A 144,179-nucleotide genomic window follows, 5' to 3' on the forward strand; every position below is an offset into this window, starting at 1 on the left:
TGCTGTTATTAAGGGAGTTAACTAAACGCTTATGTCCGATAATTATAGCTTGAGTCTTACTTGGGTAAGTCGGTAAGTCGCACAGTACTAGGGCTGGGGACGGAGCGGTTCGGTTCGGAGCAGTTAAAATGACGTCATTACTCGGTTGAACCGAGTACAGTACCGAGTACAAATTTGTGGCGGCAGATTTAAAATTTAGATAGACTGAGTCGATTTTAGAACGTACTTTGAAAGTGAAACAAAGTTTGTTTTAAAAGCGTTGTAGTAAAGCGCTTTCGCTTTGCCGATTGACGAGAAAAAAGTGCTTCTCTTCATTGCAAAATGGCAGTTGCAAATTTCATTTGCGTGATTACAACTATTTGCGGAGTTATTTTGCATGAACGGCCTATTTAACTTTCAGTGTTGTTATATATGACAGACGAAATAAAATTGATAAAACAATTTATGATACCAACAGCTAATAAATTAACATGCGAGGTAAACGTTAAACGCTGCAGCTAAGTAAACAAGAAGATAGAAAGAAACGGGCTCCATGAAGCGCTGCCTGAAACACTTAAAAATAACACACACAATTATTTACTATTACGGAAAGTGGATAAAATAATCAATAAAACGTGGAATCTTAAACTGAAGAACATAATGTTTATTTATTTTATAACATTAGGGTCTACTAGCCTTCAATACAACCATGTTCTCTTTGGTGAAGAGTAATATTATTGATAAATTAAAGTAATTAGGTAACATAATTCGTAGAAATAAAGACAAATAAAATGATGACTCATGAGGTAACACAAATCCAATAAACACAAATAGAAGAAAAACATAACGAACTTTTTTTAAACATATTTTAATATTAATCAAACACTCTAATATGATGATAATAATAATAGGCCTAATAATAATAAGTTAATAATAAGTTAATAATAATAATTATTATTATATTATTATATTATTATTATTATTATTATTATTATTATTATTATTATTATTATTGCAGTATTATGTTCAGACTGTCAATGTACATTAGGCCCAATTGACAGGTCATATGATAGGATGAACTCCTCTTCAATACTAGAGGTCTTTCAGCCCGCCTTGCGGATAAGGAAATAATTTGAATAATTTCGAGGGAAAAATTGTTCCGGAGCCGGGTATCGAACCCGGGACCTTTGGTTTAACGTACCAACGCTCTACCACTGAGCTACTCGGGAACTCTAACCGACACCGACACAATTTTTCCCCCTCTATATCCACAGACCTCAAAGTGGGCTGACAACCGTCAAGCAACCAACTTCGAGTGCACACTAACTCTGTGTGACTTAAATTGTGGTTTTCTGTTCACGAACAGTGACGTGTATTATGCAAATCAAGATTTCAGGTATAACTCCCTGTAAAGTTGATTTTAATAATTTCATAATTGCATAATACACGTCACTGTTCGTGAACAGAAAACCACAATTTAAGTCACACAGAGTTAGTATGCACTCGAAGTTGGTTGCTTGACGGTTGTCAGCCCACTTTGAGGTCTGTGGATATAGAGGGAAAAATTGTGTCGGTGTCGGTTAGAGTTCCCGAGTAGTTCTGTGGTAGAGCGTTGGTACGTTAAACCAAAGGTCCCGGGTTCGATACCCGGCTCCGGAACAATTTTTCCCTCGAAATTATTCAAATCAACTTTACAGGGAGTTATACCTGAAATCTTGATTTGCAGGAAATAATTTGTCCTGCAGCAGATAATATTTAAATACAACAGTACCTACGTTGTTGTCTGCTACAATTAAGTAAAACACGAGAACTATGTTTCAACGTTTGAACTGAAAACGGGTCTACTCGCTCCGTCCCCAGCTCTACACAGTACACTGTGTTGATCCTCCGATGCCAGGAACTTGTTCTCGAAGTCGGTTAAGTCGCACAGCACGCTGCGTTGATCCTTCGAACTAGAGAACTAACCTTCTACCCGATTCCCTCTCTCTCGTTATCCTGCCCCCCCCCCGCAACACACGAGAGTTAGCCAATTTTCCCCAGGAACTCCCGTTACCCCCACCTCCCTCTCACGCAAATCGTACTTTACTATCACCCATCATAACTCTTCCCGCATCGAAGCCTCAGGACTAATTTCTAAATCATCGATTTCTATCACGACTACCCCGCAGTAGGGGCCGGTGATGGAAATCCTCGGTGAGGCCAGATGCAACTAGTTTAAGTGCCTCCGATAGGAAATGTTCATTTAAGATATTAATTGTTGTTATATTATTAATATCATGATTACTGTATTATTATTATTATTAGTAGTATTATTATTATTAGCCTACTATTGATGAAAAATAATGTCACTCACCAAATAAGCTGTTATGCTGTGAGTTTCAGTGATGGTTTCAGTGTGATGAAGCAACCCATATTATGTGTTGAAATTCCCCTCATTTCTTTTCTTTTTATTTTTTTCCCTTGACAGCAACGAACAAGGCCAACACAGAAGTTTATTTTACACCACATTACCACTTAACCATTTATGTTGCCCATACCAGGATGCAATAGAAACTCGCGTTTTATGATTATCTGTCAGAAAAATTGTCAGCGATGTCGTAGGTATCTCGGTAGACTCTCTTTTATTTAAAACTTCCTTTCTTTCAATATTATTTCTTCTTGAAAAAAGGACACTTTAACAATGAATTAACTATACCAGCATTATTTCTCTCATTTGTTTCTGTTTATATTTTCCCGAAATACATAACATTGGCCCAGATTCACTACTGTACTACGAATTACAATAATAGAACACCCTTGCTTAAGTCATAAACTGAGACATAAGGGGAGGGAATAGTGTGGGTCTCTGCCTGCCAAAGAGCTGGAATTTTTGTTATTTATGGCCTATTTAGGAAGACAAGTCACCATTGCTATTCCCACCCCACTCTACCCTTGAGGCCGGCCCATGGATGGGAGGAGTGAAACCTGACCAGGCCACGAGGCCAGACGAATTGTGCCTCGGCTACAACGTTTTAAGCGCAAACTCAAACCCCGCGAAAATACAGAAAATTCGGAAGACAGATCCGGCACGAACGATTCTAGCCTCAGGAACAAATTTTACTGCAAAACAGGTCTATATACATCACAACCAGACCCGGCACGAGCGATTCTGGCCTCAGGGGTAAATTTTACTGCAAAACAGGTCTATATACATCACAAAGTTTTAAAATGCTTCTACAGCGATGCTTCATTCAAATAACTAATACATTATATAAAAACACAAAATTTGATTTCTGTTAAGCCAAGTGACTGAGGACCGGCCTCACTTGCCTCAGTCAACCAGCCGCCACTGCTACCCCGTTACCCCTTCCACAGAACTAGAAGGGAACCACAGTTATACTTTCTTTGTTAGCTTATTTCTGTAATAAGCTAATGTTACTTTAAAACAGTCTTTCCTTAAACTTTCCCCTACTTCACCACAGTTTTGTATCATCACCCCACCCACAAGCTACCGCCATTTTGTCCCGTCACTCCCGTTTCCCCTCCCCATATCGACTACACGTCGGAGGGGGAACGACCAAAGGAGACCGGCGTACAAGTCTTTTTGTATCTTCTGCCCCCCCAAAGACTATAAATTTCTCCTTTTAAAACAAATATTCCAACGCTAAGAAGGACTGGAGATCTATTGTCGGACCATCGGATCTGTGCCCTTTCAGCGCTGTCATAGTTCTTGGAAAAGTTAACGCCTGTACTCACTCCATTCCACCCGCTTTCCTCCCACCACGTTAAACAGCAGGCCAGGAACCTTGCCGAATAGGGATGTTTCCAAACTTCCGTCAAACGGTATCATAAATAACTGGTCCTCCATGCTGCAATATTTCTTTCAATCAAAATACATCTTGTATTTCTATATTTTTTGGACGTAAATCGCATGTCTCGAATCACTTTCCGTAGCGTTTCTCTCCAACCTTGGAAAATATTGCCTCTCGCAACCTTAAGTAATTTCTTCAATGTCGGAACTTCATTCTACACCGTATAAAATTCTTGTATCTTTCTTCTTAAAATACATGGGTTCATATCATCTACAATAAATAATTAAAAGTTCCCTTGGTCTGTTCTTCACTGGTGATTCTAGATTTTCATCTCCTGCACAGACTCCCTCTAGCCTGATTTTCTTTATTAGGCGCTATGACCTGCCTATAGAAATTTCATAACATATTGTATTAGTATTAGTTAAGTAAGTAATTTTAATACGTAATCAATTGAAATAAAATAAGCCTCATCTGTGATCGCAGCTGTTATTTTCGTTGCCTGATTTAGAGGAAACAGATATTGACCTGTTTGTTTCTCTTCATCGCAAAATGCTATTAAGTACTTGCTTAATAATATTTCTTTCGCCACTCCGTGCTACAGTATTCATGTTGAGTTGACAACACTGGACTGCAAGTGCAAATAAACTGTCCCGCAAGAAGGTTCAAAATTGAGAGTAGTGGGGAGAGAAAGGAAGAGAGAAAAGAGAGAGATAGGAATGCAGGGAGAGAAATGAATTACCGAGGCTGAGAAGGAATTAGGGTTCAGTTCGCATATCTTACGGGGGCACAGATCCGATGGTCCGACAATATCAACCGAAGCTCTGAACGTCCAGCCATATTATTATCTTGAATAATCTTGATTTTTCTGATCAGGTCCACACTGAATTCAAAGGGATTATACACCATGGAATACGAGAAGGCCTATGAGGTCTCTAACACATTATAATGGATGTATAGGAACACTGTTCCAGTTCGAACAACAAAGTTTGAATAATTTGAATAATTTCGAGGGAAAAATTGTTCCGGAGCCGGGTATCGAACCCGGGACCTTTGGTTTAACGTACCAACGCTCTACCACTGAGCTACTCGGGAACTCTAACCGACACCGATCCAATTTTTCCCTCTATATCCACAGACCTCAAAGTGGGCTGACAACCGTCAAGCAACCAACTTCGAGTGCACACTAACTCCGTGTGACTTAAATTGTGGTTTTCTCTTTCTGTTAACGAACAGTGACGTGTATTATGCAAATCTTTAACAAAGTTTGAATTGAAAGAAATACGTCAGGAGTTTTCGTGCTCGCGAGCACTTTTTTACTCGCATGACGAGAGCAACAAATATCATTCAAGGAGCACTATGGTGCTCGCGAGCACCAGGTTGAGGAATCCTGTGCTAGAGTGTGGGCCACACCTTAGCCTTCGCCTTCGCCTTCGCCTTCGCACAAATGAGATTTTTTATAAGAATGAGAGTCCTTTTGTGCTGTTTCAGTGTTCCTCAACATTAGAAATTTCATTCCCCAGCAATATTTCATGTTAGATAAAAAGTGTGCCAAAAATAGTAGGCCTACTCTGGTGCCAGCCTGGGATCGATTCCGGTGAAACAAAAGCAGCTGTTGCTGCTCGCTTCTGATTCCTCTGAACAATTCTGCGGCATTGTGCTTTGAAATGCCGGGCATTCGTTTCAAAATTTCCCAGTCTAAATAAATATTCATTTCAATTAAATTTAATTCAAACATAACTCACCTTAATTTTGATATTGAGGGCGGAGTTTAAAACCAATGTTAATTGCATTTTAGGTTTCACCCCCTTCACACCAACCCCCTTGCATAGACGGCGATACGGAGGGGCGTAGACAGTAGCGGACGGTGGGTTTGAAAGTTGAGGAGGCCAAGACGTGAATCATGAGAATATAAAAATATAGGGCCCGTAACGTACCTCATTACCAAGCACAGAATTTATACATTTTAAGAAACTAAAATTAGGTTTTCCAATTTATGTTTTAGGAATTTAGATCTTATGTTTAGAAATTTATATGATTTTACGGGAAAAAAATAAAAATAAACAACATACTGTTAATACATTACAACGGTTTCGTAAAGATTGCCACTCTTTGGCACACTTTAAGTCCTAACCTAAGAATTAGGTCTTTTTAAGTCATATTACATTTAAGAATGTTACTCTTTGCTACATAAAACGAACAAGAAAAACAATATTTCAAGAGTAACGAGATAGCAACAAAATTGATTCGAACCTAAGAATCCGGGGCTTGCTCATTACTACTACACAGTCTAATTTTACAGCAAATTAACTGGACGTTCCTCTTTCTTCGCAAACCGATCAAATAGGTCACAGCATACTGAATAACTGCTACTAGAAGAAGCTGGAGACAAATCTGCATTTGTTTCTAAACTCTCGATATATTTAAAATACTGTATAAGTAAATACATTTCGTAACACAAAAGAATAAAATAACAAGAACACCCGCAAACAAGAGAAAATCTAACAACATAAATGAAAACTTTTACGCAGGGAGAGAAAACTAACAACACGTGACTCAATTTTCTAAAACCAAGAAGAGAGAAAGAGAGAGAGCTTCCCAATACAGCCGAAACCAGCCGTGACTATAAGCAGTACAGTTGTCAGCGATGGGTAGGACGTCTCTAAATCGGCTCCCTTCGCGCGTTCTAGTCAAGTTTAAACACTCTTCTAACCAGCTATCTTATTGGTTGAACTGCTGTTGTCATGGTTACCGGGGATTAGAGTCATGTAGCCGACTCCTCTCTCCCACTCTCGCATAGACACTGCAGGCTGCTAGATGTAGACTATACAGGTTACAGCGCTATCTGTTATTTTTCAGTACGAATTATTTGTACTATCTACAGTATAGCGAGCGGGCATCACCAACTGGATGTGGTCGACTTTACGTAATTTACATCTTAGTCATAGTGAATAATAAAATTAATATAAAAGGAATAATGTTCGTCATTTGATATAACTTGTTTGTGATCTTAATTCAGCTGGAATTATTACTGCCATATTGTGTTCTGCTAAAATATTAGGGGAGGCAAGGCCTCCCTTGTCTCCCCTGAAACTCCGCCGCTGGGCGTAGGGGTCAATGCCCCCAGGCTACTGCCTCTTTTGCCTTAGGTATGAAGAAAGCATAATTAACTCTGCAAATTAATATATAAATCAAAGTTTACGTAAAGTTTAATCTTCTCTGTAACTTATAAGTATTCATTATGCAATTTATCTTTTTATATTATGGGTAAGAAAGAATAGAGACAAGCCTGCAACATTTTCTATGAAAAATTAATTCAGTTCACTTTGTGTGACAATGAGTTCGCGAGATCATCTTTACTTTTTTAAAGCAGAGAACGAAGTGGAATTAATTGTCATAGTTTTCTTTCTAAGGGCAGGTCTTTTACTGCAAAGCCAGCATTCTCCAATCTTGCCTATTATCAAGAACCTGTTAACCCAGGCATGTCAGAAATCAGACTCTAAATGTGTAGTTATGTGCGCGGATCGCCGGTCTGTGCAGGTTGCATCAATCAAGCGTTGCTCTTACCCAGAGATGGGCATCGTACCTCACTTGAAAATTTGTGCCTCATTGACCTTCACAGAGCTTATCGCTCTGAGTGACATCTTCACAGTCCCCGTTCCTCCCTCACGTAGCTCCTAGGCGTGGGAAGGTTCTGTATCAGTTTCATAAGCAATACCAGTGGTGGCATAATGGCATTATCAAAGCAGTGTGTACGCGTTAGAAAACGATTATTTCATGACAAATGGGAGGAAGAGTTTTTTTGCTGTTTAGAAGGGGAGAACATAGGATGTATGTTATGCTCGAAAATCCTATTAGCCATTAATAAATTAAATATACAACGACATTACTCCTTAGGTCATAAAGAACATGCTGAATTAGAAGGTAAGACAAATTAAATGTTATTTTTCGTACTATTCCGAAGAAAATTAATGATCTTAACATTTGCATAGTATACTAAATACGATATTATACCTTAAACACGCTGCATTAAAAGGTAGTAGGAATTAAATGTTGTTTGTACGTATTATTTCCAAAAGATATTTATAAAAAAAATATCAAATGTGCGTAGAATACGAAATATGATTTTCTGAAATTATTTTAGGTCGAGAACGTGCAAATCTATTAAGTAATCTTGAGAAAATATAAAGAAAATAAACGTAGACAACGTGATGGAATATTATTGGCTAGTTACGCAATTTCTCGCCTGTGATTTAAATCAATTCAGCTACGGAGAAACAGTAAAAAGGTTTATGATTAAAGCTGCCGAATTAATTTGACAAATCGAATAAAAGTTTTCGAGTCTCTCACGTTAACCAAGCGCTTTCCTAATAATTCGCCACTGACCGCCTTAGCGATTACGATAAGGTGACGCAGGTCACAGCAGCTTATATTTCCCATCCTACTCTGCAATCTCCTCTCCTAGTAAACAAACTATTTCAAATCGAGTGCCTCACGTAACCGAAAATTGTGCCCATGTATGATCTTACCCGTTCTTAGCTGGAGGGGTGTACAATAATCTATTCTGCGCTTCTAGGATTGGATTAAATAGAGATTTGGACATTATAAACACACCTAGCAGAAGGGAAAAACACAGTTATTATCATTGTCTATATTTGACAAGAAACTTTAGGCTTACTCAGTTATAAGTTACTTGACAAAGTAGTGGTTTGTAAAGCGTAATTTATTAATATGATTTTTATTAGTATTTGAAGAAAAAAATTTGGAGTAATTACGAAACAACAAAAAACGAACAAATATTTCATTTTAAGTTGTAGGTAGTAATTATTTTAAAGTAATAGACCCTACTTTTTCATTGTTCGTCAAGCATTATTATTTACTGTCACCATTGGTGCAGAAATGTTGAAGAAAATATTATACTCCCAATTAATTAAATGCAGTAGGACATTGTGAAGTTCTTACACTGAAATCATTTCTTTGCTGTATGTCAATATAAATTAATATTAATATTAATAAATATAAATTAAGCTTAGAATTTAAATTCACATATAGTTTATTTCAAAACGTTGAGAGCAAGTATCGAAAAGTTGGGAGCGTTACTCAAAGAAATTAAAAGTGTAGTTCACAAGCTGTGAAGCGACGATATTCTATTTATGTCAGATATAAAGATTTATTAATATAAGTATATTGAATTAGTATTGTGACGTGAGATGGAAAATATGCCATTATATATTTTCCCAGAAAATTTTTCCGCCTTGCAAATAGTTCTTTTCTTCTCTCCTTACAACCTCAAGAGCCTCACATGTATTCCTCACTATATTCTCATCACCAGGGAAAGGATTTATATGTAAATACATATTTACTTATAAAGCTAATATAATTTATATTTTGCATTATCTTTATGTTTCACAATGTGTAGGGTTGAAAAATCCTACTTTTATTTTCCATATTTTTCCATATTTTAGAGTTTAGTACATATTTTCGTTAATTTCCATATATTTTCCATATTTCATATAAAACAGTCCATATTATATTAGGTTTAACAATAAAACAAAACAAAATTCCATTAACTTTTAAAAATACATTTCAACAATAGAGATTTAAACACATGTTCAGTAATCCCTTTAACATCAGAGTTATTTGAAAATTAGCAGTCCTATCAACAATGGGAAAGTAAGTTACAAAACTGTATTAATTTAATTTAAAATTTTTAACAGACTTCAGTTGTGCAGCTCAACAGTTAAATGCCAGTCAGAGTACACATAGGTTCAGTTTTGTAAATCATACTATAAAGACGGTAAATATGCCAAAAGTACGTCATTCAGTCAATTTAAAATCAAAACTAACAAGTTACATTTCAGAATTTAAAGAAGATGGTTTATCAACTGACAATAAAATATTATTTTGTAATTTGTGTCAGTGTGCAGTATCATCTACACAAAAGTTCCTGGTGCAACAACACATTACAACTAGTAAACATCAGGCCAACAAACAACTAAATTCCAAGCAGAGACAATTGTTTTTAACACAACCAACAACATCGAATGTAAGATCTGAGTTTAACATCGACCTGTGCCGTTCTCTCATCTCTGCTGATATTCCTCTCTACAAACTAAAGAATAAGGTCTTCAGGGAATTCCTTGAAAAATATACTCAACATACAATCCCGGATGAGTCAACACTTAGGAAGACGTATGCTCCATCCATCTACGATGAGACAATACAGAAGATAAGAGATGAAATTAAAGATAGTTCAATTTGGGTTTCCATTGATGAGACTCCCGACAAAGAAGGTAGACTTGTTGGTAATGTAGTTATCGGTTTGTTAAGTGAACAATATTCTGAACGAATTCTTTTACATTGTGATGTTCTAGAAAAGTGCAATAACAAAACTATAGTTAAACTGTTCAACGAAGCTATGGGTATCCTGTGGCCAAAGGGTATTATGTACGATAATGTGTTATTCTTTATTAGCGATGCTGCCCCTTATATGGTCAAAGCTGGACAAGCATTATCTGTTGTATATCCTAAATTGACTCATTTTACTTGTGTGGCGCATGCATTTCATCGTGTGGCAGAAGTGGTCAGAGACAATTTCCCTAAAGTAGATTTGTTGATTTCATCAGTGAAAAAAGTATTTCTCAAAGCTCCCAGTAGAGTTAACGTGTTGAAAGAAATGTACCCTGAAATTCCATTGCCACCAAAGCCAATTTTAACTAGATGGGGTACATGGCTAGAAGCAGTTGAATATTATGCCGAACATATAGACTCTATTAACAATGTTCTCCTTGCATTGGACTCTGAAGATTCAGTCTCAATTGATACTGCGAAAACAGTTACCTGTGACATAAGTGTGAAGAATGACTTAGCTCACATTCAGCATACATTTTCATGCATCATAAAAACGCTCAAAAGTCTCCAAAATAGGCACCTTTCACTATCTGAAAGTTTTGAAATTATAAATAGTACTGTGGAACAACTGAATCGTGGTAGAGGTAAAGTTGCAGATGCAGTAAGAGCTAAGGTGGACACTGTACTTTCAAAAAACCCTGGATATGAAGAACTACAAAAGGTTGTTGCTGTGATGAGTGGTGAATCAACAGTGAAGATTAACTTGGACTTATCCCCAGCAGACATTGTGAAATTGAATTATGTACCAGTTACTTCTTGTGACGTCGAACGCTCTTTTAGTCAGTATAAATCTATCCTCAGAGACAATAGAAGAAGATTCACTTTTCAGCACTTGAAAGAAATGTTTGTAACCTATTGTTATGGTAACAGACAATAAAAATTGTGTTTTGTTGAAACTACATTGGAAGATAAGGTACGTCCATTATATTTTTTGTTTAGTTTGATTAAAATGTACCAATATTTAACGTACATAGTCATTTTTTTATAATTTTAAGTCCATATTTAATTCCATATTTTGGTAAAAATCCATATTTAATTCCATATTTTGGTAAAAATAACTACATATATATTTACATATTTCATATATTTTTAGTCCATATAAATCCGTTCCCTGCTCATCACTTACCAGTTTATGAAATGAAAGTCGTAAGTCGTCTAACCTTTGATGGCTGTGTTAGTACAGACTCCAAAACAACGCCATTGTCAAGTTCGTTTTGCCGTGAGAGTACTGATTAAGAAATAAGCGCTGGCAATATCATATTTTGAGAACTTTACTAATCTGATCTAAATTGACACCTCACAACACTATTACCTCGACATAGGCTGATGAAGGCCTTTAATTTTAAAATAATTATTATTGTTGGCTGAGGAAAACTTTATAACAATTATGTTATATAATTCGTAATTTCTCTTCTCCGTTATCTGTGAACTCCTCACTTTATTTATCATAACTCATTCACAGACACAGCCAAATCGGCACTCGTACTGAAACAAAAGCTGCTACAGGTATTGTATAACCCTGTCGCGTTCCCCTCAGAGGCGATTCACTCCCTCTAGATAGGGGAATAGAGAGTAGGGAAGATTGTTGTACCTTTAGCATAGTGTACCTTTGAACATTTTTGTTGTTTATTTTTTGCTACTACCTAGAGGACTCAAACTGAAGTAGATTGTAGAGAAAGCCGCTAAGTAGCTCTGGTCGTAGTTTCAGTTTGATTTACTGCAAAGTGTGAGTTCCGTGGACAAAATAAGTTTTTTTAGTACCAAAAGTAAACATTTCGTTCATTGATATATGTTTTCTAACACAAAACCAGACTGTATTTGTTACTATCCATTAAGTACAGTGTGTTCCCTGTCATCTGATCAGTAATAACATATTTTAATTTCCATGATTTATTCGAATCTCTAGTTTTGGGAGCCATATTTGTTTAAACGTGCACCCTCTTGTACCTTTGAACACAAAACGTCTTGTACCATGGAACATGTTCCAAAGTACACGATACTATCGATTTTTGTTTTTATTTTATTTTAAGATCATGTCACGAAGTAAGTCTGGAATTAAAGAGGCATTCAATTGATCCGGATGCTTTGAAGAAAGCTGCTGAAGCAGTTATTGCTTCTCCACGAAATAAAATCTCAATCAGAGAAGCCTGCTCTGGTTTATGATGGCAAATACATTTTAAATATGATTGACAGTTTTTACAGCTATATTCCCACCTATATTCCACGTGTTCCAACTTGAAAGAGGGTATGTTCCAAGGTACATGAACCTGTTGTACCTTTGAACACATTACATATCCCTTCATTTTATTTTTTCCATCCTTAATAGATCTGTAAAACAGGAAAATACATATAGTAAGTCGTAAAGGAATCTTAAATAATTATATCAAGCATTTTTTCATTTAAAAATTTCATTTCCCAAAATTAAAAAAAAAAATAAAATGTGAAAAGTGTTTAAAGGTACAACAGTCTCCCCTACACATCGCACAGAGACAGTTACACAATGTGCGCGTCTACACAATGTGCAGGGTTTTGACATGCCTGTGTTAACCCATTAGACCAGCGGTCGTCAACTCGATGCCCTGTGACGTCATCTCAGGCAGCTCTGAAGCCCGCTGCGCTCGTGTTTCGCTGCAGCGGACACAGCGGAGGCTTGCGATGGTTGCTGCTTTTTCGTGATAATAAATGTTTCTCATATCTACTGATCAACAGGCTTAGAGACTTTAGACCCGATAGATGAAAACAGTGCGATTTCAAGTTGGATAGCAGGACGGTAGTGGGTGGGGGCAGTGATGGTAGCGACCTACCTGTCGTCCCATGTGCTTTATTTACTCAGCCATACTCATAAGCAGGCTTAGAGACTTTAGACCCGATAGAAGAAAACACTGCGATTTCAAGTTGGAAATCTGGACGTTAGTGGGTGGGGGCAGTGAGGGTAGCGACCTACCTTTCGTCCCATGTGCTTTATTTACTCAGTCATACTCGTAAGCAAAGCTCGGATCTTGGGGACTTGTGTGTCGTGTGCTTGAGTAAGGTTACAGGCATAACGTACACAAAGCTCACGCTGCAAGTGCTCAGGGACAGTCGTTTGTACTAAGAAAGTGGTCACATCGAATGGCAAGAAGACGAACGAATAAACTGTGTCACGTCGAAGCCAATGACATTAAGAGAATTACAGGTAAACGGTCTGTTTGAGGAATTAGAAAATACGTGTTATTCGAATGGGTGTTATGGAAGTTTGAAAATGCATTTCTTAAATTTTAGGTACAGAATTTCGTGGAGGAATTCTGAGGAGATACATTATTTTCTTCTAATGCAGAGTTTATATCTTGTAAGTTGTACCACACATAAACTAGAGCTGGAAACGGGCATTCATTGAAAGACATTGCAGTCCTTTAAATTGATGGAGAATTTGTCCATAGCCATGGATCAAGTCGTAGAGGAACCTTCCCTAGTAGTGATACACTAATTGAAAACTATTTGCGAGAAAAATTTAGGATATACTTATCTTTCTCAGATACGAGATCTGCTGAAAATCGAACAGGAAACAGTGACAGTGAAATATTCAGTATTTTATTTAGGCCCAAGACTTTACAATAACATTTCAAACCATTTTCCAAATTTGAAATTTTTTAAAATTGAAACTTTTAAAAAAGAATTTTGTAAAATTATCCATGATATATAATATAACAAATGTACTTTTTTTACCTTTTATTTCTATCGACTATATTCATGTTTTTATTGAATATCACTGGCTTCTGTCGGATTGTCAATTTATATTAAATGTGTATTTTTCTCTCGTTTTCCCTTCCTTCTTTATTCTTGCTCTTGTGTTGTACTTATTGGTTTGAATTAAGTTAATTACTGTATTTAGTAAACTGTCCTTGTAAATTTTATGTTATATTATTCACTAAGACCACACCGTACACGAGCCTGAATCTTACGGTAGTGGCTAGAAACATTTTTATTTTATAAATGCAATTTGTACTCACTAGGTAGCTAGTTAAAATAAATAAATAAAAAAAAAATAAAGTTTGCTCCCGTCACTTCATGTGACGTGGAAATAAGTTTCCTTCGTTTCAAATCATGTTTAACTAACAGACGAAGAATTTATGGGTTCGAAAATCTTCGAATGCATGTAGTCATACACTGTAATGAAATGTACAGAGCAGAACTGTAAATTTGATGTATTTTGCATGTTTATTTATATATATATATATGCTATAAAATTACGTGTTTCAACCTATCATAATATTATCATTATGTTGTTTCAGCCAGGAACCACTTTTATAGCAGACCTGACAGTACCTCCGTGCTGGAAGGGGGAGTTTGTTGACATTGAAGTCCGGTCGCTTAGCCACGTTCAAAGACACAAGTCCCCAACTTCCGAGCTTTGCTCGTAAGGCAGGGAGACGAGGTACTGTTCTGATAATAAAAACAGTTCTGTATGTCTAGGTCACTTTGTCGGAAGAGAGGACAGGAGATATAACTCGGCTCGGAAACATGACGGCCTCTCTTCTTGGAATTGGTAATCTCTCGTAAACCCCCATCCTCTACTCAACCCCTAGTCGCGTGGCAGAAATACAATAGATCCCAGCATTGCCAAATCTAGTAGTCATTGCCTCTACCTGTTGGGTTTCACCCATTCTCAGTATCTTTGTCGACGTGTTGTTTTATACCGTTGTGCGCTTCAATATGTCTAATTTATTCCGGCCATGATTAATGAGTGTTGGAGCAGATGATCCGCAGCCAGGCCTCCTAATACACCTGAAGATCCAGGACCATCACGACAAGAACAACAAATAACACCGTCGAAGAAAACAGAATATCTTATTTGCAGAGGAGCGTAGCTAAGAAAACAAAGTGTTAAAATTGTGTCTAACGTTAGAAATTCTATCCATAAAGTAATCGAAAGTTCAGTATAATAAGTATAAATCTTAATCACTTAACATCGGACGCAAACGACGGAGTTGGATATATGGGCATAGAAATTAAGAATTACGGTTCACCAACTAAAGAGAAAATAATCAAATTAAAACAGAATTCGGTAAGATAGACGATTTTATACGTGATTTACTTCGCCGAACAGTATGTGAACAGCACGCGAAAGAGATATCGCCAACAGCAACACAGTCCTTAGCAACCTAAATAATGACATTATTCACAGCACTGCTTAAAAGTTTTCTAACTTACAGCAGTGAATTAAATGTTTTTAAATCACTCTACATAACAACCAACATATTAGCAATAGTAAAATGAATATATATGAACTTCTTCGCCAACAACACAGTACAAAGAAAAGCCCTACAGTTTAAAATTAAATTTACATACCAGTAATGAATAAAATATTGTATAGCATACTAGAGTAAACAGATTTTATGCGTTCGTGGAAATTATCACCCAAGGCGAAGCTGATAAAATCTAACTTTACTCTTTTGTACTATAAATTCTATAACTATTCAATGATCACAGTTTCAGAAAATTTTACCAGCGCAACATTCTTAATTAAGTGTAAAATTCTGGAACTTCAATAACATGAGAATTTAACACTTATTATAGAAATCTACATTTTTTTGTTTATTTAGGCAAAACATGTTAGTGAAAATATAAATATAAAGTGTTTTTAAAATAAGTTTGTTCATTTTTATACCAATTTTGTTTTAGTAATTATAAATTAAGGTATATTTACAAAGATAATATAGTCTTTCTGAAAATCGCGGTTTCACGGAACACAGTTTGAAAAACGTTCGCAAATCACAATGACTTCAAGAATTGGCAACTCGGCTAAGGGTTTATCCCTTGCGCGTGCTTGCAGTTAACTGGTGAAGGGGATGAGGGAAGGTCGTCATGTTTTCGTGCGAAGTATAGTAGTCTATAGTTTTGATTTATGCATGTGGTCATCTATCTGATTAGTCGTAAGAATATAATTAACAGTAATAATGCCAAACGTGAAAGACTCTAAGATGCATTTATTTGTGCAGGAGTTCGGAAATGATTATTTTGAAGTTAATGGGGATCATGTTACATGTAAATTGTGTCATGTCAGACTAAGGGGAGACAAAAAACGATACCTTGAGACCCACTGTAACTCCCGAAAACACATTTCACATATAAACATTTTGTCTCTAAGAGGGAAGAATTTCCACCTGTGTCAGATTCACTTACAAACAAAGCATCCGAGTTATTCCCAGATCTATGTGAAATGATGATGAAGAGGGATGAAGTTACAGCAGAATGGAGAAAGTTACAAAACACAGAACTGAACGCATTTTATTCTTGATCTGACATAATTAGGAACATTAAATCCAGACGTTTGAGATGGGCAGAGCATGTAGCACGTATGGGCGAATCCAGAAATGCATATAGAGTGTTAGTTGGGAGGCCGGAGGGAAAAAGACCGTTGGGGAGGCCGAGACGTAGATGGGAAGATAATATGAAAATTGATTTGAGGGAGGTGGGATATGATGATAGAGACTGGATTAATCTTGCTCAGGATAGGGACCAATGGAGGGCTTATGTGAGGGCGGCAATGAACCTGGGTTCCTTAAAAGCAGTAAGTAAGTATTGCACATGTGCTTATGAAAGAAGCCGAAAGGAAATGCATATTAATTTATTTTGAAAATTTCGCATTATAGGTTTTTATTTTAATCTGCGTAAAGATTAATTTTTTTATCCTACAGAATTTTTCTCCTCTAACATTAATTTTATTTTAATGTTTGATAAATTAGTTGTCTTTTTTTTTTTTTTTTGGAACGTCACTGTACAGCACCAGCAGACTGGACTGAACTTGGTTTCATGTACACATGTCTCTCCTTCTGCCGACTCCCATCCACCTCAAACACAGTGACAAAGCTCCCTATAGTACGGACTTACTTAACTTATTCTATCGGATCCAAAATCTCGATGTCTGCTCATAAGGCAGGGAGAGGAGGTACTGTTCTGACAATAAAAACAGTCCCGTACACCTAGTTCACTTTATCAGAAGAGAGGACTGGAGATAGCTAGTAGTCTAGTTTTGATCTGTGCATGTGGTTATATATGTGATTAGTCTAAGAATATATGCGATATTCTGCTAGCAGGAAAGAAGTCTACGAACACTGCTGGGGTAGCGAAGATAGATTTCAATGACTTAGTGTTTTTTTCGTATTTGCATCCATTACAACATCCACACCTGTGGAGTAACGGTTAGCGCGTCTGGCCGCGAAACCAGGTGGCCCGGGTTAGATTGCCTGTCGGGGCAAGTTACCAGGTTGAGGTTTTTTTCCGGGCTTTTCCCCTCAACCCAATATGAACAAATGCCGGATAACTTTCGGTACTGGACCCCGGACTCATTTCACTGGCATTATCATCTTCATCTCATTCACACGCTAAATCACGTAAGATGTTGATAAAGCGCCGTAAAATAACCTACTAAAATAAATCCATTACATCATGTGATGTAGAGCGGAGCTTCTCCCAATATAAACTTTGTCTTGCCGACTACCGAAGAAAGTTTAGTTTTGAGACCTTCAGAATGTGTGTTGTAGTAGGCTACATTGTAACAGTACCATGTATTGTACATCATAAGTTGTGTATATTGTGTAGGATTATTATGTATGTTGAGTAAGTATTGCACTTGTGCTTATGACAGAAGCCGAAAGGAAATGCATATTAATTTATTTTGAAAATTTCGCATTATAGATTTTTTTAATTTTAATCTATGTAAAGATTAATTTTTTGGTCCTATAGAATTTTTCTCCTCTAACAATCATTTTATTTTAATATTTGATAAATTAGTTGCCTTTTTTGGAACGTCACTGTACAGCACCAGCAGACTGGACTGGACTTGGTTTCATGTACACATGTCTCTTCTTCTGCCGACTCCCATCCCCCTATAACTCAATGAAAAAGCTGCCTATAGTATGGACGTAGTAAACTTATTGAAACACATGTCTCTTCTTCTGCCGACTCCCATCCCCCTATAACTCAATGAAAAAGCTGCCTATAGTATGGACGTAGTAAACTTATTCTGTCGGGTCCAAAATCTCGATGTCTGCTGATCAAATTAAACTTAAAATAATATGAATGCCTCATACTGGTATTTACATTTATGAAAGCAATTGGTTGATAAGTTAGGGATGAAATGAAAGCTGAATAAAACTAAATACTATAGGCCTACTGCATTTTAAATCTCTACTTTTTCTTTTCATTTTGTTAATGCATGACCATGGGTGGGCAACTCGTGCTCTCAAAGTGTCAACACAATCTCAATGCAGGTAGAACGGACTCTGTACTACCTGTACTGTCTGTGTGCGGTTCTTTCAAGACACAAGTTCGATCGCGTGTGCAGTCAGTGGCGGCTCGTTTTAAGTGAAAAACAATATAATTCCCAGATCATTTCCCTTTAGTTACGAGTAAAGAGAGAATTTTTTTATTAAGAAAAGAGGTAAAGCTTTTAGTCTATTAGCCTACACTTTCTTACGCATGACATTTTATGTTACAAATAAACAGTGAAGGTTTTAGTAGAGAAATACTGTCTGCACCTGCTTTAGAACAGCTAAAGGTAAAAATGGGATATCAACAAGGTGGGACTGATATCAAATATCATTAGCACGTTGTGCGTGCGAGTTACAGAATTGCACGACATATAATCGACTAGCTAAGAGCATTTATGGATAAATTTGAAATGTGGTAGCATCATGTAGAACATAGACAACTTCATTTTCTTTGACTATGAACTATTTTGAAAAGTGATAAAAAATCTTATCAAACATAAGACCTACAGCAGAATTCACTGCTAAGTTTGGAGAAACAGTGATAATTGACAAGGAATCGAAATTTTTCTGAAATCTTTTTGGTTTACGCCGATAGAAATTCCTGAAAATTTATAGCTTGAATTAATAAATCTACAGAACAGCACGCCACTCAGATTCCAGCAAAATCAGGAATCGAATTGTTCGTAATGTTGCCTAAGTAGAATTTCCAAATATAGGCCTACTCTTTTCTTCCATATATACTGTATGTGCTTGAGGCAGAGTTTAATACAAGAAAGAAGTGTAAAAGCTCTCAAAGCAAAGAAAGAGCTCAGAAGTAAGCATATTTCATCTTCCGTGACATGTAAAAAATACTTCCTTCAATTTGTTATTGTTTGCGAACATAGACTATTACCTTTCTGAGAACAAAGGAATAGTCTTTAATGTATAAAGACTTGTAAATTCTAGCGTTCTACGTTTCAAATAAGACATAAGCTTACAATAATAAATATTAACAAATAGTGTAATAATAAATAAGTGTTGCAGCTATATTTGTTGTATCTTGAAAAGGTTGTATTCAGTTTGTGTTTCCAGTACTAAACTAATTTACAAAGCTAGAAAATAATATACTTTTGTTATGTGTTCAGGTATAGTCTGTCTAAAATTACTATAATTATTGTACCATGCGTCATTCTGAAATTCAAATCATGGAATAGATATCACGACCACCTGCATGAGCCGCCAGAGCGCACCGTGGCTTTTGCAGCGAAACTACAAACAACTTGTAACTGCTGCGGCTGGCTCCGTCTGCCTTTCTCTCTTTCAAGGTTTTTTTTTAGCACTTTGGGAGCACGAGTTGCCCATCCATGTGCACGACCATTAGTAAAAATATTTCCTGATCTTCTGTAATGCTAATTTTACGAGATTTTTTAGCCTCTTTATTGCGTACTCATTGCTCAACATTATGCACTATGATCTGGACAGTGCATGAACTGAGAAAATTTTGTAGATTGTAGTCAGATGAATTAGCTAGTTCTGTGGTGGGACTTACTTATTTTCACTAAAGAAAACAATGTTCCTATATGTATGTGGATCCGAACATGCACAGTCTGTCGAAAGCTGCTGACGAAGCCTGAGAAATCTGACTAATGGAAAATGTGAATAAAAATCACACAGACTTTTTCCTGCTTTTATAAGTACGTAAGCTTATACCATACCTGCACAAATAGCGCTCAACGAGCGCGCGCGCTCCTTCGGAGCGGAAGAGCCGTATTTACCGCTCGCCGAAACAGAGAGAAAGATACGTCAGAATGACATAGACTTGCTGTGGGTAGAGGAGAAGGAAACGACCACTCAGCTATCTAGTGGAGTGCAGTGTGTAGGCCTATTCTCAGTAACTGTTTCAGGTTGTTAACCTACTGCTACAGTAAGCTACATTATGGAGGAATCTAAAAGACGGGACGTAATATTTAACATTTAACGATTTACAGCTCGAACTTACTGATCTTCAATGTGACCTAAGGGCTAAAGATCGTTTGAATAATACTACTAGTCTGGTTGACTTTTACAAGACTAAACATTAGCAATAATATCCACGACTACACAAACTGGCTGTGAAAATGATTGCTATGTTTGGCTCAACATTTATATTTGTGACCAACTATTTTCTATAATCAACTTTAATAAAGGCAGACATCGAACATCTGTAACTGATGTTTCATTACGATCAGTAGGCTACTGTTCCTTTCAGCTGCCAACAGCAAAAAACCTCGTTTTCATGTACCGATAGGTAAACAAAAATATAACAAAATGATATTGTACATTTAAGTAGCTATAGAATTTCTATTATTTCTGTAAAATAAATGTTTCTTTATTAATTAATAATAGTCTAAAATATTCTTGTAAACAATGAACGGGAATTAATTTCATGAACACCTTGTGTACATTTTGTACGAGATCACCCCTTCTTCCAGTCCACCCTTATACAGAGCGCAGCTGATACCTGCATTCCGCTCATGACCTGTGAGCCGGCTCGGAGAGCGCAAACCTTTTGCAGGCCTGGCTTATATGATTTTATGTTATTGAAAGTCATATTACACATCATAGAAGTTTGTAACATTTTTAACTCCACAGAAATGCTACTGAGTAATAAAAACATTTTATAGCATACAATGAGAATATTATAACTCTATAAATAAATAACTCCACAGATAATAAACTGTTTTATACAATAACGGTCTTACTAATAAACCGTGTATAGTTTTTATACGAGATTTATGCAGTGTTGAGACACAAAACGTTACTAATAAACCATGCATAAGCGATGAATGTATAAACAGTCTGTAACTATACAATGGGAATTGCTCTGCAGTAGTTATGTACACGAAACCCCTTGTTTAAGCGTTGTACATAGAGAAAAAATGGCCGCCCCTCTAACAGCTGTTCGTATCGACTGTCATTTTATGATGATGGTTGCCTTGTAACCACAGAAGAACAAACCAAAGAGCACAGAATATCGATACTTATCACGGCACACTAGAGCGCTCTACCGGATACAATAGAAAACCTCAGATATTCTATTACATTTCACAATGAAGTAATGACGAAACTATGACGTAGCTGTGTAACAGTTGTACTGTTATACACGACGTATATAGTGATTATTAGTAAGGAATTTACACACGACTTATAAACGAGCTACTCATTGTATAAGTATAAGACAGTTAAACATCTGTATATAGAGTTTTTATTAGTAAGACCGTAAGAATATTATGAAATAGGCCTACACAAAATCAATAAAAAGGTTAAATTGTGAACAAAATGATTGGCATTCATTTTTAAATGCTATAGATTAATATGAATTAACACCATGTACCTAATTTAATTAAAGTTGCAGTCGGACTCATTATGAATAAACATTAATTAATGACAAAATAATAACAATATTATTAGAAAATAAACGCAGTATTGAGACACAGGGACACCATTAAATTACCTAAAATTGGGACAATAACAAACGAATAAGGTAAATTAAATATTTCAGTCGAGAAATAGTTGGGAGACTGAATTCGAACCCCTGTCCTGAATATTCAGTATTCGTCTCAATATATGGCCTACATAGGTAACTTATACGTTGAGTACAGGGACATCATTTTATTTTTACTAACATTTCTAATATTAACCTGGCTATACCTTTCAATCAACAGTTGAGAACCGGAAACACCGTTTGCTACCCCCTTCCACGACTGGAGTACGATGATACTGGCTTAAAATATAAACAAATCACTTTACTAGGTATAGGAGGGAAGAAAAGTAGTTCATCCATTTACTTACGTAAACTAAGAAATATCACGCTTTTGAGTTTGATCATTTCCATTAGGTTTTTGTTTAACCAAATTCAGTACAGTATTAACAATGAGTGTTTTTACTCATGAACTGAGCTGTCCATGGGGACGTATTCATTATGGAGTGTATATTATACTGTCTACAGCACATTGGCGTACAATATAGAGAATGAAGTTAAATTGAAAAATAATCATAATATGGATATTTAAACACTTTTTGAAAATGGTGGCCGTTCATTTCGATACAGGCTTCAGTTCTAATGTGCATATTATCGCACTATAGACTATTGTAGCTAATCCCAATTACCAGTTTCGTCCTTCGTAATTGGTAACTCATGTTGAAATAATTCTGTACCTACTCTATAAAAGAGTACCTTACGTACTGTAAATTCAATCTTCACTTCTGCCCGATCCGAAAAGATAAAATTACTCAGACATGCTATCTACTGTCCGGCCAACTGGTTATGTCGCAGGGTCGTAGAAAGTGGGGAAATCACGTGATAGTTAATTACTTAACGAGGCCCTTTCATTTAAATTATTTTAAACAGTTGTATAATATTACATAGACGTCCAATTCCTAACAGAAATTAATGTTCCTATGAGAAAATGAATCACTATTGGAAGCTCGTTCGTCACTGGAAAAGGCGAACATATTTTTGAAACGTACTGTTTAGGCCTACTATGACCGTAAGGCTACTATGACTGTATATGTGTGGATCTGTGTGGAGGACGGTTGGAACTTCATTATTAGAAGGGGTGGGAGTGAAGTACGTTCAAAAACTCAGGTACAATGAAAATCGAAGTAAAAATAAAATGATGTCCGTGTATAAATTAATAATGAAGACAATAACAATCGCAGTTTTTAAATGCTGACTATAAGAGAGTAATACATTTTGAACAGCTCCTTCCTAACATCAAGAGCAAGCTGTGAGCACATCTCCTTACAAGAATATCCACAAATCTGTTCCTGAAACGAAATACCGTGATAAAATTCTAAGATAAACTAGTATAGTGGCAAAACAGAATATAGACCAGCGTTGTCAGACAGAGACTAAACGGAGCGGAGCGCTCCACTATGACTCGTTGCGTGCTCCGGTGTTTCCACAGACATAAGCAAGTTCACGCTCCGACTGCACTCTCTAGCTCCACAACCGGTTTTGGAGGTTACAACGCTGAAACTACTGACATAGACCAATTAACACTAGGTAAAGGGTAAATTAAAACACAACTAATAAAATACAGCAAAAATAACAGACAGGAACTTACATTACTTGGGGGATCTGGTGAATGTTACTTATGTCCCGCCCACTATAGGAGACAGAGGCCAGTTTTACACTAATCCTAAACATATCCCCTAAGGCTAGAGCCCAGTTTAGGTGTGTGTGTGTGTGTGTGTGTGTGTATGTATTAATCGGAAATAATGTCATATAAACATGCGTCATATTCTCAATATTTTCAAGCCCCTAATTTTCGATTAACATACACACACCTAAATTGGGCTCTAACCTTAGAGGAAATGCAGCTGCCCCTGTTCGGAAGCGCGCCCGATTGAACTTGTGTATTTTCTCTGAAACTTTCCAAATATCTGTAGGCAATCTTTTACATTAGATTGCCGAAAATTGGATTATAGCGCAGCATTGGCAGTGATAAAAGTGTGAAATATTCGTTCAGTGGGCGGTGGATACTCTACATTGACCAAAATTCGATTTTGAATAATTGTAACATAGACCGATATTCGGCCAAACGTTCCAACTGTAGAATTAGTTTTAAAAACCAAAAAGGGAGCAGAGAACAATGCATGAAAGAAAATATATTTAGATTAATAATAAACGTTTTCTTTTTTCTCGGTTTCTACTTTAGGACGAATCGCAATTACCAGCTACAAAAAATCAGATCTTTACTAATTAGATCTACATTTCATAATACTATCGTCACAAAGAAGTCCTCCAATTAACGAATCACCTATCTTTTTCCAGATGTGTTAAGTCAGCATAAGTAACTCATTGTCTATCCTGGCAAGTAACACAGACATTACGTTCTGATAACATCGTCTGCTGAATTACTGTAGGCCTATATCCTTATTTGCTACACACGATGTGACATCGCACCTCTACAATATCGAACTTGAATTCTTTAGAGGTCTTAGAAAATAAGTACCAAGTTTTCAGGTACAAATTGTTCCTAGGATCATTTGAATCTCCAATCGTTAAACGTTTGAAACATGTCTACGCCTCGAAATATTACCAACAACCAGCTACAAAAACGTCAATGATTTCATTTCATAGGCTTACCTCATTGTGTTGTTGCTGCCAGATGGTCATGTTGTGATGCAGTAAATTCATTTCAATTAAAATGCACTAAATGTATTAAATATCAACAACCGCAATCACAAATATTCGCTATTAAAACTTTATCAACTACCAAATGCACAGCACAAAGGACACCGCGACACTAAAAACACGACATCGTCTCTGCTACCGAAGAAATCGAAAGGCTTCAGCAAACGTACACTGAAATTTAAAACAATTACTACGTGAATTCTAGTCTTCCACTGTTTAAAGCAAAGGTGAGCAACGAGAGAGATCGCTCTTTAAACTAACGGGATGTGCGCCTGAAGGAGACAAGAGCTGTTTGTCCTGTAAGACCAGATGGCGCCACTTTACCTTGTACGACGCTCGAATCTGAGTTTGACAGCGTCAGATTTTGCCATTTTCCCAAATTGTCAATGAAAACATTTAGGGCCGATTGTATAAACCATTTAATCTTAGATCAGAGGTTAAATTGATCCTTGTTTCAGCTGAACTTGGAATTTTGTGTTGTATAAAGTCTAATCTGAGATTAATTTGTCTCAAACTAAAGTCAACTTTGACTGAAGAAATTTCTCCGATTAAGTTAGATGATCCAAGTTCAGTTATTTCTTTTCTGTTTGAAATATGCGAGTGACAGATTGTGCAAATAAAATATCCATTATTATTAATATTAATAGATACGTTAGGTACATTTATATCTATTTCTTTCAATTTCTTGCCTTAATACATAAACATTCTTATATTTTATAAGGCTCTATCGTGTTCAGCAGTATCAAATAACATAACCTATAATTATATTATGTTTATAACAACCATTAATTATTAATGGATATGATAGGTACATTCATAAATTTTTAATTAACTGTATTACTAAAGGAAAATTGTCGTTTTATAAAGCTTTATTATGTTTAGCAGTATCAAACACCATAACACGATAACAACTTGGAGAACAGTTAACCTTCTTTTTATTGTCCGCCATTATTTACATTGCACAAAAAAACCAGTGTCTCCAACAGAATGTAATACGGAAAGTCGCCAAAAAGTAGTTGTAAAGTCGCTAGATTTCTCATTATCAACAAAGAAAGATTAAATTTTGTCACTATGGGGTGCTAAAATGATCACTAAATCCCTATTTAAGCAATATAAAAGTTAAAAGAAATTGTTGTTGAAAGAGAGTTAAAGTCGCTAGATTGGCAACACTGAACAAACCTACATAACATGGTCCGCGCATCACGTATTTCACCTGTTTATGCGATGTTGCCAGCTCCTTTTCACGTGAACTTAGATTGCATTTGAACCAAGGTAATTTAATCGCAGAAAAGTTTTATACAATAGAAGAAGTGTCTGAACTCGGTTCACTTTTCGATCTTCGACCAAAGTTGATCTTTAGTCAGGGAGTTTTATACAATCGGGCCTTAGTTTGACACAATATCAATTACAGGCATTTGCAGGTATTCGTAAAAGTCTAATTCAAGGATTATATATCAGATTTCGAGATCTGCACGATATATCGATAGATTTTAAACTCTTTGGTGCGTCCTATTCAACTACTACAATAACTGATGCTGTTCCTTTTGATGTTCAATGCGAGTTGCTCACAAATTTATTTCTGTATTTAACCTACAGGTTGTCATTCATTGTTTATGCTGTATTTGTAACCAAGTTTTTGTGTTCTTCCATGACTACAAGTATTAATTAGTCAAGAATATTTAGTTATCACATCTGAAAATAATTTATTTTCTTACCTAATCATACTCTAATGAAATGAATATAACTGAACTTGGCACGCTCTTAGGATGGTAGGCAAAATGCACGTGGTCGTTTCTGATAACTTATAGCCTACTATTGTTGGTTCATTCGCGCGAAATATTTCTGGGCCTGGTAACACACAGCAAGTACAGGGACATCACTTTACTTTTACTTCAATTTTTATTGTACCGGAGTTTTTGAATGTACGTCACTCCCACCCCTTCTACTAATGAAGTTCAACCGTCCTCCACACAGATCCAAGCCAGCATATACCGTCATAGTAGCCTTACGGTCATAGTAAACAGTACGTTCCAAAAATATGTTCGCGTTTTCCAGTGACGAAAGAGCTTTCAATATTAAATCATTTTCGCACAGGTACTGTCGTCGATTTGCCTACGTCGCATCCCGGTTTTCCCTACCTGCTTCTATTCGCCTCTCTGTAAAGGCTAGTGGCTGAGTTGTCTTAACTCTTTTCTGAGAACATTAATTTCTGTTACTAATTGGACGTCTACTTAATATTGTACCCATACAACTGTTTAAAATAACTTAAATAAAAGGGCCTCGTTAAGTAATTAACTGTCACGTGATTGCCCCCCCCTTTCTACGATCCTGCGACATAACCACTTGGACAGACAGTAGATAGCATGTCTGAGTAATTTTATCTTTTCGGATCGAGCAGAAGTGAAGATTGAATTTACAGTACGTAAGGTACTCTTTTCTAGAGTAGGTACAGAATTATTTCAACATGAGTTACTAGTACGAAGGACGAAAATGGTAATTGGAATTACACAATTAGAACTGTATCGAAATGAACGGCCACCATTTTCAAAAATGTATTTAATTATCCATATTATGATTATTTTTCAATTTAACTTCATTCTCTATATTGTATGCTAATGTGCTGTAGACAGTATAATATACACTGCATAATGAATACGTCCACTTGGACAGCTCAGTTCGTGAATAAAAACACTCATTGTTAATAGTGTACTGTATTTTGATTAAACGAAAACCTAATGAAAATTGGCCTAATCAAACTCAAAAGTGCAATATTTCCTTACTTACTTACTTACAAATGGCTTTTAAGGAACCCGAAGGTTCATTGCCGCCCTCACATAAGCCCGCCAGCGGTCCCTATCCTGTGCAAGATTAATCCAGTCTCTATCATCATACCCCACCTCCCTCAAATCCAGTTTAATATTATCCTCCCATCTACGTCTCGGCCTCCCTAAAGGTCTTTTTCCCTCCGGTCTTCCAACTAACACTCTATATGCATTTCTGGATTCGCCCATACGTGCTACATGCCCTGCCCATCTTAAACGTCTGGATTTAATGTTCCTAATTATGTCAGGTGAAGAATACAATGCCTGCAGTTCTGTGTTGTGTAACTTTCTCCATTCTCCTGTAACTTCATCCCGCTTAGCCCCAAATATTTTCCTAAGCACCTTATTCTCAAACACCCTGAACCTATGTTCCTCTCTCAGAGTGAGAGTCCAAGTTTCACAACCATACAGAACAACCGGTAATATAACTGTTTTATAAATTCTAACTTTCAGATTTTTGGACAGCAGACTGGATGATAAGAGCTTCTCAACCGAATAATAACACGCATTTCCCATATTTATTCTGCGTTTAATTTCCTCCCGAATGTCATTTATATTTGTTACTGTTTCTCCAAGATATTTGAATTTTTCCATCTCTTCGAAGGATAAATCTCCAATTTTTATATTTCCATTTCGTACAATATTATGGTCACGAGACATAATCATATACTTTGTCTTTTCGGGATTTACTTCCAAACCGATCGCTGTACTTGCTTCAAGTAAAATTTCCGTGTTTTCCCTAATCGTTTGTGTATTTTCTCCTAGTTTACGTAAATGCATGAACTGCTTTTCTTCCCTCCTATACCTAGTAAAGTGGTATGTTCGTATTTTACGCCAGTATCATCGAACTCCAGTCGTGGAAGTGGGTAGCAAACGGTGTTTCCGGTTCTCAATCTTGGTCGAAAGGTATAGCCAGGTTAATATTAAAAATGTTAGTAAAAATAAAATGATATCCCTGTATAAGCATGTCAGTGTTGTAAATAGGCGTGCATTTAAAAATAATACAGGGCTAATAAATATAATTATGGTGGAAGTAAAAAAATTGTAAATTATTGTTCGCGTCCCGATCAAGTTTGGGATTTTTCATTAAAAAATCCGTAGTGGCACTTGTGACGCACAATGACCCATTCTCGGAATTCTCCAGATTTTTCCCCAGATTAGGCGCCTACATCATTCTTTCATAATTTATCCATTTCGTCGTCAATCCAAGGAATATACCGATCTCCGCCTGGCGACACACGGAATGCCTCTTCTAGTGACGAGGGAAGATGCCTGCTCGAAACCTGTGTACAGGCCGATTATTTAGTCCTGACAGCTCAGCGACGCGAAAGAGGGGAAGTAATAGGAGTAGTGGTGAGAGCTCCGGAGTAGAGACAAGGGCGAGCGGTCGGTAAAGGAATGCAGTACAGCTTAATTATACTGGAAACATACCGCTCTACCGCACACATGACAACCGATCGCTTCGAAGGCAAGCGAGTAACTAAACCAAACACCCCTTAGGGCAGGCGTCTCAAGGCCAACGCATAAAAGTTGTTACACAGAGCAGATGTAGATAGCGTAGTCAGCTGAAGAGATAAGCTCAATAGCCGAAGATAGCCGATCGTTGATTCATATTACAAGCATGAGCGAGCTAAGTTGTAACTGTCGCGGGAGAAATTCCACAAAGCTGCACTTTTGAGTTGTACTGTCACAATAGACGGTTGTTTTCGGAAGGAATAAAATTTCGTAAGTCGTTTGCAGTAGTAGTAATAGTAGTAATAATAATAATAATAATAATAATAATAATAATAATAATAAATGTATTTTCTAATTATATATTATGAGTAAAAAGAAGACATCTGAAGCATGAAGAACCATACATGTTACGTAATTATTCAAGTACAAGGAACTGGCTACCCTATCCCATTAGCTCCTGGCCTAGTTGCCTCATAAGTGGTGCCTGTTGATATCACATGTGAGGTTCAGGCCTGTCTTCGGACAGTTGAATAACAACAAAATATTTCATTTCTAGAAAATGGTTTTTGGTATCTCTCTTTTTTTAAGTTCATACTATGTTGAATAAAATAAAATTCAATTAAATAATAATAATAATAATAATAATAATAAAATTAGAGTTAAACTTGTTGATTGTTAAGGTACGTATTCTTATGATATGTCCTCTCAAATTCTTTTCTCAAGTCCTTCAGTACTTCATTATATTTGTTACACTGGTCTTGATTCAAATTAGGTAACAATTTTAGATTAATAAAGTGGTAACAGTTATCCACTGAAACTTGCAGCTCCCACAATTTCGCTTTCCCTGTAAAAGCTTTTATTTGTTCATACATTTGCGGTAATAAGGACATTCTTTCTTCGGAGAAGGAGACAAAATCGTAGCGGTTACAGATGTCTATTCAAACGTCGCGGTCAATGACATCATCCGGAGACACACGAACTGCTCCCGCATCTTGTTCCACTCTTACTTAAAAAAGAGAGAGAGAGAGAGGAGGAAGTGCTCCGAGGAGGCCCTATTGAGACGTCTGCCTTAGGGTAACTAAATGGACTGACCCAGGCGCACACCCCTGGAGACTGTCAGGACTAAATCTGTAGTGCTCGGGAAAAGTGACACAAGTCATTTTCCACAAACCTTTTTTGATAATTTATTGACAATTTATGGAACATATGTTAGCTTGGAAAAAAATACATAGGTATTCCTCCCATTACAATAATTCATACAGAAAAAAATCAAATCGACATAAACCAGTGTAAGTTGTCAATAAATTATCAAAAAAGGTTTGTGAAAACTGACTTATGTCACTTTTCCCAAGCACTGCAGATATAATCGTACTGTACTCAGCGAAAACTAGTAGGCCTAGGCCTATATTCGGACGGTGTGGGTTTGTGAATGCGCCTAGCCATCGGTATCAATTTCTTTATTACAGATCAGAAATCTTATATAAAATTCAGCATGTTGCCGATTTAATTGATGAAGACTTAGTAATTTAATATTCTTTCCAGATTGGAATATTTGAGTGAGAAAAATATAACTGTCCTCACTGAGCTCCTTGTAGGCCTACTGTCCAAATCTAGCCTCTAAATGATCCGTGAAAAATTTACCCAGAGAATTATTTTTAAATCCTATGTCAGATGAAAGAAATTTGCAATTAAAAATTAAAGTTTTTCTGGTATGGTATGTTATAGGCCTAGGGTAACTTTCGTATCATTTGAAAGTTTTCCAGATTTATTTTTCGATGATTCCTTTGTTTCTAATCCTTCCCATTTTTAACTAAATATAAATAAGTCCAAACTTTTAAATTTAATATAGGCCCTAATCTATCGTGTTCTTGAAATTCTACATTAACAATTTTTCACAAATCTGAAAAGTATTGCAAAAATGGCACAATTATTTTTAACATAAATGGAAACTCTGAGAGCTGGTACATTTTTTCATCGAAAAATACTCGAATTTTATACAACGAACAAGAATAATTCCTTTACCGAATATCCACTTCAATCTAAATTTTGAAATGGATGAAAAATTGACTAGTTTTAATGATATTATGTTCCGAATATAATCATCTTAGCTCGTAACAATTTTTAACAGTCCCGCATGGTGCAATCCCATTTTCAAATTTTTATTAACTTATTAATTTCCGCATTACGGATCCTATCTTTGTATTCTTCAAATTTTTAGCACATCTTCGCACCATTTTATAAAGTTTTCCTCGTCCTTGCGAACTGATTTTTCTCGCCTCTTCTCCAGCTTTCCGCGTTTAGTGGTTCAAAAAGAAAGTGGGTTGCGCTGTTGTAAAATAAAATTTGTTCCTCCTGAGATTCAAGAGCCCCCATAATAAATTGAAAACTTACTTATCGGGGTACATCCGTTATCAACACACTTTTTATATAATATAATATAAACATCTGCCTTGGTACAACACGCTCATTGCCATCGTTCCTTGTAGCACGTTCTTCCCTAACTAGGTATAAATTCTTCCGGAAAATGATTGATACAAACTACAGCAGAATTTCCAGGTTAAAAATTATCACTATGTTTCACCCGTCACCAGTAAGTTACTGTTCTACTAGTACTCTGGGCATTTTTTCGAATCGAGAAGACGGCAACATATATCTTACCTGTTCATGTAGGTCTATCTATCAAACTTTGATCTGCATCCTGGTACACAGCACTTTTGAGGTAGGCCTATACAGTATTTACACATCCACTACACTATCCTATAGACATTAATGTTTTATAATAATCACTATCGTTCACCTTACATCACTAATATAATGTTATACTGTGCAATGTACATGGAAGTCTAACTTCTTCACACTAACAATTCTATTCCAAGACTGATTTGACGATTGCATTCGACTGAGAAGTCAATAAGACGATAACCTTTTAGAAGAGTTGATTACTTTGCTCTGCCTGTTGAGGTGACGTCACTATCTGGAATGTATGATACATTCAGACCTGATAGACTACATACAGAGGGGCCCTCCCCAAGTACAGGGACATCATTTTATTTTTACTAACATTTTTAATATTAACTTGCCTATACCTCTCGATCAAAGCCGTTTGCTACCCCCTTCCACGACTGGAGTTCGATGATACTGACATAATATACAAACAAATCACTTTACTATTTATAGGAGGGAAGAAAAGTAGTTCATCCATTTACGTTAACTAGGAAATATCGCGCTTTTGAGTTTAATCATTTTCATTAGGTTTTTGTTTAATCAAAATACAGTACAGTATTGACAATGCGTGTTTCTACTCACGAACTGAGCTGTCCATGTGGACGTATTCATTATGCAGTGTATATTATACTGCCTACAGCACATTAGCGTACAATATAGAGAATGAAGTTAAATTGAAAAATAATAATAATATGGATATTTAAACACATTTCGATACAGGCTTCAGTTCTAATGTGCATATTATCGCACTATAGCATATTGTACTTAATTCCAATTACCATTTCTTCGTACTAGTAACTCATGTTGAAATAATATTCTGTACCTACTCTATAAAAGAGTCCCTTACGTACTGTAAATTCAATCTTCACTTCTGCCCGAAAAGGTAAAATTACTCAGACATGCTATCTACAATCCGTCCAAGAGGTTAGGTCGTAGGGTCGTAGAAAGGAGGGAACTCACGTGACAGTTAATTATTTAACGAGGCCTCTTTATTTAAGTTATTTTAAACAGTTGTATAATATTACGTAGACGTCCAATTCCTAACAGAAATTAATGTTCTCAGAAAAGAGCTAAGACAGCCCAGCCACTAGCTGGCGAATAAATGCTGGTTGGGGAAACCGGGATACGACGTAGGCAAATGGACGACAGTACCTGTGCGAAAATGATTCAATATTGAAAGCTCTTTCGTCACTGGAAAATGCGAACATATTTTTGGAACGTACTGTGGCTACTATGACTGTATATGCGGTCTTGGATCTGTGTGGAAGACGGTTGAAGGGGTGGGAGCAGGGGCGTATTTTGCGGGCTACCGGGGCTACCGGCGGTAGCCCAAGGAAATTACAAAAGAAAAAGTTTATAATATAACATAATGTAATAATTTTGTATTATTAGTTTTACCATAGTAATTAAAATTAAAGTAATTGTTAGATATATTTTGTGTAATAATAGGGTCAGCGGTAGCCCAAACCCTTTAACCAGTATACGCCCCTGGGTGGGAGTGAAGTACATTCAAAAACTCAGGTACAATAAAAATTGAAGTAAAAATAAAATGATGTCCCTGTACAACATTGAATTGTCCAGTGTGTCTGAAGGCTAATTCACACGGGGAGAGTTTACAGGAGTCAAGCGCTTGGAGCAAGTCGACTTTCTTTCAACTCTCCCCGTGTGATATGGTCGAGACAGTCAAGTTGTGACTTGGCGGTCAAGCAGAATTTGAGTTGACGACCCGTCAACTTTTGTGTCCACTTCCCCGTCACGTGACCAACTTGACTCCTCCACTTCCCGCGTGTGAATGTGAACTTGTAGCAACTTGGCAAGTAGAAAGTTTGTAGTTTTAGGCCTATTGTCGAAGTAAATTAATTATTATTAATAATGAGCGCCCCTAAGTGGAATTCCAACGATATCATAAAGTTTTTGGAAGTGTATGAGAAGTATGAACTTGTACTCTACCCGTGTCTCACGTCCTGAACCGAGAGTTCCCTAGTGCTTATAACCACGCCTCTTAGGTCTGCTCGGAACGTCACGGGAGGTGCAACGTGGCGGCACGGCAGCATATTACATGTTCTGAAAACATTATCCTACGCCATCGCAGGGATCTTTACTGGTTATAATACTGGATACTCTAATCGTGGTTACCACTATCGCTATTATCTCTGATGGCGATTTCCTAAAATGTAAGTACACACTAGGCCACTCTTCGTTCAGTTTGGACAACTGCTGAATTACCATAGAGCAGCATTTCTCAAAGTATGTTCTGGGGTTCCGTGAGCCTTATATGGTTTTACTTGGTTATTTAACGACATTGTATCAACTACTAGGTTACTTGGCATCGATGGGATTGATGATAGCGAAATGGTATTTGGCGAGATGAAGTCGGGGATTCGCTAAAGATTACCTGACATTCGCCTTACGGCTGGGGAAAACCTCGGGGAAAAAACCCAACCAGGTAATCAGCCCAAGCGGGAATCGGACCCGCGCCCGAGTGCAACTCTGGATCGATAGGCAAACGTCTTAGCCGACTGGACTGCTCCGGTGGCTATTTTATACTTAGTGGATATTATAAAAATATATAAATGTTACGGAAATATGAATCAATAATAACATGAAACCACCGATAATAATAATAATAATAATAATAATAATAATAATAATAATAATAATAATAATAATAATAATCCAAGAATATGCGTAATAATAATATGTTTAATGAACATCTAAAACGGAAAATACCCATAATATTTATCACTTTCATCACTGGATTCTCTGCGCATCTGTTCACTAAAACAAAATATCGAAAAGACAAAATGCAGAAGTACAATAGAAATGAGACTACAACTTTCCGCCATAAAACCAGATTGCAGGCTTAAAAAGCAAATACTTTCGTCCCACTGAACAGAATTATTGAGATACTAGCTTTCACTTGTCTGTTAATTTAAACACTAATACAATATTACAGGGATTCCGCAGTTACACTTTAGATTAAAAGGGGTTTCGCGGTGGAAAAAGTTTGAGAAACACTGCCATTGAGGAAAGAGTTTACGAATATGTACACGTGATAACCGTAATCGCGATTAGGTCTACAATGTCTTGTAGAGACTGTAGTCTACAACTGGTATTTGTGTTTAGTTACAGGAATTGATGGGGACATAATCTGTTTCGTGAGGGGACAGCCTATACATTCGCTTGTCAATGGCTGATATTGCTCCATAGCTGACGAAAGGAATCCTGAAAAGGCCGATGTGTTGAACGCAGGGTAGTAGGCACATGCGGTACGCAGCTCCTCCTACCCTGTCCCTCTGCGTCTCGCCCCGCAAAGAAACAGCTCAGGAAGTGAGGCACGGGCAGGAGTATACGTGACAAAGAATACCTCAATAAAAACAAGCGGGAATTATTATTCCAGAAACTAGTTATTGAACTCATGGAACAAGGTTTCGAAAACATAGACGTAGAAGTGGTTCGAAAAAAGTTAAAAACCCTTAAAACAGGACTCATTCTGAGATGCTTCCTGTATTCTGCAGGACCTTCTTAAGCTAATTCTTTCAACAAGATATTAGATGCACCGTGCATAATTCTTCTACGAATCCATTTCTTAACCCATGTTCTCCTTTCCTTTTTTTTCAAGAATATTTTGTAATTCATACAATAACAAGGCGCCAATTAGCTGCACACAAGCTTGAATATGTGCTGGTGGCATCTTCAGTTTCACCAAACTAAAAATGCCAGTTCACTATTGATTTTTATTAACTGTAACAGAATACAAGAATTCAAACACTACTACGAAGACAACATTTAGCGCACGCTTTTTTTCAAGCATGGTTTCAAGTTTAATGTCTCCGTGTGATCACAAATATAGCATCAAGTTTAGAGGCTTCAAGCACTTGACTCCTGTAAACTATCCCCATGTGACTCGGGTTTATGTGTCTGAGCAGAATCAGGTCGTTTTACTCGTTTTACGAGCGTGTATATTCCAGTCTATCATGTGAGAGTCTGGGGATAATTAGAGTAGGAAATTTCGACGTAGCACATATTATAAACAAATTTCCAAATTGACCAAGACTATACAATTCAGTATTGAAAAATAATCCAGACCTAAGCAATTTACACATTCTTAAGTTTAAAAATAAAGTGAAAATATTTGTATGATATTTGATAAATTTTATTATTTTTTTAAGCGTTACTAGCATTATATGGTACTAATTTTTATTGTATTTATCTTATGCATGTATCCTATCAGATAAAACATTGTAATAAATATAAATAGATCATTTTTTTAATTAATAACAGTGTATATCTCCAATAAATGATTTCTTAGCATCGCCACAGATACACTTGATTGTACTTGTCACTAGAGAGTTCTTGAAATTTATATTTTCCCCGCCATTCATAAAATATTTTGATATGATACCTCTTGCACAACAGGAGAGATCTATAACTGAAACTTGATTAATATATTTTAGTATTATTTGTATTTATCCTGGTAATAATGAACAGTATGACTCGTAGACATTTTGTTTGTCCACACCTGTGGAGTAACGGTCAGCGCGTCTGGCCGCGAAACCAAGTGGCCCGGGTTCGATTCCCGGTCGGGGCAACTTACCTGGTTGAGGTTCTTTCCGGGGTTTTCCCTCAACCCAAGATGAGCAAATGCTGGGTAACTTTCGGTGCTGGACCCCGGACTCATTTCACCGGTGTTATCACCTTCATCTCATTCAGACGCTAAATAACCTAGGCTGTCGATAAAGCGTCGTAAAATAACCTACTAAAATAAAAAAAAAATTGTTTTTGCAGCATTAACTTCCCATGATTGTACGAGAAGGATCGAAGAGAACGGCAGTTACGTAGACTTTCGGCTCCCCCCTACTACCATTGATGCATAACACAATGTCAATACGGCGGTTGCTGTCGTCTGCGATACAACGAACTTTTCTGTTGATTTTCGAGTTCGTCATTTTTTCCGGTTATTATATGCTTATTTAAGTTGTGTTAACTCTCGCTAGTGGTTTTATATTTTATTTTATCCGTCTTAGTATTTATTTTTTTATTGTAAATATTTTTGTTTCATCACTAATATTATTATTATTATTGCTATTATTATTGTTATTATTATTATTATTATTATTATTATTATTATTATTATTATTGATGAATTATTTTGCATTACTATCTTTGTATCACCTCCGTCACGATTATTCTATTATCATTATTATTATTATTATTATTATTATTATTATTATTATTATTATTATTATTGTTACTATTATTTCTATCATCAGCATTATTATTTGATCTCTGTAAAAATTTATGTAGACTACTGGACTGTACCCGAGCACGAGCATATGCTCATTTCGGGTATAACTTATATTCATATTTATCATTTCAAATGTAAATTGTAAATAAATTTGAATTTGAATTTGAATTTGAACTTCAACAGTTAGACCATACACGGGCACAATTTTCGGTTACGTGAGACACTCGATTTGAAATAGTTTGTTTACTAGGAGAGGAGACTGCAGAGTAGGATGGGAAATATAAACTGCTGTGACCTGCGTCACCTTATCGTAATCGCTAAGGCGGTCAGTGGCGAATTATTAGGAAAGCGCTTGGTTAACGTGAGAGACTCGAAAACTTTTATTCAATTTGGCAAATTAATTCGGCAGCTTTAATCATAAACCTCTTTACTATTTCTGCATCATTGAATTGATTTAAATCACAGGCGAGAAATTGCGTAACTACCCAATAATATTCCATCACGTTGTCTACGTTTATTTTTTTAATATATATTTTCGTGTTTTTTTTTTTCAAAATTACTTAATAGATTTGCACGTTCTCGACCGAAAATAATTTCAGAAAATCATATTTCGTTTTCTACGCGCATTTAATATTTTTTTTATAAATTTCTTTTGGGAATAATACGTACAAACAACATTTAATTCCTCGTACCTTTTAATGCAGCGTGTTTAAGGTATAATGTCGTATTTAGTATAGGCCTACTATGCAAATGTTAAGACCATAAATTTTCTTCGGAATATTACGAAAAATAGCATTTAATTTGTCTTACCTTCTAATTCAGCATGTTCTTTATGACATAAGGAGTAATGTCGTTGTATATTAAATGTATTAATGCCTAATAGGATTTTCGAGCATAACATATATCGTATGTTCTCCCCTTCTAAACAGCAAAAAAAGTCTTCCTCCCATTTCTCATGAAATAATCGTTTTCTAACGCGTACACACTGCTTTGATAATGCCATTATGCCACCACTGATACTTATTGCTAATGAAACTGATATAGAACCTGCCTACGCCTAGGAGCTGCGTGAGGGAGGAACGGGGACTGTGAAGGTGATGTCACTCAGAGCGATATGCTCTGTGAAGGTCAGTGAGGCATTATTTCTCAAGTGAGGCACGATGCCCATCCATGAGTTAGACGTTAAAATGCACTTAAAAGTTCGTGTTGCATAATTGAAGATCTCATTACAATAAGTGGGTTATGAACCAAAAGGCAACTTTTTAGAAGAGCAAAAACAAAGTTTCTATTCACTTTATTTTTTGGAAGAGCATATTACATGAACTTCAGTTTCTAATACTAAAAATGTGTTTATGAGAGAACCAATGACAGATTCTGATTCTATGACGCGGGAATAGTAAGATAGTTTGAAAATCCGAAAATGCCACATTTGATCTATAACTCACTTATTGTTCTGAGGTCTTCAATTGTAATCATTCCGATGAAGATGAGAGTAAACTGGGCATTGATTCTCTTTATCATAGAAATTTAACATAATTGCACTACAAGACATTCTGTAGGTTCCGAAAGAAAGGCAGTTCCCAGAATTGTTGGCAGTGGGCCTAATTGTATGAAGGCTAGAAAACTGCACAAGAAGTAATGTTATAAACAGTCATAATCCAAGATATTACTGATTTACAATACAATAATCAACACTTCTTAATGAATCTAATTTATTTAATGGAAAAACTATTACATTGCACAACCACCAGCCAAATCCTTCATGCAAGTGACACCAAAATTAATTTCACAAAACTGATTACATGATGTTTCTTAATTAATAACATGTACCACCGTCCGTCTACATACTAATTCAGTGTATCGTGCTTATACCAGCAACGAATTATCAAAAAAACTTACTACTTTTATTAATCAGTAACATATACCTCCACCATCTACAAAATAATTCAGTAAGCTATATTGTGTATATACCAGTATAAGTAAGTAGTAGGCCTATGAACTACTGATTACAATATTTTTTAATTAATAACATACACTACCATCCGTCTACAAGAAAAATTAAGTAACTTATATCGTGCATATACCAGCAACGAATGTCTTAGATTTCTTTCAATCCCTCATTCTAAGAGTATGCTTTAAGTAAACATAGACAACGTAAAGCTACTCAAAAAACAATACTAAAAAAGCAACTTCAGTACACTTTGTATTTGAGTAACTCAAACAAACAAGCAAAGAACACCTTACGTTCGTTTTTTCATAACTCATCCCAGATTTTGGGTAAGTGCTGTGAATATCAACTAAACTTATGTGCCTAAACATATATTTTTTTAGTCCAGAAAGACTCAGGCCAAGTTATAAGTAATCATTCATAAAGCAATGTCACTGCAAATTAACTAATTATAGGCCTACTGCAATATCAACTACATTACACTTGGAAATTAGTGTAACTTAAACAAGGAACAACTTAAATTTGTGACATCTTTCGAAGTACAGTCATGAGTAAACACACATAACACAATATCACACAAGTTAACTATAAGTGCATCTACAGTACAATTTGAAATTAATGCAACATAAACACTAAGTAAACGTACAAAATACAAATTGGTTACAAACAGAGTGCTCCTGTTGACGCTGTAACTCAAGAAGCAGATTCTTCACCATCTTCAAACATTTCAATGACAATATGGAAGCACAGAGTCTCAGAATAATTGTTTGCACAGGCAGCCGAATGTCTTGTTTGTTTAGAAGTAAAAATTTATAAAATTTCAATTATATTTAAAGTGCTATTTGAATGTCTTCAGCCTTGAGTTCTAGATGCAGAAAAACAACGGAATTTTGAATTGGAACCGAAGCTCCTTTGCAATCCGACAGTTATTTGCCATGAGACACAGACGATATACCTGTTCAAAAGTAACATTTAAGTGGACGGTACTAACCGATTGTTTAGTCCTGACAACTCAGCGACGCAAAAGAGGGGAAGTAATCGGAGGGGGCGGGGAGAATTCCGGAGTAGAGATAGGGCGAGCAGCCGGTAAAGGCAAGCGAGTGAATAAACCAAACACCCCTTGGCGAAACTAAATGGACTGGCCTGTCCCACGCGCACATCTCCGGCGACTGTCAGGACTAAATAATCGTACTGTAGTTGATTTCAAATAATAACAGGGCTACGGCATGATGATTGTTTTTTTTTCAAATAAATAAATAATCGAAAAAGAAATTCTTCATGATTTGATCTCAAATTATTTAAAATGTTAAGACGATTCCAAGATGAATGTGAGATTAATTAATTTATTTATTTATTACGTCGATAACACTTTTTAGTATATTACTTACTGTCCTCTCCATTCGCATATAATTCCTCTAAAATGCATGCTGCAGGGTAAAGTTGCCTAATTTCGTGATACTCCTAATTCCGTTATACGTCTTTTTCACTGAATGTCACGAGGTTGGATATCTTGTTGTGAAGTTCGCCGATGTCTCAAAAGTAGGCGAAAGATGCACTCTTTCGAGAAAGATGTCTGGCGCTATGGTCGAACGGCAAAGCTTTGACTGACATTCAGTTTAATAAAAGTATCACGGGATTAGGGGTATCACGGAAATAGGCAACTTTACTCTACTCCTCCAAATCGAAAAAGAATAGTAGGACGTAAGGTACCACAACAATTTCTCAATTAAATATTCGTTTTAAACACTGAAATGTGCAACAAAAAGGAGAGGTTATTTATAAGGTTGACTTAAATGTTTTATCCTCCTCCATTGTCTTCAAACTCATAGGCCTAGTAGGGGAGAGTTGGGTATTATCGGACATCGGGTAATATCGGACAGTGCGTTTCTTTCATCTATCACCAGATGGTAGTAACTGGATAACATGGTTACGTTTCTGTATGCGTCATAACAGAAACGTAACCAATGTCATTCAGGTACTAACATCTGGTGGTAGGTGAAAGAAACTCACTGTTCGATATTACCCGATGTCCGATACTACCCAACTCTCCCCTAAATAATTGTTTTCTACGTAATATTTAACGAATTACAGTATATTGTCTGTACCTCTCAGCATCAACAGTAGAGAAGCTGTATTAATGTAAGACTAACGAAATATTTCAGGAAAATAAAATTCAACTTACATTATGTATGTTTCACACACATCTTTCGACTTGAAATCGGTACTAATGTTTACAGGACATAACATTTTGTCGAATATAAGCTTTACATTAATATGTGGAACTTTTTTCCAAGTTAAAATAATTGTTATGACTATTTGGCTAACACCTTCAAAACAAGGTTATAAAAATGCACAATGCAAACATACCAGTGAGTGTTTTGATAATCACGGATATGACAATGAAATAAAGAGAACAAATCTCGCAATAGCTTCTCCAAACAAACATATGAATTACTATTGTCCGGGTATTCGTCAAAATGTATTGTAAAATTTAGTGCCGATTCAGCCCCGAAGAAATTCACGAGTGAGTTTTCAGCAGAAATACATTGGACATGAACACTCTGTCACTCCATAGGCCTGAGTCATCCGCTCTCTTCTTTACAGGACATCAACAAGGAACGGTGCAACAGTAAACCTGTAAAAAAAACAACATACATTATTTTTATTCTTTCTCTTCTTTACCATTCAATTATTTGTTTTCTCATCATCTGCAGAACATTTTATGTAATCAGCTTATAGGCTATAGCAGCAATGCAGAACTGTGTTCCAATTGTAGCATACGTCACGACCCGGACAACGTCATTCATCCCTTCTCTCAAGGCCACGCATCATCTACATGGCAACAGAACATTTGTATTCACCGTCTAGAGGTGGAAAGTACAAGTTTAAATAGCAATTGAGTACTTCTGTATTCAAAATAATCAAAAAGCACGTTGTCTCATTTGAGTGGCCTAGTGCCAGAGTAGCCTAAACCAAACAAACAATGATACTAACAAGGCACTATTTATGAGGCAACTAGGTCAGGACATAATGGATTATGGTGGCCAGTTCCTTCCCACCTCCATTGCAAAAGATAGTAAGTTAAATATCAATACCTTAAAAACAATATACTTTGCATACTTCCACTCGGTAATGAGTTTTGGAATAATATTCTGGGGAAATTCCACAGATAGTAACAGTATATTTCTATTACAAAAAAGAGTAATTAGAATAATAGTAGGTGCCAAATCTAGGGATTCGTGTAGGACTATTTAAAAAAAAACTACAAATAATGCCCATGGGTTGTCAGTATATATTTTCATTAATAATCTTCCTCGTATGTAATCGTGAAAACTTTGTAACTAATTCAACAGTTCATAGCATAAGTACACGTCAAAAAATGACTTTCATACTCCATCGGCAGGTCTATCATGCTATCAAAAAGGAGTGCTGTGGGTGAGGTCATGTGCAACGAGTGAGGTAATATACAGGGACATCATTTTATTTTTACTAACATTTTTAATATTAACCTGGCTATACCTTTAGAGAACCGGAAATACAGTTTGCTACCCCCTTCCATAACTGTAGTTCGATGATACTGGCGTAAAACACAAACAAATCACTCTGCTAGGTATAGGAGGGAAGAAAAGTAGTTCATCCATTTACGTAAACTAGGAAATATCGCGATTTTGACTTCGATAATTTTCATTACGTTTTTGTTTAATCAAAATATAGTACAGTATTAACAATAAGTGTTTTTACTACGAAGTGAACTATCCATTCGGACATATTCATTATGCAGTGTATATTATACTGTCTGCAGCACATTAGCGTACACTATAGAGAATGAAGTTAAATTGAAAAATACTCTTAATATGAATATTTAAACACATTTTTGAAAATGGTGGCCGTTCATTTCGATACAGGCTTCAGTTCTTTTGTGCATATTATCGCACTATAGATCACTGCATCTAATTCCAATTGTCAGTTTCGTCCTTCGTACTAGTAACTCATGTTGAAATAATTCTGTACCTATTCTATAAAAGAGTACCTTACGTACTATAAATTCAATCTTCACTTCTGCCCGACCCGCACAGATAAAATTATTCAGACATGCTATCTATTGTCCGTCCAAGTGGTTATGCCGCAAGATCGTAGAAAGGGAGGAAATCACGTGACAGTTAATTACTTAACGAGGCCCTTTTATTTAAGTTATTTTAAACAGTTGTATAATATTACGTAGACGTCCAAATCCTAACAGAAATTAATGTTTTCAGAAAAGAGCTAAGACAGCCCAGCTTTTACAGAGGGGCCAACAGAAGCAGGTGGGGGAAATCTGGATGTGACGTAGGCAAAGGGATAGTACCTGTGCGAAAATATGATTCAATATTGAAAGCTCTTTCGTCACTGGAAAACACGAACATATTTCTGGAACGTACTATACTCGCTAACTCAGTGCTGTTTACGCTATGGGTCTTGGATCTGTGTGGAGGAACTTCATTAGTAGAAGGGGTGGGAGTGAAGTACATTCAAAAACTCTGGTACAATAAAAATTGAAGTAAAAATAAAATGATGTCCCTGTATAAGTTACATATAATGTGTGTAAGAAATACTGTGCATAATATTAAGATTTTCACAGTACTTATACGGGTACAACACTTCAAGCATCTCCTACACACGTATATTCACCACTATCTCATACAAGTTGCTGGCACGAACATCAAACATCTTTTTATCAGCTCAGTGTTTACTCATAGGTCACAAAGGCCAGAGGGAGAGGGAACGGTGATTCACATTCTTTCCGGACGCAGATTTAACCTGTGCGCGTAGTACTGATAGGTGTGTAGATTTCTAAAGTATTTTTATTCCTACAGTTATCCTTTTTGTTATTTTATCTATTTTCTATTATATATAATTTGCTGTCTGGAGCTGCCACCGGGTAAACCCCATTCGTATTTAAGAAATATACTCATTCAGTGCCCACCAAGGATGGCCTATAGGAAAATCTCCAAAATTCTTCGCTGGCGCGGATATTAAGAAACACAAATGACAAAATAAATGCCTGCCCCTTGACCACAAATTCCTTCAAGCTAGAAAAACATAACATTTGAAAGAGTATCATTAAACAGAAAACTACGCTTTAATTTAATCCTGGTACAGGTCCTAATAGGCGTATCGGAACCTTGTAGAAAATATAATTGCCTTAGCAAAGAATAAAAAACACGAAGGGAACTTTAATGTTTCTGCAGCCAACGTTGCATTAAGGGGTGAGAGCGCAGTGTGTGTAACGTGACACGAGTCCGTTCCCATACGACACGCTTTGCTTAGCCTATTCCCGAAACTGCAATAAAATTTTACTGCTGGACGCGACGGTTCTCAGAAAGAGATCCTTTCTCATATTCGACCGTTCCTATGCATCCACGAAGGATATTAGCTGTGGGACACACACATCTGTTTTGTGTCTTAAGGTTTTGAAAATATAAATTTCATGGACCTGACAAAACTCAAGACGTTACTCCCAATTATAATTCTACTGAGAGAATACTGATCACCAGGCTTCGAGACTTCGGACCCGATAGAGCAGTTCAGTGGGAGATCCGCATAACGACGTACTAAGTATAGTGGTAAAGCGTACAGTGGGTGGGGGTACTGTAGAATGAATGCCAACAAATACGCAAAGGAAAACGCTCTGGATTTGAAGGTTCTGACGAATAATTTGGTTTTCATACAAACTGTGTCTGAAACTATTACACGGTTAGAAAAGTCAGAGCAAGAGATGCCGGAAGCCCTCAAATTGATTTAGAAAATGATGCAGAGAATTAATGAGACATCAAGTACACCGGTTACTGAACGTGTGAAACAGAAGTGGAAATCAATTTTATGTAAAAATAACAGATATGGAACATTGTATAACATAAACAGCAAATTAGTGGACATAGAGTCACCCGAGAATAAAGGCTTGTTTCTTAGAGACTGCAATGATGTTAGGTTTCTTCGTTTTGCTCCTATCACGCCATGCGACGTAGAGCGCAGCTTTCTACAGTACAAACTTTATCAGATAACTGAAAAAGATTTACGTTTGAGACACTGAGAATGTATCTTGTAGTACATTGCAATTCGGTACTGTAATTGCACTTCCTAAAGACGGCCAATAGGATAAATGAAAAAATTAAAATTGCTACATGCTTATTTCCACCATTAACTGTGTATAATTAAACACGAATGCTGATAAAAGACAGGAGAATAAATGCTTTTCACATTCTTTTGACAGTATCATTGTGTAATGTATATTTACTTTCAAAATGTACATATGTGTATTTCCCCATACTACCGTACTCTACTCTAAATAGCAACGTTGTTACCTCAACACATCTCTATCTACCTGCAGCGAGTCAACAACCTATAGTGCATGCACAGTAAATTTATTGTATCGGGTCCAAAGTCTCGAAGCCTGGTGATCACTAGACAGTGGATGCGGGATGACTTATCGTTGAATGTAGGTGCACATTTACTATAAGTTACATGTTTTTTTTTTTTCGTTCAGACCATTGGCTCAACAGGTTTTAAACGTAAACAAATGACGTCAACATGCTACTGTATCTCCGTACAGTCAGAAGGAAAAGAAAAATAACGTACTGTAGTAGTGTAGCACATATGTCCTCGTCATCATTGATGCAATTACCAGCGATGCAGTGAACGACGATATATTCTCGTAAGTTGTCGAAGCTGAATCGTCTTCGCCTATCGCTTAAACAGTTTTTGTATCGAGAGAATTTCTGAAGAAAAACTCTAAAATGGGGATCACTCAATTTCTTTAGAGGAATATTTGCACTGAGCATCATGTTGCACGTGTCGTTTAGACCCACACAACTAAATGATGATGATGATGGTTCCTCAGATTTCATTTCAACGCATATCCTGTGCGATGTACTGTTGCAATGTTTCTCTATAGCCTGAGTTGTTCTGGTTTTTATTTCAATTTTACATACATTACACACGATATTGTCTTCGTTAATACATAAAATGTCACTCTCATACTACTTAATTGCATTTCGTATCTGTAAGCGAATTTAACGTTTTGACTTCGACATTATGAATGGATCAGCACTACACTCTAAATCAGCGTTTCTCAAACTTTTTTGAAGTGGGGACCACTTTTTTAAGTCAGAAGAGTTCCGCGGACCATCTTAGGCCTACTCTTGTCCCCTTCGAAAGCAAATTTATCATTTATGTAGCATATTTTAATACCAGTATAGGCCTACTTACATTTTAATGTAGAAATAATTAATTACAATTAATGTAATTCAATTAATTTTATATTAGCATTAACTAGTTAATTTAATGTTAATAGAATAATAGTACATTATGCAACGAGCCTATAATGAAGGTAATTAAGAAGTGAGCATGGATATTTATGAAACGAGCGCAAGCGAGTTTCATAATTTTCATACGAGCTTCTTAATTACCATTATAGGCGAGTTTCATACGACTTTTTATGCTCGACCATATTTCTAACTTGATATTATTAATTTTAATTGTATCTGACCTTCAGCAACGTTCCGTATGTTGTGAGATGTGCGCAGACGCGAAAGTATTGATTTTTTCCGAGGAACAGATATCCACATTGACCTTGCTAGGCCATAAGAACCTACAGAGATAACATTGAAATAAAATTAGACATTGAAAAACGAGATGACAAATTGAATTTATTTGAATATTATTTACAATTAACGCTAATTATTATAGTAACAGAACATAACCTTCTGCGACAGTATTGGATTTCCAGCCTCCGTGACTTTTCGCTAATTCTCTTTCGATTGCATATCCGAGAATAATCGATACTTGCGGTTTTATAACGGTAGAAAGCTGACCTGTCATTGGCTGAACAGTTGTAACCTGAGTCGTCATTGGCTGAAAGACCTGACCTTTAATGAGTAGGTGTACTTTAACGACATGAATTAAAGGTCTGTTACCAGGTGTATAATTACTACGTTTCGGCATGGTCGAGCATAAAATTTCTTATATCGTCATTTGCAAAAACAGAAATAAAATAAAATAATGCAGAGACATTCCTGATTTCCAACAAGTAAAGATGCAATTTTGCATGTTCTATTATTGGTGTACGACGTACAGTACGTGACCATTTGAATGTGCGGACTGGATGTCAGCAAAACTATTAAGAATGTCATAAATACATGAAAAGGCTCGATACTTTGATCCTGTTATGAATTCGGGTGGTCCCTAGCTGGGTAACAGGCACAGCGCCAGATTTGCACGGAAAAGATGGTGAGAAACACCACGTTCATAGTGCTTTAAATCTCTCTTTTGTTGCTGAGAGTAGAGTGGGAAGGCGATTGACAGGTAGGGTAAATAAATTTCATAAAATGTCACTACTAGGAGAAAAAGTGAAAGGCGATTGCCATGTGTCATTTACAAACTCTGAGATTTTCAGCTATAGTGTGATACCCTATTCGATTGAATTTTATTTTTTCTTCTGTCTTTTTTGAAGGACCACAAGGGCAGACCTTGAGGACCACAGGTGGTCCGCGGACCATAGTTTGAGAAACGCTGCTCTAAATACTTGAGCAGGATAACACAACTGCACACATTGCGTTGCAATGTGGACCGGGGTTCCTTCGTTATGTACGCTGCTGTACTCGCCAGGTACACCAAAGACGAACGACGCGGCACGTGCCATATACTCCGATATGAAACAACTTCACTTTTCCAAAGACGTTATAACAGTATACTAGACTCACACAGAGCGCTGGTGTGCTGTCCAAAATTGAAACCAGTCTGCGCATGTTTACGCCGCCATGCTGCTGGTAGAAATAGAGCGGTAAACACGATTGTCATACTTGTCCTTTGTTTTGTCTCGGGTGTTTTTAGTGAATAGTGTGAAAGTAATGGCAATATAATTTTGAAAGATGATATATTATCGCCGCGGACTCATGCTTAACATGTCGGCATCATACAATAACGTGCGGTGTGGTTTAAAAAAATAATTTTGCCGACCGATTGTTGCTCTGTAGGTTTCACTCTAAGCGTCACGTTGTCACGTCTACTTCCTCCATAAGAATAAGCACTAGTTTGTTATATTGTTAAATGGCTATTATTATTATTATTATTATTATTATTATTATTATTATTATTATTATTATTATTATTATTTCATATACGAGTACGTTGGCTTTCTTAACTCTTAATAATAACTCTTTAATAATAATTTTTAATCACATACCTTAATGCTCGTCCTCAGCACAAGACATTGCAACCTCGGGTTAAGTCTACGTGGATTAGACAAGTAAGTGTCATTTAATAATAATTGAAGCAGCTTATTGGTTGCATTATTGAAATTGAGGCGAGTGATTGGAGCGGCGACACAAGAAATTGAAAACAATAATACAATTAAATTTCAAAGACCTGCCGAAAGCATGAGGCCGCTCAAAGACCTGCCGAATGTTAACCATGAGAGCGGGGCGATAATACCATCCCTGTTTAATTTTCCAAGCTATTTGCAAAAGGTATGATATAATATTATCTCTGTTGTTACAATATCAATATCATTAAAAATCAATCAGTAGTTTACGACAATAAAGAATACTTAATTGTTAGTACAGGTATATCAGATTGTAGAGAAATCCCACTGAGTGAATTATTTAGACTTACACATCAGATGTTAAAACATTAGTGGAAAGATAACTTTTTGTTTTTATTATGTAAATGCATTTATTTGCAAGATAATAAACTTTCATTCAAGATCCATATATGGATAAATAAATATACAGATAATAAATAAATAAATAGCTATAATAGCTAAGCCTCCTTTGTGAATTTATGATTCAGAGTTCACCTATAAATAACTCTTTTACATTTTGCCGGATATATTTTATTAACAAAAGCAAGGAATGGCATCTTATTGATATTGCATATGTGCATAAAAATTATATACCATCACTCCGCAAGCAATGATAATATATCTATTTTATTTATTTAAAATAAAAATAAAATATGTAAAAAATCCACACATAAAAAGTATGTGGTTTTTTTTATCTTGCATAAAGTGATTGTTTAGTTTTTAGGTCTTCACGTTACCTATTGTTTGCAATGTATTAGGTACCGATACTTTTTATAATTGATAGCATTCCCTTTATTAATTTAAGAATGAATTCAATGTAATTTGGCTACCTTCGCACATTATATTTTGCGTGGTTACTTACGTCCTGTGGTCTAAAAGTACCGGTAATATAATTTATTTTTGATTCTCTAAAACTTAACAAGTCTATACTGATTATCGCATATTTATTTCACTTAGGAATTTGATTATAACAAGAACTTGTGTAATCAAGGTGCATATATTTATGTCTTGTGATCTAAGAGTTAATATGTTAATATAATTTTAGATTCTCTGAAACCTAACAATTTGCTGATTATCGTAAAATTATACAATCTATAACGTGTATTATGTAGGCCTATTTATGGATGTATCAGTATGTTTTCTATAAATTGCTGCATACGTATTTTCTTTTCTTTAATGTTCTAACACATATCAATGAAACTTTGAATAGCTATGTTTATTTCGTCCTAATTTTACGTTAAACGTCGAAAATGGCCATAATATGTCAATTTTAGATCATCACAGCGTTAAATTGCGTGACTTACGCACTGCTATTATTTATCTGCTCTCCAACAATATGGCGGCAAGCGCAGCGTTCAATTTGCCCCGGTTTCCTCGTTTCGCGCAGCCGAGACTGTAGGGGCTTGCACTTTTCCATAAGTCATCCCACATCCACTGTCTACTGATCACTAACTTTGAAATTGAACACCAATTGACAGGATTCAAAAGATATGACGATGGTGCTCGTGCTAAAAGACAACAAACTTCAAGTAAGGAGAGAGAGAGAGAGAGAGAGAGAGAGAGAGAGAGAATTCATCCTCTAGAATTCGTCTGTTTCTGGGAAAATTTGCTTGAATTTAAGGTACTAAGTTAAACGTCTTCATGTATAATTTACTGAACATGAGTTATTAATGACAAGAGTTTTGTACGATTATCACCAATTGTATTACATCCAAGAGTGCGAAAAATTAAACACGACACTTCTCACTCCTTAATATAGAGTAGGCCTATATCGTTAAAGAGACGACAACCACAAGCAGATTTTAATTATGGCAGACGCATTTCCATATTATTATTATTATTATTATTATTATTATTATTATTATTATTATTATTATTATTATTATTATTATTATTTAATACGTAGCTGCTGTTTCTTACTCTCGGCTGGTTTGAGGTAGCCCCAGATGATGGCAAGGAGGTCGGTAAAGAAGGATAAAGAAACATTTGCACACTAATATGCGACTTGAGTCGATGACAATTCGGAAGGCGGTAGTCTGCTAGCGTTTGCGTCGAGAGAGACAGATAGAGAGAGCAAGGCAGCGTACAACATTGCCACATCGTACTTCACGCGCAAGTGAGAGAAGTTATCAAAAGACAATAATGAACTTAGCCGTTGATTACTGTAAGCATGACACCAAACAAACCCTCTTTCCTACACTATCAATATTCTTTGCACGGTTCTCAATCCCACACCACATGCTTCTACAGTCGTTTCTTCCACTTTGGCAACGTTGCAGTCAGCATCAAGATGGCCGGCAGCGTTCTGCTCGTCAACGTTTTTAAAATAATTATACACCTTAAGCACTATTTTCCGCACCTACCTGTGCAATACTTGTCTTTTTAGAGTCTCTTCTTCCATTTATTTATCTTACACATATACAGTAAATGTTAGTTTTACTTATTCAATGTATTGAAACACTCGCACGTGAACAAACGAACTCTGGAAGTACTTGTTATAGACTGATTCTGATTGGTTCTACTGTATAAGTTTGTGACGTCACATACCAGAAATGCTACGGCGCATGTAACAGCTGACCGCCTTCCGAAATGCCGTCTAGTCTAAAATCATTTGAAATGTGGATATAGAGAAGGTTGGAGCGTGTGAAATGGACAGACAGAATAAGAAACGAAGCTGTGTTGGAAAGAGTGGGTGAAGAAAGAATGATGCTGAAACTGATCAGGAAGAGGAAAAGGAATTGCTGGGTCACTGGCTGAGAAGAAACTGCCTTCTGAAGGATGCACTGGAAGGAATGGTGAACGGGAGAAGAGTTCGGGGCAGAAGAAGATATCAGATGATAGACGATATGGATCGTATGCGGAGACTGGGAGGAAGGCAGAAAATAGGAAAGACTGGACAATGCTGGGTTTGCAGTGAAAGACCTGTTCTTGGGAAGAACAATATGAAGGAATGGATGAATGGGAGAACATAAAACTGATTTAATTACTCAAATATTGCGACACATAAAAGAAACTTGCAACAATTAAATATTTATGTATGTTATGCAGTAAGCTTATATATCTCAAAATACAAAGTTACCGGTGTTCTATTAAAAAACTAAATAAATAGACTTAGTACTGTTCTAATGTTCTATATAAGAAAATGACTCCGAAATTAAAAGGATACGTGGAATTATCTTACGCGTTGTATTTGTAAATGAAAGTGCAGCGAAAATTATTATGTGAACATCTGTGGGCCAGTTGTTTTTATTTGATTTATACAAGGACATCATTCTATTTTTACTTCAATTTTTATTGTACGTGAGTTTTTTAATGTACTTCACTCCCAACCCTTCTACTAATGAAGTTCAACCGTTCTCCACACAGATCCAAGACTGCATATACAGTCATAGTAGCCTTACGGTCATAGTAACAGTACGTTCCAAAAATATGTTCGCGTTTTCCAGTGACGAAAGAGCTTTCAATATTGAATAATTTTCGCACAGGTACTGTCGTCCGTTTGCCTACGTCGTATCCTGGTTTCCCCCACCAGCTTTTATTCACCAGCTAGTGGCTGGGATGTCTTAGCTCTTTTCTGAGAACATTAATTTCTGTTAGGAATTGGACGTATATGTAATATTATACAACTGCTTAAAATAGCTTAAATAAAAGGAGCTCGTTAAGTAATTAACTGCCACGTGATTTCCTCCCTTTCTACGATCCTACGACATAACTACTTGGACGGATAGTAGATAGTATGTCTGAGTAATTTTATCTTTTCGGATCGGGCAGAAGTGAAGATTAAATTTACAGTACGTAAGGTACTCTTTTATAGAATAGGTACAGAATTATTTCAACATGAGTTACTAGTACGAAGGACGAAACTGGTAATTGGAATTAGGTACAATAGTCTAGAGTGCGATAATATACACATTAGAACTGAAGCCTGTATCGAAATGAACGGCCACCATTTTAAAAATGTGTTTAAATATCCATATTATGATTATTAACTTCATTCTCTGTAGTGTATGCTAATGTGCTGTAGACAGTATAATATACATTGCATAATGAATACGTCCGCATGGACAGCTCAGTTCGTGAGTAAAAACACTCATTGTCAATACTGTACTGTATTTTGATTAAACAAAAACCTAATGAAAATTATCAAACTTAAAATCGCGATATTTCCTAGTTTACGTAAATGGATTAACTACTTTTCTTCCCTCCTGTACCTAGTAAAGTGATTTGTTTGTATTCTACGCCAGTATCATCGAACTCCAGTGGTGGAAGGGGGTAACAAACGGCGTTGATCCGGAGGTAGGCCATAGCCAAGTTAATATTAAAAATGTTAGTAAAAATAAAATGATGACCCTGTATATCTTCTTCACAGAGCTATGACTACTCTCACCATTCCCTAACAAAGATCCAACCGACGTAATCAAACAGGCCTACAGCACTATACAGGGTGGCCCACTTAACTCTTTCACCTCCGATTGTGTGTGAAATATTTCGGATATACACGAACCGACAAACACAAGTTGGGTATAAATTGAATAAGGAACAAAAAACATTTCCTTCCCAGGCAGGATTCGAACCACGAAAGTCTTAGTTGCCAGTCTATCGTGCTCTAGATTGAACAAGGCTCTGAAATCAGCTACAAGGTCGGTCCGGTTTTTTTTGCCACTACTGTACATCTCCTCATAATAGCTTTTGGGAATGGAACTGTAAACACACACCGGTTAATCTTTTGCGCTCCTTTTAATAATAATAATAATAATAATAATAATAATAATAATAATAATAATAATAATAATAATAATGAACACAGAAAATCTGTCTGCATAAACCACTTGATTATCCGACTCAATTTATTTATTCTGAATTCCAAGTACTAAAAATTGAGCAAATATATAAACATACAGTAATTTACTAATTTATTTTCACAAAAATCGAATGAATTTTATAACTGAAAAACATATACATAACACCAGAAGAAATGTCCCAACTCTTTTGGTAGAACATAAATGCCACACTACAGCTGGATTAAGACACAGTAGGAATTATGGACCAAGACTATACAATTCAGTATTGAAAAATAATCCAGACCTAAGCAATTGACACATTCTTAAGTTTAAAAATAAAGTGAAAATGTTTGTATGATATTTGTTAAATTTTATTATTATTTTAAGTGTTACTACCATTATATGGTACTAATATTTATTGTATTTATCTGATGCATGTAGCCTATAAGATAAAACATTGTAATAAATATAAATAGATCACTTTCTTAATTAATAACTGCATATCTCCAATAAATGATTTCTTAGCATCGCCACAGATACACTTGATTGTACTTGTCACTATCTCTGCCACTAGAGAGTTCTTGAAATTTATATTTTCCCCGCCATTCATAAAATATTTTGATATGTTACCTCTTGCACAAAAGGGGAGATCTATAACTGAAACTAGATTAATATATTTCAGTATTATTTGTATTTATCCTGGTAATAAAGAACAGTTTGACTAGTAGACATTTTGTTTTTCAGCATTAACTTCCCATGATTGTATGAGAAGATTCGAAGAGAACGGCAGTTGCGTAGACTTTCGGCTCCCCCCTACTACCAATAATGCACAACACAATGTCAATACGGCGGTTGCTGTCGTCTGCGTTACAACGAACTTTACTGTTGATTTTCGAGTTCGTCATTTTTTTCCTGGCTATTATATGCTTATTTAAATTGTGTTAACTCTCGCTAAGTGGTTTTATATTTTATTTTATGTTCGACCATGCCGAAATGTAGTAATTATACACCTGGTAGCAGTCCATTAATGCATGTCATTAAAGTACACCTACTCATTAAAGTTCAGGTGTTCAGCCAATGACAAGTCAGCTTTGTGCCGTTATATCGATTATTCTCGGATATGCAATCGAAAGACAATTAGCGAAAAGTCACGGAGGCTGGAAATCCAATGCTGTCGCAGAAGGTTATGTTCTGTTACTATAATAATTAGCGTTAATTGTAAATAATATTCAAATAAATTCAATTTGTCATCTCGCTTTTCAATTCTAAATCAATTTCCAAGTTATATCAGAGTAATCTTCATCTTATTCTTTGCCAAGGTCAATGACATTCGTCCACGCCTGTGGAGTAACGGTTAGCACGTCTAGCCGCGAAACCAGGTGGCCGGGGCTCGATTCCCGGTCGGGGCAAGTTAACTGGTTGAGGTTTTTTTTGGGGGTTTTCCCTCAACCCAATATGAGCAAATGCTGGGTAACTTTCGGTGTCGGACCCCGGACTCATTTCACCGGCATTATCACCTTCATCTCATTCAGACGCTAAATAACTTAAGCTGTTGATGAAGCGTCGTAAAATAACCTGCTAAAATAAAAAAAATAAAAAATAAAAAGAAATCAATGACATTCGGCCTCGGAAAAAATGAATACTTTCGCGTCTGCGCACATCTCACAATTCAGGTCAGTTCGCACATAACCATAAGAAGACCTAATTTTAAATAATTTCAAGTTAGGAATATGGTCGAGCATAAAAAGTCGCTTGAGCTCGTTTCATAAACAATCATACTTGCGTCTTAATTACTACCATTATAGGCTCGTTGCATAATGTACTATTATCTGTCTTAGCATTTTATTTTATTATTGTAAATATTTTTGTTTTATTACTATTGTTATTATTATTATTATTATTAGGCCTATTATTATTATTATTATAATTAATGAATTAATTTGTATTACTATCTTTGTATCATCTCCGTCACGGTTATTCTATTATTATTATTATTATTATTATTATTATTACTATTATTTCTTTTATCAACATTATTAGGCCTATTGATCTTTGTAAAATTTATGTAGACTACTGGACTGTACCCGAGCACGAGCATATGCTCATTTCGGGTATCAATTCATATGTATCATTTCAAATGTAAATTGTGAATAAATTAGAGTTAGAATAAATTAGAATTAGACGCCGAAAGAGGCATAGAGAGTTGAAAACTGTAAATAAAAGAACTGGAAATAAATTAAACTGACCTCAACGTCCTCTAAGACTTTTCTAAGATTGCCAATTAAGACTAGGTACACGTGCACATAAAGCGACCTACCGCCAACAAAGAAGGAATAAATCATAATCTCGGGACGCCAGGATGTAGTAAAACGTTTGACCGTGTTTTAAGCTATAGTCGTATATAACAGCCAGTGAAGCGTAGAATTTAAAGTCGATATGGTTCATAAGTACAAAGGCAATTGTTTCTCTTTTATGAGGCACGTCCTTGAGGGAACAAAGACGTCGGATTTTATAGTTTCTCCCGGCTCTGCCTTCAAATGTTAAAGGTCAAACCTTCCCGACGCAGCGCCTCGTGTTGCACATCTGCAAATACTGAATCGGACTAAAATACCCGGTTATATTTACGAATGGAATAAAAAGCTCACTTAGAATAATAATTTGTTTTCCCAATGTCAGTATGGTTTTAGGGCTCGTAAGGGAACTTGTGATGCTGTTGTGAATTTTGTTAAACTATGCATTCAAAACATTGATGGTAAAATGCATGTTTTAAGTCGATTTTATGACATGTCAAAAGCATTTGACAGTATCTCTCATGAAATACTTTTAATGAAATTGAAGTTTTATGGTTTTAATGAATTAGCTTTAAAATTTTTTAAGAATTATTTAAACAATAGGCAACAGACGGTATATTTTAATAACAGTTTTTCTCAATACACAACTACTAATACTGGTGTACCGCAGGGTTCTATCTTAGGACCGATTTTATTCATTATTTATGTAAATGACTTACCCTATATAATTGATGGCAAATACATAAAGTCATATTTATATGCTGATGATCTTGCTGTAACAATTACTGGATGTGATAGATTGAAAATTATTAACGATCTTGATGCAATCAACCGAAAAGTAGAAGATTGGTGTTCAGCTAATTCTCTTTGCTTAAACAAAGAGAAGATACAGAACTTAGAGTTTTCCTTAAACAATAGGATCAATTGTAAAGAATCCGTCAAATTTTTAGGAGTGCATATACAATCCACACTTAAATGGGACTGTCATATTGACATACTATCTAAGAAACTCAACAAAGGTATTTTTATGTTAAGGAAATTAAAAACACATGTTAGTGTTGAAGTGCTAAAATCCGTATACTATGCTTATATCCATAGCCATCTGACGTGTGGAATAATAGTTTGGGGTAATGATCCTAAAATAATAAAGTTATTGAAACTACAAAAGAGGGCAGTAAGAATAATTTGTAATGTTGATAACCGTACACATTGTAATCCTTTATTTCGGAGACTTGAAATTTTAACTGTACCGTCTTTGTATATGTTAAGCTGTTTAATGTATGTACAAACAAATATTAATAATTTTACTACAAATAGCTCAGTACATAGCTATTCTACAAGGCAGAAAAATGATTTAAGAAAAGGACAATGTAACTACACTACTACTAATAGCAGCTTTGTAGAGATTTGTAAGAAGTTATATAATGTTTTACCCGGCAATATTAGACATTTAAGCTTGAGGCTTTTTAAGAAAGAAATTAAAAATAAATTAATAGACTTGTCATTATATAATATTGATGAGTATTTTAACTCTATAGAGCTGTATAACTTTTAGGGAGAATTGTCCATATGATATTATATAATGTAATTATTTCATTGTATGTAACATATGAACTTATTGCTTACTTGTAAATCATGACATTTTCCTATGCTCTATTGCACAGTCTTTGGAATGAAATGCTTAAAATAAATAAATAAAATAAAATAAATAAACATATTTCATGCTGTTTTGTGCAGTATTGTGAGTATAAGACACAATCGAAGTCCGATTATTGTCAGTAAGTGCAGCCAAGGCTCCATTTACAAGGGAGGTACCCCAGCTCGAACGGCTAAAACCGAGTGTAAATGCGTTTAAAATACAGAGCTGTGCTTGTCCTACCACTCATCAAGGTTATTTATCAACAGTAACTCACTAGACGTTTTGATTTATCTAGAGAAAATCAAAAGTCGAGTGGGATTTAATTGACTATTACACGATTAGAAGAAAGTATATAAAGATTAGAAGTAACGAAGTATTCCAATACAATAAAATATTAATTGACTTACGAAAATACAACTGTCTTCAAATGTATTGTTGTACCATCTCAACATTACAAATATTACGCTAGATGCATGCTAGATGGCAGTAGTGTCTTTATACAGACACTGTAATGATTACTATTCAATAAATCTTAATATTAAACAATCTCTGATACGTGACTATCCATAATATCATATAGCAGAAGTTCTTTTTATCCTCTCAGAGCAGAAGCTATAACATAACCTAACTAATATACACAAGTGTTAGAAAAGTTTTAATTAACGACGATGACATAAAAAGTAAACATGAATAATTTTAAAAGGAATAATTATTGAATGTACAATTTTCAAATTTGAATGTGGTTGGTGGTTCAATTGATGTTATATTGGACGTGTGCGTAATAGAAGTGGAACTCGTTGATTTAGGCCTACATGGTGTATTCAACTTATTCATAATTTCCGAATGAATAATTTTAAAAGGAATAATTATTGAATGTACAATTTTCAAATTTGAATGTGGTTGGTGGTTCAATTGATGTTATATTGGACGTGTGCATAATAGAAGTGGAACTCGTTGATTTAGGCCTACATGGTGTATTCAACTTATTCAGGATTTCCGAATGGTGCTCTTCATTTATTTGTAAATCGGATTTCAGAAGATGCATAGGTATGATCAGTGATTTTTATTAATTCTTGTTCTTGAATGCCAATGCGAGTCATATTTGAAACTGCTGTGCATCGACTGGACTGGTTTGTAATTTTATATATATTTTTGACATCCAGACCAGCGCAGTTTCAAATGTTGGCAAACAAAGAAACAAATGCTAGGGATGCGATAAAATTAAACAAATGCTAGGGACGCGATAAAATTGTGCGATAAGCAGCCATGATTGGTTGAAATACGTCCTTTCGTACCGTTTTATTGGTCAAAAGTAGTATGACGTAGTAAGAGTGTAATAGTCTGTAAAACCGCTATAGGGAAAAAACAAAAACATCACAGTGTTGGACAAACAACGGGGTTTACAAAACAATGGGAAGATTTCCGCCGTTCTCTTCAACGTACAGCATTCTGTCTGCTACACCATGCACAGCATTTTGCAGATAATGTCTTGGAATATTGGCAATTTCTTGCGAGATGGCATTTTTCAGTTGCAGTAGGGTTGTTGGATGTGTGAGGAAAACTCGTTCTTTAAGGTAACCCCACAACCAAAAGTCGGCCGGATTGAAATCTGGAGATCGCGGAAGCCACATGTTTGAAAAGTGCCTACTGATGACTTTGGTCGGAAAACAAACCTTAATTGCGCGTGTTAACTCCACCATTAATTATTTAAGAAGGTTATTTTACGACGTTTTATCAATATCTTATGTTATTTAGCGTCTGAATGAGATGAAGGTGATAATGCCGGTGAAATGAGTCCGGGGTCCAGAACCGAAAGTTACCCAACATTTTCTCATATTGAGTTGAAGGAAAACCCGGGAAAAAACATCAACCAGGTAACTTGACCTGACCGGGAATCGAACCCGGGCCACCTGGTTTCCCGTCCAGACGCACTAACCGTTACTCTAAAGGTGTGGACAATAATGGAATAAGACAGACTGTTACAGTATACGGGGAGCGCTACTACAGCATGTTACAGAACTTCGTCATCCCTAGACTGAGGAATCACGATATGGAAAACATAATCTTCATGCAAGATGGCGCTCCACCCCACAACTTTATCCCTGAAAAAACAATTAATTACGCAGATGTGTGGCGATCGTGTCATCAGTAGGCACTTTCCAACAATGTGACCTCCGCGATCTCCAGATTTCAATCCGGCTGACTTTTGGTTGTGGGGTTACCTTAATGAACGAGTTTTCCTGACACATCCGACAACTCTACTACAACTGAAAGATGCCATCTCGCAAGAAATTGCCAATATTCCAAGACATTATCTGCAAAATGCTGTGCATGGTGTCGCAGAAAGAAAGCTGTACGTTGAACAAGAGAACGCCAAACATATTCCCAATGTTTTGTAAACCCCGTTGTTTGTCAACCACTGTGATGTTTTTGTTTTTTCCCTATAGCGGTTTAATGTTTGAACTGACTTTTGAAATACCCTATACTCATACATTATTTAAAGCAAATGTCGTGTAGCTTCTTGCTACATAATACCTCATTTATGTATTTTGTGGATCTCTTTGTCATAACTGTCTGTTACACGGTGTTGTTTCTTCAGCGATTTCTGCTTCTCTAGTCATTAGATTCGTTATTCTTCAATCATTGATTGTACACGCCTGCGGAGATTTACAGATAAATAACCTTGATGAGTGGTAGAACAAGCACAGCTCTGTATTTTAAAGTCATTTACACTCGGTTTTAGCCGTTCGAGCTGGGGTACTTCCCTTGTTAGTGTAGCTATAGGCTACATAGATTTCTTGACGTTGTTTGGGGCTCTCAGTAAACCAGTTCCTTAAATAGTCCCATAAAAAGAAATATGAATAGAGGTGGAGAATATATCGGCAGCAAACAGAGTATATTACGCACTACTTCTTTACTTATTAACTTACTTACTTACTTACTTACTTGTGGGTTTTAAGGAACCCGGAGGTTCATTGCCGCCCTCACATAAGCCCGCCATAGGTCCCTATCCTGAGCAAGATTAATCCAGTCCCTACCATCATATCCCACCTCCCTCAAATCCAATTTAATATTATCCTCCCAGCTACGTCTCGGCCTCCCCAAAGGTCTTATTCCCTCCGGCCTCCCAAGTAACACTCTATATGCATTTTTGGATTCGCCCATACGTGCTACATGCCCTGCCCATCTCAAAAGTCTGGATTTAATGTTCCTAATTGCGTAAGGTGAAGAATACAATGCGTGCAGTTCTGGAGTGTGTAACTTTCTCCGTTCTCCTGTAACTTCATCCCTCTTAGCCCCAAACATTTTCCTAAGAACCTTATTCCCAAACATATTACGCACTACTTCCTATATTAAAGAGCCAATCAGTATACAGAGCTACTAGAAGTACTATCAGGAATTACTAAACTTTATAGTCCGACCATCGGACCTGTGCCCCCGTAAAATATGCGAACTGAACCCTAATTCCTTCTCAGCCTCGGTAATTCATTTCTCTCCCTGCATTCCTAGCTCTCTCTTTTCTATCTCTCTCCCTTTCTGTCACAATTTTGGTCTTCTTGCGGGACAGTTTAGAATACTTGCACTTGCAGTCCAGTGTTGTCAACTCAACATGAATACTGTAGCACGGAGTGGCGAAATAAATATTAGTAAGGAAGTACGTAATAGCATTTTGCGATGAAGAGAAACAAACAGGTCAATATATGTTTCCTATAAATCAGGCAACGAAAAGATCAACTGATATCACAGGTGAGGCTTATTTTATTTCAATTGATTACGTATTAAAATTACTTACTTAACTAATACTAATAATACAACATTTTATGTAATTTATATAGACAGGTCAGAACTCCTAATAAAGATAATCAGGACAGAGGGAGTCTGTGCAGGAGATGAAAAGCTAGAATCACCAGAGAAGAACAGACCAATGGAAATTTTAATTATTTATTGTAGATGATATGAACCGATGTATTTTAAGAAGAAAGATACAAGAATTTTACACCGTTCAGAAAGAAGTTTTAACATCGAAGGAATTACTGAAGCTTGCGAGAGAAGTAATATTTTCCAAGGTTGGAGAGAAAAACTACAGAAAGTGATTCGAGAAATGGGATTTAGGTTTTAAAAATGTAGAAATACAAGATGTATTTTGATTGAAAGAAATAATATTGTCGCATGGAGGACCAGTTATTTATGACACCGTTTGAGGGAAGTTTGGCAACATCCCTATTCGGCAAGGTTCGTGGCCTGCTGTTTGACGTGGTGGGAGGAAAGCGGGTGGAATGGAGTGAGTACAGGCGTTAACTTTTCCAAGAACGACGACAGCGCTGAAGCGGCACATATCCGATGGTCCGACAATAATACAATAATAAGGCCTATCACAACATGCAGAGTAGAGGCATAGACCTTTGGTGCAGAAAGTGGCATATGGCCTGTATGAAACGTAAAATATTGTATCCTTTGCCAAATGGGCAAACTCAAAGTAAATGACCAAGTGGTGAGCTTTTCCTCGTGGATATTCAAGGAAAATAGACTCTATAGAAAAATACGTTGTGTAGTAAAGTAGGCTACATTAGGGTAAAGGCTGGTAATATTGCGAAAGTTTTTTTTTTTTTTTGAGAATTTATAGCAATTTTACTGAGCGAGAGAAGGACCGGTTTTGTGCAGAAACTTGTCCACGAACATTCCCTTAATACAGCCGCGGCGAAAATGCGACTCACGAGCACAATGTGGCTCGCAGTGCTTTTCTCTCGCTTCCTACCTACAACCCCCACCCTCTTACTCACTGGAGTCAAACTCCGTTCTATTTATATTTGTCTCGGACCTGCGAGTGGCGTATCGTCGCAATATCTCTCTCGAAACCATGTACCTCTATAAAAAAACGAAAGTTTCAAGTAGGATGGGAGGATGCATTCTTTTGCTTACAATATGATGAAAATATTAAATGTATGATTTGTTCACAAATATTACTAGGAAAAGCGTTGTATAACATAAAACGGCATTATAAGTTACTACATGTTACTGATTAAACATTAAAAGGTTGTGTTATTATTATTATTATTATTATTATTATTATTATTATTATTATTATTATTATTATTATTATTATTATTATTATTATTATCATCATCATCTCTGTACGTCGATTCTTTTACAGCAGATGTACGAATAATGCGGTTAGATTTTCAATTTAAACTCACAGATTTACAATGTGACGTTAAATGAAAGCTAGATGTAAGGACTTGACAAATATTGAACTTTTCAAATCTTTGGAAAAAAATAAATATTTGAAGCTTCGTTCTTTCGCTTGCTCTGTTGAAGCCATGTTCGCTGTAACTTACATTTGTGAAAAATTATTTTCAAGAATGAAAATAGTAAAAATCAAATTTAGATCACGACTGACAAATACCTTCGTGATCAACTACGATTGGCAGTAAGTGACATAATTCCTGATTTTGAAACTTTGTCGCAGAGACATTCTGAAGACAGTTAATTTTAGGTTGTGATAATGTGTCCTATGTTTTCTTGTTCATTTCTTTCTTCGTTACACGTCCTAAACATTAACTTCCCCTTCGGTTGTCCGCCTCCCTCCATAGGTGCTATGCGCGTTGCAGCTTACACAGTGCCTCGGCGCACCATGGCCTTTTCACCAAGGCTGCCTTAATACGTTGACGCAAAAAAAAACGATCTTCTTCTCGCTCAGTAAAATTTTAATACATCCTCAAAAAAGAACTATCAAAATATCGACCCTCACATGTACTAACATTGCAAATCACCTTCTTACATTTTTCAGGAGATGAAAATGAAGTTTTAATTAAAATGATCGTGTAAATTAGTGTATACAGATATGTAGAGTAACAATAAGATTATACATACAATTGGGGAGGTTTAGAGTTACAATGATAGTACTGGAAGAAAAAGAAACAATTTAAGACCATATCACTTACTTACTTACAAATGGCTTTTAAGGAACCCGAAGGTTCATTGCCGCAATCACATAAGCCCGCCATCGGTCCTTATTCTGTGCAAGATTAATCCAGTCTCTATCATCATATCCCACCTCCCTCAAATCCATTTTATTATTATCCTCCCATCTACGTCTCGGCCTCCCCAAAGGTCTTTTTCCCTCTGGTCTCCCAACTAACACTCTATACGCATTTCTGGATTCGCCCATACGTGCTACATGCCCTGCCCATCTCGAACGTCTGGATTTAATGTTCCTAATTATGTCAGGTGAAGAATACAATGCGTGCAGTTCTGCGTTGTGTAACTTTCTTCATTCTCCTGTAACTTCATCCCGCTTAGCCCCAAATATTTTCCTAAGAACCTTATTCTCAAACACCCTTAACCTATGTTCCTCTCTCAGAGTGAGAGTCCAAGTTTCACAACCATACAGAACAACCGGTAATATAACTGTTTCATAAATTTTAACTGTCAGATTTTTTGACAGCAGACTAGATGATAAAAGCTTCTCAACCGAATAATAACACGCATTTCCCATATTTAATTTAAGACCATATTAACTAGGATAACTCAAAACCATAAAAAAATTGAGTTACAATGTTAGTACTTGGGAGGGTCGATATTAGGCCTACTCTTATCACTAGACCCCGGATGTTAGGCAAAATTCCTTTTTTTCGACAAAATAACAGATAGTACCATTATAATTCTCAACCCTTAAATTTTGCAAAGAGTTAAGAGCTATAACTTATAACATTTATTATTATTATTATTATTATTATACTATTATTATTATTATTATTATTATTATTATTATTATTATTATTATTATTATTATTATTATTTGTAGTAGGAAATAGTGACGAAATGTGGAGTAGGCCTACGAATATGAAGCTTGCAAGGAAACAATTTTAATTATTATTATTACTATTATATTATTATTATTATTATTATTATTATTATTATTGTTATTATTATTATTATTATTATTATTATTATTATTATTATTATGCCATTAGGAAAGTTCAGGATAACAGGCAGGGTTTGGAATTGAACGGGTTACATCAGCTTCTTGTCTATGCGGATGACGTGAATATATTAGGAGAAAATACGCAAACGATTAGGGAAAACACGGAAATTTTATTTGAAGCAAGTAGTGCGATCGGTTTGGAAGTAAATCCCGAAAAGACAAAGTATATGATTATGTCTCGTGACCAGAATATTGTACGAAATGGAAATATAAAAATTGGAGATTTATCCTTCGAAGAGGTGGAAAAATTCAAATATCTTGGAGCAACAGTAACAAATATAAATGACACTCGGGAGGAAATTAAACGCAGAATAAATATGGGAAATGCGTGTTATTATTCGGTTGAGAAGCTCTTATCATCCAGTCTGCTGTCCAAAAATCTGAAAATTAGAATTCATAAAACAGTTATATTACCGGTTGTTCTGTATGGTTGTGAAACTTGGACTCTCACTCTGAGAGAGGAACATAGGTTCAGGGTGTTTGAGAATAAGGTGCTTAGGAAAATATTTGGGGTAAGCGGGATGAAGTTACAGGAGAATGGAGAAAGTTACACAACACAGAACTGCACGCATTGTATTCTTCACCTGACATAATTAGGAACATTAAATCCAGACGTTTGAGATGGGCAGGGCATGTAGCACGTATGGGAGAATCCAGAAATGCATATAGAGTGTTAGTTCGGCGACCGGAGGGAAAAAGACCTTTAGGGAGGCCGAGACGTAGATGGGAGGATAATATTAAACTGGATTTGAGGAAGGTGGGGTATGATGATAGAGACTGGATTAATCTTGCACAGGATAGGGACCGATGGCGGGCTTATGTGAGGGCGGCAATGAACCTTCGGGTTCCTTAAAAGCCATTTGTAAGTAAGTGTTATTATTATTATTATTATTATTATTATTATTATTATTATTATTATTATTATTTGTAGTGGGAATTAGTGCCGAAATATGGAGTACGAATATGAAGCTGGAAAGGAAAGAATTTTAATTGGATGAGACTCTCATGTTTCTTATAGCAAGCCCAAGTCGAAATTGAGCCACAAATTATTTTACGTGACGTTTATTATTTACGCAGTTCCAAACACAAATGAAACTGAACAAAGAAGTCGTATCGGATGTCCCTGGGTCCGTGAGCTTATGTGTTTGTTTTGTGGCCTCGCTCCCATTTTCTTACACTGTGACATACGACCCAAGGATAATAAAAGTCTTGACCTGCCCGCCATTCCATCAAAGTTAATGTTCGTTTCTTCAGAATCTGAACCGATGCTTTCCTTGTACGTATTTTAATTATCAGGCAACAAATTTTAAACGCCGTCCTTTCTGGGTTGCTTGAAGCCAACGCCTTATCAATATGAGTTCCTTGTGTGATCGATAGGGAGCGGATTTTTATGTGCTAAAAATTTAAATATATTTATCTTTATGTGCTAAGAAGTACGAAAATATTTGCTAAAGATGAAAAAAAAAAATTTTTTTTAATATGACAAAAATACCTTACTTAGCTTGGAAAAAAATGTTCCTAGGTAGGCCTATTCACCAACCACACTTGAGTGCTAGTAGTTGGCCAAGAATTGCAGTGAACAACAAAGGTCATCTCCAAATTCTCCATCAAAAATGCATGCCGATTATTTCTGAACAACGACTTATACTGTGAAAACGATCTTTCCACATCACAGGACGTCAGACGTGCATATTTAAAGAGAGGAATGTCACAAACACAAACACCGTCAATTTCACCTACAGGCACACCCTCCAATACTTGAGCAACTTTACACATTTTTTTATATCCACTGTTTTTCCCAAACGCAATCTGGAATTTGTCCCTTAGTACTTGTACTTCTGAACCTGGTAGCGAGTGCAGTCTAATTTTCACGGCACGCACCTCCCTGTTTCAGACAACAGGTTTTTGGATGTTTCGAGTATTTTATGGTGTCACACAAGAAGCTTAGATTTGCTAATAGGAAAGTCAAATCGTTTTTTAAACAACCATTTTTCAGTATATATCTTGAAGGATATCGAATGATGAAGCCCGATAACAAGGAATCACAACATGAAGTATTGCCTTACTTGATGGACATGAGCAAGAGGCTAGAGATTTGTTTAAATTAAATAATGTTCATACCCGAGCTCTTATCTGTTGTGTTTCACAAACAAAGCGTGGAATGAAATCATCTTCAGCAACAATAAACATTCCTAATTATGTGTTGCAAGATCTCTCCTCCTTGTCCATGTTAATTTATTCTCTAATAATAACACTGATATGCTGCCTAGCAGTTCTCAGAACTTGAGGCGATACTATTACAAAAATGGATCACGGATACACCACACAGCGCTTAGAAACACGAAGCAACCAAGAATTGTTAAAAAGATAACGCACTTCTGAGTAACATAATTTATTTTGGTTTAAATGTTTAAAAGTTCTTGTAAAAAATTATTTAAGTAAAAAAACTCCAAGATTTATGTGTTTATAATAGATTTCCTGAAAATAGGCCTATGTATTTACATAATTTTTTTGTGAAAATATGTGTTTTTATGTTAAATAAAATTCGGGTTTTAAACTTGAAACTTCATGTTCGAAATTTTTAACTTTGTTAATTGTATTTTATCACACGCAAATAATATTTAATTACATAGGAATCCGATCCTTGGTGATTGATCAGTCTTGCGTCACGATGATAGACTGCTTAGTGCCATCATCTACAGCAGTGATAGTCAATCGTTTTTGACAGTATAACCCCAATACACACCTTTACGTTATTATCTTCGTATCTACAAACTACATTGCAATTGTAAAAGAAATAACAAAAGACTCTCACTCATGTTGTATGCAAAATAAATGTGTATTATTATTATTATTATTATTATTATTATTATTATTATTATTATTATTATTTACTTGAAGCAAGTAAAGAGATAGGTTTGGAAGTAAATCCCAAAAAGAAAAATTATACTAATATCTCTCGTGACCAGATTATCGTACGAAATGGAAATATAAAAATTGGAAATTTATCTTTTGAAGAGGTGGAAAAATTCAAATAGGCCTACCTGGGAGCAACAGTAACAAATATAAATGATACTCGGGAGGAAATTAAACACAGAATAAATATGGGAAATGCCTGTTATTATTCGGTTGAGAAGCTTTTATCATCCAGCCTGCTGTCAAAAAATCTGAAAGTTAGAATTTATAAAACAGTTATATTACCGGTTGTTCTTTATGGTTGTGAAACTTGGACTCTTACTTTGAGAGAGGAACGTAGGTTAAGGGTGTTTGAGAATAAGGTGCTTAGGAAAATATTTGGGGCTAAGAGGGATGAAGTTACAGGAGAATGGAGGAAGTTACACAACACAGAACTGCACGCATTGTATTCTTCACCTGACATAATTAGGAACATTAAATGCAGACGTTTCAGATGGGCAGGGCATGTAGCACGTATGGGCGAATCCAGAAATGTATATAGAGTGTTAGTTGGGAGGTGGGAGGGAAAAATATCTTTGGGGAGGCCGAGACGTAGATGGGAAGATAATATTAAAATGGATTTGAGGGAGGTGGGATATGATGATAGAGACTGGATTAATCTTGCTCAGGATAGGGACTGATGGCGGGCTTATGTGAGGGCGGCAAATGAACCTCCGGGTTCCTTAAAAGCCAGTAAGTATTACTATTATTATTATTGTTATTATTATTATTATTATTATTATTATTATTATTATTATTTGTAGTAGGAAATAGTGACGAAATCTAGAGTAGGCCAACGAATATGAAGCTTGCAAAGAAAGAATTTTAATTATTATTATTATTATTATTATTATTATTATTATTATTATTATTATTATTTGTAGTGAGAATTAGTGCCGAAATGTGGAGTACGAATATGAAGCTTGCAAGAAAAGAATTTTAATTGGCTGAGACTCTCATGTTTCTTATAGCAAGCCCAAGTCGAAATTGAGCCACAAATTATTTTACGTGACATTTATTGTTTACGCAGTTCCAAACACAAATGAAACTGAACAAAGGAGTCATATTGAATGTCCCTGGGTCCGTGAGCTTATGTGCTTGTTTTATGGCCTGGCTCGCATTTTCTTACGCTGTGACACACGACCCAAGGATAATAAAAGTCTCAACCTGCCCGCCATTCCATCAAAGTTAATGCTTCAGAATCTGAACCGATGCTTTCGTTCTACGTATTTTAATTATCAAGGAACAAATTTTAAACTCCGTCATTTGTGGGTTGCTTGGAGCCAACTCCTTATCAATATGAGTTCGTTGGTGTGATCGATCAATCTTCCGTCACGATGATAGACTGCTCTGTGCCATCATCTACAGCAGTGATAGTCAATCGTTTTTGACAGTATAACTCCAATACACATCTTCATTATCTTCGTATCCACAAACTATATTGCAATTGTAAAAGAAATATCAAAAGACTCTGACTGATGTTGTATGCAAAATAAATGTGTATTATTATTATTATTATTATTATTATTATTATTATTATTATTATTATTATTATTATTATTATTTACTTGAAGCAAATAAAGAGGTAGGTTTGGAAGTAAATCCCGAAAAGACAAAGTAGCCTATATGATTATGTCTCGTGACCAGAATATTGTACGAAATGAAAATATAAAAATTGTAAATTTATCTTTTGAAGAGGTGGAAAAATTCAAATACCTGGGAGCAACAGTAACAAATATAAATGATACTCGGGAGGAAATTAAACACAGAATAAATATGGGAAATGCCTGTTACTATTCGGTTCAGAAGCTCTTGTCATCTAATCTGCTGTCAAAAAATCTGAAAGTTAGAATTTATAAAACAGTTATATTACCGGTTGTTCTGTATGGCTGTGAAACTTGGACTCTTACTTTGAGAGAGGAACATAGGTTAAGGGTGTTTGAGAATAAAGTGCTTAGGAAAATATTTGGGGCTAAGAGGGATGAAGTTACAGGAGAATGGGGGAAGTTACACAACACAGAACTGCACGCATTTTATTCTTCACCTGACATAATTAGGAACATTAAATGCAGACGTTTGAGATGGGCAGGGCATGTAGCACGTATGGGCGAATCCAGAAATGCATATAGAGTGTTAGTTGGGAGGTGGGAGGGAAAGAGCCCTTTGGGGAGGCCGAGACGTAGATGGGAGGATAATATTAAAATGGATTTGAGGGAGGAGGGATATGATGGTAGAGACTGGATTAATCTTGCTCAGGATAGGGACCGATGGCGGGCTTATGTGATGACGGCAATGAACCTCGGGTTCCTTAAAAGTCAGTAAGTATTATTATTATTATTATTATTATTATTATTATTATTATTATTATTATTATTTTTATTATTAGCAACATTAAATCCAGACGTTTGAGATGGGCAGGGCATGTAGCACGTATGGGCGAATCCAAAAATTCATATAGAGTGTTAGTTGGGAGGTGGGAGGGAAAAAGACCTTTGGGGAGGCCGAGACGTAGATGGGAGGATAATATTAAAATGGATTTGAGGGAGGTGGAATATGATGGTGGAGACTGGATTAATCTTGCTCAGGATAGGGACCGATGGCGGGCTTATGTGAGGACGGCAATGAACCTCCGGGTTGCTTAAAAGTCAGTAAGTATTATTATTATTATTATTATTATTATTATTATTATTATTATTAGGAACATTAAATCCAGACGTTTGAGATGGGCAGGGCATGTAGCACGTATGGGCGAATCCAGAAATGCATAGGCCTATAACTTAGTGTTAGTTGGGAGGCCTGAGGGAAAAAGACTTTTGGGGAGGCCGAGACGTAGATGGGAAGATAATATTAAAAAGGATTTGAGGGAGGTGGGATATGATGATAGAGACTGGATTAATCTTGCTCAGGATAGGGACCAATGGCGGGATTATGTGAGGGCGGCAATGAAGCTCCGGGTTCCTTAAAATCCAGTAAGTATTATTATTATTATTATTATTATTATTATTATTATTATTATTATTATTATTATTATTTTATTTTTACTATTATTATTAGGAACATTAAATCCAGACGTTTGAGATGGGTAGGGCATGTAGCACGTAGGCCTATGGGCGAATCCAGAAATGCATATAGAGTGTTAGTTGGCAGGGCGGAGGGAAAAATACCTTTGGGGAGGCCGAGACGTAGATGGGAAGATAATATTAAAATGGATTTGAGGGAGGTGGGATATGATGATAGAGACTGGATTAATGTTGCTCAGGATAGGGACCAATTGCGGGCTTTTGTGAGGGCGGCAATGAACCTCCGGGTTCCTTAAAAGCCAGTAAGTGTTATTATTATCATTATTATTATTATTATTATCATTATTATTATTATTATTATTATTACATATAATACCCATTGAAGCAATAATAAAATAATTAATTATATAAAACTGTTATTGAAGCAAGGAAAAACAAGAGTTTATATTGTAAAATAATAAACGTAAATTGCAATAATTATCAAAAAGTAGGCCTATAATAAAATTAATTTGTCAGCATTTTTACATACGTAGTCAGTGGGGTGCGTACCCCTTGAGACAACCCCGCATACCCCCAGGTGTACGCTTGATTGAATACCATTGACCTACAGTTCTCTCTAGCTTTAGGAATACAACACCTCACTTCTGATCCCTGAGCTGTAGGTCATATGCAGTGATTAATGGCGACTGATTTTCAGTACTCCTAGTGGGACGGGTAGGCCTATTTGTTCTACCAGAAAGTGGCCGATGTCCATAGGAGACATTTCTCAGTAATTGAAGCGTTGGGCCGAATAACGGTCTATGTTACAATTTAAAAAATTAGAATTTTTAATGGAATAAAGCTCTGTATAATCATACAAAGCTGTCACAAACATTTTTCCTCAATATCTATATCAGAGGCGCTTCTACACGAGTTACAACCATGAATTTCTTGGTCGGAACAACGGTCTATGTCACTAGTCACTTCTAGTGTATCCAGTTGTTTACATCGTATCAGGAGTTATTTCACGTGATTTTGTTCTTTTTACGAATAGCCTACAGTGAAATCTCTCATTTTAGGACATCGAAGAGACGTGACAATGTGGTTTTCCTAAGGCGCTAAGACAAATGTCGGCATGAGCCCTAAAAGAAATGGGCCACGGACCTGCACTCATATCCCCATGAATCTCCCTAATTACTCTAAATCAATTAACAATTACATCTCTCCCCCCCTCTTCGTAATTGAGCCATCATATAGCGAAATGGCTGGTCTCAAAGTAGAGACGATTCAACAAGGCTCATGACAACAATCACCTCCTACATAATAGCCAAATTGGCTAGTCTCTTATATATGAGACAACTCATCCTGCCTAAGGTATTCCGTGGTTTTCCTAAGGCGTAAGACAAATGTCGAGATGAGCCCTATAAGAAATGGGCCACGGACCTATATGCCCTTCCCCATATATATCCCCCTTTATTATAAACGACGCATGCCCTAGGTCAGAACCTAAATTGTCTATTAAATATACGAGGTCACTCAATTAGTCGCAATTTGAAAGGACAGGGACCTCTCAAATTGCAGATTTAGATTTCACGGCGCTTCTTCCGACGGCCTTCACATGCTTTGTCACCGAACAACAGATGACAGCGTCTCGCCATCCTAACGGCAAACACCAGCAATCTCCTCCTCGCCCCGTTGTGTGATCACTTGATCAAATCTGTCCCCCTCGCGTATGTAGTACCTAAGAGTTTACGTCCAATTTCGGCTTCCCCTTAAAAACTTTCTAGAGCTCCTTCAGTGGAGCAGCGTAACCCGGAGTGAGACTAGTGGCCAACAGGCTTGGGGCTCACATACTTAGTTTTGTACAGCCCCCAACCCCTTGCAAGGACGCGTTTTGCGTACCTTTTAAATTTGTCCTCCCAGTTCTCTTTCGATTTTTCGATTTTTTCGACGTAACAATCTGTCCGCATCTGGGAGGTTTCCTTTATTGGGAGGGAGGCTTCCCAATCTAACAGTAAATTTAGGCCTATAATATGCATTATGTATCTTTTTACGCTTTAAATGAAATGTATTACTGTAGTTTAATTCTAAATACAGTATACTACAGTAAATTCTTTGCAACTTTGAATTACACTAGATAAGACCGAAAAGGGAAAATACATATAGGTATATATATATATATATATATATATATATATATAAGGTAAAGATATTCCCCATCACATGCCATGAAGGTACTTGGGGGGTATGGAGGTACAGTCCCATGCTTTCCATGACCTCGGCACTAAAATGAGGTGATGTGGTCGGCACCACGCTCTGACCGCCTTTTACCCCCGGGAAAGATCCGGTACTCAATTTTATAGGAGGCTGAGTGAACCTCGGGGCCGTTCTGAAAGCGAGAAAAATTCCGTCACAACTTGGGATCGAACCCCGGACCTTCCAGTCCGTAACCAGCTACCCGGCCGGCATATATATATATATATATATATATATATATATATATATATATATATATATATATATATATAATAGGGTAACGTTTGGTAATATTTTGATAGAGATATATTGTGATAGTTCTTTTTGATAATCTATTACAATTTTACTGAGCGAGAGGAAGATCGGTTTTTCGCGTCAACATATTAAGGGAATGTTCGTGGCCAAGTTGCTGCACAAAACTGGCCCTTCTCTCGCGCAGTAAAATTGTAATAAATTCTCAAAAATAACTATCACAATATTACTCGTTTCACAATATTATCATACTTTACTCTACATATGTATACTTTATAAGCTTATCTTATATGAAAACCCAACGGAAATGCTTTCGATCTCGTGATTATAATTTTTTCTTCTCGGTTTCATATTCTGTGATTGTATGCTCAAAAACTTCCACAAAATTTTCTCTCCCAATTCATGCTTGAGAACAAACAACGCAATTTATATAGCCGTATACCTGTCTCATGACATAGTCACTGCATTTCAAATGGTCCTGAACTAGAATACTTCGAACGATACAAAGAAAAAAGAACAGCACAAATTATAATAGCAATTTCAATTATGTCACACGTATCAACAAAACACACTCAACAATCTTGTTGCCATCCCATTTCCATGCCCTCGTTCTTAGAATCAGACACAAAATATATAACAGTAACACTCAAAATCTCGAAATCACACTGGAACTTTGGCACAATAATTACTAACCTACTCCCATTACTGAAATCACGAAGAATAATTTAGTTGGTTATTTAACGACGCCGTGGCGTCGCGGTCTAAGGCATCCCGCCTAGGACTCGCGTTACGGAATGCGCGCTGGTTCGATTCCTCATGGGAGAAGAAATTTTCTCATGAAATTTCGGCCAGTGTATGGGACCGGTGCCCTCCCAGCATCGTGATGCACTTGGGAAGCTACGATAGGTAGCGAAATCCGGTTGCGAATGCCAGCTATAACGCCACACGATACCTCCATTCTGGTTGGATGATCGTTCACCTCTGCTTCGGCATGTGGGCGTGAGGCCAGCAGCCGGCTGGTCGGTCTAGGCCCTTCACGGGCTGTAGCGCCACGGATTATTATTATTATTATTATTTAACGACGCTGTATCAACTACTAGGTTATTTAGCGTCGATGAGATTGGTGATAGCGAGATGTTATTTGGTGAGATGAGGCCGAGGATTCGCCTTAGATTACCTTGCATTCACGTTACGGTTGGGGAAAACCTCGGAAAAACCCAACCAGATAATCAGCCCAAGCGGGGATCGAACCCGCGCCCGAATGCAACCAGACAGGTAGGCAAGTGCCTTTACCGACTGAGCCACGCCGGTGGCTAATCACGAAGACACAATCGCACATTGATTGATATAGCCTACCCCACTCTTGATCCTGCCCCCACACATTCACATTCTCAGATCACACCGAAACTCACAATAAAAAAACACACGTACACGCACGCACGCACAGATATATACACGCTGACGCACTCACATATTCCCATAACCACAATCACACTAAAGGCCCATTCACAATGAAAATTAAACATAACCGTAACATAAACACAGAATATATATTATTTTAATGTACCGATGTACAGGGACATCATTTTATTTTTACTTCAATTTTTATTGAATCTGAATTTTTTAATGTACTTCACTCCCACCCCTTCTACTAGTAAACTTCCAATGGTTCTCCACACAGAACAGAGGACCCGTGTGGAGTACTGCGTTACTGAGTATAGTACGTTCCAGAAATATGTTCGCGTTTTCCAGTAACGAAAGAGTTTTCAATATTCAATCATATTTTTGCACAGGCACTGTCTTCCGTTTGCCTACGTCGCATCCCGGTTTCCCCCACCTGCTTCTGTTCGCCCCTCTGTAAAGTCTAGTAGCTGGGCTGTCTTAGCTCTTTTCTGAAAACATTAATTTCTGTTAGGAATTGGACGTCTACGTAATATTATAAAACTGTTTAAAATAACTCAAAAGAAAGGGCCTCGTTAAGTATTTAACTGTCACGTGATTCCCCCTCCTTTCTACGACCCTGCGACAAAACCAGTTGGACGGACAGTAGATAGGATGTCTGAGTAATTTTATCTTTTCGGATCGGGCAGAAGTAAAGATTGAATTTACAGTACATAATGTACTCTTTTATAGAGTAGGTACAGAATTATTTCAACATGAGTTACTAGTACGAAGGACGAAACTGGCAATTGGAATTAGGTACAATAGTCTATAGTGCGATAATATGCACAAAAGAACTGAAGCTTGTATCGAAATTAACGGCCACCATTTTCAAAAATGTGTTTAACTATCCATATTATGATTATTTTTCAATTTAACTTCATTCTCTATATTGTACGCTAATGTGCTGTAAACAGTATAATATACACTGCATAATGAATACGTCCGCATGGATAGCTCTATTCGTGAGTAAAAACACTAAGTGTTAATACAGTACTGTATTTTGATTAAACAAAAACCTAATGAAAATTATCAAACTCAAAATCGCGATACTTCCTAGTTTACGTAAATGGATGAACTACTTTTCTTCCCTCCTATACCTAGTAGAGTGATTTGTATTTTACGCCAGTATCATCGAACTCCAGTCTTGGAAGGGGGAGCAAGCGGTGTTTCCGGTTGTAGACCTTAATCCAAGGATATAGCCAGGTTAATATTAAAAATGTTAGTAAAAATAAAATAATGTCCCTGTACATATGATATTTTCATGCAGATATTCATCGTCATCATACGATGAAAGAGTAATGGATAGGAGAAAAATTCTTTTCTGCACCGGGATTTGAACCCGGGTTTTCAGCTCTACGTGCTGATGCTTTATCCATTAAGCCACATCGTATGATGACGCAGAATATCTGCATGGAAATATCATATGTAAGTTACTTCGGTACATTCAAATAATATAACTTATATGATATGCGTAAATCACTTCGTGATTTAAGACGGCGCTTATTCCGTCGGATCCCGGCCAACTAGTCACTCATAACGAGTGCACCTCAGCACATGTTTGGACTTCAGTCCTACGTTCATAGACATCTATGACGTAGTGCAGAGGGCGGCCACTAGAGGGAACCCAAGAGTTGGAACTTAAACTGGGACGATTCTGTCCGACACCGGGATGGGTATCCGGTGTGGCTTAATGGATAAAGCATCAGCATTAGAGCTGAAAACCCGGGTTCAAATCCCGGTGCCAGAGAGAATTTTTCTCCGTTCCATTACTCTTTCATCGTATAAACACAGAAGTTTGCACCCAGGCTACCAAATGGAATCATTCACAATGGTTCACATAAGCATTGACATAAACATTACCGTAAGACGTTACATGAAAGTTTGGAAACTCTAAACTTTCATGCTTATGCTTATGTGATTTGCAAACAGAACACAATCGTGGAGCGCTGAAGTATACGACAGAATATGAGGAAATGGTGTCGTTGTTATGTTTCCATGGTAATCAATTAGTCTATGTTTGCTGTTATGTTTATGTTCCGATCGTGAATGATGGTTTGATTTCTTGAATTTACCGTAACGTTTACATTCTTAAGTTAACGCTTACGTTATGTTTAATTTTCATTGTGAATGAGCCTTTATTCGTATAGGGCTAATCATAATATCACACAATTTCACTTACACTTATGAATACCCTGCGGGTTTTGCATATTTGCATGCTCTGCCCCCCTCCCCCCTAAGCGTAATGATAAGCATACAGAACGTTAAGGACCGGTTTCATCATCAGATGTTAAAAATGCACTAACCCGTTGCTTGTTAACACATGCTAAAATTTTAACAGTTGTGTTGACATTTTTTCGTGCACTTCGGTTCCAACAACGATTTCCAGAAGGGATAATAATAATAATAATAATAATTTATTTAATCTGACAGGATTAAGGCCATAAGGCCTTCTCTTCCATCCTACCAGATAGCACATATAAATACAAAAAAGAAATACAAACACTGATGAAAATGATACAAATTATGTTAAAGCCCTAGAGAGGGTCAACAGAGTCAAAAGTACATTATAGAGCTCTCATCGGGCTAATACAACGAAAAGAAAGAAAACAGAGATAGCAATGATGATATCGATAACTGACAATAATAATAATAATAATAATAATAATAATAATAATAATAATAATAATAGTAGTAGTAGTAATAATAGTAGTAGTAGTAGTAGTAGTAGTAGTAGTAGTAGTAGTAGTAGTAGTAGTAGTAGTAGTAGTAATAATAATAATAATAATAATAATAATAATAATAATAATAATAAATGCATTACATATTAATTTTCAATTTTACAACAGCATAGTTACAATATTTACTATATGAAGGGTCCAGGGAAAAACGTGCTAAGTCCAATTTTATCAATTTTTTGTTTTGGATGCCATGTAATACCTCAGGCAATAGAGATTTCAGTCGTTTAATTGTACAGAGTAAAAACTTGATTAAGACAGAAATATTTGAAAAAATGATAACTCAGAGACAATAGAATGTAATGGTCCTTGAAACTTTAAACTTGCTCTCCTGTAAAAACAGTAAAATGTGACTTGGCATGTTCTTCCCCTGGACCCTTCATAACTTATGTCATGGGTTAAGGTGAAGTTGCGCAACCTGACATGTGTTCAACAAGCAATTCCACGAACTAGAATGTGATTTTTTAATTTAAATTTAAATTAATTTTGATATTGTCCGACAGTCTCTGACGTGGTCAGGGAGAGAATTCCAGAGGCGTGGAATAGATATGCTGAAAGATGATGAGTAGAAGGATGTTCTGTGCAGAGGAATAGAGAGAAGGTACATGTACCGGGTTCGAGGTAGTGAAAGGTAAACAAAACGAGATGCTAGGTAAGAGGGTGTGGAGGTGTGGATGATTTTAAATAGTAATAAGAGAGAGTTGAAGAATCTTCTTTCTTTAAGTGGACTCCAAGACAACAATTCTAGTGACGGTGTTACATGATCGAATTTTTTAATGTTACAAACGGAACGAACGCAGATATTGTGAACACGCTGTAGTCTACGGGCAAGATCAGTATTTAGATTCGTGAATGAAGAATCGCAATAATCGAAGTGGGGCATCACTAAATTTTGGATCAGGTTCTTTTTAAGGCTGAGAGGTAAAACATTGGTTAAGTGTTTGAGGGAATGAATTATGGAAAAAGTTTTCTTACATATGTAGGTCACTTGACTTTGAAAATTAAAATTTGAATCTAAATATACCCCTAAATTTTTTACTGTCTTACTATATGTAATTGTAGTATTATTTATTTTTGTATTTGATACAGTGGCTTGATCTATTTTGTTTAATGCTCGTTGGTGGCCCATTATTATGGCTTGTGATTTGTCTGGGTTTAGTCTGAATCCAAATTTTTGCGCCCATTGAGCTACAGATGCTAGATCTGATGAGGGCAGATAAAAAAGTTAAATTTTTTCTTCCACGATATTAATAATGTCAAAAGAAGTGCTTATACGAATTTTGGCCACTCGAGCGCAATTACGAAGCCGTCCAGAAAGTGATTTTCCCTGGAGTCGTTTACAGAAAAAAACACAATTGCATGGAAAGATTTATTGAAACAGGTACAGCAATTGCTGCTTTATTTGTCAACATATCCCCCACTGGAATTGAGACATTCGTCACACTATGAGATCAATTTTTGTGTCCTTGTGTCGTAGAAGTCTGCCGCCTGGGATCGGAACCAGCATTTGACAGCCGTCTGCACATCTCTGTCGATCCCATTATTTTACAAATGTCTCAATTCCGGTGGGGAATGTGTTGAAAAATAGCTCTACAATTGCTGTTTCTGTTCCAATAAATTTTTCCAATGAAATTGTGTTCTCTTTCTGTTAACAGCCCCTAGCGAACTTATTTTTTACGGCCCTCGTAATTGCGGTCGAGTGGCCAAAATTTCTATAACCACTTCTTTTGACATAATCATGGTGGAAGAAAAAAATTACTTTTTTTATCTGCCCCATCATATTTTATTTATTTATTTATTTATTTATTTATTTATTTATTTATTTATTTATTTATTTATTTATTTATTTATTTATTTAATCTGGTAGAGATAAGACCATCAGGCCTTCTCTTCCCCTCTACCAGGATATTACCACTACAATATTAAGAATACAACTACAATTATAATTAAAATTAATATTAAATTTACAAATACAATAAAAATCAAAGTACTAAAAAATTAACTGATTAATAAAGGCTAGACAGTTTATTGTAAAAGTTAAAAAGAGAGAAAATTTTTTTTTATTCAGTGAGTAAAAATTAAGCCTACTCTACGCAGTAAGAAAATGTTTAATAAGCTTGCTTTTGAACGCTATTAAATTCCGACAGTCTCTGATGTCACTGGGTAAAGTATTCCACAAGCGCGAGAGCGAGATTGTGTATGATGATGAATACGATGATGTCTTATGTGTTGGTATGGCTAATATACGGCTATAGTGTTCACTTGTAAGATTTTTTTAACTTCAGCGAAAATTGGGAAGAGAATGAACCAGGGAGGCCTTGCCAAAATTAAAATTACTCTGAATGAGTTTCACCCACTTCAAATAGAGAAAACATGTGCAATATTACGATCTGTTTGGTAATTAGGCCTATTATTTGTTGTTAAAAATGAACAGCAATACTGATGGTGTGAAAAGAAATAAAGGATCCCATTTTACTAATCTAGAAAGTCATTGTTATTGGATTTTTTAACTAAATATAAAAATAATTAGGAATGCAAGAAAACAGACGCTGTGAAAATCAAAGCCAGGGATAACGAGTAGGTGCTGATTAACCTAGGAAGTTTGCAGTAGCAGCCTTCAGGGGAGAGGACGATATTTTTTGATGAAAAATGAGTAAATTAAAAAAAAAATTCTTTAGAATACTTTGTCCTATGTGTGGAATGCATTGCATAACATTTTATGGGTATTTGTGCCTTTAGCGGATGATGAGACGCCATTTTTAAACTTTCTGCGCTATGGATTTTTAAATCACACGCCCCCTCTCATAGTTGTTTCCGGTAAATTAAATTTTCGAAAAAAAAAAATCTTTAAAATATTCTTTGATAGGGTAATGCATTGCATAACATTTTATGGGTATTTATGTCCTTATCAGATGTTGAGACGCCATTTTTAAACTTTCTGCGCTATGGACTTTTAAATCACACGACCCCTTTATCGTTGTTTCCGATAACTTCATTTTTTTGCTACATTGCCAGATAAAAATGTATATAATTTCTGAACTATTAGAGATACATGCATGAAATTTAGAACACACATTCTTTAGACTATTAGGAAACTTTTCTCTGTAACAGAATTTTGTTAATAGATTTCATTTTTAAAATATGCCCGTTTGTTTGCGAAAAAGAAATAAAAAAAAGCGTTATTAAATTTTAATTGTTTATTTTACAAACGCAGGAACTAATATAAAAATTCTGTTACAGACAGATTTTAGAGCATGCTTTTTCAAGTACATTGCAAAAAATTGTTTGAATCTATATTTAAAAATGGTTTAGATATAACGGTTTTAGTAAAATCCTGCATTGGGTATATTTTTTTTTTTCAAATTTGGGCCCCCAAATATTTTTTTTTTCAAAATATTTATATTTGGTTGAGTTGCTACAGCTATGAGCTCTCCACATACAAAAAATTAATATTTTACACCAAATAGGAAAAACGTTTTAAAAAATACCATCCTCTTCCCTTCAGATTAATTACACCCCATGACTGCATGACAAAACATCTACACAGAATAGGAATCCTCCGCTCACCTATTTGTCAATTGTGCGGGCTGAATGAAGAGATTGATTGGGAGCACCTCGTCAGATGCCCAACCCTCCAGAAAGAAACCGTCTACGAAAAACATCGGCTTCATCGTCAAGTCCCCGGCATTAGAACTTTTAGTCATTGGATATTTTCTATATTAATGCATATTTTCCCAAGTGTTTTCAGAATATTTACACAGTTTTGGTGCTTATGAATCCGCAGCCTTCTAATAATGGATCACACTAGCATATTCACACAAACTAAAGAAAAAAATTAATGCAAGACAGACCTTTGTCCGGACGATGGCACCGGTGTCGTTGTGTGTTGCTGGGGATGTTAATTCAAATGAATAATCTCAATCATCTGGGAGCCATCTTCTGTACTGGAACTCACAACGCAGCAACGCATGTTCTGCTGAGGTTCTTCAGTCGTGTTTTGTTCTTCCATCATTTCTGGGATGTTTTCTTCTGTACTGGAACTCACAACGCAGCGAAGCATATTCTCTTGAAGTTCTTCAGTCGCGTCTTTTTCTTCCATCACTTCTTGTTCTGTGACTTCTTGTTTGTTTTTCTCTTCCATGACTCCATTTTTGTTTTTTCCTACCTCAACTTCTTTTTCCTTTCCGTCTTCTTTGGTTTCTTGTGTGCCTTTTTCTTCTTTGACATCAAATTTGACTCGTTTTTCCTTTGGTTCTTCATCTGATTCTTTGCTGCCACTCGGCTTGCAAGGCTCGCACTCCGCCTGTAAAACAATCAGATTGGTTCCTCAGAAGTTACTGCAATGTTTTGAAGTACAAGCACAAGATTAATTTCGGTTTTTCTTTATAGCAGCATTAACTAACTTGTCATATCGCGACTATCTGCCAGGTAAAGTGCCATTGTATTTCAGTTTTCCATTTTGCTTCACTTTTACCGGTCACAGAATAGGCCCCCTAAAAGTAAGAGCCCAGATCTCGCCAATCAGTAATTGCACCTTTGTTGTAGTGGAAGCCAAAACCAATCTTATATTTGCCTTGAGAAAACTATTCTTACCTAGATTCTTAGTTATGTGTCAGAAGCCCACTAAAACCCCCAAATCATTGGCTGCACCTTGGACTGAAAACCGAAACCTCCCGAATAAGTTTAATGTTTTATAACTAAGCGAGCACTTTGATCAACAAGGAACATTTTATTTTCAGTTAACTTATTTTGTGGATCAAGGTGAATCTTCCATTTCTCTCCACACCAAAGACCTGGTTCAAGAAAAATTAATTTAACATCATTCTCAAGGGGACACTCCACTGAAGAGAAAGAATATAAAAAAACACAATTATTGGCTATTTCACTTCTTCAGAATATATATTTCCATACCCCAAATGGATTTAGTTTAATTCTCATTACAAATATGTTTAATTTTTGTTTTAATTAAGCCTGTAAGGGGGTGTGGTATTTAAAGAACGTCAAAATTATTTTTCAACAAACAATTCTTTTTTGAAAATTTCTGATTACAAATCTAGAAACTGTTGTTCTAAAGTTGGCTTCCCGAAGTTACTATAGTCGCGACGCTGTTATTCCCGGCGTGACTCCTCCTCTTCGCTTACGTCTTAGGAAGTGAAGGCTCTATAAAGTCTAGGTAGGTGGTATCGTTCGCCATTTTTGTTCTTTCGTTGCCGAGCTACCATACGAGGAATCTAGGGCAAATCGCAATATAGCGAACGTAGAAGCTCCGCCCACGACCCCTTCCACTTTTCCCCTAATAGGTCATCAGACACTCTACGTGATAGGCGAGTGTTGTGTCGAATGCACATTTCATGTGGGTGGGGATAACTTCCCCTACTGGCGTTCGCTATATTGCGATTTATCCGGAATCTATTTGCCACACCGTTAAACATTATCATGTCGTAGTTCCTATGATAATAAATCAAACGCCCTGTAATTGAGTAAATAATTGAGCGGCAAATAACGTCTTCGTGTGCTTTCTGCGAACGCCAACGAAAGAGCCAAAATGGCGGGCGATTATATTAAGCATTTGTCGAGCCTTAAGAAATGAATAACGTCTTCATAAGCGAATCACAAGACGCACACGTTTAAATGTAGCCGACCTGCAACGCGATTGGCTGCCGGAAATTAGAGCGACGGGACTATAGATGAATGTAGCGAAGGGGAATTTTAATAGGTAGTAGGCCTACTGTACCGGGTTTTCACGATCTTATAGGCCTAAGGCGACAGCCCATTGAGATGTTTCCGGAAATCACTTCGAAAAACCAAACCATCCATTCCACCAACATTCCGAGATTACCCAGAGCAAGTGAAATCTTGTTCATATTTTTCTGTAGCAGACTTGGTTAAGAATATGGACTTTCATATTTTGCCTGCCACCCAGCGGCGGATTTTCAGGGGAGGCAAGGGAGGCCGAGCCTCCCCTAATATATTACCAGAACACAGTATGGTAGTAATAATTTCAGCTGAATTAAGATCACAGACAAGTTATAGTAAATGACGAACATTTTTTCTTTTATATTAATTTTACTACTCACTATGACTAAGATGTAAGTTACGTAAAGTCGACCACATTCAGTTGGTGATACCCGCTCAGTATACTGTAGATAGTACAAATAATTCGTACTGAAAAATAACAGATAGCGCTGTAACCTGTATAGTAGACATCTAGCATCCTACAGCGTCTATGCGAGAGCGGGAGAGAGGAGTCGGCTACATAACGCTACTCCCCGGTAGGCCTAACCATGACAACAGCAGATCAACCAAAAAGATAGCTGGTAGAAGAGTGTTAAAAACTTGACTAGAACCCTCGAGGGGAGCTGATTTGGAGACGTCCTACCCACCGTTGACAACTGTAGCAGTCACGGCTGGTTTCGGCTGTATTGGGAAGCTCTCTCTCTTTCTCTCTTCTTGGTTTTAGAAAATTTAGTCACGTGTTGTTAGTATTCTCTCCCTACGTAAAAGTTTTCATTTACGTTGTTAGATTTTCTCTTGTTTGCAGGTGTTCTAGTTATTTTATTCTTTAGTGTTACGAGATGTATTTACTTATACAGTATTTTAAAAATATCGCGAGTTTAGAAACAAATGCAGATTTGTCTCTAGCTTCTTCTAGTAGCAGTTATTCAGTATGTTGTGACTTATTTGATCGGTTTGCGAAGAAAGAGGATCGTCGAGTTAATTTGCTGTAAAATTAGACTATGTAATAGTAATGAGCAAAGCCCCGGATTCTTAGGTTCGAATCAATTTTGTTGCAATCTCGTTACTCTCGAAATATTGCTTTTCTTAGTCGTTTTATGTAGCAGAGAGTAACATTCTTAAATTCAATATGAACTAAAAGACCTAATTCATAGGTTAGGACTTAGAGTGTCTTAGAGAGAGGCTATCTTTACCAAGCCGTTGTAATATATTAACAGTATGTTGTTTATTTTTATTCTTTTCCCGTAAAATCATATAAATTCCTAAACACAAGATTTAAAATCCTAAAACATAAATTGGGGAGAAAAAATGGGAGTATAAGGGTACAGTGCATCAGTTATTCATAGATTTCAAAAAGGCATATGACTCGGTTAAGAGGGAAGTATTATATGATATTCTTATTGAATTTGGTATTCCCAAGAAACTAGTTCGATTAATAAAAATGTGTCTCAGTGAAACATACAGCAGAGTCCGTATAGGTCAGTTTCTATCTGATGCTTTTCCAATTCACTGCGGGCTAAAGCAGGGAGATGCACTATCACCTTTACTTTTTAATTTCGCTCTAGAATATGCCATTAGGAATGTTCAGGATAACAGGCAGGGTTTGGAATTGAACGGATTACATCAGCCTCTTGTCTATGCGGATGACGTGAATATGTTAGGAGAAAATACACAAACTATTAGGGAAAACACGGAAATTTTACTTGAAGCAAGTAAAGCGATCGGTTTGGAAGTAAATTCCGAAAAGACTAAGTAACTTATATGATTATGTCTCGCGACCAGAATATTGTACGAAATGGAAATATAAAAATTGGAGATTTATCTTTCGAAGAGGTGAAAAATTCAAATATCTTGGAGCAACAGTAACAAATATAAATGATACTCGGGAGGAAATTAAACGCAGAATAAATATGGGAAATGCGTGTTATTATTCGGTTGAGAAGCTCTTATCATCCAGTCTGCTGTCCAAAAATCTGAAAGTTAGAATTCATAAAACAGTTATATTACCGGTTCTTCTGTATGGTTGTGAAACTTGGACTCTCACTCTGAGAGAGGAACATAGGTTCAGGGTGTTTGAGAATAAGATGCTTAGGAAAATATTTGGGGCTAAGCGGGATGAAGTTACAGGAGTTTGGAGAAAGATACACAACGCAGAACTGCACGCATTGTATTCTTCACCTGACATAATTAGGAACATTAAATCTAGACGTTTGAGATGGGCAGGGCATGTAGCACGTATGGGCAAATCCAGAAATGCATATAGAGTGTTAGTTGGGAGACCGGAGGGAAAAAGACCTATAGGGAGGCCAAGACGTAGATGGGAAGATAATATTAAAATGGATTTGAGGGAGGTGGGGTATGATGATAGAGACTGGATTAATCTTGCACAGGATAGGGACCGATGCCGGGCTTATGTGAGGGCGGCAATGAACCTTCGGGTTCCTTAAAAGCCATTTGTAAGTAAGTAAGTAAGTAAAACATAAATTGGAAAACCTAATTTTAATTTCTTAAAATCTATAAATTCTGCGCTTGGTAATGAGGTACGTCACAGGCCTTATATTTTTATATTCTCATCAGTCACGTCTTGGCCTCCTCAACTTTCAAACCCACCGTCCGCTACTGCTGCTTCCAGTGACGATTCTGAGGAAAGTGTGTAGGCCTATAGGACTATTATCATATTCATGCAAACTAAATCGTACTGTGTAGGTGTTAAGTTGGAGCATATAGGCCTAGGCAAGACCGTCTCCAATACTCAGACCTTAATGTAGGTATCGATAGTGGCCAAAATGGCGCCGGTAGAGATCCAAGCATGATTACCACGTGGTTTTGTTATGATGTTTTCCTGTGTTAATTACGTCGTGAAATCGTGTTGTGTAGGCCTACTGGGTTGTAATTCTAATAGTGAATCTATGTCTCATATTTTAGCGTTTAAGTTCCCGAAAAAGGTCAATGTTACTTATGTCCCGCCCACTATAGAGACATAGGCCAATTTTATACATATTTATTATAACTTGTTGCTTCTTTGACAGGTTAGGTTTGGTTAGTTTAGGTTTTTGTTATAGCCTACCTTGCATATACGATTATAGCGCAACATTGGCAATGATAAAAGTGAAATATTCGTTCAGTGGGCGTTGGATACTCTACATTCACCCCGAAAAATACAACTTTACTACGCGACAAATGGTTTAGATGCATAATCGTGACAATTTGCAAGTTAAGGAAATTACAGTTTGTTGTTGTATAGTCAACTGTCCGAAGACAGGTCTGAACATCACAAATGATACCAACAAGGCACCACTTATGAGGCAACTAAGCCAAGAGATTATGAGGTAGGGTGGCCAGTTCGTATCTTCCTAGAATGACAGTGTTACACATAAAACATTTTGAACCTAAATTAGTTATTAGGAAAGATATTTTTCCTATCGTAAATAGTGATCCTTTTCGTATTCCTAGGGAAATTTCGAATCTTACCCATGACGCCTGAAGAATCATATTTCCTAACCAACTTTATATCGTACTGTCAGTCATTATAGTGCCTAGAAAGAATCCACATCAACGGAAAGGGGAACAGATGGGGGGAGAAGAATTTTTCAGGGCAATGGTGTGAAAGGGAAATTATTAGCACTTTCGATCAGTTTCAAAGTGATGTTCAGGAAAGAAATGTAGTTTCATTTATGACTATTGTTTAAGGTGACTGTTATTTTCTTAAATATGAAAGACGACAGTGTAGAAGAAATTCTGTCATTAATAACTATACAAAGGTGTTGAACGAGAGAAAAACATTTCAAACCAATTATCGAGAAAAGTGAAAAGAAGTCATGAAGAGTTAGGCCTAAGCCTAAAAGTGACAAAACATGAAGAATTGAAATTCAAGACGAATTAGGCTAAGGACCCTAGAATGTCAACATCCATCTATTAAAAATATAAAATATAAGCTGATTTATTTTTTTCTATATTAAGGTCTGAGTATTGGAGACGGTCTTGGCCTAGGTCTATATAGTCAAAACTGACCATCTCTCGGACGCGGGGACGCGGCGTGGTATCCTGAGGTTGGAGCTCACTTTTAGGAGTACGGTGACGGATGTATCCAAGATCAGGCTCCTCCAAGTAATCATACATAACCTGGAAAAATATATCAAACTTCAAGTGAGCTAATTAGATTTGACACAATTTTCTGTAGTGCTTTACGTACAATTACAAGATTACTTAAACGAACATTTTAGTTTTCTAGTGCAATTCTTTACAATCGATAGAGTAAGGGAGGGGATTGTCGGATAGGTCTGGTAATGTCGGATAATCTCGGATAACATATTTCTTTTCCATCGAATGGTGCAATCTGATGTGAAAATTATGCATTACGTTCTCTACAAGTAGACGAACATCTGCATGAATAGCCATTACTGTTGAGTGCTTCACTGTGTGTGAATAACGTGTTTTCAACGTTTCTGCAAAAAAAAAAAAAAAAAAAAGAAAAACTTTTTGAGGGGGTAAGTAATGTGATTTATTCGTTACAAGTTATTCTTATATTTACACAACATGGTACGCACTGTTTGATATACCATAGATAAGGCTTCTTAATTCTTTAATTGCAGAAATGCTATCGACAACATGTTTCATGCAGCTGGCTTGTTTTACTGTTTGTGAAGAGTCGGCCAATGTCGGATACTAGCTGAGGGCAATGTCGGATACTAGCCGAGGGCAATGTCGGATACTAGCCGAGGGCATTGTCAGATGTCTTTCGTCGTATAAATGTGTATTGTCCATCGTAAATATTATATTATATAACTTACTCATTATTCTTTCTGGTAGGCCTTAAAAAATATGCATATTACTTAAACATATACAGTTAATTTCCCAAAGAACTATTGATGCTACATTGAGGCCCAATTGTATAAAACTCCCTGACTAAAGATCAACTTTGATCGAAGATCGAAAAGTAAACCGAGTTCAGACACTTCTATTGTATAAAACTTTTCTGCGATCAAATTACCTTGGTTCAAATGCAATCTAAGTTCACGTGAAAAGGATTTGGCAACATCGCATAAACAGGTGAAATACGTGATGCGCGGACCATGTTACACAGGTTTGTTCAGTGTTGCCAATCTAGTGACTTTAACTCTTTTTCAACAACAATTTCTTTTAACTTTTATATTGCTTAAATAGGGATTCAGGGACCTTTTTAGCATCCCATAGTGACAAAATTTAATCTTTCTTTGTTGATAATGAGAAATCTAGCGACTTTACAACTACTTTTTGGCGACTTTCCGTATTACATTCTGTTGGAGACACTGGTTTTTTGTGCTATGTAAATAATGGCGGACAATAAGAAGAAGGTTGGCTGTTCTCCAAGTTGTTATCATGTTATGGTGTTTGATACTGCTAAACATAATAAAGCTTTATAAAACGACAATTTTCCTTTAGTAATAGAGTTAATTGAACATTTATGAATGTACCTGTCATATCCATTAATAATTAATGGTTGTTATAAACATAATATAATTATAGGTTATGTTATTTGATACTGCTGAACACGATAGAGCTTTATAAAATATAAGAATGTTTGTGTATTAAGGCAAGAAATTGGTTCTATCTATTAAAATTATCTATTATTATCTATTAAAATTAATAATAATGGATATTTTATTTGCACAATCTGTCACTCGTATATTTCAAACAGAAACGAAATAATTGAACTTGGATCATCTAACTTAATCGGAGAAATTTCTTCAGTCAAAGTTAACTTTAGTTTGAGACAAATTAATCTCAGATTAGACTTTATACAACACAAAATTCCAAGTTCAGCTGAAACAAAGATCAATTTAACCTCTGATCTAAGATTAAATGGTTTATACAATCGGGCCTGAAAATACTGGTATTTCTGAACTCAGCGTGTGTGATTTATTGATATGAAACCAAAAATTCAGAAGAAACAAAAAGTTGCTCAAAATTTGTTACCCAGTGTAATTAATAAGTTAAACATTGACAGCGCAAGAGATGCCAAAGTTGTGTAATTACTGGAACAGTTTATCCAAGCGACAAATTGGAGCAAAAATAAATGTAAAACTAACCGTTATTTTCACTTTTTCAGGCTGAAGATCTGCATTACGGCTGGGATGGGGCACTGAAACACGCCTCTTAGAGATTTTTTTCGGCACCTGAAAATAAACAATGTCAAATTATTGGTTTCATGTGAAACAGAAGTAGAATGGCATTATCATGATCAGTTTTCGTAAACATCGCCAAGGCCGCTGCGAGGATTTCCATAAAAGACAAGCTATTTCCCCTGGACCAATAATACAGCGCCACAGCGGGCATGATTACGCTTACTACCGCTTCGGCGAACATTGTCTCAGTTTCGGTGCAACTTTCAGTATTTCATTAACATTAATACATTACATGCAATGTTTAATGTTAAGATTTAGTCTCAGAAAAAGGAGAGCTGTTTTCACAAATACCGTAATTTCACACAACTATGGTCCAATATCTCATCATTTTTTAGATTTCTTAATGTAATTTACAAAATAAAACTATTAGAAGAATTTATTTTGTTGATATCAACTTTAGAAAGGTCAGCAATTAATAGCAAACACTTTTGTTATTCGAAAGGTAGTTGGTATATGGAACATCTTTTCATAAACTGTGGAATATAGTTGTGTTATGAAGTCACAACTATAGTCCATTGAATATATCCTAATATAAATCGCTCATGGACTACAGTTGAGAGGATGTTTTGCAACTGTGTCATACAGCAGTCAATAATTTTTAATATAACATACAGATTTTGCAGAAGACAATCAGAAAAATTATTTATTTCTTAATTTTAAATTGTATCAAATAATGAAATCAATATAAAACCAAAAAAAAAATTAAGACAATCATTCTTAATCAAAATCAAACATCCTCAAACAGATACATAATCAGTTGGTTAATTTTTTGTTTAACTCCATAGACCTTCAAGTTCAGGCACATGGAAAAGCTTCCTTTTCGTACTTCGCTACTTTGGCTTACTGATAGATCATTTAATATCTTTTAAGGATGGTTTGAAGTATCTTCGGGTGTCTCTTCAATGTCTGACAAGTTCAATGAAGATCTGATGCCAAGGAATATCCATCTTCATCTTTCACGGTAGAACTCTCTACTGCCTTCCCCTTGCAATAACCTTTGTTTCTGCTTGAGAAAATTGCAATTTTGGAGGTAGATGGTAATGCAAAATTTTCAACATCTGCTGCTGAAATACTTTTACCTGACTCAACATCAATTTTCTTCTTTCTCCTCTTTATGATGTTCCTTGTTCTATTGCTTGATTCGTTGTCATTTCTATATATTTTATTAATGTGTCTGAAACAGCACTTCCTTCTGGGTTTCTGACGTTAGGATCAGAACATGATGGCACACTTCCTATAACTTCAACTGCACAAAGAGGAAAGATTGCAACTTTCCTGAATCCAACTGCAAATTTGCTTGCGATATCGGAATACAGTAACTTTATTTCAGAGCTTATTTAACAATGGAGGAAATACATTTTTGGAATCTGTTGGCATGCTTCTTCCATCTGGTGTCCCTTTTCACTCGTCAAGTATTTGCCGCCAATGGTATTTCAATTTCGAAAACAAGTTCTGTTTAGTGGTTGCATCAGATCGGTCACATTTGGAAACTGCAAAACCTGTGATAATTCATTCTTGTGACGTTCTGAAAAGCATTTTGCCCAACGTCTTCCAGGTAGATTCTTAGTGAATGCTGGTACTTTGCGGTCTTGGCTATCCAGGTACATTTTCACATTACACCAGAAGTAGAATAACGTTATCAGAAATCCAAGATTGGACATGGATATAGCATGTTCGACGAATGCACGAATACTTTTTTTCTGAAGACAAGAAGAACCATTGTCGATCAGGTGAGTTTAGTTTATTTTCATGCAGCATACTTCTGTCATCATATGGCTTATAGGACCTTCCTGCCAACTTTCTACGAAAAATTTTATTAGGTGGCACCATCAGAAGCTATAAAAAACATTCTGTAATGTAAGAACCGAAACCAAAAGTCGGAACACAACTCTGGTCCACAAAAATGATAGGACCATAGTTGAACTCCAAGTACCATTTTTTATTATTCTTCCAATAAATATGAAAATACATATGCAGCTGTAAAAATATTCATTAAATGTATGTAAATACTAAATTACCTGTCATATAGACCATCAAGAACACAGAAATTCTTGTTGTGATAACTGATGGCAGAGAAAGTTTCCAGTGGACGAGGTAACATGCAAAACCTAACTCCAATTGACAGTTGACTAGCGACAAAACATGGCAGACAGGATACGTTTCATAATCCTCACAATATTACTATATCTATGCTCTATGCTTTAGTATTTAAATAGTCACTAACTGTCACTAGGAACTGAGATATCACTGTTTTCGTGAGTGCGCGTGTTTGGACCATAGTTGTGGCTTAGGACCATAGTTGTGTGAAATTACGGTACCAGAAGATGTCATCCCAAGAATTAGGCTATAACAATGATATTCTATGCTTCACAAGAGTCGTCGTCCTGCTCAGAGTATTTCGCTAGCAGATTAACAGCTTCTTACACATTGAGGACCGGTTTCTTCAACCTTTGTTAAAATGCACCTAACATAGCGTTAATTAACTGTAAGTTAAAAGTATGAATTGCTGTTAAAAATATTGCGTTTCTTCGACTTTACATTTCACATTTTAACATTCTGTTTGTTAACTCTCTGTTAGGACCAGAGATTCTAGAGTTTAACCATAACCTATAACCTAGTATAGGCTCACTTCTGTTTTCTGAACTCTGACAATTGCGATTCTCGCTTGTTTCCGTTGTTTGATTCAGAGAGAATAGAAGTCTTTCTATTCTCTCAGGTTTGATTTCTGCTTCTTTCCTCGTCTGTATCACAATAGCGTGAAGGGGCGTATTGGTATTGCTGTTATGAAATGGAAAACACTGGAACAAAAAGAAATCTTAGGACTAATTTCTCTTCGTTCGAAAGAAACCTTCTGCTGGAAATTATTTCGCAATATAAACCAATTAATGAGAATAAACAAACAAAGGAATCTAAGTTGAAAGCGAAAAGTGAGGCTTGGCAGAAAATAGCCTACACCTTTGTATGAACTTCTGGTCTGTCAAATCACAGAAATCATCCCCTCTGTTTATGTATTCATGGATATCATTTTCTAAACAATCCATATATATAAGTTCAGCATCTAACGCACCAGCCATATTGGATACTTCTATGCTAACAGAGTTAAATGATTTAACTGCATGAAATTGAGCAGTTAAATTAACATAGGTTTTAACAGCCTGTTAGTAGGCCTACTAACAGTAGTTGAAGAAATACTTCAACTGTTAAGTTTACAGTTAAAATGGAATGACACACTGTTATAATTTAACAAAGGTTGAAGAAACCGGGTCTAAGTGAAGACGAGGAAGCAGATTTTTAGAAAAAAATTGTAAAGTGCTGAAGTTTTCTTATGTAAAATTGCATCACTTGTCTAGTAGCCTATTTTCAGATATTTTTTCTTATGAATTTAGAGCTGTGTTAATTCTGAAGTTGGCAACATGGTATAATGCATTCCTAGGAAATACCAAATTTAACCCATTACTGCATAGCGTCCTAAAAATGGGACGTGCGTAAAATACCGATTTCTATGGAACTTTTTATTGTTTAGTACAGTTGGAGGCATTGTTTAGAATGTAAATTATTACATTGTATTATGGTGTTGCAGTATTTGAATTCCGCGCGAACATTTGTTCACACCAGCTAATTTTTTACAAGATGGCAGGTTAACAGTATTTTGTGACGCACCGCGTGTAAGTTCATTCTTAGTTACTCTGCAATGGTGACACAGAAATCTGATTTTTATTTTCACATAATGAGTTGAATACTTCAGTTTTCATGTGGTACATAACAAGAATAACATTTTCTTATATGTTGCTAGGTACAAGGTGAAATAAAGTGCAGTCCTAAAAATAGGACGCCATGCAGTGTGCACTCCTGTAGTATTCTATAATATGTATATGGTTTCCATTACATTGATTTATTTCCAGTCTAACCGTGAGTGAAATTCTGGGGTTAATGGAAAATCGAAATAATAATAATGAGAGTCTAATTTATGTGACCCCTCCAGAAGATTTCCATGATACAAATAAATAAAGTGATAAATCGGACGACGAGCATGAGGCTTATTTGAATAATCTTGGCGGTAAAATGCTACTTAGTAAAGCGGAATTACAAAAAAAAAAAAAAAAAAACAATATGTAATGACGATAATGAAGATGACATTGTTGATGAAAGTATGCCAGAGTCTTCGAACATAAAAGCTGCAACAAATGATTTTGAAAGTACATTAGACAAAAATGGAGCTGAGGTTTCTCGCACAAGTTATTGCCGTCCGAAAAGAAGGAAGCTAATATATGAACATTTCCAAGGCAGGGAAGGTAATTCCAGGTAGAAGGCCATCGTACTACTACAACTACAAGTACTATTATTACTACTATAACCACCAACGTACCGCGCCGTGGCATCGTGGTCTAAGGCATCCTACCTCGGACTCGCGTTACGGAATGCGCGCTGGTTCGAGTCCTCATGGGGGAAGAAATATTCTCATGAAATTTCGGCCAGTGTATGGGACCAGTGCCCACCCAGCATCATCATGCATTTGTGGACCTACGATAGATAGCGATAATCCGATTTCGGAAACCAGCTATAACGGCTGGGGGGAATCATCGTGCTAACCACACGATACCGCCATTCTGGTTGGATGATTGTCCGCCTCTGTTTCGGCATGTGGACGTAAGACCAGCAGCAAGCTGGTCGGTCTTCGCCCTTCATGGGCCGTAGAGCTACGAATTTTTTTACAATCACCACCATCAGCACCAGCGCTAGCAGCAGCAATAGCAGCACCATCACTAGCAGCAACAGCAGTACCATCGCTAGCACAGAAACAGCGGCACCAGCGTTGGCAGTACCTATGTTAGCAACAGCGGCAACAACAGAGTGGTGGTCCATCTTCGCTTATTTTCTTGATGTTGCCATATGCTTGGTTTCCGTACAGAAAAATGAAGCCTCAAAACTCTTCAGAACCGCCCCTCAACTTTTGCCGTCTCCTGGCTTTTACAGTACTGAAAAGGCATGGGGTGAGTTCCACTAAGGAAAAATTCTTCCCATTCCATCAGGAGACATAAGATTTGATGGTCAACACCACTGGCCAGTTGAAAATGAAACTCTGCGAAGGTGTGCTAATTGTACAGGGAAAGCAAAGTTCATCTGCAGCAAGTGTCAAATTGGACTCCACCCTAAATGTTTCTACCCTTACCACACAAAATACAGTAGTGTTGTGCAATGCGCAGGCTTGTATGAGGAGGGCAGGTGAACCACTGATTCTAATATGTGTATATGTATTTGCTACATTATAAACACATAAATACTATTTGAACTAAAAGAGGAGTTATTCTCTTCAACTACTGTATCACTGACCGTTATGCATAGCGTCCTATTTATGGGACGGTCCTTAATTTTTATCCCAGAAAGTAAATAAAGATAAAAATGGTAAGAAAGCATTCTTATGTCACAAACTAGCAAACTTAAACTCAGAAACGCATTTTTCAAGTCATTAATAACTTTATGCAGTAATGGGTTAATCCTAGAGCCGGTTTCATAATCACACATTAAAAAGGTACTGACATGTTGTTTGTTAACACATACTAAAAATTTAACAATAGTGTTAACATTCTTTCGTACATTTCGGTTTGACCAATGTTTTCCACATGGATGTTAACTACAGTAATATTTTGTTAACTCTCACGAAAATTGTGCATAGCATGAATCAGGAAGGCCGTGTCAGAATCAAAATCATTCTGAAATCTTTTCACCACCGTCACATACAGAAAACCTATGCATTATTATTATCTATTTGGCAATTATTATTCGCTATTAAAAATGAACCGCGAAATTCAACATATAAAAAAATAAAGGCTCCAATTTTTTTACTAATATAGAAAAGTAATACCTACAATTGCACACATATTCAATAGTTCCTTAATCACTTCAACTTTCCCTAAAATATGGAAGCAAACTTTCGTTCTTCCTCTTCCAAAAGACAAAGTTCCCACCGACCCGAACGACTATAGACCAATCAGTAGTCCACACCTGTGGAGTAACGGTCAGCGCGTCTGGCTGCGAAACCAGGTGGCCCGGGTTCGAATCCCGGTCGGGGAAAGTTACCTGGTTGAGGTTTTTTCCGGGGTTTTCCCTCAACCCAATACGGGCAAATGCTGGGTAACTTTCGGTGTTGGACCCCGGACTCATTTCACCGGCATTATTACCTTCATATCATTCAGACGCTAAATAACCTAGATGTTGATACAGCGTCGTAAAATAACCCAATAAAAAAAACAATCAGTATCCTGCTAACCATATCAAAAGCACTGGAAAGAATCGTACACAGACAAATTACTAACTACATGAACGAACACAAACTATCAAACTGACAAGTATCAGTCAGGTTTCAGAGCTGGACACAACACAAGCACTGCTCTACTTAAAGTGACAGAAGACATTCGTGAAGCAATCGACTTTAATAGAGTAACAATACTAACACTTCTTGACCTTAGCAAAGCTTTCAACTCTGTAAATTTTGAACTGCTCACTCTTAAATTGAGAAATCTGCATTTGTCAGAGTCTGCTGTGAGTTGGTTCGAATCCTACTTACGGGTAAGACAACAATGTGTTGTATCCGGGAATCGAAGCTCTTCCTGGCTTAACATAACACCAGGTATACCACAGGGTTCGGTACTCGGACCATTGTTGTTCACAATATATGTCAATGATATTACATCTCATGTAAGGCATTGTAACTATCACTTGTATGCTGACGACCTTCAATGCTACATCTCTTCCCGCTTAGATCGAATAAATGACGCTATAGATAAATTGAACGAAGACATTGACTCGATTGTGACATGGACAAAGAAATTCCATCTTAATATCAATCCTGGAAAGACACAAGCAATCATATTAGGACACAAACGGCAAACCGACGCTGTAAAGCACCTCGACATTTCCCCCGTTAAAGTAAGTACAGTGCATATCACTTTCAGTTCTTCGGTAAAAAATCTTGGCATTCACATGGATAATAATCTCAACTGGGACATGCAAATCACAGAAACCTGTAGAAAAGTATATTCTATTATCCATGTGCTAAAAAGGATAAATGTTCATCTTCCCTCATGCTTAAAAAAGTCCCTTGTGCAGACGCTTGTATTTCCCTATTTTGACTATGCTGACATTTTACTGACTGACCTTTCCAGCGACAACAAAACGAAACTTCAACGTGCTCATAATTTGAGTGTACGTTTTGTAAGCAATGTTCGTAAATATGATCACATTACCCCATCCCTGGAAACAATATGTTGGCTTAAACTAGATAAGAAAAGAAATTTACATTCACTTCTCCTTCTCTTCGAAATCTTGAACTCTTCTATTCCTTCGTACCTGTCGTCTCGCTTCACTTACCTTTCTTCCCACCACAATCTGAACACACGCTCTCGCCATGAAACAATACTAACAATACCATCCCATCGCACCTCATACTCATCCTCTTTCACAATAGCCCTGCCAAGACTCTGGAATTCGTTACCTGCTAGCATCAGGGACTGTCGAAATAAAATTCAATTCAAACGCAAACTTACTAGGCAGTTGGTCAGTAATTGAGACTCGTTCAGACATGGTTTCCTGTAAATAATTCTCTTAATATATCACAAAATATTTTAATATCCGGTAATTTCATCACTATAGAATTTTGTAATTCAGTAAATACAAAAATATTCTTTGTTCTTAACTTCTATGGTAAAATGTCTAGCTTTCATTAATCAGGTATTCTTGTCGTACTATAATTTTTATTGTAATTGTAATTGTAAATTTAATATTGATTGTAATTTTATTGTTCATGTTATAGTTGTAATCCCCTAGTAGAGGGGCAGAGAAGGCCTGACGGCCTTATCTCTACCAGGTTAAATAAATAAATACTAAATACTAAGAGTCTTTGTTAGTGGAACTGGTAAGCAAATATAAATATATTTTAATTGCAAGAAAAAAGAATGTGTGAAAATCAAAGCCAAGAACGACGACTGGGTGTGGATAAAAATTTTCATTCGATTGCCACGGGAAGATTACCGCAAGAACTGGCCTAAGCAACGTAACATTTTATGGCTGCTATTCAATTTATGGAAACGTTACATATTTTCGCCTCATCCTCACTATAGCATTACAAAATAGTCATTAGTATCTGTAGCATGGAAGAGAAAGATATAGGCCTATTATTTTCATGCAAAAGAAATCGAATTGCGCAGTTATAAAGTTGGAGCCTATATGTAATCAGTAGGGACTGGATTTTTATGTAATTACATATTATATTCCTTTCAACCTAACCGTATATAAATAACAAATCTTTGCGAATCTTGTAATCATCATTAATATATTAAAATTTGATACTACATATTTTTACATATTTACCCCACATTAGCCTACACATTATGGCTTGATATTACCTAAATCTACATATTTGGGAGTTTTATTAATTTTTACTTCTCTTAGGTCTACTTACTTACTTACTGGCTTTTAAGGAACCCGGAGGTTCATTGCCGCCCTCACATAAGCCCGCCATTGGTCCCTATCCTGAGCAAGATTAATCCAGTCCCTAACATCATATCCCACCTCCCTCAAATACATTTTAATATTATCTTCCCATCTACGTCTCGGCCTTCCCAAAGGTCTTCTCCCCTCTGGCCTCCCAACCAACACTCTATGTACATTTCTGGATTCGCCCATACGTGCTACATGCCCTGCCCATCTCAAACTTCTCGATTTAATGTTCCTAATTATGTCAGGTGAAGGATAAAATGCTTGCAGCTCTGCATTGTGTAACTTTCTCCATTCTCCTGTAACTTCATCCCTCTTAGCGCCAAATGTTTCCTAAGAACCTTATTCTCAAAAACCCTCACTCTCTGTTCCTCTCTCTAAGTGAGAGTCCAAGTTTCACAGCCATACAGAACAACCGGTAATAAAACTGTTTTATAAATTCTAACGTCCAGATTTTTTGACGGCAGACTAGATGACAAAAGCTTTTCAACCGAATAATAACAGGCATTTCCCATATTTATTCTGTGTTTAATTTCCTCCCGAGTGTCATTTGCATTTGTCACTGTTGCTCCAAGATATTTGAATTTTTCCACCTCTTCGAAGGATAAATCTCCAACTTTTATAGTTCCATTTCGTAAAATATTTTGATCACGAGACATAATCATATACTTAGTCTTTTCGGGATCTACTTCCAACCCTATCTCTTTACTTGCTTCAAGTAGAATTTCCGTGTTTTCCCTAATCGTATGTGGATTTTCTCCTAACATATTCACGTCATCCGCATAGATAAGAAGCTGATGTAACCCGTTCAATTCCAAACCCTCTGTGTTACCCTGAACTTTCCTAATGGCATATTCTAGAGCGAAGTTAAAAAGTAAAGGTGATGGTGCATCTCCCTGCTTTAGCCCGCAGTGAATTGGGAAAGCATAGGATAGAAACTGTCCTATACTGACTCTGCTGTAAGTTTCATTAAGACACATTTTAATTAGTCGAACTAGTTTCTTGGAAATACCAAATTCAATAAGAATATTATATAAAACTTCTCTCTTAACCGAGTCATACGCCTTTTTGAAATCTATGAATAACTGATGTAATGTACCCTTATACTCCCATTTTTTCTCCAATATCTGTCGAATACAAAAAATCTGATCAATAGTCGATCTATTACGCCTGAAACCGCACTGATGATCCCCAATAATTTCATCTACATATGGAGTTAATCTTCTCAAAAGGAAATTCAACAAAACTTTGTACGACGTCAACAAAAGTGATATTCCTCGAAAGTTACTACAGTTAGTCTTGTCCCCCTTCTTAAAAATAGGTACGATTATGGACTCCTTCCATTGTTCTGGTACAATTTCCTTTTCCCAAATTGCAAGTACAAGTTTATAAATTTCGCTAGATAATACGCTTCCACCCTCTTGTATTAATTCTGCTGGAATTTGATCAATACCTGGAGACTTGTACTTTTTCAGATTTTCTATAGCAATTTCGACTTCAGAAAGTGTGGGTTCCGATATAAATGGCTCAGCAGTTTGTATTTCAATTTCGTCCCGATCATTTCTACTTGGCCTATGTATATTTGGTAGCTGTCCAAAATAGTTTTTCCATCTGTTAAGGATTGAATGAGAGTCTGCAAGCAAGTCGCCATTCTCATCCTTCATCACGTTTACCCTTCCCTGATATCCATTTTTATATTCCTTTATATCCTTTATATAAATCTCGAATGTTTTTATTCTTACTATTTGTTTCTACCTCATTCAGTTTTACCTTCAAGTAATCTCTCTTTTTATTCCTAAGTGTACGACTTGCTTCCCGTCTTTCATTGGAACAATTATCTCTATTTTCCTCAATTGGATCCTGTAAGAATTTCAATTTTGCCTGTTTCCTTCTATCTACAGCAATGGAACAATCTTCATCAAAACATGTTTTTTTTCCTTAGTTTCATGATAACCTATGCTCTGCTCAGATGCAATTTTGATATTATCTCTTCTCTAAAAGGAAAAAAAAACTTCTGCTGAGGAAGTTTAGGCAACAATTTTAAATACACAGATTTAAAAATATTTGTGCCTATCCAGGGAAAACCCGTGTCAAGTCTGACATGAGCCGCAATAAAGTAACCGACTTTTGAAAAGAAGCTGGAGTAAAGGAATAAACTGGAAAGATGTTGAAAGATTCAAATAAATAGCTTTTCAGGTTATTGCTTGACCTCTTTACTTTAAATTTAGTAGACATATACGGAAATGGGATTTTCCGAGGAATTAGAAAGTATGGTTCTCGACTGAAATAATTCTACCCTTCTGAATGAGACAGAAATGTCACTTTTCAAACAAGAATTTTTAAATGTCTATAGTTTGAGGTTTTAGTAGGTACAGTACTTTGTTTCTTACAGGGAACAGCTAAAATGCATATGTCCCACATCTCCTCTTATTTTATCCTAATCCAGTAAAGCGAAACAGTGCTTGCAGTACTGTTGTGTTATTTATTTTACTCAGCTCTCTAGTTTTAGTACTTACAGTATAAAGTGCAAGTGAGTTTATCTACTGCTTTTAACTAACTAAAATGGCCCCTGTATCTTCAACCCTAGCGACAAAAATCAAATCATTGACTGCAATGGAAAAATAGTAATGTGTCAAGTGTGCGGTAAAAAAGTCGCGTGCTTTATGAAATCACAACTGGAGAGTCTTACCTATACTCTACCTACCAGGTATTGATATTAAATATTTTTATGATTTTTACATATTTTGGTACATATTCAGCTTAATTTTCTTACATAAATATGTACATATTTCACACCTTGATATTACATAAAAATCCGGTCCCTAGTTATAAGCTTATGTAGTCAAAACTTACCATTTCTTTGTCGCTGGGAAGCGATGGCTTGGGCTCCGGACATTGGCACTCCTTTTCAGGGCTACGGCGAACGACGACTCCACCTTTACACTTAACCTGGAAAAAATATCAAATTTCAAGTGAGTTAATCAGATTTGACACAAAATTTTGTAGCGCTTTAAATACAATTACAAGATTACTGAAACGAACATTTTAGTTCTTAGTGCAATTTTTTTAAAAATATGTAATATATAACAGTAAAAAATAATTAATTAACCCTAGGATGCATGGCGTCTTGGACTTACATCAATGCATAATGGGGGCCTCAAAGGCCCCCAGTATAAATTCAATGGGTATTCTTATATTTTAAGTTCAATTTCAATGTTGTGGTATTTTTATTCAGTTAGTTATTCAATATAGTGCTATAATAGAATAATTATACATTATGTATATGTTTTGAGTAGCTAAATATGATAAAAATGTCTCTATATGCACAAGTTCTGAAATTATAGTTCCATTATATAAAGTGGTACTGCGCTGTGTCGTCGAGGTCTAAGGCATCCTGCTTAGGACTCGCGTTACGAAATGCGCCCTGGTTCGATTCCTCATGAGGAAAGAAATGTTCTCTTGAAATATCGGCCAGTGTATGGGACCGATGCCCACCCAGAATTGTGATACACTTGTGGAGCTATGATAGGTAGCGAAATCCAGTTATGAAAGCCAGCTGTAACGGCTGGGCGAACCATCGTGCTAACCCCACGATACCGACATTCTGGTTGGATGATCGTCCACCTCTTCTTCGGTATATGGACGTGAGTTCAGCAGCCTGCTGGTCGGTCATGGTCCTTCATGGACTGTCGTGCCTCGGATTATTATTACATAAATTGAATTCCAATGCCCTTTTACTGAAAACAGTCTTCCCAAACAAGAGCACTTTGCTCATTGCACACATTCTTAGAACATTTTGAACAACACTGAGCAATTTTTCTTTCTAAGTCACGTAGGCACAAAAAGCATCTTCTTTTTGGCATTATTCTTGGATGAAATCCATATCCACCTCCTGGGGCCGTTTGACTCCACACCAGGCAAATGCTTGAAGGACATTCATGTTCAAGTTTGGATTGTTGACTCTGTGCTTCATATGTGGTCTTATGAGGCCGGGAGGGAACATCCCTATACATCGGAACTGAGGCCTATTGTGCGCCCTTGAAATGAGTTACAGCCCAACTACCGCACCCACGCCGAACCGACCTAAGCCCTAATACTCTAACGGCCAGTCCTTTCATCCCTCTAAGTCCGTGTACCATTCCATCACAACAGCCTCCACCACATTCCCCCCTCAAACGGTCTGAGGTGTAGGCCACCCCTCCCGTAGGGAGGGGAGTGGGTTCTTTGCTGGGTCACCAAATACCGTTCTTTGAGATATCCATGGAGGCCGGCCGAGAGATTCATCCATAGGAGTGAGGGGAAACCCCCCGAATAACCTCACACAGGCAACTCGTCTCAAGGGAGGAATCGAACCCCGGCCCGATGGGTTCGGAAGCGAACACATTATCACAAGACTACAGCGGTGGATATTATTTCTATTAGTAAGACACAAAAAACACAATTAGAATAATAAAAATACTTGCATTTCTCAGCACTGGGAACAGCAGCTTACTCTGCCAGTGTTAAATCCAAAAATGGTTATAAAATTAAAATATTGCAACAATGCCACTAGGATACAAATGTCAGAAGTGCAACATTCACATATTAGCAGTAAAACATAAAATTGTGTAGCTGTATAATGAATAAAGCAGGACAGGCCTGAGAGGCCCCCGCTGTGCATTATACGTGTAGCACTAACAAACATTAATTTTAAACAGTTTAATTTAATGTATCTCCTTAAATGATCATACAACATGTTCTTAGATATATTTTAGAAGATTACATGAAGTTTGGTGCAATTTCATAATATTTTAACACTTTTAAGAAAATAATAAACTTGATGAAAGGCCTCAAAGACCCCCGCCATGCATCCTAGGGTTAATCACTTATTACAGCTAATATAATTAATAACTTATAATTACATTGACAATGCAACATATCTCAAAGTTATGTAATAACAGGGAGTGACAGTTTACCCAAATATCAAATTCCAGCAATGATAAATGTAAAACTAACCGTTTGGCCAAAGACACAACAGTAGTTGTAATTCTCATTTCTAGACTCAAGAAATGCGGGGACGGGGTTGAAGCTCTGTGCTTCACGAACGTCCGACAGCTAAAAACAAACAATGTCAAATTATCGGTTTCACGTGAAATAGAAACAGAATCACAATAAGTTATCATTATCAGTTGTGATAAACGTCGACAAGGCCGCTGCGAGTATTTTCGTAAAAGACAAGGTATTTCCCCTGGACCAATAATACAGCGCCAAACGGACATAATTACTGTCCACATTTCACGAGAAGATCCCAGCAAAGAATGGGACTTTTTCCCCCACTCTTATAACCTCCTCACAACATGGAACCGGCCAGCCATTGACTGAGTCTTATTTGTCCCAGCCGGCCAATGACATCACCCCCATCCACCTGCTCCTTCAAGAACGCCGAATTACTGGCTTACTCTCTCCTCTTACCCCGCAAGGACCATTCCCCCCGCGCAGGGATCCTCTCGTCAAATTTTGACAGTAGGGTAAGGTTGCTATCAATGGGCCGGTTCCTTCGATGGGCCGGTTCGATTTATCCATAGGTATTGACAGTAGGGGCACTCTGATGGCTGTTTAGTGTACTTCGGGTTGCCAAAGTGTCGCCATATTAGTTGTGAGTTGCTCGAAGCAAACACAAAGCAGCAGTGAAAGAAGGTAAGATTTTCACGTTTTTCTTCTAATTTACTAATGTAATGAAGGAAGCATTTCTGTCAAATATTAATCCTGTATAAATTTCTACAGACAGTGTCTGAAAGTACGATGATTTCTCGTTATTTAGTCATATTTATATTGTAAATTTATTTAATGTGGACGGAGACAGGGTCATGTTAACCGATGCAGTGCTAGTTGTCTTCAATGAGCCACTCCGAGTTGCTATGAATGGGCTAGTGGCCCAATGATGGAAACCGTACCCGCGCGCACTTTCGTAACTACTGTTTCAAATTAGTTAATAAAGAGCCGTGCTAGCTGATTTATACGTATAGGCCTATAATGTAAACTAATGATTAGTTATAAATGCATATATTATAAATATGTATGTTTTCTTTCCTAGATGTCGTCAAAAATGAAATATGGTCAGTGGCAGGAAGATGATATGAGTCGTGATTTAGCTGCAGTACGAAATGGTGACATGGATGTCAATGAGGCTGCCAGAACATATAGTGTGCCCAGGGTAACATTACAAAGACATTTAGCAGGCAAGAATTGTTTTGCTGTTGAACAAAATATAGAGGAAAGTGCCCTAAACCGGACTCCTCCGCCTAAAGTGGACCCCGAGTCTCCTGGCTCTGCATTCTCTTGAATTCTAGCAGAACTAAGTGTAAATAGTAGTTTAGGCTTCTACCAGTCTGTAGGGGAGCACACACGTCTCCCGCTTCACTTGTTGCTTATCAGTCTGCAATTAAGTGTTTTGACAGTGGAAAAAGTTTTTACACTGTGCTACATTTTTTGTTTTTTTCTCCTAGATATTGGCAGGTAAGCCATTACATCCATATATATATATATATATATATATATATAAGCTATATATATATATATATATATATATATATATATATATATATATATATATATATATCCTTAAATGGTAAGGTTTAAAGTTACTGCTTGTCATTAAACCGTTTAATTGAGATGTTTGGTTAAAAATCTATTGAGTTAACAAAGTGTTGGCTAAAGTCGCGTAAACCGGACCCCCTTCAGTTGCCTAAACCGGACCCCTTATTCTTTCATGTTTAAAGTCTATCTGTATTTGTACACACTCTTATTCTATTGGAATTCTGTTCCAAATTTCAAGAGAATAATGGGGAAGAAAGGAATAATCTTTACAGCGTACCATTCAGGGTGGATTCAAATGAACTCCTTCACTCAATGGTTTCGACACTTCATCGAGTTTGCCAATCCTACAAAGCAGTAGCGGCTGGTGGTCAAAATAATGAGTGTGCTACAATCTCTATATCGGCCTACTGTAGAGGCCTACACTTATGTATTTATCTTAATTTGGAGTCTCGTCTAGTAATGAAATATGAAGTCCATACGACGTTCTTTCGTACTGCAGAACTTGTCATTTGGTGTTAAACCACTCCATCTTGGACATCATACACTTTTCTATTGACAGTATTGCAACAGCAGTGAGACTATCCTGGGACATAGTGTTCCTTAAAAACGTTTTTATGCGTTTCAATGAAGAAAAACATATTTCTGGCTCTGCAGTGGTCATTGGTGTTGTAACCAAAATATTTAACAACTTCGATACTTCACAGAATTGATCCTGTAAATTGTTGGATACTATGTACTGTGACGATTGAACAGCCATCTATATTTCGGAAGTCAGGTCTTCCGTATAGAAATCCAAGTTGTATCTGGAATACTCTTTTGTTCAGTATAGTATAGCTGTTGTCAGCAACTTTAACTGGTAGATGGCAGCAGCAGTCGGACACTTGAATTACCAAACACATTGTACATAGTTCCGAGTTCTTTCACAAACAAGCATTCTTTCGTTACGCTTTACTTTTGCAATCTCCAAGCTGTGTTGTGCTGAAGCTGACTACAGCACTTTCCCGCGTAAAAATAGCCAATCAGAGCAGTGATTTCAGCTTCGCACATGCGCATAACTGTCTACATTTTTCATGTGGAGCTTTGAGTAGCACAACGAACCCTCTGAGGCACCAAAGAGCGAAGAGCGAAGACTAAACACTTTATAACGCGTCATGAACATAACCACGGGAAATTGTCAAATGACAGATCAAATACTATGGTGGTATTACAAATACATTATTTGAGCCAAAATTATCATTGTGCTGTAGCACTGTAGCACATAAGGACGAGCCGCCCCTGCTACAAAGGAAAAACCTGTGCTGTTGCTCTTGAATGGCCACTTTAGCCACACACAGAATATTGATCTGATCAACTTGGCAAAAACAAATCATGTTACAATTGTGTCGCTGCCACCTCACTCTTCACACAAACTACAATCTTTGGACAAAACTTTCATGGTTCCCCTGAAAGTTCACTACAGCAAGGACATCAGGCAGTGGTTGAAGAGGCAAACAAAAACCGAGATTTCTCTTTCTATGAATCTGTGTTAAAGAAACGAATAGCAGAAAATCAGAGCTTTCCAGAGAACGGAGAAGAATGTGATGTGAACGAACCAGAAGTTATTGTAGAGTTTGACCCAAATCAACCATCAACATCTTCGGCAGGTCAGGGTGTTCCTCTGTCATCAGCTACACTTGAGGATCCTCAGGGTTCCACATCTTCTAAGACAAGCCCGTTTGACATCACTCATATTCCAAAATTCAAAAAGAGGTTCTCGAATAGGGGGCGAAAGATCTGCAGTTCTACGGTCATCACATCTATGTCTTATGAAGCCCAATTGGTGGAAGCTGAGAAAGTAAAGAAGCAATGGAAGCTGAACAACAAGCACGGAATCGTGCTCAAGGACGCAAAAGCAATCGCGGCCAGGAACGTGGTTTAGAAGTACAGCCTTCCAGAAAAGGGAAAGGGTTCGTGAAAAATCGTCTAAATTTTGTGAAAAATGTCAGAATCAAGCACTGAAGATGAAAACAACGTGACCTCTGGAATATCTGAATTGGATTTCTTTTCAAATTTTTCCCATCCAAAGATGATGCTTGGTATGTGTGTTTTGTGACAGAAAATTTTTGGAGGATGCTAAAGGGGAACTTTGGGTCATTTGCGTTATGTGCTGGAACTGAAAAGGACATGAACATCTGCGATTTTTGTCGCTAAACGATTTAATTCTGTTGTACGTTTTGTGTATCTTTTTTTAATACATCCTATATCTCTTTTTAAAAACTAAAACTTGTAGTTGTAATATTATACTTATACTTTGAAACTAGATTATGTTTTCTCTTATTTAAAATCCTTTTCCAAATTTGTTTAGTGTTATTTTGTTTAATTTTACAAGGGGTCCGATTTCGGCAACTATTTTTCAAATCGCCAAAGTGTAAGGTTATTGAAAATATTTTTTTCATACCAGTTTTTAATTATATTTTCTAAAAGTAAAATGTAAATGGTGCATAACATTATAAAGTAAATATTACATGCTTTTAAAACATAATTTTTTACTGTTTTATATTTTAAAAAAATCAAAAACAAAATGGGGGTCCGGTTTTGGGCACTTTCCTATATATATAGCATAGCTAATCTTCCAGCAGAAGTGGAAAATGAACTTGATGCTCATGTTCTCAAACATGAGGAATTTATGTTGGTATTACACCAAGGGAACTGCGCTTGCTAGCTTTTGATGTAGCAGAAAGAAACGAAATCCCTCATAGATTCAGTAAAGAAAAGAGAATCGCCGGAAAGAAATGGTATTATGCATTTATGAGATATCCCGAACTTAACTTGCGTCAACCAGAGTCGACCTCTTTTGCTCGAGCTAAGGGGTTTAATAAACAAAACGTAAGTCACTTTTTTGACACCTTTCAGAAAATTGTAGATGAAAACCAGCTCGATTCAACGCGAGTATTCAACGTTGATGAGACTGGCTTATCAAATGAGTAAAAGAAACCTAGAGGCGTAAAAGAGCAATAGGTTCGAGAGACAGTGGAGGAAGAAGTTCCACTACTACTCCAGTTTGCTGCACAAGTGCTGCGTGTCAGTATGTTCCACCACTAATCATCTACAAACGTCCGCGTTCTGCGGAAGGGTTAAAAAATAGAGCTCCATCTGGAACAGTTTTTGCTTATAATCCTGAAAGTGGATACATTGTCAAAGATGTATTTTTGAGGTGGTTAAGGCATTTCATCGACCCTGTCCGTCCTTCAAAGGAAAGAGAAGTCTTACTTCTTCTCGATGGACATTCAACTCACACCAGAAATGTCGATGCTCTAAATATTGCTCGAGACAATGGAGTCATCATGCTGGCACTTCCAGGACACAATACTCATAGGTTGCAGTCACTGAACTTGTCGTGTTTTAAGCATTTGAGTACGCAAACCTGAAGTTGTTACCCATTTTCATATTCCACGACTGTCTGTTAAAGCGTAAGGGCTGGCGGCAACAATAGGGATTGCAGTGAATGAATTTGCAAAAACAGGAGTTTGACCAGTCAACAGGGATGTGTTCTAAAATTACCATTTTGTGGCAGCGATGCAGTTTGAAAAAAAAACGTGTTCCCGTTATTGAAGCTTGTACAATTGAACCTGTCAATGAAGAAATTCCAGGACCAAATAAGCCTAATACCAAGATTTCAGAAAAAGGGAGCAATAGCATCTGGAAGTCAAGATAGTTTAGAGTCTCTTCCAGTTGATGCAGCAACATTGGCACCAAAATTGCAAGTTTCCTTGGGTGAAATATCTCCTATACCAAACAATATTTCTCTCGGAAGAAGAGCAAATAAAGCTCAAAAAATGATAGTGATCACGAGTAGTTCGTACAAGCAGAGACTGGAAGAGGTAAAAAGCAAACAACTAAAAGGAGACGTTTTGAAAATTCTGCACCGGAGAAGTCAGCTCAAACCAAACTCTCGTTTTCTTCAAATGGTTCAACGAGATGTAATTCTAACAAGGAGTCATGGTATTGTGGCATCTGTTGCAATGACATAAAAGAAGATATCATTCACTACCTGTCATGTAACGAGTGGGTTCATGAGAATTATGCTGGTGTTGCATAAGGAGCCGAAGTGTTCTATTACGAAAACTGTAACTAAAGTGTGGCACTATTTTATAAAATTTTTGTCGTGTCTCATTTTAGCTGCTATAAACAAAACCGAATTCATGGTTTTTATTGCACGTTCTTTTTTTTTTAAGTTTTTCAGTTTTTTATTTGGTCAGCCAAAGAGAGAAGAAGGACTTAACAATAACTGATGGTATTTATAATCTAATATTACAATTGTCTTGATATGTTTTGTTTTCAGTATATATAAATTGTTGTTTTGTTTGATTAGCCCTTCAACTTTTGTTATTTTGAAATGTTTCAGTTCTCTTTAATTACAGTATAGAACAAATAGGGCCTAAAATGTTTTCTTTTTATTTCTGTAAGATCGTAAATCATTTGAGATAGAAATGCTGGAGGTCTTAGCCCGATTACAAGCTAACAATGATGTATTTCGTTTTCTTGTGTAAATGAAATATCTGAAGATATTTTAACTGCCCTAGTGGTCTTGCTTGGGTTCGAATACACGTTCTGTGGTTCCACATGCCAACACAATACTCCTATTAATGCCGAATATATTGTGTATATGCATTTATTAAGATGTGGGTTGTTATTTAACAATATTACTCTGCAGCCCATTCATGGAAACTACCTGGCCCAATGAAGGAAACGAGTCTCCTTCATTGGGTCGATGATGCTTATTTTTATTTTCTAAATATTTCATTAACATCGAATACTTATCACTTCTATTTGTAGCGTAGTGAAAAACAGAAGATAATATTTAAGTTTGCTTGAAAAAGGAAATAAATATTACTTTATCGAGGATATTATATAAGATTTCTTTTAAGTGGTCCATTGATAGCAACCTTACCCTACATTGTCTTCTATTCAATTTGTGGAAACGTTATATATTTTCGTCTCATTCTCACTATCGCATTACAAAACAGTTATTAACATCTGTAGCATGAAAGAGAGAGGCATAGAGTGCTAACCTCTCTAGAATTTCGTGTGCTTATCTTCCTCAACTATTTTCCAGATACAGTGAAACCTGTCTAAAGCGGCCATCTGAAGTTACCTTGTAAAATGGCAGTTTTATCAGGTGGCCGCTTGATTAAGGTTGCGGTTTTTTATTAATCAGCATGAAAGTACTGAATTTCATTGACTTTTTAGTACTCCGCGCGTACAAGAATCGTGCATATTAATGTCAACCTCTTCCATTCTTGCAACTAGCCTTTTCAAAACTCAATTTCTTCGCCCTCGCACACTTGAACCATTCGTAAACGAAATCATTCACATTACTAAACACAGATTCTCTCTTCTTTTTTGGCCACCATGCATATTTTCCTCCCATTGTTTTAATATTTCATCTTAATTATACCGTGTATTTGTGTCCTTCCACATTTGAATATTTCTGCAAATTTTTTTCTCGCAGATGTTCCCTTCTCACTTTCTTCAATCATTTTTCGTCTCACCTCTAAACTTAATACCACTCTAGGTTTGTTAGACTCAAACTAACGTCACATTTCCTCTGAATCAACTGAATGAAAAGAAGAAAAATTCGTAAAAGCTGGTCCAAATAGAAAAAGATGGAAAGAGGAGAAAAAAAATTCGAATGATTAACTACTGACCTAAAACATACTGTGACATTTTCGATAGAAAACGTCCGTGTTTCAATCCTTTAAAAACGAGTAAGCCTTATGAATTTAACTTATAGCTGTGCAGGGTCGGAGTGGAAAGTGACAAAAGAGTCATAAAACTAACCAACTAACCCCAAGATATGGAGGATGTACTGTTGTACACTTAGCTATTGTACTCGTGATATTGCTCTCTGTCCTCGAACCATCGAAAAAATAGGTCAGATAGTATCCGTGAAAAAAATGTTTGTTGGACAGTTACTGTTATAGTCAGGTTCCAATCCAAAGAGACCCCGGCCGCTGGCCGAACCATGAGGTGACAACTAAATAAAGAGAGAATTTGTATTGATCTTATGGAAAATCCAATTGGTTCCAGAGAAAATTGGCCTTTTCGCCAGGTGGCCGTTTAAATGAAGTGACCGCAAAGGCAGGTTTCACTGTACCTCGGTAAAAAGATTCATCTTGAAATAGTATTTCGAAATCATTAATTAATCAATAGGCCAACAGCCTTTTTCCCGACAAAGTACATTTAAAAGGTTGAACAGCAATTCAGCATCTAGACTACAGCAAATTTACACCATAGGTCTAGTTCAGGTTTTAACAATAATATTGTTATTTTAACACAGGAAATTCTGATGTTAATTTCAGCAGTTTAAAGAATTAACCTTAACAACTGTTCATGAAACAATATTTATGTTAAATTTATTATTAAATCAGTATAATAATATGATAAGGAGGGAAAGGATTTATATGTAAATACATATTTACTTATAAAGCTAATATAATTTATATTTTGCATTATCTTTATGTTTCACAATGTGTAGGGTTGAAAAATCCTACTTTTATTTTCCATATTTTTCCATATTTTAGAGTTTAGTACATATTTTCGTTAATTTCCATATATTTTCCATATTTCATATAAAACAGTCCATATTATATTAGGTTTAACAATAAAACAAAACAAAATTCCATTAACTTTTAAAAATACATTTCAACAATAGAGATTTAAACACATGTTCAGTAATCCCTTTAACATCAGAGTTATTTGAAAATTAGCAGTCCTATCAACAATGGGAAAGTAAGTTACAAAACTGTATTAATTTAATTTAAAATTTTTAACAGACTTCAGTTGTGCAGCTCAACAGTTAAATGCCAGTCAGAGTACACATAGGTTCAGTTTTGTAAATCATACTATAAAGACGGTAAATATGCCAAAAGTACGTCATTCAGTCAATTTAAAATCAAAACTAACAAGTTACATTTCAGAATTTAAAGAAGATGGTTTATCAACTGACAATAAAATATTATTTTGTAATTTGTGTCAGTGTGCAGTATCATCTACACAAAAGTTCCTGGTGCAACAACACATTACAACTAGTAAACATCAGGCCAACAAACAACTAAATTCCAAGCAGAGACAATTGTTTTTAACACAACCAACAACATCGAATGTAAGATCTGAGTTTAACATCGACCTGTGCCGTTCTCTCATCTCTGCTGATATTCCTCTCTACAAACTAAAGAATAAGGTCTTCAGGGAATTCCTTGAAAAATATACTCAACATACAATCCCGGATGAGTCAACACTTAGGAAGACGTATGCTCCATCCATCTACGATGAGACAATACAGAAGATAAGAGATGAAATTAAAGATAGTTCAATTTGGGTTTCCATTGATGAGACTCCCGACAAAGAAGGTAGACTTGTTGGTAATGTAGTTATCGGTTTGTTAAGTGAACAATATTCTGAACGAATTCTTTTACATTGTGATGTTCTAGAAAAGTGCAATAACAAAACTATAGTTAAACTGTTCAACGAAGCTATGGGTATCCTGTGGCCAAAGGGTATTATGTACGATAATGTGTTATTCTTTATTAGCGATGCTGCCCCTTATATGGTCAAAGCTGGACAAGCATTATCTGTTGTATATCCTAAATTGACTCATTTTACTTGTGTGGCGCATGCATTTCATCGTGTGGCAGAAGTGGTCAGAGACAATTTCCCTAAAGTAGATTTGTTGATTTCATCAGTGAAAAAAGTATTTCTCAAAGCTCCCAGTAGAGTTAACGTGTTGAAAGAAATGTACCCTGAAATTCCATTGCCACCAAAGCCAATTTTAACTAGATGGGGTACATGGCTAGAAGCAGTTGAATATTATGCCGAACATATAGACTCTATTAACAATGTTCTCCTTGCATTGGACTCTGAAGATGCAGTCTCAATTGATACTGCGAAAACAGTTACCTGTGACATAAGTGTGAAGAATGACTTAGCTCACATTCAGCATACATTTTCATGCATCATAAAAACGCTCAAAGTCTCCAAAATAGGCACCTTTCACTATCTGAAAGTTTTGAAATTATAAATAGTACTGTGGAACAACTGAATCGTGGTAGAGGTAAAGTTGCAGATGCAGTAAGAGCTAAGGTGGACACTGTACTTTCAAAAAACCCTGGATATGAAGAACTACAAAAGGTTGTTGCTGTGATGAGTGGTGAATCAACAGTGAAGATTAACTTGGACTTATCCCCAGCAGACATTGTGAAATTGAATTATGTACCAGTTACTTCTTGTGACGTCGAACGCTCTTCTAGTCAGTATAAATCTATCCTCAGAGACAATAGAAGAAGATTCACTTTTCAGCACTTGAAAGAAATGTTTGTAACCTATTGTTATGGTAACAGACAATAAAAATTGTGTTTTGTTGAAACTACATTGGAAGATAAGGTACGTCCATTATATTTTTTGTTTAGTTTGATTAAAATGTACCAATATTTAACGTACATAGTCATTTTTTTATAATTTTAAGTCCATATTTAATTCCATATTTTGGTAAAAATCCATATTTAATTCCATATTTTGGTAAAAATAACTACATATATATTTACATATTTCATATATTTTTAGTCCATATAAATCCGTTCCCTGATGATAAGTTTTAACATCTGTAGGTGCAACCGGGACCATAAGTAACAACGAAACAGAAAAATGGAGGCAACGTCACTCTTAAAAGAGTTTTGGATCAACAGTGAGATTAGTACAGACCACTAGGCCTTAAAGCTTGACTGATAATGATTAATAATGATGATCAGTTATCTAGTCTAATTTGAAATGTTCATGTCAAATAAAAGCCAAATAATTACAGTAGTCTATTATGTTAATAAAGACTATAACATTAAAGTGATTAAAATCTTAGAAAGCAATAGTAGAACATAAGTAGAGTACTCAATTGTCATAGTTGGAAGCCGGTTGAAGAAGATTTTGTTAATGTAAGAAATGTAACTTATGTAACAAAACACGAAATAAATATTTGAATCATGAAATACCGTCGTTCCTGAAACATTTGGAGCAGTTTTACATCATATTTATAAAATAAGCTTTTAGGGATTAATATTTCTGTCTATTTTCATGTAACACTAAATAAAATGCAATCTGCATAATTAGGTCTAAAGTTTGTCAGCATCATCCAACCCATACCTGAACCAAACAATTAGATAGCTCCATTTTTTGCACTGAAGTGAACACAAAAGTGTTTAGCCTATATTGTCTGAACTAAATACTGGTTAAGAACTAACTTTTCTATATATTATGGTGAAATATCACACATTCTGCTATTTAATATTATTTTCTACTATGGAAAAGGTGGAAAAAGTGCATAAATTAAGTAGACAGCATAATTGATGATTGAAACAAGTTTAAAACAATAATTTACACGTGTAGGTAGGCCTATAGTAGCTAGCCATGGCAACACTGTCAACAATTTTCGACTGGATTTTAAAGAATGGGCAAATGTGGATTGGTAACCATTTATTATTTTTTTCTCTCCTCGAATTCATTGACGCTACGGGTTCAATGACTAAAGAAAAATATGAATAAGATTTCACTTGCTCTGGGTAATCTCGCAATGTTGGTGGAATGGGTGACGTGGGTATTTTAAATTGCGTTTTTGAAGTATTTCCCGGAAAACATGTCAATGACTTTGGTGCCTTAGGCCTATAATATCGGGAAAACCCAGTACATTGCTGGTTAGGTTATAGAACTATTAACTTTTGGGGGAAAATCGTGAAAAGTACGAAGGCTTTTTTAAAATATGAACGTTTTACCAAAATGAGACGAAGTATGAAAAATGTTTCGTGCTAAAGACATTTTATACATCATGGAAATCCTTGTTCCAATAGCACTAGCAGGCTTGGTTTAGAATCCTTTCATATTTTGCCTTCCTCCAGTCACGATCCTAAGGAAAATGTGTCTAGGTCTGTTCTTTTCATGCAAACGAAATCCTATTGTGTAGTTATTAAGTTGGAGCCTATAGGGTAGGCCTAAGGTTGCCTATATCGCACCACTTTAGCATTTATAATTTTTATTGAACAATATAGTTTTTATTTTCTGCATTCCTTTACAGAGATACATTCCCAGAACATTTACCTTTCATGTAAAAAAAGAATTCTTGAATTTGATTTAATATTTTTTAATTAAAATGGCATTTTCGAAACACATGTCAGTGGTGCCATTTAGGCAACTAGTTTCTTAAATAGCACCTCTTTACCTGCAGGTAACAGGATGAAGGAAAGCTTTTAATATTGAAAATATTGAAGAGTATTTGAATGAATAATGTAATAAATGCAAATTGCAAGTTCATTGAAATTAATGAAAGAGAGTAACGCATCTTCAAATGAAATTAAAAAGATAGAGCGTAAATTAGGTAACATTTAAACTTTCTGAAAGCGTTTTTTATTGTTACACATTTGCCATGTACTTCACCAGGCAGTTCAGACTGTAAACTGCGTCACCTTTTCTCCACGATTATCTCGAAGCCACCTAAGAGCTGGTTCATGATATAGCTGTCTGAAATGATTTGAAGATAGAAACATCTGAGGCGTCTAGAATCAAAACCCTCCAAGTCCATAAAACAAAATTCGTGGGAAAATGGAAAAAACTGTTTCCATATAAATAAACATTCTTGGGATATAAACAATGCTTTTATCAAGTATCTTATCATTAGATACGTTCAAACAAATTATAGGATTGCCCCTTCATTGAAACTAACAAATTCGTGAGGTTAAATTAGCACCTAACTGATTTTGAAACTGAAAAGTGTATTTGGAGGCTTTTGAAAGTAAGAGAATTAGTTCTAAGCATAAAAATGAGTCAAAAAGGAAAACATCTTAACTTAAGCCTTACAAATTATGTGGGCAATGAAACCCAGACATGAAGTGTGATTATGCACATGCTTTAAACAGAACAGCAGTATAAATTTGAATATATGTTACACTTTTTAAGTTCATACAAATTTTACACAATATTGTCACATTCCTCTTCCTCCAGATTAACAGTTTCTTCTTCGTCTTCTTATTCTTCACGTTCAATTCTATTGTTTTTTCTTGTTACTACCTTTGCAACAACGGTGTCAGTTCTATAGTTAAACTCATCTTGCACTGTTATCTGTTCTTTCAATGCAGATCATCTTAAAATAAATCTTTTACAGGGATTGAACTGAAAATAGCAGGAGATCTGAAAATTATGTCTGCCTCTTTCTTCCAGTCTTGAAGAGGTAGGCCTACATCTTCATTTTCAAGATTATAGACTGTTCCATGTTTGCCAATGATATCTTTATATTCTTGGGGATCTACAATCACTTCCTTATTTCTTTTTCGATTACTCCAAATATGAGATCGGGAGGGAGAAATGAATGCCCAACCACAGGAAATGTAATTTACATTTTTTTAATAGTTGGAGGTGCTTCAGTGAGTAGCCATTTAGAGCACATTCCAATCCTTGTTGTAGTTTTATTTTGTGCAGAAATAAAATTGTCTTATTGTTGATTATCTGATGAAGAGTAGAAAACGGAATGGAACTTCTTTATGTCCAACAAACTTAAACTGTTGGATTTCCATTTACTGCCAACAGCATGATTACAAGCTGGTATAGCAGGAGGGCACAAGAGGAGTACCGACAAAATTATGTAATTAATTATTAATTGGTAGACCCTAAGAATAGGCCTACAGTATGTTATAATAATTTAATACTGTACATAATATTTATTTTCATCATATTATGTTTTCTATGTGATGAAAATATAATTTCAACCACACATACCTTTCTTTCCTTTTCATTTCTCTTTTCCATTTCTCCCTATTTAGTGTTTTTACAGGAGCTTTTCTTTGTGAACATTTTTTTTTACTCACTGCTCATTCTATCCACCATTTCACTGACTATTATTAGAGTAGAAATTAAACTTAATAAGGTTTAACAAGAGCTTAACCACACAAATAATAAATCAACATCGCACAGCTGAGGAATGCTGGGTAAAGCAGTCCCACAACCTGATTGGCAGAAAGGGACTTGGAGGTTTTTGAAACTAACAATGGCCGAAATTCTGTTGGATCTAGCGGATATTGAAACCAACCCTAACTTTTGTCCAGCATTTTCAGAGGAATCCAGCGAATATTGCAGAAAAATAATGCCAGCATCGGATTGGCCGTGCGAAGATATACAGAAAAATAACTTTATCTCATTTTTTTTTTCTTCGATGGACTTGTCGGGTTTTGATTCTAGACGCCTCATCTAAAGGCTGGGGCTATGAGTATTATGACGAGGAAGCTGAAACAGGAGCATAACTTACCATTTTCCCGAGATAATCTAGCTTCTAAATTTTTGGAATGGGTCGTATGGGTGGACATACAGAAGCAGCACTTTTTCCTATGGCAGGTTTGAGTGGCAAATAAAATGTTTGAGCTATTCGACAAATAGTTCACTGTTGATGTAACCTGACTCAGAGCAAACAAATAACGATCCTGGAGGAGCACCAGCTGATAATGAAGGATGCACTGTTTGACGTTTAAAAATTATCACAGGTGGCACAAAATACCTGGTGCGCTTGTACAACACACACTTGTTGTATTAACGCCCTTTTCACCACTTGATATTTTACCCACCTGGTGCATTCCTAGTCCAGTTAAAATTTTTGGGGCCTTGTTTTGTACGGTTAGAATTGCTACAGTTGCTCATATCGCACCGGTGCGAATTAGGCACCTACAAAGTGGTGCGAATTGAGAAACTACGCCATAAGTTATTATTTCCTTCATTCTAGCCTATAATCACCACATATTCGAAAACCCTACTAAGTTAAATGTTTTTAATTCCTCTTTAAACGAATAACATCTTAAGATTATGGATTCTTTTGCATACAAATCCGTTATTTAGTTACAAAATGTTAGCTAAATATACATCCACCTGAGCGATTATATTAGATACACTATCACCACGCTGCTGACACAAAGAAGTGGCAGAAATCAAGTTACATGATGGAAGTTCATATGGTAGATTGTAACAATACCACTAGATGCCACACTACTATAGTAATTTGTTTTAAACTAGCAGTGGTGCGACTTATGCTACTCTACCCTATGTAGTCAAAACTCACCATATTTTGGACGCTGGAAGTGGACGGCCTGGTGTTCTGGGATCCCCGCTCACTTCTAGGAGTATGGCGAAGGACGTATCGACGCTTAGGCTCTTCCTTGGATTCAGACATAATCTGGAAAAAATTATAAAACTTCAATCAAGTGAGCTAATCAGATTTTTGTCAGAAAGTACAATTAGGCCTACAAGATTACTGGAACGAACATTTTAGTTTTATAATGCAATTTTTTACAATCGATAATAAATAACTTAAAATAAGTAATTAATGACTTATTACAGGTGATGTAATTAATAACTTAAAAACTGACAGCGCAAAAGAACTTAAGGTTTGTAATTACTGGGGCAGATTATCCAAGTAGGCCTACCAAATTCAAGCAATGATAAATGTAAAACTAACCGTTTGGGTAACGACACAAGTGGTTGTTGTTCTGGTTTGTAGACTGAAGATCTGCGTGAGGGCTCGGCAGTGGGGGGGGGGCCCCTCTGTGGATCACTCCTGACACTGAATTTGTCCGACACCTGAAAATAAACAATTTCAAATTAACTGTTTCATGTGAAACAGAAGCAGAATGGCAATATCATTATCAACTTTTGCAATCTTCGCTAAGGCCGCTGCAAGCATTTTCGTAAAAGACAAGCTACTGTCCAAATTTCACGAGAGGATCCCTGCGAGGGGAGTATGGTCCTTGCGGGGTAAGAGGAGAGAGTGAGCCAGTAATTCGGCGTTCTTGAAGGAGCAGGTGGATGGGGGTGATGTCGTTGGCTAGCTGGGACATGCAAGACTCAGTCAATGGACGGTCGGTTCCGGGTTGAGCATAGGTTATAAGAGTGGGGGAAAAACTCGCATTCCTTGCTCGGATCTTCTCTTGAAATGCGGACAGTATTTCCCCTGGACCAATAAGCACAAACTTTCATCTGTGATTTTATGTTGAGAAACACACTTCAGTAATTAATATGATTAGGCCTAGAGTATTATCGAATTTACATTATTTTTCTCTTCCACGTTATCACGAATTATCCACAAGTACTGACTATTAAAATTCATGACTGCGTAACCATGAAATAAATGAAAATCCAATTCATTTCAATTAGGCCTACTTTTCTGTTAAATGTGTACCTCCTTGCATCAGCAATATAAGAAAATATGTAAAACAAAGCAATTCTTACGAACAAAACAAATGAAAACAATATCTACGCTAATACTATTATATTTAAATTAGATTTAGATAACAGTTTTGCTTGCAACAACATGAATAACCACAAATGTATGGCCATGAATATCTTATCGCAGAGCGTGATGCCAGTGGTATGGTATTTCCAATAATTCATAATGGAATTTCAACTATTCGTAATATAAATATGTTTTAAATGTTTTTAACGAACCATAAAAGTTAAAAATAAATCCCACAAATACTCATTACAAAAAATATAGAAGTAAAATGCTAGAAAAAAAGAGCCGGTTGTTAGGAATTCTACTCACCTTAAAACAAAATGGTCGACACTCACAGATACGATCCAGTGCCTCCTAGATACAAAAGCCAAGAACACAGTCTTGCCAACATTGCATGAGCTGAATTAATTAGTTCTGTAATAGTGTGGTTATTACTGCAGATTACTTCTAAATAAAATGAGTTTGATATAGGCCTAATGCATTTACTTAATTTTTTTACTTTATTTACTTAATTATACCTAATAAAAACCCAAACTTTAAAATAGTACAAAAGCTAGTGTTACATTATTCCAGTCTGAAAACCAAGATAAGTTATATAAATGGTAGACCTAAAGGCACATTTTAATATATATATTTAAATATTTTGTTCATATAACCACAAATGTATGGTTACCATTAAAAATGATGACGCGGGAATACCCTAAATCACCACTTGATTTCTGACCTTGCTGGACTGTAAGCCTAACAATAAAAGGTGGATAAAAAGGATAATTAGGTAGCTAAAAAAATCTATTCATTTACAACACAAATTCCACTGATACAGACATAACTTATAGGCCTATTTGTTCATAAATATGACATTACTAGCATTTATTCATGTAGCCTACAGTGGCGCCAAATTATATGGGCCCATACGGCCCGAGCCCACCCAATAATTTGTTGTGTTATTATTATTGTCATTATTATTATTATTATTATTATTATTATTATTATTATCATCATTAGTTACGAGATTTACTTATTTTAACTTATACCTCAAGCTTTTGAGCCCAACCAATGTTCTTCAAAAGATGGCACCACTGTTCATATAGGCCTACATTTAATTATGAAGCACAAAATCATTAATATTAATCATATATTGAACAAGGAACTAGCTTAAAAAGTTTTCTTTTTTTTTTTTACTAGTTGAGGAACAACTTTCATTTTTGTACTTTGTGTAGTTGTTCATTGCAAAATTAGCTAGAGCAGAGTTAATTTTATTGGAAACAGGCTTCCAACTGTTACAACTCACACATTCATCCATACTTGCATTAAAAAGTTGTTCCTTTCCATATTATGGATTGCCAACTCCATCAGTAGGGCTACTGACTTTTGATTGGAAAACTTCAGAAACTTACACTCCCTAACATCGCTTTGTATTATGAATTGAATAATTGCATAGGCTACATATGCAACAAAGCACATCTCACTAGGTCTATAGGTAGGCCTAAACAAAATCCCCCTCTTTGCAAGCAGTCAAAATACTCATCTCCTATGTTACTATCTTTGTATTCAATGAGTGTATTAATACAAAACTGACAATCAAAAAACTTTACGGCAAGACTTGCAGTAAGCTTATAGCCAGAAACATGAGCATGAGCTGAATCATCTAGGCCAGTGTTTCTCAAACTTCTTTGAAGTGGGGACCACTTTCTTTATGTCAGAACGGTTCAGCGGACCACCTTACTCTTGTTCCCATCGAAAGCAAATTTATAATTTTTGTAGTATAGCCTATTTTAATATCAATATACTTATATTTTAAAATAGAATTAATTAAACTTAATTAAATTAATTTTATATTAGTATTAACTAATTAAGCTAATGTTAATAGAAGAAAATTCATTTTTGTTTCTTTAATAATTCAAGACAGAGTTTAGATAATATTTAACTTACTAACTAAAAAAATAACTAAGTATTGGTACTAACATTAATGAGATGGATGAGCCTGCCGATTCTTGCACAGTTGTTCTGTATTTGGACGTATGCTGGTAAGCTTAAGTCGGAGATCGTCACATACATCGAGTCGATTTCGGTAGCCTACTTTGTTTTTATTAGAGTTAGTGATGAAAACCATTTCTTACACAGATACGTAGAAGCAAACTGAATTATAATCTCTAAAGCACCATTGTACAGTTCACTGTTTTCTCTTTTCACTTGTGATGAGGTCCAGAAATTAACCATACCTTCCGCTTGGAATTTCATTTTAAGTCCGGTCTCATTCGAGAGTTCAATTAACTGTTCTGTTTCACTCAATGAAAGTTTGTTAGTTTCAATATCGCAATGAAAGTGATCACGAACCCATGAAAATTCGTCATATTTACTTGGAAAATAAGTTTCAAATTGTGACCTCGGAGTTGTATTATTGGTGTCCGACGCAGGCTACAGTACGTGACCGTTTCAATGTGCAGACTGGTTGTCGGCAAGACTATTAAGAAAGTCATAAATACGTGAAAAGGTTCGGTCTTCTTATGATTTTGGGTTACAGGGGCGCCGCCAGATGTACAGTGAAAAGATGGCGAGAAAAACACGTCCATAGTGCTTTAAATAGTGTTGAGAGTAGACGGATAGGGTAATAAATTTCATAGAATGTCAGTACTGGGAGAAAAAGTGAAAGGTGATTGCCATGTGTCATTTTTAAACTCTGAGATTTTCATCTATAGAGTGATACGCAATTCGGTAGAATTTCAATTTTTCTTCTGCCTTTTTTTGAAGGACCACAAAGGCAGACCTCGAGGACCACAGGTGGTCCGCGGATCATAGTTTGAGAAACGCTCATCTAGGCTATTTCACAACTTTCAAAATACTCAGAACTTAGCCTAATAGGTCTATGTGTACAAAATCACCTACATTTGTCTGAACTGTGTCATTATTATAAACATTCACATTTCTTTTATTCCTACCTCATTTTTATACGTCAGTTTAAAAATTCTCCTTCATCGAAGCTTTTTTTTTTTCCGATTCTACTACTTATCGATAAGAAAATATTATCCGTAATTACAACTTGATAAATTAATTTCTATACTTGCCAAACCTAGCCTGTAAAGCATCTATTTGAAATTTGCGAAGGAGCACATAGTCTAATGCATATTTAATGTTGTGATGGCATAGTCTCTTAACATTAATAGTAAGGTAGGTGTCCCTGATATGGCCATGATAAGGTTTGAGAATTTTTCTAGCCGCCATTTTGAAAAGAATTTAACCACTTTTTTCTTACTCGTTCTCAGTCTAATGGACTTTCTTAAAACAATTTCCTTTCCCCATAAAATAGATTTAATTGTCCTAAAAGTCCCAAATTCCAAAAGTCTACCTAGTGGCCATATCAGGAACATGTGCACATGATATGGCCACCCTTGTTCCATGTTCTACAAATCGTGATTGTTTTCAGTTTGATAGCGCAGTTGTACTAAAATTAAATAATTTTGGTGTAAAATGAATAAACATAACACTTAATAATCTTTTTTTATAATTCAAAAGTGTAGTCAAAACAGGTTTTTCCATTAAAAATTACGTTGTTTTTCTTAAAATACAAAATTTTTGCGTAATCCCAGCTATAAGGCATGTAAATTTGTCAGGTGAAAAAATAAAAGTGAAATGAACTTGATATGGCCATGGTGCATTTGATATGGCCATATCAGGAGCAGGTAAGCTTTCACGAAAATCGTTTGATTATGAACAAGTCGTAAAAGATACCCATCAACAACACCACCAATCAACAGAACATTAAAAACTGAATGGAGTACTATGGTTTTCATGAAACAAGTCTGTGAAAAACATGCATAAAACAAAGGAGACTTACTTACTTACTGGCTTTTAAGGAACCCGGAGGTTCATTGCCGCCCTCACATAAGCCCGCCATTTGTCCCTATCCTGAGCAAGATTAATCCAGTCTCTACCATCATATCCTACATCCCTTAAATCCATTTTAATATTATTTTCCCATCTACGTCTCGGCCTCCCCAAAAGTATTTTTCCCTCCGGCCTCCCAATTAACACTCTATATGCATTTCTGGATTCGCCCATACGTGCTACATGCCCTGCCCATCTGAAACGTCTGGATTTTATAAACAAATGAGACTTACCAGAGAAAAATAAGAAGAGGTCACATGAAAACCGCAAAACAGGCAACTGACGCCATATTGCTCTACCTGACTGGATGGAAAACGATCAAGTGACATACCAGGATGCCCTTTCACTGGATGCTGCTGCAATTTAGCGGATTGTTTGGTTAACTAACTCACAATAGGGGGGTGGCCATATCAGGAACATGGCCATAATAGGAGCACCCAACTTACATGAGTGCTCCTATCTTTTGTGAAACCTGCCTTATGTGTAGGGCCCGGATATATATGCACTGAAAATACCTAAAATATGCATACAAATATGCACTAAATTTTTTTAAAATATACATTAAAAACAAAACAATATGCACTAACCAAATCTTGCAACTGTACTATGGTTTTTTTTTTCCAACACTTTGCATGAAAGTAAATGAGGTTTGTTGGGTTCTTTTGGACATAATTTACCCACTATGAAGTTCGCTATGTATCTGCCACAGAAATCTGTTGATTCATCAACCAAAATCCATACGCAGTTCCCTCCTATGTCAGACCAGGAATCCAGGATAGAAGCATGTAGCGAAAGTAAATAATTTTTCGTAAGAGTGGATTCATCCGGTGTCCTCCGATTGAGACAATGTTTTTTAAGAAATGATCGTAGAAGTGGATTATTTAATTTATGCAGGGGAATGTTCTGCATACAAAAGCTTTACAAAGGTCAGCGTAAAATGTACTGTCCAAATTTCTGGAGAGGATCCCTGCGAGGGGAGTATGGTCCTCGCGGGGTAAGAGGAGAGAGTAAGCCAGTAACTCGGCGTTCTTGAAGGAGCAGGTGGATGGGGGTGATGTCATTGGCCGGCTGGGACAAACATGACTCAGTCAATGGTCGGGCGGTTCCGTGTTGGGGGTAGGTTATAAGAGTGGGGGAAAAACTAGCATTCCTTACTCGGATCTTCTCCTGAAATGCGGACAGTACTAACTTCAGACTGTGATTTCGCCTGAGTTAAAAGTACCTGTTGCTTGTTCTTACCCTTTTGTTTTGACCAGAGATGTGCAGTTATTTTCGAATGCTGTTCTAGTTAAAACTTTTTCTCATATTTCTCAGTCTTCTCACATACTTGACAATACACTACATCGCCGTCACTTGAATAGTCACTACTGCCTGAAATCCACTGTTTAATTAAAAAGAATTTAGTGGACTTATCTTTAGGCATTTGTAGTTTAATCTGACAGAACACCGCATAAACTATTAGTAGATGAAAAACAAGTCAACACATGAACACCTGCGGTCCTGCAGACACAAACTTTGAGAGGATACTGCATTCAGAAAGGAATGTAAGAAATTCCTTCTGTGAAAAAGGTCTGCAACGTCCATCTACCTGCATGAATTGTGAGACTGGAAGTATGGTCCCATTACCATTTCACTTGAAATACGAAGGCTATTGTGGTGCCAAGGGATGTCCGACATACAAATTCATTACTAGATTTACAGTTCGCTCAGAAATGTCAGATAATTGATCATACATAAACTAAATAAATGCCGAAACATGCACTAACCCTCAAAATATGCATTTGCATATGCGCATATGCATTTTCGAAAAATCCAGGCCCTACTTATGTGTAAAAGAGAACATTTTCCAATGTTTTAACCACTATAAGAAACATTGAAGAAATTTATACTTAATATCATTTAAATCACATATTGGACCTGAAAACTCATTGCATTTTCTAATGCCTCTGAAAATAGTTTTAGAATTCACTATCTCCCACCATTTTCGAATTATGCATTCTGACACTGTTTTCAAGGCTGCGATAGTGAAGGAGTGGAATTGGCTACATATCAACCAACAACACTTTTTGTTTATCTAAATTAGGGCCTACTTGGATACAACGTCTATTGTATTGTATTGTATTTATTAACATTCCATGGTATTCATACATTGCTTTACAGCTAGAATATGGAACAAGTCAAAAAAATTAATTCTATTATAAAATCTTAATTTATAGTCACAGTCTAGTTGGAATATATACAGAAGAGATTTACAACCTATAGTCTTCTAGTACAACACAAAGTTTTTGTATCAATTCCATGAAGAGTTATAGAATGTCATGAATTCACCTACAGAATAGAAGGCGTGAGAAATTAGGTACTTCTTTAATTTGGCCCCAAATAATTTTATGTTTTGAGTTTCATTTTTTAAATCGACAGGAAGGCTATTAAAAATTGTTACTGCCATATAACGCACTCCTTTTTGATAGCACGATAGACTTGCCGATGGAGTATGAAAGTCATTTTTGACGTGTATTTATGCTATGAACTGTTGAATTAGTTACAAAGTTTTCACGATTACATACGAGGAAGATTATTAATGAAAAGATATACTGACAAGCCATGGGCATTATTTGTAGTTTTTTTAAAATAGTCCTACACGATTCCCTAGATTTGGCACCTAATATTATTCTAATTACTCTTTTTTGTAATAGAAATATATTGTTACTATTCATTTAACTTATAGGGGAGAGTCGGGTAGTATCGGACAGCGGGTACTATCGGACAGTGCGTTTCTTTCATCTACCACCATGTGGTAGTACCTGAATGACATGGTTACGTTTCTCTATGCGACATCACAAAAACGTAACCATGTCAATCAGGTACTATCATCGTGTGGTAGATGAAAGAAACTCACTGTCCGATATTACCCGATGTCCGATACTACCCGACTCTCCCCTAAGCTTTTCTAACTAATGATGATCGTTGCTCTTTATGATGATTTCTAAGATGCTCAAAACATGCCATTCTTTGTATTCCAGTCTGAAAATCAGGATAGGCTATACGCTACCAGCGTTTCTCAAACTTTTTTTGAAGTGGGGACCACTTTTCTAAGTCAGAACAGTTCCGCGGACCACCTTACTCTTGTTCCCTTCAAAAGCAAATTTATCATTTTTGTAGTATATTTTAATATCAATATACTTAGGCCTATATTTTAAAATAGAATTAATTAAGTAAAATTAATTAAATTAAATTAAATTAATTTTATATTAGTATTAGGCTAAATAATTAAGCTAATGTTAATAGAAGAAAATTCATTTTTTGTTCCTTTAGGTCTAATAATTCAAGGCAATTAGAGTTTGAATAACCTTTAATTTAACTAAAAAAATTAAAGGTTGCTACTGACATTAATGAGATGGATGACCCTACCGATTCTTGTACAGTTGTTCTATATTTGGACGTATGCTGATAAGCTTAAATCTGAGATTGTCACATACATCGATTTCGGTAGCCTACTTTGTTTTTATTAGAGTTGGTGATAAAACCCCATTCTCACACAGATACGTAGAAACAAACTGAATTATAATATGTAAAACACCATAGTACAGTTCACTGTTTTCTCTTTTCATTTTTGATGCGGTCCAGAATTTAACCATAACTTACCTTCCTCTTGGAATTTCATTTTAAGTCCTGTCTCATTCGAGAGTTCAATTAACTGTTCTCTTTCACTCAATGAAAGTTTGTTAGTTTCAATATCGCAATGAAAGTGATCACGAACCCATGAAAATTCGTCATAATTACTTGGGGCAAATCGCAATATAGCGGACTAGAAGCTCACCCCACGACCCCTACCACTTTTCCCCCACTAGCTCACCAGACACTCTACGTGATAGGCGAGTGCTGTGTCGAATGCACATTTCATGAGGGTGGGGATAACTTCCCCTACTGGCGTTCGCTATATTGCGATTTATCCTTACTTGGAAAATAAGTTTCAAATTGTGGCTTCAGAGTTGTATTACTGGTGTACGACGTACAGTACGTGACCATTTCAATGTGCAGACTGGGTGTCGGCAAAACTATTAAGAAAGTCATAAATACATGAAAAGGTTCGGTCCTCTGTTATGAATTTGGGTAGTCCCTGGCTGGGCTACAGGGGCGGTGCCAGATGTGCAGGGAAAAGATGGCGAGAAACACCAAGTTCATAGTGCTTTACAGCTCGACCAAGTTAAGTCTGCGAGCCGAGAGGGGAAGTTGGAGGCAGTTCTGTAGTGAAAGGAGGCGGTAACGAGAGGAGACCAGTACAGTCTCGTATGACAGCAAAGTTTTCCTACTGTGCTTCAGTTCATAGAGCGGTAACAATTTAAGACGCTTTGAAATAGACTGTACTTCTACTTCTGCTTGACAGTGAGGTATGGCGTTCTGATTGGGCGTAGGAGAGAAAGTTGCTTGAGGTGGGAGGCTGGGAGACAGCGTAGCTATTGCCTTTATCTGAAGACAAGGACAGAAAATGCGTGCGCTCCGTAGTGTATTTTAAACGATGTGCACACGTTGAAATCTGAGCGTCAAGTGACCTATGTGGCAACTGTGTTTTGCCTCTACATTCCATCCCGATATCCCCACTCGCAGACTTGACTTGGACAAGCTGTAAATCCCTCTTTTGTTGTTGGGAGTAGAGTGAAAGTCAGTAGACGGATAGGGTAATAAATTTTATAAAATGTCAGTACTGAGAGAAAACGTGAAAGGCGATTGACATGTGTCATTTTCAAACTCTGCGATTTTCAGCTATACAGTGTTACGTAATTCGTTTGAATTTTATTTTTTCTTCCGATTTTTTTGAAGGACCACAAGGGCAGACCTCGGAGAGCACAGGTGGTCCGCGGACCATAGTTTGAGAAACGCTGAGGTATACAAATGATCTCCTTGCCTCAGTCAAGAATTATAGGCCCTATTCTAAAAAATATGAACTGTATCACACATCAAATAGCCTATATTACATCATTTTGAAAATCTGGGTTCTGAAATGATTCAGTGTCTGACAAGAGAGAGAACATACTTGGGTAATACGATTATACTAATTATCTTAAACCCTAAACTGTGGACAAAACTTACTACGTAATAGGGTAAGAGGAACTAGCTCAGAGTAACGCATCCAATATTTTTTAAAATAATTTTAAGCTTCTTGAACACGTTACACTACAAGAAACTGAAAATTAAACATTAACCAACCCTTCGTTTTCATAAACATAATAATAATAATAATAATAATAATAATAATAATAATAATAATAATGTTTTATTTTCGCTGGCAGAGTTAAGGCCATAAGGCCTTCTCTTCCACTCAACCAGCCTTAATCAATGCAATACATATTTAAATTACAAATATTTACACTACACTTAAAAGGTTCTCCAGCAATATTCTTCAATTTTAACGACTAGTAGACTACATATGTATTTATTTAAATTTAGATAAACCTATAAGGTAAAGTAGTAACTTAATTTATGAGCTAATTTAATTCAATCAATTATAATTAATTTAATATTTGAGATAGCTAGCAAAATGATGAGAATTAATTTAATATAAGTTTACTAGGACTATGTTACAGGGAGAAAATATATATATATATATATATATATATATATATAAATCTAAAATATATTTTTATAATGAGAATATTAATATAATTGCCATTAGAGGTTTTGTAAATATATTTAGAGAAATTAATGGTAATAATAAGAATGGACATACGGGGTAAAGGTTGGTAATACTGTGATACGAGTAATATTGTGATAGATATTTTTGAGAACTTATTACAATTTTACTGATCGAGAGAAGGACCGGTATTGTGCAGCAACTTGTTCACGAACATTCCCTTAAGGTACACCCACAAAACACAAAAAATGATGAAAAATTTGAATTTTCAAAATATAACTATTTTAATAGAGAATTTTCTCCTCTTTAATTTGATATAAGAATTTTCGATTTATGCCTTATGGTTTTTCAGATAAGTCCCATTTTCCAAAATGCTGTGTCATCAGCCACGGTCACTTACTTTTGGAGTGCATTACTTTTGGAGTGATCTTCGTAGCAGTAAATCCCCTCGACCAGCATTGCTTGTAAAATAAACTTCTTTCTAGTCCCGAAATAGATGCATAGATATCTGGGCACGACCATAAGATTGAAAAAAAAAACTTTTTTACATAATGAAGTAATTTATAATCTTTTACTGTTAGTCATAAAACTGTAAATTTGTGTGTCAATGATGTTGTACGCCATTTTAATAAGAGTCCAAAAGTAGAAATTACAATTCTGAGGAGGATGGGCATAAACCCTGGGACAAACACCATCGCAGGATTTGTTGCATCAATGGAAATAGGGACAAAAAAACATTCAACACCTGAAGTTAAGACAAGGCGGAGGTATTTGAGAGGCAGAAAGAAGCTGAAACTGGACCGACATGAAGCTGCTTAAGGGGTGACATATGATGATGGAGTCTTTGTGGCTCATTTCCTGTAAATAGTAATTTTAGAATATTTAATTATTTCAAACATGATATCTCAGTCAAATATGGTGATACCAAGAAGATATCGGTGTCATTTTGAAGTTTGAAATGTCCCCCAGTGCCTGACAATGAGTAAAATAACATTAATATAATTAATAATTATCTATGGATTTTTACATGATTTATGCAAAATAAAATATTATTGTAAGTTACTTATATGGTAATATTTAATTAATGTAATTAAAAATAAAAAAAATAGCTCTATGTCAGGCACTAAAGAATAGTTTTAGCTATAAAACAGTGAAAAAACTGTGGCTCTATCTTAAAAACTGCATGAGCTATGATGTTTCAAGTTGCATGTCAAAATTATAAACAAAATAATTTTTATAAACAATTTAGACATAATTTCAAGGGATCTGTTCACTTCATTCTCTTTCTGGTACCATTCTAAATTGTATAAAAATTTTACAGAGTAATATTATAGAAAAGAAAATTTTTTGTATGTAAAGGTGTACATATAGGCCTACCTTAATTTAGAGGGTCTAAAGAAATATCTGAAGTACTACCCAACGCAAAAACGTCACATTGGCTGGAGGATAGCGAAAGAGCTGATTAAACTGCAGCTACGTAAAATACTCACGGGTGAAATACGACGAAGAAGGAGTAATTTATAAATTGTTTTACGATGAGTGGTAGCATTCTTAAAACATTTGCGTAACTGACATCTGCATCAATCAGAGAAGATAAGTAGAACTGAGAATTCTACTGAATTGGCCTGCTATAGCTCTTATAAGTCGTAGTTCATTTGTTGCGGTGAGAATTCAAAGCAGGATTCGCCTTCCTTCGATAAATTATTGTGGCTCAGGTTAAATGAGAGGAGAAAGTCACATTCCCTTTCTCTCTTATACCGAATTTTGCACACTTCTACTCCCTCTTACTTATCTGTCCGATTCCACAGTCTTTCTCGGTTTCATAACTTAAATACTCGGTCACAATATGATAACACGCTAGAAATACCACTCCACACATCATCTCTTTATTCTTCATCTTTCACTGTTGCTACTTCTCGTCACTGGAATTCTCTGCCGCCTGAAATCAAGGGCTGCCGAACTTTAATTTCCTTTAAATGTAAATTAGAAAAATATCTTATGATGACTTCCCTACCTAACGCGTTGCAAATATTTAATGGAATGTGTTGAACTGTATTTATTTTTATTTTTTATTTCCTTTTTTGTTTCTTATTTTTATTGTGTAATCATGTAAATCGTGTTTATTTATCACACTTAACGCCAATAGGCCTATCTATCCCACTGTGTTGTTTCTTTTTATTATTAATCTATTTTTTGTGTACATTTTATTCAATTGTCGGTTTCTGGTTTAATTATGTAAATCATACTTAATTGTAATCTAATACTAATATGTATACTAATGTGTTTATTTTTATTTTTACTGTGTACATTTCTTTTATTGAATTATCGGCTTCTGTTTTTAAGTGATTCGTATTTGATTCCAACAACATTAGGTCTAATATGTATTCCACACTATGTTTAGTTTTATTTTATGAGGTAAATTTTCATGTAATTACCTCTTTTGATCTCATTATGTACCTAAATTGTATCAGTATGTAATTTCTTAATTCTGATCTAGTTTTATTTTCAACTATGAAAGCAAGTTTTAATCCTGGTTGAGTGTAAGAGAAGGCCTTACGGCCTTAACTCTGCCAGGTTAAATAAAGCCATTATTATTATTATTATTATTATTATTATTATTATTATTATTATTATTATTATTATTATTATTATTATTAATGTCTGGCTTATTGTTCGCAAATTCGTTCTTTGTTCAGATTACCGGTAATATATTTTACTTCTAAATTCTGATTTCTTTATTGCCTTCATATTTCAACATATCTCGAGTATGATTCTCAAAACCAGTTTTAACTCGATCCAATATCCGGAGGAGTGCGAGATATTGCATCATAGCAACTGTCTGGAAGCTTGGCATCACTGCATTTCATTGTTTCCCTCGCCTTTTCTTTATTTTTTTTGCAGATCATGTATGCACATGCTACGAAAATGAAATATGTATCCTTTACCAATAGGATTCCAGTTACGTGCCCAAAAATATGGCGGCGTTGAAAAATGACTGCCCCACTGTTTACAAGAAGGCAGGTGTAACTCCGCCCACCACCACCGCCATCAGGTGTAGCCCTCCTTTTCTTTGTCTTGTACGCCATGATGGAAGTGTTGTAAAGGTACATTCTTTTGCGCAGCGCGACATAAGCCGTGACGTCATGTCTAACTCGCTGGCCGTCTCGAGTCCTTGGAAAGATGAAGGATGGATAGAACAAAGAAAAATTCTCTCCGGAACCGAGACTCGAACCTGGGTTTTCAGTTCTACGTGCTGACACTTTATCCACTAAGCCACACTGGATACCAGTTCCGATGCCGGATCGAATTCCCTCAGTTTAAGTTCTATCTCTCAGTTTCCCCTTAGTGGCCTATCCTCATGTACTGTGTCACAGAATATGTGACAGTGGCACAATGTCCAACGCACTATGTACGGGCTATTCCATATGAAATCGATCAATAAAAAACCTCGCATTTTTTATACTCTAATTTTTTCCCTATTTATACAAGGTGCTGAGGAGAGTGCATTTGCAAAAAATATACTATCGAAAGTCAAACGGTTTTCGTGTTGTTGAGCGACAAATTTAGCGTAAGCCTATTTTAGAAAAACAAGCCTCTTTCAGCGCTCAGAACTCTGGAACCATTTACTGCAGAACATTGAACGAGAGCTCATTTCGAAGCTGACATTTGGTAGGTTATGATAAGAAGTAATCCTTATTTTTATTGTATACAGAGAGACAGATAATCTGATTTTACTTACTTTTAGGCTTTTTGCCCATTTGTAAAAATGTAAAAAAATATTGAGAAAAAACCTTGCATTATTAAGAGGGATTCAGCATTGTTTACGTAGTGTCACGGCAATAAGTTTCGGGGGTATTAAATAAATTATTTTCAGACGCCTAGACTTGAAAGGCTCAACACAGCTCGCACTGGCCGAGAGATGAAGATAAGCGAGCATTGAGCGTCATTTTACTCCTGTGTTTATGAAAACCTGTGTTAAAGCTAGCCCAGCAATTTGCTACTAGACGAAACATCACGTGTTTATGTCTCCTGGCCTTGCTTGTCTAGGCTACTATTTATTTTCTTTATTTGATATTTTCAATACTTCTTATTAACGTTGCACCAGTAAAAAATACGTGTTTATTTGTACTTCCAATGCGGAATCTAACCATATATTTTTAAAATATTATTTCGTGGGCAAAGGTGTCTTAATTAAGAAAAATCTAAATTTCTCCATTTCCATAAAAAGTAAGAAAAACTGTTTACATGTCAATATAAGTTTAAACCTAACTTTTCAGCATCAAAATAAACCATGATTTTGATCATTGGGTGAAAGGGTTTCGGAGCTACAACAGTTTAAAGTTGCTAATTTTATGAAAATACGATAAATTAAAATATTTTTAATTTTAACACCATGAAGTTCTGATGCCTCAAACTTTGCACAAAGCATTGCATCATAGTTGTCTACGGACGGAAAAAGTTTCATTGTATTTAAAAATTGCAAGGTCAATTTTCTTATATTTCGGTCGATTTGAGATGGAATAGTCCGTACAGAGGTGCACTCATTACGAGTGACTAAGTGGCCGGGATCCGACGGGATGAGCGCCGTCTTGAATCACTGAGTGATTACTTACGTATATCATTATTATTATGATGTACCGAAATACAGTAGTGGCAAAAAAATCGGACCGAACCGGAGGGAATAAGACCTTTGGGGATGCCGAGACGTAGATGGGAGGATAATATTAAAATAGATTTGAGAGAGGTGGGATACGATGATAGAGACTGGATTAATCTTGCATAGGATAGGGATCGATGGCGGGTTTATGTGAGGGCGGCAATGAACCTGTGGGTTCCTTAAAAGCCATTTGTAAGTAAAACAGTAATAGGCCTATGAGCTGCTGCCAGGAAGACAAAAGGGAATAGCAATGGCAAAGGAAGCTTTTCATAGAAAAAGAAGCATCTTCTGCGGACCTCTGAAGAAAGAACTAAAAAAGAGGCTCGTGAAGTGCTTTGTGTGGAGTGTAGCATTGTAGCCTATGGGGCGGAAACGTGGACATTACGACAAAGTAAAGAGAAGAGAAATGTGGATATGGAGAAGGATGGAACGTTTGAAATGGAAAGACAGGGTAAGAAACGAAGCTGTGTTGGAAAGAGTGGATGAAGAAAGAAAGATTCTGAAGCTGGTCAGAAAGTGGAAAAGGAATTGACTGGGACATTGGTTGAGAAGAAACTGCCTATTGGAGGATGCACTGGAAGGAATGGTTAACAGGAGAAGAGTTCGTAGCAGAGGAAGGTATCAGATGGTAGACGACAATAAGATATATGGATCATAGTCCTAGGTCCACACCTGTGGAGTAACGGTTAGCACGTCTAGCCGCGAAACCAGGTGGCCCGGGTTCGATTCCCGGTCGGGACAAGTTACCTGGTTGAGGTTTTTTCCGGGGTTTTCCCTCAACCCAATATGAGCAAATGCTGGGTAACTTACGGTGTTGGACCCCGGACTCATTTCACCGGCATTATCACCTTCATCTCATTCAGACGCTAAATAACCAAAGCTGTTGATAAAGCGTCGTAAAATAACCTACTTAAAAATCACAGTCCTATGCGGAGACAATAAGGAAGGCAGAAAATAGGAAAGACTGGAGAATGCTGGGTTTGCAGGGAAAGACTTGCCTCTGGGCAGAACACTGTGCATGAATAAATGAGTGAATGAATACAAAAGGGGGGGAAACGACGAAATTACTGGAATTAACTTATTATATTGGGTGAAAGAGCGGTGGTAGGCCCTAGATGACGAAGAAGCTCAAATTCAAGTTTAAATGCAAGTAAAAATATGTTTTATCTACCACCATCTTGAACAGGCCTAATTAGTACATGGATACCAAATGGGCGTTGAGATTTGATTTCACCAAGGTAGGTTTTTTTTCGTCTGCATAAACGTGGCAACAATGCTCAGCAGATCATGTGACCACAACGGAGGTATTGTGTGGTTAGCATGATGATTTCCGCAGCCGTTGGAGCCGGTTCCCGATATCGGATTTCGCTCCCTATCGTAGTTCTTCATATTCCTTACGATGCTCGGTGGGCACCGGTCCTATGCACTGGCCGAATTTGAGATAAAATTCCTTCCCCATGAGGATTCGAACCAGCGCACTTCTCGCAACGCGAGTCCAAGCATGACGCCTTAGACCACGACGCTACGGCGCGGGACAGTCAATATATTTAACTTTATTGTAAGGTGATAATATGTCTGATTCATTTTAACATTAAATTCAGACAATTCGGGGAAGGGAATTAAGGTCCCTCAGATCGGCTTCGTGGTTGATGTCATATTGGATTAAATTATCCCGGTTTCGCTTAACTCTCGGCAAGTCTATAGCGGTTTATTATAAGGCCTACTTTGAAACTATCAGCTGTCCAGCAATTGCCAAGTGCATAGCCCAGGCATGTCAATTGATGCCCACAGGAGCAAGCGCGCGCTTTAGGGCCCAGGAAACCCTGAGCACTTTACAGCGGAAAGGAAAGAGACAGACGATAGAGGTGGTATATGCCGCTTGGTCGAGCTATATATTCAGGGATGGCCAGCACTGATTCAATAGATAAAGGGAAGAGAACTTATTAAAACTGTATCCATGTTAATTTTTAGATTTGCCTGAGAAATATAAGTGCATTATAAGAATGTTAAGTTTTAATTTTAATGCTCATTTTTCACAAGTTTGATTTTTTTTTATTCAAAAGAAATGTTTTCTCAACTTTTCGTATAGAAAAGTGAAATTTTCAGGTATAGGCCTATTTATTTAGTAGCCTTACAGAATGTTTTCGTAAATCTAATATACCGTTAGTCGTATTACTGTAGATAGTGTACTGAAAATTTTGAAAATATTCGCATGGAAATTGTTTGTAAGGAAATGAATTAACAAAGCAACTACTGTTACATCATAAGCAAAAGATACGTGCCCGTGTGTTGTAAAAATGTCAGCAGATTTCGAGAAAATAATTTAATATTCTGATGATAGGAAGTTGCTCACAAATATCATCTTAAAAGCATAATGCGATAAGAGTTTTGTTATGTAATATTAGTTACACTTAAACAGATACAGTACTAGGTAACTTTGCTTTGTACTGTAATATTGTTTTGATTAGTTTATTGATTACTTTTGTAAGGCTAAAATACCATCAATATAAATTCCAACTTATCATGTCATACTCAATCTCTTTCTTTGGAATATCACTTTCTTTATGAATGATGTGTTTCATCCACTTAATACAGTATAATATTATACTACTATTGAATTTATGTGAATATTCCTTCTTAACTCTCTATTATGTTATTAAGATTTAAAACACAAGTGCAATATTAAGAAATCAGTGTTAGTACTTTTGTTTTACAGACAATATAGATAATAGTCTATTAATCAGAAAGAAAATAACGACATAAAATTTCACGTTCCGTTTGAAGTCTGTGCACCACTGTTTTCTTAATCCAACAGGTTGCTTATTCATATACACAACCCTTCCTCTTTCCATACTTAGTGCTTGCTGCCCGCGCACGACGTCAAGGTCAGAAAAATGCGCTTGCTTTGACATCACTGGCATAGCCTATCCAGGCATTTTAATTAATACACAAAGCGATAGCCTCTGCAGTACGAAACTTTCAATATAATATTACAGGCTACTTGACTCTTCGTCATTCACCCATATGAAGCCAGTTTCGTGGACCAATTTACCGACAGAGCCGTTACCAGGGTGAACCATAGGAGACTGGTCTACACTACACCCGCGATGATATGAGATAAGATCAGATGATGATGAAGATTTATTGGGATGCCACAGGGGTACCGGAGCACCTAAGAAACTGTGTTACCTGGATCACGGGCTTTTCCAACACAAGTTATAAATCGGGGATACGCCAGGAATCGAACGTGGGTCCACAGGGTTGACGACACTTTTTCTTAAAACTCACTGCGAGATTCTATATTTAGTCTATTACCGTAGAAGTGGGTAAAGTCAATCAGTGGGTGTAAAATCGATCATTTGCGATTTTTATTGAAAATTAGCCTATATAAGTTATTTTCTCAGTTACTTGTTAAAATTTTGTTATGCTGACTTCATTGCCTTACATTGTAAATGTAAGCGAGAGGGACAACAAAAAGCCTGCGAATGCCAACAATGGGAACACTGTGTAATTACCGTTGAAGTTAAAATTGTTATTTTCAACTTTTTCTCTTAAATTAAAACAAAGTCTTACAAACCCTAAATTATAGTCAGCAGTGAAAGGAGACAGGAAGTATACGTAAGTACTTTTCGTTGAGATTGTATCCTGAAATAATATTTTTGCAGTTCGTAAATGTTAGTATTGAAGCTTATTATTTTAAGAAAACTTGTACCTTTGTAGGGTTAAGTCGATCATGCCATCGACCTACTCGAAACAGATAGGACCAGCAGGAAGAATAAATTGTTCACCGGAATACCTCAAACTAACACTTATAAACAGAAAAGTGTCATAGTATTGCTTATACTGATAGGATAGTGGGGAAAGAGGAAGACGAAATTATGGTGAATTTCTTGCGTAAGGGAAGCACTGCCAAAGGAACATATTTTGTACACCCCTCTGTACCTGACTATGGGAACAACGTAGTTTCTAAAGTGACATGAGGAGGGGAAGATTTCAAATAACATCTGATATAAACCTGAGCAATGTTGAATTGCATTTTAGATTACAATTGAAGGGTGCTATTTCAATGTAATTAAATTTTGAATTCTTAAATCTTTGTTTGTTGGCCTGTGAAGTATTAAAATGTGTTTTTATGTTTTATAAGTTGGCAATCATAGTCACGATTGTACAGTGGAGACCTATAGACCTAATTGTATCAAATAGTATGATCACAGTAACAAAAGATACACTATATAATGCTATAGGCATATATATTAAAGATTATTATTGTTTTTACACCCCTTATAACAAATAAAATATAGGCCTATGTAATACATTTAATTTGTTTTTTAAAAACATAAACTTTACTCCGCAATATTTTAAAATCGATCTTAAACTAAAAATTCAATGGTGATCGACTTTACCCTATTTAAGCAGGTAACTTCGATCACAAGTCAAATAAAAAAAAAACAGTTTTTTATAGATTGTAATTCAATTCTTGTAAAGTGTCTTAATAAGTGCAGTACTTACTTACAAATGGCTTTTAAGGAACCCGGAGGTTCATTGCCGCCCTCACATAAGCCGCCGTTGGTCCCGATCCTGTGCAGGATTAATCCAGTCTCTATCATCATATCCCACCTCCCTCAAATCCATTTTAATATTATCCTCCCATCTACGTCTAGGCCTCCCCAAAGGTCTTTTTCCCTCCGGTCTCCCAACTAACACTCTATATGCATTTCTGGATTCGCCCATACGTGCTACATGCCCTGCCCATCGCAAACGTCTGGATTTAATGTTCCTAATTATATCAGGTGAAGAATACAATGCGTGCAGTTCTGCGTTGTGTAACTTTCTCCATTCTCCTGTAACTTCATCCCTCTTAGCCCCAAATATTTTCCTAAGCACCTTATTCTCAAACACCCTTAACCTATGTTCCTCTCTCAGAGTGAGAGTCCAAGTTTCACAACCATACAGAACAACCGGTAATATAACTGTTTTATAAATTCTAACTTTCAGATTTTTTTGACAGCAGACTAGATGACAAAAGCTTCTCAACCGAATAATAACACGCATTTCCCATATTTATTCTGCGTTTAATTTCCTCCCGAGTGTCATTTATATTTGTAACTGTTGGTGAAGTACATGACGACAAAATGCTATTTTCTGAGGAACTTCGCTCCTTTGCATAACCTCAATATCATAAAAAAAATTGCAAAATTTTGATCGACTTTACCCCCTTCTACGGTATTCTACGTAGCATGGTTTGTAACAACAGAGCATTTACGTGTTGGAAATGTGTTTGTTCTGTGTTGTGTTAACCTTGAATAAAAATTCTGTTGGAAACATTTTATGTGTCAGCACGTGCAGTTGAGCGGCGGCAGTAGTTCTCTTTATGCTCTTTTTCCTTGCACAAAATATGGTCACCCAGCTTCAGGATCCCGAACTGGAGCACGCCGCCTACAAGCAGGGTTGGGCTGACCTTGTTAAACAAAGAGAGGGAAGGTAACTACGTAACTCCAAGCGAGGCCATGAGAATCGCACTCGGGGAACGGAAATCTACAGCTTCTACAGAGCTGAAATAATGCACGTCGTCGTCATCATCATCATCATCATCATCATCATCATCAGATTAGCTCAGGTGATAGCGCGTTTGCCTGCTGATCCAGAGCTGCTCTCGGTTGTGTGTTCGATTCCCGCTTGGTTTGATTGCCTGGTTGTATTTTCCGAGGTTTTCCCTAACCGTACGGTGGGATGGCAACGAGCTCTGACTTTCCTTGCCTCCACCCGAAATAGATACAGTACAAGAATTCCCTACTCTCACATTTTTTTTATACGTCTGCCGAGTTAGCTCTGTGGTAGCGTGTGTGCCTCCAGACTAGCCGGCCCGGGTTCGATTCAGAAATTTTCATGTAAAATTTCTACCTCGGGACTAGGGATAACACAGATAGATTTATTGATAGGCCTATTAGTTCACAAAAGTACAAAACTTAATAATTTAACAAAAAGATCAATATATAAATGTAGTTATAACTTACATAATAAATATACAATTTCCTAAACTAATTATGTCAATAATTTACTGGTTCAAACTTGCACTTACGTCTGGTTTTAGTGCATGTTTAAACCAATTGTAATAACCATAAAGGGCCCTATTCATAGACAATCTTAGCGCGGGCTTTCGGTGGATGATCAGCGAACTAACGTTTTTCGTATTCATAAACCAGTGTTAGCGATATGATATGATATGAATCCTGTTTAGCACGCTTGTAGCCCGGGCTAGCGAAATGTCTGTGAATAACACCCTAAGACTTTACACCTTATGTATCTGCTCCTTTTCACAATTTACTACCATAAATATTTTAATACTTTTTTAATTTTAACTCTACAATAAACAAGTGTAAAACAATATTTCCTGTTGCTCTATTTATCCAGTATTTATGTTTAATTTTTAGGTCTTATTTTACATAATAACTTATTATTTCAAATAGGTGAGCAGATGTCGACATACTGTAAGTCATGAGCCTGAAATAGCTGAATCGGTACATTCCATATGTAGGTTAATCTTACTCTTGCAATATTTTATAACCTCAGGACTAGGAGAGATGGCGGTGCACAACTTCTAATCACTAGATTGTGCACCAATATGCCTGGGTTAAATCCCAAATCTCTCCGCAGTGCATATGAAGAGAAGGCATATATCACTGTTGATAGTGATTCGTCCGTCGGATGGGGACGTTAAGCCTGGCGGCCCCCTTGGTGCTATTCGACAGGAGTAGGCTACGTGCCGGCACCGGGTTTCCCCTTCTCCCTTCCTCATCTTCATCATCACTCATTCCAGACACTACACTTACACATACACTCACCCTAGTACACGACATAACTCTCCACAGATACACATAATGTACAGTGTTACCCGCCGAGGTGGTGTACAACTAGAAACTAGGTTACAGTTCTGCCATCTATCCGCAGTATGCGGAACCCGAATTACGCAAGTGAAGTGGGTGGGCATTGGACACACACACATTTTTGATACGTGGAAAGCATAGCCTATTTTAATTCCGCAACTTCATCGGAAAAATTTGAAACAAATGTCCCAGAAAACAAGTATAAGTATTGACCTGCTATAACCAAGTGGGTCTTTTTTATTATTCACTGTGTGTTTATGAAAATACTCTAATATTGTTTATGCTCGACCATGCCGAAATGTAGTAATTATACATGTCATTAAAGTACACCTATTCATTAAAGTTCAGGTTTTCGATTATTCTCGGATATGCAATCGAAAGACAACGAGGGAAACGTCACAGAGGCTGGAAATCCAATACTGTCGCAGAAGGTTATCTCCTGTTACTATAATAATTAGCGTTAATTGTAAATAATATTCAAATAAATTCAATTTGTCATCTCCTTTTTCAATTCTAAATTAATTTCCAGGTTATATCAAAGTTAGTTCATGTTATTCTCTACATTACATCAAGGTCAATGACATTATTGTTCCTCGGAAAAATCAATACTTTCGCGTCTGCGCACATCTCACAATTCACGAGCTATGCACAAGGTCACTTCCGATCTTCAGTCAGATACAAATAAAATGAATACTTCTGAATAATTTCAAGTTAGAAATATGGTCGAGCATAAAAAGTCGTATGAAACTTGCCTATAATGGTAATTAAGACGCTCGTATGAAAATTATGAAACTCGCTTGCGCTCGTTTCATAAACAAACATACTCGCGTCTTAATTACTATCATTATAGGCTCGTTTCATAATGTACTATTGTTGTTTAGTCAACTGTCCGAAGACAGGTCTGAAAATCACAAGTGATACCAACAAGGCACCACTTATGAGGCAACTAGGCCAGGAGATAACGGAGTAAGGTGACCAATTCCTTTCCCTCTCCACTGCAAACATTGCCGATTAGTTACATATCTAACTAATCAGACTTCAGATGCATACAAACAATTGTTCTTCCTCTGACACGTAGACTATCAAGTGAGATTTACTGCCTGATAATAGATGTACAGTAAAAGGTAAAGGTAAAGGTATCCCCGTAATATGCCATGAAGGCACTTGGGGGGGGGGCACGGAGGTAGAGCTCCATGCTTTCCATGACCTCGGCACTAGAATGAGGTGGTGTGGTCGGCACCACGCTCTGACCGCCTTTTACCCCCGGGAAAGACTCGGGACTCAATTTTACAGGAGGCTGAGTGAACCTCGGGGCCGTTCTGAAAGTTTGGCAACGAGAAAAATTCCTGTCACCACCTGGAATCGAACCCCGGACCTTCCAGGCCGTAGCCAGCTGCTCTACCAACAATAGATGTACAGTACTTACTTACTTACTGGCTTTTAAGGAACCTGGAAATTCATTGCCGCCCTCACATAAGCCCGCCATCGGTCCCTATCCTGAACAAAATTAATCCATTCTCTATCATCATATCCCACCTCCCTCAAATCCATTTTAATATTATCTTCCCATCTACGTCTCGGCCTCCCAACTAACACTCTATATGCATTTCTGGATTCGCCCATACGTGCTACATACCCTGCCCATCTCAAACGTCTGGATTTAATATTCCTAATTATGTCAGGTGAAGAATACAATGCGTGCAGTTCTGTGTTGTGTAACTTTCTCCATTCTCGTGTAACTTCATCCCTCTTAGCCCCAAATATTTTCCTAAGAACCTTATTCTCAAACACCCTTAATCTCTGTTCCTCTCTCAAAGTGAGAGTCCAAGTAATAGATGTACAGTAGTGGCAAAAAAACCGGACCGACCCTTGTAGCTGATTTCAGAGCCTTGTTCACAGTGACAGCACGATAGGCTGGTAACTAAGACTTTCGTGGTTCGAATCCTGCCTGGGAAGGAAACTTTTATTTTTGTTCCTTATTCAAATTTATTCCCAATACTTTTCGATTGCAGCGATATTTTACTACTTAATTAACTTATTATTCCCAGAACATGAATTTCACCAGCTTATTTTCTAATGGCTTTCGAAATGGGCTACGTCAGCAGTCGAAACTACAACAGTTTCAATAGATTACTCGCTATCTTGTGAATGCGGGCGTGGCATGCGCAGTGGCTCATTTCGGGGACTTATTATTCCGTCGGTCCGTTTCTTTTTGCCACTACTGTACATATCAGCCAGAACCTCAATCAGAGGCATCTACAAGATAAGTCTTGTAATTTGATCGACTTTCAATTTATCAGTTTGTTTTATTGAATAAGTATTCTCTCTATGGCTTCCCTTTATACAACTCCACTAATACTGTGTGGTCTATGCTTTCACATTATCATGAAGTCTAAGCTGCCAACTCACTTCTGTTTCGAATAATTTTGAGGGAAAAATTGTTCCGGGGCCGGGTATCGAACCCGGAACCTTTGGTTAAACGTACCAACGCTCTACCAACTGAGCTACACGGGAAGTCTACCCTACAACAAATCTTCCCTCTATATCCACAGACCTCAAAGTGGGCTGACAACCGTCAAGCAACCAACATTGAGTGCACACTAACTCTGTCTCACTTAAATTGTGGTTTTCTGTTAACGAACAGTGACGTGTATTATGCAAATCAAGCTTTCAGGTTTAACTACCTGTAAAGTGGATTGAATAATTTTGAGGAAAAAAATGTTCCGGGGCCGGGTATCGAACCCGGGACCTTTGGTTAAACGTACCAACGCTCTACAAACTGAGCTACCCGGGAACTCTACCCGACAACAACTCTTCCCTCTATATTCACAGACCTCAAAGTGGGCTGACAACCGTCAAGCAACCAACATTGAGTGCACACTACTCTGTCTCACTTAAATTGTGGTTTTCTGTTAACGAACAGTGACGTGTATTATGCAAATCAAGCTTTCAGATTTAACTCCCTGTAAAGTGGATTGAATAATTTTGAGGAAAAAAATGTTCCAGGGCCGGGTATCGAACCCGGGACCTTTGGTTAAACGTACCAACGCTCTACAAACTGAGCTACCCGGGAACTCTACCCGACAACAACTCTTCCCTCTATATTCACAGACCTCAAAGTGGGCTGACAACCGTCCAGCAACCAACATTGAGTGCACACTAACTCTGTCTCACTTAAATTGTGGTTTTCTGTTAACGAACAGTGACGTGTATTATGCAAATCAAGCTTTCAGGTTTAACTCCCTGTAAAGTGGATTGAATAATTTTGAGGAAAAAAATGTTCCAGGGCCGGGTATCGAACCCGGGACCTTTGGTTAAACGTACCAACGCTCTACAAACTGAGCTACCCGGGAACTCTACCCGACAACAACTCTTCCCTCTATATTCACAGACCTCAAAGTGGGCTGACAACCGTCAAGCAACCAACATTGAGTGCACACTAACTCTGTCTCACTTAAATTGTGGTTTTCTGTTAACGAACAGTGACGTGTATTATGCAAATCAAGCTTTCAGGTTTAACTCCCTGTAAAGTGGATTGAATAATTTTGAGGAAAAAAATGTTCCAGGGCCGGGTATCGAACCCGGGACCTTTGGTTAAACGTACCAACGCTCTACAAACTGAGCTACCCGGGAACTCTACCCGACAACAACTCTTCCCTCTATATTCACAGACCTCAAAGTGGGCTGACAACCGTCAAGCAACCAACATTGAGTGCACACTAACTCTGTCTCACTTAAATTGTGGTTTTCTGTTAACGAACAGTGACGTGTATTATGCAAATCAAGCTTTCAGGTTTAACTACCTGTAAAGTGGATTGAATAATTTTGAGGAAAAAAATGTTCCAGGGCCGGGTATCGAACCCGGGACCTTTGGTTAAACGTACCAACGCTCTACCAACTGAGCTACCCGGGAACTCTGCACGACAACAACTCTTCCCTCTATATCCACAGACCTCAAAGTGGGCTGACAACCGTCAAGCAACCAACATTGAGTGCACACTAACTCTGTCTCACTTAAATTGTGGTTTTCTGTTAACGAACAGTGACGTGTATTATGCAAATCAAGCTTTCAGGTTTAACTCCCTGTAAAGTTGATTGAATAATTTTGAGGAAAATAATTGTTCCGGGGCCGGGTATCGAACCCGGGACCTTTGGTTAAACGTACCAACGCTCTACCAACTGAGCTAGCCGGGAACTCTACCCGACACCGATCCGGGTTCGATACCCGGCCCCGGAACAATTTTTCTCTAAAAATTATTCAATTCAACTTTACAGGGAGTTATACCTGAAACTTGATTTGCATAATATACGTCACTGTTCGTTAAAGAAAACCAGAATTTAAGTCACACAGAGCTAGTGTGCACTCAATGTTGGTTGCTTGACGGTTGTCAGCCCACTTTGAGGTTTGTGGATATAGAGGGAAGAGTTGGATCGGGTAGAGTTCCCGGGTAGCTCAGTTGGTACGTTTAACCAAAGTTCCCGGTTTCGATACCCGGCCCGGAACAATTTTTCCCTCAAAATTATTCAAATCAACTTTACAGGGAGTTATACTTGAAAGCTTGATTTGCACTTCTCTTTCGTATGCATACATACACATACAGCATATTGTGGTGTTATGGCACAAGCTGATAATATGTGCAATTTTAGCAAAAATATTATGTCTAAATATGTCACAAATATTGGTTTTAATGTCACGGGAAAACATGGTAGGCCTATGTCTACTCCCATTAGTAGCTAATATTCACAGTGTTTACCTGCTATTATTTGGTTGAGATGCTTTCTGTCATCCAGTGTGCTTTCAAAAAAGTTTAGGCCTAAGTTAGAATTTATAAAACAATTATATACCGATTGTTCTGTATGGTTGTGAAACTTGGACTTTCACTTTGAGAGGGGAACAGAGGTTAAGGATGTTTGAGAATAAGGTGCTTAGGAATATATTTGGGGCTAAGAAAACGGAGAAAGTTGCAAAACGCAAAGCTGCACGCATTATATTCTTCACTTTACATAGTTATGAACATTAAATTCAGACGTTTGAGATGGGCAGGGCATGTAGCACGTATGGGCGAATCCAGAAGTGCATGGAGTAGTTTGGAGGCCGGAGGGAAAAATAATTTTGGGTAGGCCGAGACGTAGATGGGAGGATAATATTAAAATGGATTTGAGGGAGGTGGGATATAATGGTAGAGACTGGATTAATCTTTCTCAGGATAGGGACCGATAGCGATCTTATTTGAGGGCGGCAATGAACCTGCGGGTTCTCTAAAAGCCATAAGTAAGTAAGCAAATCTTATTCTGATCGATGGTTGATCGAATTGCTGCTCAAATAGCTAACACTTACATATTCATACTTCTGTAGGCTATCACACTGACTCCAAAACTGCACACACGCACGCACACACAATTCGAAC

General features: G+C 36.5%; 1 protein-coding gene across 1 annotated transcript; it reads right to left on the reverse strand.

The window, feature by feature from the left end:
- Nucleotides 1–40,780: 40,780 nt before the first annotated feature.
- Nucleotides 40,781–117,052, reverse strand: LOC138707346 (gelsolin-related protein of 125 kDa-like). Its single transcript, XM_069836633.1, has 7 exons — nucleotides 116,943–117,052; nucleotides 116,547–116,660; nucleotides 99,707–99,802; nucleotides 88,265–88,351; nucleotides 86,208–86,318; nucleotides 80,312–80,763; nucleotides 40,781–41,422 (listed from the first exon to the last, which is right to left on the reverse strand). Exons 2-6 carry the CDS (start codon nucleotides 116,655–116,657, stop codon nucleotides 80,359–80,361), a joined length of 810 nt encoding a protein of 269 aa, XP_069692734.1. The 5' UTR covers nucleotides 116,658–116,660; nucleotides 116,943–117,052; the 3' UTR covers nucleotides 40,781–41,422; nucleotides 80,312–80,358.
- Nucleotides 117,053–144,179: the final 27,127 nt, after the last annotated feature.

This window comes from Periplaneta americana, chromosome 10 (genome assembly GCF_040183065.1).
Source record: "Periplaneta americana isolate PAMFEO1 chromosome 10, P.americana_PAMFEO1_priV1, whole genome shotgun sequence".
Taxonomy (NCBI): Eukaryota; Metazoa; Arthropoda; class Insecta; order Blattodea; family Blattidae; genus Periplaneta; species Periplaneta americana.

Coding starts and splice junctions, on each gene's coding strand:
- LOC138707346 (XM_069836633.1), bottom strand. CDS start 116,657: ATGTCTGAATCCAAGGAAGAGCCTAAGCGTCGATACGTCCTTCGCCAT. Junction 86,319..88,264: donor CTGAAAAAGTGAAAATAACG/GTTAGTTTTACA, acceptor ATATTTTTCCAG/GTTATGTATGATTACTTGGA. Junction 80,764..86,207: donor GTCCCCGCGTCCGAGAGATG/GTCAGTTTTGAC, acceptor ATTGTTTTACAG/GCGGAGTGCGAGCCTTGCAA.